This window comes from Bubalus bubalis, chromosome X (genome assembly GCF_019923935.1).
Source record: "Bubalus bubalis isolate 160015118507 breed Murrah chromosome X, NDDB_SH_1, whole genome shotgun sequence".
In the NCBI taxonomy this organism is placed as follows: Eukaryota; Metazoa; Chordata; class Mammalia; order Artiodactyla; family Bovidae; genus Bubalus; species Bubalus bubalis.
This window is the reverse complement of record NC_059181.1, coordinates 128,385,668-128,490,949: the sequence shown is the minus strand read 5'-3', so window position 1 is coordinate 128,490,949 and position 105,282 is coordinate 128,385,668. Positions and strand designations below refer to the sequence as shown.

Genomic DNA, 105,282 nt, shown 5'->3' with positions numbered 1-105,282 from the left:
TTGCTTAATAGCCTTTCTTTATATTCTCATATTTTAGTGAGTCTCTTCATGTTAGATGAATTTTCTCATTTTTTCCCCTAATCTGGCAATTTTTGTCCTTTTTTTTTTATAATATACATTAAAATTTTTTTTTACTGAAATATAGTTGACAATTTCTGTCCTTTAACTGGAAAATTACATCTATTTGCATTTGTTTCTAACATCTTACTGGTTGCTCTCTATCCGAATTTTCTTTGCTTTTTCTCCTTTCTCAGCTTTAAGAAAAAAATACATATATTGAGTTCTGTTTGTTTACTTTTTTATTCCATTTTCCCCACTACTTATTTGGAAATTATATATTCTATTTATTTTCTTTTACTGATTACCTTCAATATCTTAGTATGTATACTTAAAATCTAAAATGAATGTCTAAATTTTCCTCCCAATTAATACAAAGATGTTAGAAAACTTAAATACTGATCACCTCTTCCCCAACTTACACAGTATTATTGTCCAGTGCTTCAGTTTTCTCCTCTTTTTTAAAAATGAATACTACAAATTAAAACAGTCTGCTCAAACACCACCTTCTCAGGGAAGCTTACCATAGCCATTGTATTTAAAATTTCAACTTGCCCACCAGCCCTACCACACACTACCAATTCCACACTCACCCTACTTTTTTGCCTTTTTCACGTATCATTTGTCACCTTTTACATGCTATGCAGTTTACTTGTTAATGATATTCATGCCATATTATCTGTTGAGAATAGAGTTTAAGCTCTATTAGGGTAGAGACCTTTGTTTTGTTCAAACACTTAGGGAAGTTTCTAGCCATGGTAGGTGCCTTAGTTCCCTGTGACTGCTGTAACAAATTACCACAGATGTCATGGCTTACAACAACAGAAATTAATTCTCTCACAGATCTAGAGGCCAAAAGTTGGAAATCAGCTTTACTGGGCTGAAATCAATGTGTTGGCAGGGCCACACTCCCTCTGGAGCTACATTCCCTGACTCATATCCCTTTCTTCCACTTTAAAAGCTGGTTCCACAGCATCTTTTCTCTGACTCTGTTTCTGTCACATGACTTACTTCTGTGTGTAATTTCTCTTTGTGTGTGTGTGTTAGTCACTCAGTTGTGCCCAACTCTTTGTGACCCCATGGACTGCAGCCCACCAGGCTCCTCTGTCCATGAGATTTTCCATGCCAAGGATACTGGAGTGGGTTGCCATTTCCTTCTCCAGGGGATCTTCCCAACTCAGGGATTGAACCTGGGTCTCCTGCACTGCAGGCAGATTCATTACTGAGCTACAAGGGAAGCCTATGGCATTTTGGACCCACCCAGATAACCCCAAAATAACCTCATCTCAAAATCCTCAAATCACACCTGTAAAAGCCCCTTTTCCAAATAAGGTGTGGCATTTTACATGTTCCAGGGATTAAGACCTAATATCTGGGTGAACATTATTCAGCTTACTATAGTAGGTGATCAGTTCAGTACAGTTCAGTTCAGTTGCTCAGTCGTGTCCGACTCTTTGTGACCCCATGAATCGCAGCACGCCAGGCCTCCCTGTCCATCACCAACTCCTGGAGTTCACTCAGACTCACGTCCATCGAGTCAGTGATGCCATCCAGCCATCTCAGCCATCTCATCCTCTGTCGTCCCCTTCTCCTCCTGCCCACAATCCCTCCCAGCATCAGAGTCTTTTCCAGTGAGTCAACTCTTAGCAAGAGGTGGCCAAACTACTGGAGTTTCAGCTTCAGCATCATTCCTTCCAAAGAAATCCCAGGGCTGATCTCCTTCAGAATGGACTGGTTGGATCTCCTTGCAGTCCAAGGGCCTCTCAAGAGTCTTCTCCAACACCACAGTTCAAAAGCATCAATTCTTTGGCGCCCAGCTTTCTTCACAGTCCAACTCTCACATCCATACATGACCACTGAAAAAACCATAGCCTTGACTAGACGGACCTTTGTTGGCAAAGTAATGTCTCTGCTTTTCAATATGCCATCTAGGTTGGTCATAACTTTCCTTCCAAGGAGTGAGCGTCTTTTAATTTCATGGCTGCAGTCACCATCTGTAGTGATTTTGGAGCCCAGAAAAATAAAGTCTGACACTGTTTCCACTGTTTCCCCATCTATTTCCCAGGAAGTGGTGGGACCGGATGCCATGATCTTTGTTTTCTGAATGTTGAGCTTTAAGCCAACTTTTTCCCTCTCCACTTTCACTGTCATCAAGAGGCTTTTGAGTTCCTCTTCACTTTCTGCCCTAAGGGTGGTGTCATCTGCATATCTGAGGTTATTGATATTTCTCCCGGCAATCTTGATTCCAGCTTGTGTTTCTTCCAGGCCAGCATTTCTCATGATGTATTCTGCATATAAGTTAAATAAACAGGGTGACAATATACAGCCTTGACGTACTCCTTTTCCTATTTGGAACCAATCTGTTGTTCCATGTCCAGTTCTAACTGTTGCTTCCTGACCTGCATGTAGGTTTCTCAAGAGGCAGGTCTGGTGGTCTTGTATTCCCATCTCTTTCAGAATTTTCCACAGTTTATTGTGATCCACATAGTCAAAGGCTTTGGCATAGTCAATAAGGCAGAAATAGATGTTTTTCTGGAACTCTCTTGCTTTTTTGATGATCCAGAGGATGTTGGCAATTTGATCTCTGGTTCCTCTGCGTTTTCTAAATCCAGCTTGAACATCTGGAAGTTCACAGTTCGCGTATTGCTGAAGCCTGGCTTGGAGAATTTTGAGCATTACTTTACTTGCATGTGAGATGAGTGCAATTGTGCAGTAGTTTGAGCATTCTTTGGCATTGCCTTTCTTTGGGATTGGAATGAAAACTGACCTTTTCCAGTCCTGTGGCCACTGCTGAGTTTTCCAGATTTGCTGGCGTATTGAGTGCAGCACTTCCACAGCATCATCTTTGAGGATTTGGAATAGCTCAACTGGAATTCCATCACCTCCACTAGCTTTGTTCGAAGTGATGCTTTCTAAGGCCCATTTGACTTCACATTCCAGGATGTCTGGCTCTAGGTCAGTTATCACACCATCGTGATTATCTGGGTCATAAAGATCTTTTTTGTACAGTTCTTCTGTGTATTCTTGCCATCTCTTCTTAATATCTTCTGCTCCTGTTAGGTCCATACCATTTCTGTCCTTTATCGAGCCCATCTTTGCATGAAATGTTCCTTTAGTATCTCTGATTTTCTTGAAGAGATCCCTAGTCTTTCCCATTCTGTTGTTTTCCTCTATTTCTTTGCATTGATTGCTGAAGAAGGCTTTCTTATCTCTTCTTGCTATTCTTTGGAACTCTGCATTCAGATGCTTATATCTTTCCTTTTCTCCTTTGCTTTTCCCTTCTCTTCTTTTCACAGCTATTTGTAAGGCCTCCTCAGACAGCCATTTTGCTTTTTTGCATTTCTTTTCCATGGGGATGGTCTTAATCCCTGTCTCCTGTACAGTGTCATGAACCTCCGTCCGTAGTTCATCAGGCACTCTGTCTATCACATCTAGGCCCTTAAATCTGTTTCTCACTTTCACTGTATAATCGTAAGGGATTTGATTTAGGTCATACCTGAATGGTCTAGGGGTTTTCCCTACTTTCTTCAATTTAAGTCTGAATTTGGCAATAAGGAGTTCATGATCTGAGCCACAGTCAGCTCCTGGTCTTGTTTTTGTTGACTGTATAGAGCTTCTCCTATACATATATTATATTCTTGGCTGCAAAGAATATAGTCAATCTGATTTCGGTGTTGACCATCTGGTGATGTCCATGTGTAGAGTCTTCTCTTGTGTTGTTGGAAGAGGGTGTTTGCTATGAGCAGTGCATTTTCTTGGCAAAACGCTATTAGTCTCTGCCCTGCTTCATTCCGTATTCCAAGGCCAAATTTGCCTGTTACTCCAGGTGTTTCTTGACTTCCTACTTTTGCATTCCACAGGCGGGTCATGGTGGAGAAGTCTGACAGAATGTGGTCCACTGGAGAAGGGAATGGCAAACCACTTCAGTATTCTTGCCTTGAGAACCCTATGAACAGTATGAAAAGGCAAAATGATAGGATACTGAAAGAGGAACTCCCCAGGTCAGTAGGTGCCCAATATGCTACTGGAGATCAGTGGAGAAGTAACTCCAGAAAGAATGAAGGGATGGAGCCAAAGCACAAACAAATACCCAGTTGTGGATGTGACTGGTGATGGAAGCAAGGTCTGATGCTGTAAAGAGCAATATTGCATAGGAACCTGGAATGTCAGGTCCATGATTCAAGGCAAATTGGAAGAAAGAAAAACACCAATACAGTATACTAATGCATATATATGAAATTTAGAAAGATGGTAATGATAACCCTGTATGCGAGACAGCAAAAGAGACACAGATGTATAGAACAGTCTTTTGGACTCTGTGGGAGAGGAAGAGGGTGGAATGATTTGGGAGAATGGCATTGAAACGTGTAATATCATACAAGAAACGAATCGCCAGTCTGGGTTCGATGCAGGATACAGGATGGTGGGGCTGGTGCACTGGGATGACCAAAAGGGATGGTATGGGGAGGGGGGGGAGGGGGGTTCAGGATGGGGAACACGTGTACACCCATGGCGGATTCATGTTGATGTATGGCAAAACCAATACAATATTGTAAAGTAAAAAAAAGTATCTTGAAATTATTTAAAAAAAGAAGAAGAAATGGAGTAGCCATCATGGTCAACAAAAGAGTCCGAAATGCAGTACTTGGATGCAGTCTCAAAAACGACAGAATGATCTCTGTTCATTTCCAAGGCAAACCATTCAGTATCACAGTAATCCAAGTCTATGCCCCAACCAGTAATGCTGAAGAAGCTGAAGTTGAACGGTTCTATGAAGACCTACAAGACCTTTTAGAACTAACACCCAAAAAAGATGTCCTTTTCATTATAGGTGATAAATAATACATACTAAATAAATGAACAATTTATTTTATACCAAGTATAGATTATATACTGGTCAGATTTTTCTTTCACCATCTTTCCTGGCATCTCAGAGCTTCTTTCTCAGTTAATTTTCTTTCCTTCTTGAAGTACATCTTTTAGAAATGTATTGGGTGACAGTATACTAATGCATATATATGGAATTTAGAAAGATGGTAACAATAACCCTGTATACGAGACAGCAAAAGAGACACTGATGTATAGAACAGTCTTGTGGACTCTGTGGGAGAGGGAGAGGGTGGGATGATTTGGGAGAATGGCATTGAAACATGAATAATATCATATATGAAACAAGTCGCCAGTCCAGGTTCGATGCACGATACTGGATGCTTGGGGCTGGTGCACTGGGACGACCCAGAGGGATGGTATGGGGAGGGAGGAGGGTTCAGGATGGGGAACACGTGTATACCTGTGGCGGATTCATGTTGATATATGGCAAAACCAATATAATATAAAAATAAATTAAGAAAGAAATGTATTGGGTGTAGGTATATTGTGTAAATTTGGTTTTTCTTGACCAAGAACATTTTTGTTTCAACTCTTTTGAAATGTTATTTTTCAAGCCACAGTTCTTGGTTGCCTGTTGTTTTTTCTCAGCACTTGGAAGATACCATCATACTGCCTTCTAGGTTCCATTATTGTGATAAAGAATCTGCCTGTTAGCCTCATTTTTTTTCCTTTACAGATGATCATGACTTACCAGTCTGATTACGGTTTAGATTGCCTCTTTGCAGCAGATGTTCTGCAGTTTCAGTATGGAGAACTGTGGATTTGCTTTTATTTATCCTTGGCATATAGTAGTGCTTCATTTGCATGTGAATTCATGTCTTAAGTTAGTTCTGAAAAAATCTCAACCATTATTTTGTTTTTCAACTATTGCCTCCTCCATTCTTTCTCCTTTCACCCCCGAACTTAAGTCAGACATATAAAGCTTCTTCTTTTATTTACCATGTCTATCTCTCTTTCATATTTTCGAACCGTAAGGCTGCATTCTTGGTAATTTCTTTAGAACTGTTTTCCAATAAACCAATTCTGTCTTCAGTGCCCAATCTTCTGTTTAATTCATCTACTGAACTTTTAAACAGTTTGCATTTTTTTAATTTCTAAAAATCCTGTTTGCTTCTTTTATAAATCTACCTGATCATTTCGATAGTCTCCTGTTGATGGCTCATTTTTGTGGTTCTTTTAATTAAATATTTTTTTTTACATTAGCAACTTTGTTTTCTGTATCAGGTAATTCCAATATCTAAAGCACTTGAGGGATATGTACTTGTTTATTATTTCTGCTGATTCATTGAGGGTGGTTTGTTTCCTTGCATATTTGTTATCATCCTGATTATGATTTTAATTTTTATTTTCTTGATTACTAATAAGGTTAAGCATGTTTTTCATATATTAGCCATACGGATTTCTTCTTTTGTAGTGTTCAAATATTTTGCCATTTTTCTTATGAAAAGTCTGTCCTATCCTTTTTTTAATTTTTCTCTTTGTTTTGGGCTTTTTTTTTTTTTTTTTTTTTTTTTGCCACTTCACTTAACTTGCGAGATCTTCGTTCCCCAAGCTGGGATTGAACCCAGGCCATGGCAGTGAAAGTGCTGAGTCCTAACACTCAGGGAATTCCCTCTGATTTCCTCTTTGAATAACATTTTGGGTATCCACTTGTTTGTACTTTTCCCATTTTCTTCCTGTATTTCTAGTATTTCTTCCTGGTTTCTAGTTTCATGCCATTATGATTGGGGAAAAAATGCTTGATACAGGGTGTTCCCTGGTGGTCTAATGGTTAGGAGTATTAGCTTTCAGTCTGTGTGTGTCTTTATAGTCATGTCTGACTCTTTGTGATCCCATGGACTGTAGCCCACTAGGTTCCTCTGTCCATGGAATTCTCCAGGCAAGAATACTGGAATGGGTTACCATGCCTTTCTCCAGGGTATCTTCCCAACCCAGGGATTGAACCCAGGTCTCCTGCATTAGCAGGCAGATTCTTTACCATCTGAGCCACTGGGGAAGCCCTTAGTCCTGAAGTGAGTCTCTTGCAGGCAGCATATTGAAATATATGGGTTTTTTTTTAATCAAATCACCCTATGTCTTTTGATTGGCAAGAACTCGATGTGGTTAAGAACTCTTTATTTATTATCACTTAAAGTAATTATTGATCCATGGAGTTGCAAAAAAGTTGGACACAACCTAGCAACTAAAACAACAACAATGTACTTATTGCCAGTTTATCACTTGTTTTCCAGTTGTTTCTGTAGTTCTCTGCTTATTTCTTCTGTTTTATCCCCAGTGGCTTGATGATTTTCTTTAGTAGTATACTTGAGTACGTATATTTTTAGTTTTTGTATATCTACCCACTCCAGTGTTCTTGCCTGGAGAATCCCAGGGACGGGGAAGCCTGGTGGCTGCTGTCTATGGGGTCGCACAGAGTTGGACACGACTGAAGCGACTTAGCAGCATTGTTTTTAGTTTATAGTTACCATAGGGTTCATATATGTTGACCTATAATGTGTATATCTATTCATTTTAAACTGGTAGTCATTTAAATTCAAACACATTCTAAAAGATAACATGTTTTTTTTTTATTCCCTTCCGCCCCATTTTGTATTTTTGATGTCCTATTTTATATCTTCATGCTTATCCCTTAATTGTTTTAGTTAGTTTTTATGAATTTTTTTCTTTCTGTCTTCATACTGGCCTATTTAAGTGGTTGATTTTCAGTCCTTACTGTATAATTGCCTTTCTTAGTGGGGTTTTCCCTTTCCTGTAGATTCTTTTTATCCACTTAGAGAATTTTTTCAGGGTAGGTTTAGTATTGATGAATCTTTTAGGTTTTGCTTGTCTTAGAAGGTTCTTTATCTCCTTTTCTAAATGATAAATCTTTTTTAACTTTTCATTTTATATTGGAATATAGCTGATTAACAATGTTGTGATAATTTCAGGTGGACAGTGAAAGGACTCAGCCATATGTATACATGTATCCATTCTCCTCCAAACTCCCCTCTTATCCAGACTGCCATATAACATTGAGCAGAGTTCCCTGTGCTAGACAGTAGGACCTTGTTGGTTATCCATGTAAATGATAATCTTATTGGGTAGAGTATCCTAGGTTAGAGGTTTTTCCCTTTCAGCACTTTAAATATATCATGCCATTCCCTACTGGCCTGCAAAGTGTCTGCTGAGAAATCAATTGATGGCTTTATGGGGATTCCCTTGTACATTACTCTTCGTTTTTCTCTTGCTTCCTTTAAAACTCATTCCATGTAACATGCAGAATTTTCCCCAAAGATTGAACCAATGCTCCCTGCAGTGGAAGCATTAAGTCTTAACCACTGGACCGCCAGGGAGTTCCCAAGAACTCTTTACTTTTAACTTTTACCATTTTAATTATGATTTGTCCTGGTGTGGATCTTGTTTGGGAATGTCTGTGCTTCCTGTACAGATGTTTCCTTCTTCAGGTTTGGGAAATTTTCAGCCATAATTTCATTAAATACATTTTCAATCTTCTCTCTCCTCCTGGGACCCTTATAATGCAAATGTTGGTACACTTAATGTTATCCCAGAGATCTCTTAAATTGGTTTCAATTTTAAAATTTTCTCGTGGTCTTAATGTGTAAAACTATAAAACTTTTGGGGAAAAACAGGGAAAAATCTATGGGGACTTATGCTAAAATGTTCTCAGATCAAAATATGATTTGATTCATAAATGGAAAAAGTGATAAATTAGACTTAATATTAATTGAACATTATTTTTACCATGGTCACTGGTTTATTAACTGTTCTGAAGGTATTTTAGTGGTTACTTTAGATTTTATAGCCATACATTTTTAAGCTGTCATATTCTACTTTTGGGTGATACTATACCACTTCATTTATACTATAAGAATCACACAATAGTATTCTTCCATTCTATTTACGTATTTTATAAACTACATGAAATGCTGTTACTGTTTTTGTTTTAAATCAAATATAATGAGATTTAAATGATTTTTTAAACTGTTACATATTGGGACTTCCCCTGATGATCCAGTGGCTAAGACTCTGCACTCCCAATGCAGGGGCCTGAGTTCAGTGCGTGGTCAGGGAACTAGATCCCACATGCCACAACTAAGAGTTTGCGTGCCGCAACTGAAAGATCCTGCAAGCCACAACGAAGATGGAAGAATCATGACAGCTAAATAACTAAATAAAAAAAATTTTTTAATCTTACATATTTACCCATGTAGTTATCATTTGCAAAGCTGTTCATTCCCTATGTAGATCCAGATTTCCACCTAGCGTAATTTTTCTTCTGTCTGAAGGACATCATTTAACATTTCTTTTGGTGGGGGATCTGTTGGTAATGACTTCTGTTTTGTTTTTTTTTTTTATGTCTGAACATATTTCACCTTCATTTTTGGAAGATATTAGATATAGAATTCTAGGTTTACAGTTTTTTTCTTTTAGTTCTTTCAATATTTTATTCCAGTGCCTTCTTGTTTGCATTGTTTCCAGTGAGAAATCTGATGTCATTCTTTGTGTACAAAACCTCTTTTTTTCTCTGGTTGCTTTTAAGTTTTTCTGTCTGCCACATGTTTTGAACTGTTTCATTATGATGTTCCTTATGGTGGTGTTTCTTCCTGTTGCTTGTAATATGGGGTTCATTGAGCTTTTGGGATCTGTGAATTTATCAGAGAAGGCAATCATGAAGTTTGGAAACTCTTTTGCCTTTTTTTCAGACATGTTCTCGCTCTCTCCCTCCTTTATGAACTTCAGTTAGGCCATTTAAGATTCTCTCTCAGTTCATTTATGCTTTTTGGTCTTGTTTTCTGTTTGCCTTTTTTTTTTTTTTTTTTTTTTTTTGGCCATGAGGTATGCAGGATTTTAGTTTCCCAACCAGGGATCAAACCCTCACCCCCTGCATTGAAAACTCTGAGTCTTAACCACTGGACTGCCAGGGAAGTCCCTTTATATTTCCTTTTGGATAGTTTTGTTTGTTGCTTGTTTATTTTCAAAAGCAGTTTTTATTATTACAGTTTTCAATTTATATTTCAAAATGGGTCAAAAATAAATGAGCTGTTAAAGACTTGGGTTAAGGATCACTGCTGTCATTTGCAAATGGATCCATCTTAAGATAAAATGATTCAATGATCATATACATCTGATATTTAACTGTTATAAACTACATTGTTCTATACAATGTATTCAGATTATTCAATATACAATGTATTCAAATTTGAAGTATTCAAGAACATGGCAAATATTTAATAGAATAAATAATGTATTTCTTGCTTTAAAACATTAATGCAGGTAGCATTTATCTAGGTTACAAACCAAATAGGTGATAACAAGAAAATAATCTCCACAACTCAACTTTAAAAGACGAGTCTCGGGACTTCCCTGGTAGTCCAGTGATTAAGAATCTTCCTTCAACATAGGGGACACATGTTTGACCCCTGATTGGAGAACTAAGGTCTCACGTGCTGCAGGGCAACCAAGCCTGTGTGCCAGCAACCAAGAGCTGGAAGAGCCCATGTGCTATGAATAAGACCCAATGTGGCTAGGTAAATCGTAAAAATAAGAGGGTCTTTTAATGGCTTTATTTTTATGTATAGATCCCTTGCCACTAAAAAGAATGTTTCTGATCTATGAACAATTCTAAAGTAAGCCAATAAAATTAATTTTCTGGATATAATTTTATACTATTTTAAGACTTTCAGTTAATAGTTTGAATTCTCTAAGTAGTTTATTAGCAAGAAACCAGGAGTTATAAATTAGGACCCATGAATAAATCACTGTATGATTTCTCAAGCTTTGGATCATATAATGTTTATTTTAATTTTTCTGCTTTTCTAGATCTGCCTGTTTTCTCTTTTTTATTATTACTATTTATTTATTTGGCTGTGTCAGGTCTTAGTTTCAGCACATGGACTCTCTAGTTGTGGTTCACGGCCTCCAGAGTACAGAGGCCCAGTAGTTGCAGTACTCGGGCATAGTTCCGTGGATGTGGGATCTTAGTTCCCTGATCAGGGATCTAACCTGCATCCCCTGCATTGCAAGGTGGATTCTTAACTACTGCATCACCAAGGAAGTCCCTCCTGCCTGTTTTCAAGGATAAATACACCCAACAATAAGAGGGAGGGTATACTACATTATGTAATTTTTTATATAGTTATTTATTTTGGGCTTTGCGGAGTCTTCATAGCTGCACAGGCTTGTATCTAGTTGGGGAGAGTGGGGGTTACTCTCTGGTTGCAGTCCACAGGCTTCTCATTGCCATGCTTCCCTTGTTGGCAGAGCATGGGCTCTAGGGCAGGTGGGCTTCAGTAGTTGCAACCCCTAGGCTCTACAGCACAGGCTCAGTAGTTGTGGTGCACAGGTTTAGTTGCTCTGCAGCATGTGGGATCCCCAGACCAGAGATCAATCTTGTGTCTCCTGTATTGGCAGGCGGATTCTTTACAACTGAGCCACAAGGGAAGCCCTAAAGAAAAGATAAGCCATCAAATTGATTATATTCTTTGTAGCCAAAGATGGAGAAGCTCTATACAGTCAGCAAAAACAAGACTGGGAGCTGACTATGGCTCAGATCATGAACTTCTAATTGCCAAATTCAGACTTAAATTGAAGAAAGTAGGGAAAACCACTAGACCATTCAGGTATGATCTAAATCAAATCCCTTACGATTATACGGTGGAAGTGAGAAATAGATTCAAGGGATTAGATCTGATAGACGGAGTGCATGAAGAACTATGGACAGAGATTCCTGACACTACAGGATGCAGTGATCAAGATCATCGCCAAGAAAAAGAAATGCAAAAAGGCAAAATGGTTGTCTGAGGAGGCCCTACAAATAGCTGTGAAAAGAGAAGTGAAAAGGAAAGATATACCCATTTGAATGCAGAGTTCCAAAGAATAGCAAGGAGAGATAAGAAAGCCTTCCTCGGTGATCAATGCAAAGAAATAGAGGAAAACAATAGAATGGGAAAGACTAGAGAGCTCTTCAAGAAAAATTAGAGATACCAAGGGAATTGTGATCCACACAGTCAAAGGCTTTGCCATAGTCAATAAAGCAGAAATACATGTTTTTCTGGAACTCTCTTGCTTTTTCGATGATCCAGTGGATGTTGGCAATTTGATCTCTGGTTCCTCCGCCTTTTCTAAAACCAGCTTGAACATCTGGAAATTCACGGTTCACGTATTGCTGAAGCCTGGCTTGGAGAATTTTGAGCATGAGTTTGCTAGCGTGTGAGATGAGTGCAATCGTGTGGTAGTTTGAGCATTCTTTGGCATTGCCTTTCTTTGGGATTGGAATGAAAACTGACCTTTTCCAGTCCTGTGGCCACTGCTGAGTTTTCCAAATTTGCTGGCATATTGAGTGCAGCACTTTCACAGCATCATCTTTCAGGATTTGAAATGGCTCAACTGGAATTCCATCACCTCCACTAGCTTTGTTCGTAGTGATGCTTCCTAAGGCCCACTTGACTTCACATTCCAGGATGTCTGGCTCTAGGTGAGTGATCACACCATCGTGATTATCTGGGTCGTGAAGATCTTTTTTTTGTACAGTTCTGTGTATTCTTGCCACCTCTTCTTAATATCTTCTGCTTCTGTTAGGTCCATACCATTTCTGTCAATAAAGATCTTTGTATGAAATGTTCCCTTGGTATCTCTAATTTTCTTGAAGAGATCTCTAGTCTTTCCCATTCTGTTGTTTTCCTCTTTTTTGCACTGATCACTGAGGAAGGCTTTCTTATCTGTCCTTGCTATTCTTTGGAACTCTGCATTAAAATGTGTATATCTTTGCTTTTCTCCTTTGCTTTTCGCTTTTTTTCACAGCTATTTGTAAGGCCTCCTCAGACAGCCATTTTGCTTTTTTGCATTTCTTTTTCTTAGGGATGGTCTTCATCCCTGTCTCCTGTACAATGTCACGAACCTCCATCCATAGTTTATCAGGCAGTCTGTCTATCAGATCTAATCCCTTGAATCTATTTGTCACTTCCACTATATAATCGTAAGGGGTTTGATTTAGGTCATACCTGAATGGTCCAGTGATTTTCCCTACTTTCTTTAAGTCTGAATTTGGCAATAAGGAGTTCATGATCTGAGCCACAGTTAGCTCCCGGTCTTGTTTTTGTTGACTGTATAGAGCTTCTCCATCTTTGGCTGCAAAGAATATAATCAATCTGATTTCGATGTTGGCCATCTGGTGATGTCCATGTGTAGAGTCTTCTCTTGCGTTGTTGGAAGAGGGTGTTTGCTATGACCAGTGCATTCTCTTGGCAAAGCTCTGTTAGCCTTTTCCCTGCTTCGTTCTGTACTCCAAGGCCAAATTTGCCTGTTACTCCAGGTGTTTCTTGACTTCCTACTTTTGCATTCCAGTCCCCTATAATGAAAAGGACATCTTTTTTGCGTGTTAGTTCTAAAAGGTCTTGTAGGTCTTCATAGAACCATTCAATTTCTGCTTCTTCAGTGTTACTGGTCGGGGCATAGACTTGGATTACCCTGATATTGAATGGTTTGCCTTCAAAATGAACAGAGATCATTTTGTCATTTTTTGAGATTGTATCCAAGTACTGCATTTCAAACTCTTGTTGACTATGATGGCTACTCCATTTTTTCTAACGGAGTCTTGGCCACAGTAGTAAATATAATGGTCATCTGAGTTAAATTCACCCATTCCAGTCCATTTTAGTTCACTGAGTCCTAAAATGTCAATGTTCACTCTTGCCATCTCCTGTTTGACCACTTCCAATTTGCCTTGATTCATGAACCTGACATTCCAGGTTCCTGTGCAATATTGCTCTTTACAGCATTGGACCTTGCTTCCATCGCCAGTCACATCCACAACTGGGTGTTGCTTTTGCTTTGGCTCCATCTCTTCATTCTTTCTGGAGTTATTTCTCCACTGATCTCTAGTAGCATATTGGGCACCTACCGACCGGGGGAGTTCATCTTTCAATGTCCTATCTTTTTGCCTTTTCACACTGTTCATGTGGTTCTCAAAGCAAGGATACTGAAGTGGTTTGCCATTCCCTTCTCCAGTGGACCACATTTTATCAGAACCCTTCCACCGTGACCCATCTGTCTTGGGTGGCCCTACATGGCATGGCTCATAGTTTCATTGAGTTAGACAAGGCTGTGGTCCATGTGATCAGATTGGCTAGTTGTCTGTGATTGTGATTTCAGTGTGTCTGCCCTCTGATGCCCTCGCACAACACCTATTGTCTTACTTGGGTTTCTCTTACGTTGGATGTGGGGTATCTCTTCACAGCTGCTCCAGCAAAGCGCAGCCGCTGCTCCTTACCTTGGACATGGGGTATCACCTCACGGCCACCACTACTGACCTTGGACGTGGGGTATCTCGCCATTCATATATATGTATATTGTGAAGGAGTTTCCACCAACACATCCATCACCTCAGTATTTACTTAATTATACAATACAGTGTTAACTATATTAGTGTTCTATATTAGATCCTCAGACCATATTTATCTTATAATGGAAAGTTTGTATCCCTTTACCAACAATTCCAGCCCCTGGAAACAATTTTTGTACTCTCTGCTTCTGAGTTTGACTTTTTAAAAAAAATTCCACGTTAGGGATTCCATACAGTATTTGCCTTTCTCTGTCTTATTTCTTTTCAGGGCATAATGCCCTCAAGCACCATCCATATTGTCACAAATGGGAAGATTTACTTCTTAATCATAACAATAATATTCCATGATATATATATATATATATATATATATATATCTCCATTATATATGGACAAATATATATATGTCCATATATATATTTGTCCATATATATATGTCCATATATATATTTGTCCATATCTTTGTCCATTCATCCGTTGATGGACATTTAGATTGTTTCCATACTTTGGCTATTGTGAGCAATGCTTCAATGAACATGGGAGGGCAGCTGTCTCTTTGAGATCCTGTATTCATTTCCATTGGATCTAAACCCAGAAGTGGGATTGCTGAATCACATGGAAAGACTATTTTTAAGTTTTTGAGGAACCTCCATACTGTTTTCACCAGTGGCTGCACCAATTTACATTCCCACCAATGGTGTGTAAGTATTTCCTCTTCTCTACATCCTCTCCAGCATTTGTTATTTGTAGACGTTTTGTTGATTTGTATTCCTTTTAACAGGCATGAGGTGACATCTCATTGTTTTGATTTGTGTTTCCTTGATGCTTAATGATGTTGAGCATCTTTTATTATACCTGTTGGCCATTTGCATATCTTCTTTAGAAAAATATCTGCTGTTCCTCTGCCCATTTATTGATTGGATGTTTTGTTTTTGTTTTATTTCTATTGAATTCTATGAGTTCTTTAGTTTATCAATCTAGGTCTTACATTAAAGTCTTTAATCCATTTTGAGGTGATATTTGTGCATGGTATACGATAGGGGTCCAATTTCATTCTTTTTTGTCAGCTTTTTTCAATTGCTGTGCCTTTAAGATCACTAGTATGTTGTTTCACAGTTTCTAATTTGCAGTTAATTCCATCCAGTATATATTTCATATTAAAGATTGTAGTTTTTATCTCTGAGTTCATTTTATATCTTTTCTATATCTTCCATGTGACTACTTAATTTTTTGAACATATGAAATATAGTTATAACTGGTTTAGTATTTCCTGCTACTTCTAACATTTCTGCTTTGTTTTTGATCAGTTGATTATTCTCCTCATCATGGGTTGTGTTTCCTTGCTTCTTTGCATGTCTAGTCATTTTAATTGGATGCTGGGCACTGTCAGTTTTACCATTTGGGTCTTGTATATTTTTGCACTTCTATGAATCTTCTTGAGCCTTCTAGTGTTAATTATTCTCCACTACTCCAGCAAGCCTTATCTGTCTCCTCAATGCCCTGAGTCATGAGGTTTTCTATTCAGGCTGGTGGGAACAGGCACTATTCCTGGCCTTACAGAAGCACCACGCATTGTTTCTTCACATTCTTTCAGATGGTTCTTTTCGCTGTGGGTTATTTTCCTCACATGACTGCACTGCTTAGTTTTCTGCTGAACACTTGAGGGGCAGCACCTGCAGATCTTTGGAGATCTGCCTCTGTGCAGTTCTCTCCTCTCTGTTATTCTGTCTTAGGTGCTCCAGTTGCCTTGGAGCCTCCAGATGCTCATCTGTGTCTACTCAGTCTAGGAAGTCTGCCAGGCTGCCTTGGTTCACCTTTTTTGGTAAACAAAGCTGGCTCCATGGACCTGTGACAGTAGCGCAGGGCCCCAAGCTTCAAAAGGGCCCATGTTTGGCTTTAATACTCTGTGGCCACCATCTTGAACTTCAGAGTAATTTTACCTTTGTGTTTTGTAAGTGAAATCCCATGAGATAAGAGAACATACAGTGGGGGCTTGGAGCCTGGGTTCACACGCCACCCTCCTCTCTGTTTCACCACTTCTTTGGATAGTTTCTTGCCAACCACTCTCTCTCTGGCACCCCAGCATCCTCCCTCATCCCCCTCACCTAACAACTAATGCTGCTGTCTGTCAGCAATGGGGGCTTGGGCATGGGTACAAGGAAAGTCAGGATCAAATGCTTGTCCCTGTGGATCTCAGGGAGGGGCATGGTGGCAACCATCCCTACCACAAGCTGGCAGCCTCACAGGAGATTCAGCTAAGATGAACCTCTTGTCGACTTTCTTAGTTATCTGCCTATCTTGGCACAGAAGTTTTAATACTCTTGGCGGCTGCCCATCCACAGTGGTTTGGGGTGTCAGATCCATGGGAAGTGGAGATTCCTGGCTCACCTTTCTGAGGGCACTGATTCAGTGGTTGGTATGCAAGATGGCAAAAATGGTTATCTTGAGGAGGCCTTACAAATAGCTGAGAAAAGAAGAGAAGCAAAAGGCAAAGGATAAATGGAAAGATATACCCAACTGAATGCAGAGTTCCAAAGAATAGCAAGGAGAGACAAGAAAGCCTTCTAAGTGAACAATGCAAAGACAGAGAGGAAAACAATAGAATGGGAAAGATTAGAGATCTCTTCAAGAAAATTAGAGATACCAAGGGAACATTTCATGCAAATATGGGCACAATAAAAGACAGAAATGGTATTAACCTAACAGAAGCAGAGGAGACTAAGAAGAAGCAGCAAGAATACACAGAAGAACTGTACAAAAAAGGTCTTAATGACCCAGATAACCATGATGGGTCCGTCATTCACCTAGAGCCAGACATCCTGGAATGTGAAGTCAAGTCAAGTGGAAGCATCACTATGAACAAAGCTAGTGGAGGTGATGGAATTCCAGTTGAGCTATTTCAAATCCTAAAAGATGATGCTGTCAAAGCATTGCACTCAATATGCCACCAATTTGGAAAACTCAGCAGTGGCCACAGGACTGGAAAAGGTCAGTTTTCATTCCAATCCCAAAGAAAGGCAATGCCAAAGAATGTTCAAACTACCACACAATTGCACTCATCTCACATGCTAGCAAGGTACTGCTCAAAATTCTTCAAGCTACACTTCAGCAGTATGTGAACTGTGAACTTCCAGATGTTCAAGCTGGATTTAGAAAAGGCAGAGGAACCAGAGATCAAATTGCCAACATCTGTTGGATCATCGAAAAGGCAAGAGAGTTCCAGAAAAACAGCTTACTTGTGCTTCATTGTCTATGTTAAAGCCTTTGACTGGGTGGATCACAACAAACTGTGGAAAATTCTTAAAGAGATGGGAATACCAGACCACCTTACCTGCCTCCTGAGAAACCAGTATGAAGGTCAAGAAATGACAGTTAGAACCAGACATGGAACAATGGACTGGTTCCAAATTGGGAAAGGAGTACATCAAGGCTATGTCACCCTGCTTATTTAACTTGTATGCAGAGTACATCATGCAAAATACCAGGCTGGATGAATCACACCCTGGAATCAACATTGCTGGGAGAAACATCAATAACCTCAGATATGCAGATGACACCCCCTAATGGCAGAATGCAAAGAGGAACTAAAGAGCCTCTTGATGAATGTGAAAGAGGAGAGTGCAAAATCTGGCTTAAAACTCAACACTCCAAAAACTAAGATCATGGGGACTTCTTTAGTGGTCCAGTAGCTAAGACCCTGTGCTCCCAATGCAGCGGGCCCAGGTTTGATCCCTGGTCAGGGAACTAGATCCCACATGCTGCAACTAGGCCTGGCAGTCAAATAAATAAGTAAAAATTAATATTATTTTTTAAAAACCCCTAAGATCATGGCAGATGACACCACCCTTATGGCAGAAAGTGAAGAAGAACTAAAAAGCCTCTTGATGAAAGTGAAAGAGGAGAGTGAAAAAGTTGGCTTAAAGCTCAACATTCAGAAAATGAAGATCATGGCATCCGGTCCCATCACTTCATGGGAAATAGATGGGGAAACAGTGGAAACAGTGTCAGACTTTATTTTGGGGGGGCTCCAAAATCACTGCAGATGGTGACTGCAGCCATGAAATTAAAAGACACTTACTCTTTGGAAGGAAAGTTATAACCAACCTAGATAGCATATTCAAAAGCAGAGACATTACTTTGCCAACAAAGGTCCGTCTAGTCAAGGCTATGGTTTTTCCTGTGGTCGTGTATGGATGTGAGAGTTGGACTGTGAAGAAGGCTGAGCGCCAAAGAATTGATGCTTTTGAACTGTGGTGTTGGAGAAGACTCTTGAGAGTCCTTTGGACTGCAAGGAGATCCAACCAGTCCATTCTGAAGGAGATCAGCCCTGGGATTTCCTTGGAGGAATGATGCTAAAGCTGAAACTCCAGTACTTTGGCCACCTTATGCGAAGAGTTGACCTATTGGAAAAGACTCTGATGCTGGGAGGGATTGTGGGCAGTAGGAGAAGGGGACGACAGCAGATGAGATGGCTGGATGGCATCACTGACTCGATGGACGTGAGTCTGAGTGAACTCCGGGAGTTGGTGATGGACAGGGAGGCCTGGCGTGCTGCAATTCATGGGGTCACAAAGAGTCGGACACGACTGAGCGACTGAACTGAACTGAACTGAACTGAAGATCATGGCATCTGATCCCATCATGCCATGGCAAATATATGTGTGTGTGTGTGTGTGTGTGAGTTGCTTGGTCATGTCTGACTCATTGCAACCCCATGGACTGAAGCCCACCAGACTCCTCTGTCCATGGGATTCTGGCAAATAGATGGGGGAAAAAAATGGAAACTGTGACAAGCTTTATTTTCTTGGGTTCTAAAATCACTGTGGACAGTGACTGCAGCCACGAAATTAAAAGATGCTTGCCCCTTGGAAGAAAAGCTATGACAAACCTAGACAGCATATTAAAAAGCAGAGACATCACTTTGCCAACAAAGGTCTATATAGTCAAAGCTACGGGTTTTTTTTCCAGTTGTCCTGTGCAGATGTGAGGGTTGGACCACAAAGAAGACTGTATGCCAAAGAACTGATGCTTTTGAACTGTGGAGTTGGAGAAGACTCTTGAGAGTCCCTTGGACTGCAAGGAGATCAAACCAGGCAATCCTAAAGGAAATCAGTCCTGAATATTCATTGGAAGGACTGATGCTGAAACTACAGCTCCAATACTTTGGCCAGCTGATGTGAAAAACTGATTCATTGGAAAAGACCCTGATGCTGGGAAAGATTGAGGGCAGGAGAAGGGAGCGACAGAAGATGAGATGGTTGGATGGCATCACTGACTCATTGGACACGAGTTTGAGCAAACTCTGGAGAGATGGTGAAGGACAAGGAAGCCTAGAATACTGCAATCCATGGGGTCACAAAGAGTCAGACGCAACCGAGCGAGTGAACAACATGGGGCAGAAGCCAGCAGCTGGCTTGCTGCAAGCATGTGTGTGCATGCCTTGTCAGAGGGCACAGCCCCTGGGCACCTCTGTGAGGTCTGCACTTGACCTGGAAGTATCCCATGTCTGAGAGAGTGTAGCATTAAACAGCACATAAAAGCCAGCGTGGTGGGTTAAGAGGGAGACTGGGGGGGGGAAAGGAAAACTTTTTTTGTGCCTTTTGCATAAAGGCATTTACATTTTCATTTTGACTGGGCCCTGCAGCTTATGTAGCCGGCATCCATCAGAGGACTCACCTAATTTTTTAACCATCTTTGAGAGATCAGTTTTTATTTATTGCCTGATGTGTGTTTAAAAAACAATCATTGTTTCATGAATTTTGTATGTTTTTTTTTTTAATCTTTTTTGGTTGTTTCAGGCAGAACATAAATTCAGTCCTTGTTACTCCATCTTGGCTGAAGGCAGGAGTCCTCTACATTTCCATACATTTATCTTGAGTATTATGCATTAGTATTGTGCATAATTATTATGCAACTGCATAAAAGCTCAACATCAGATTAATGGCAAACTAAACTAATAATATTTGAAATCCTTAAAGATAGATATATCAGACATGGAAACAATATTGGGGACTTCCCTGGTGGTCCAGTGGTTAAGAATCTGCCTTCCACAGCAAAAGAGACAGATGTAAAGAACAGACTTTTGGACTCTATGGGAGAAGGCGAGGGTGGGATGATTTGAGAGGATAGCATTGAAACATGTATATTGCCATATGTAAAATAGATGACCAGTTTAAGTTCAATGCATGAAGCAGGGCACTCAAAGCTGGTGCTCTGAGACAACCCAGAGGGATGGGTGGGGAGGAAAGTGGGAGGGGGGTTCAGAATGAGGGGCCACGTGTACCTGTGGCCGATTCATGTCAATGTATGGCAAAAACTACCACAATACTGTAAAGTAATTATCCTCCAATTAAAATAAATTAATTTTTTTAATTGGAAAAAAAGCCAAAAGAATTCACCTTCCAATGCAGGTGACGTGAGTTCAATCCCTAGTCAGGGAACTAAGATCCCACATGCTGCAGGGCAACTAAGCCTGTGTGCCACAATTAGAGAGCCCCTGCAGTCTAAAGCCCATGTTCTGCAATAAGACAGGCCTGTGCACTGCAACCGGAGAAGCCCCCACACCACAATGAAGACCCAGCACAGCCAAAAATAAAATAAATTTAACATTTTTTAAAAAAGAAAGAAATGGATACAATCTCATTAAAATGAAAACCATATAACTCTCAGGGAAATCATTTCAGGAAATTTGACCAGAATCTGTTCTCAGGCTTTAATATCTGCTCCAGGACCCTCCCAGGCAACCCTGAGTTCCAGGATAGCATAGTGAAAGTGTTAGTTGCTCAGTCAGGTCTGAGTCTTTGCAACCCCATAGACTGTAGCTCACCAGGCTACTCTGTCCGTGGGATTCTCCAGGCAAGAATACTGGAGTGGGTTGCCATTCCCTTCTCCAGGGGATCTTCCTAACCCAGAGATCAAACCCAGGTCTCCCACGTTGCAGGCAGCTTCTTTACCGTCTGAGCCACGAGGGAAGCCCTATAAAGCATTAATCCACAAATGGGTCATCCTGTTCAATTTCCCTAAAGACACAAGCTGGCAATTAATCATACAAGACCAGTTTGTCACCAAACCAATTATCCAGAGGCCTCCTAATCCAGAACACAGTGTTTTGAAAGGACACACAAAATCTATCATACCCCATATAACCTGGCCAGGACTGCATTTGAAGAGTAAAGGTCAACAAGGGACAGTTTCCATCGGACAGATTAGGAATGTCACTAAAAGGCCAGGGCAAGGGCAAGTACCTAGAAGCTGGGGGACAAGATCCAAGGGCCAGGGCCTCAGGTGCGGCTCCCTCCCTCATCCCACCAAAAAAGCACACTGCGCCTCCCTTACCTCTCCTCAGGCACACACTCCTCGGCCGTTAAGGTCCAACCCCCGTAAAGGCTCCAACCATGAGCGTTTAACCAGTCTATGAAGAAGCAAAGGTATGGTCACCTGGAAAGAGCAATGGACTTAGAGATAAAAGATTTGAGTTTAGGGCTTCTGTGGTTAGAAGTCTGGGCTTTCCCTGTTGTGGCCCAGGTTCAATCCCTGGTTGAGAAACAAGATCCCACAAGTGGAGTGGTACCACAAAAAAAAAGATTTACGTTTACCTCTGTTTCTCACACTACCTAATGGTGGGACCTTGAGCATTTCTGGGCTTCCCTGCTTCATCTGAAGATGGAGAAATACTTTCCTTACCTTCATTTGTATGACTGGTGTGAGGATGAAATTAGATAATAGGGAAGGCTTGTTGGTGTAGTGAAAAGAGCATATTGGGACTTCCCTGGTGGTCCAGTGGTTAAGAATCTGCCTGCCAATGCAGGGGACATGGGTTTGATCCCTGATCTGGGAAGATCCCACACGCCTCAGATCAATTAAGCCCATGTGCCACAACTACTGAGCCCAAGTTCTACAGCAAGAGAAACCACTGCAATGGAAAACCCATGCACTGCAACTAGAGAAGAGCCCCCATTGGCAGAAACTAGAGAAAGAACCTGTGCAACAATGAAGACCCAGCACAGCCAAAATTTTAAAACTTAATTAGTTAATTATTTAAAAAAATAAGACATGAGGCATGTAGGAAAGAAAAGTAGAATATAGGATGTAAATCCAACTATATCAATAATAAAATTGAATATAATGGGATGAAAATTTAAAAAAATAATAAGAGCATGTTGGATTAAACAAAATTATGCTTCCAATTCCAATATAAACACTTCAGAGTTGTGTGACTTTAGGGAAGTGACTCAGACAGTAAAGAATCTGCTTGCAGTGCAGGATATCCGGGTTCAATCCCTGGGTCGGGAAGATCCCCTGGAGAAAGGCATGGCAACCCACTCCAGCATTCTTACTTGGAGAATTCCATGGACAGAGGAGCCTGGTGGGCTCCATGGTATTGCAAAGAGTCAGACACAACTGAGCAACTAACTCTTTCATATGTTTCCAATTCCAATATAAATACTCCATAGTTGTGTGACTTTCAGGAAGTTAACCTTTCAGGGCCAGTTTCCTAATCTGTAGAATGGGATAACAGTATCTGTCTCACAGGGATATTGTGAGGATTAAGTGAGATAATGTTCAGAAGTGCCTGACCTCTAACAGGCACTCAAGAAGTAATAATCAATTATAAAACCTAGATGATAATATTTTATAAAATTCTATACAAATGGAACAAGGTTATATGCAATGGGGGCAACTTGCTTTTTTTTTTTTTTAAGGATGTAGCCCTTCTTCATGAAGATTGATTATCCTGGCTCTTGGCTATAACATCTTTAAATTCAAGATTTCACAATAATGGTTTTCAGTGAAGCTCTGACAGTAGTGTCATTAAAGGACTGAAAAATGACTTCCAGAAAGTTGGCAGAGACCTCTATCTCTCCCCATAATAAGGTGCTCTCAGAATTAGCTTAGGACATTAATTTCCTCAGGCAAAATACATAGTTCTTCTTGATTTTTTGGCCTCCATAGGCTCCGCGTTGTTCGCATGTTGCATAATCTAGTGTTTGCCCATCAGAATATTTGGGGCTTCCCTGGTGGCTCAGATGGTAAAGCGTCTGCCTGCAATGCAGGAGACCCGGGTTCGATCCCTGGGTCAAGAAGATCCTCTGGAGAAGGAAATAGCAACCCACTCCAGTACTCTGGCCTGGAAAATTCCATGGACGGAGGAGCCTGGTAGACTAGAGTCCATGGGACTGCAAAGAGTCAGACATGACTATTCTTCAATTATTCATGTATATTTTTGTACAACACTGGTAATTTTCACACCTATTCTAATTTCCTTTCTATTGTAACCCTATGTCACTTATTACTAGGACTTTCAACACTCTTACTGCTTTTGTATGTATCATATATATTAACAATGTTCATTGAACTGGTCAAACAGGCAAAATCACAGCAAACACACCTGATGAATGCCAATGCCAGAGACCAAAATGACAGTCAATAAGCTGCCAGAAGCAGAGAAAGTTGATGACATTTGCCCTCCATAAAGCTTTGTGGCTCTAAGAAATGTCTCAAGTAGAGGAGTTTCTGTACATATAGGGAACTTACTTATGCCAGGCGTTGTGCCAGGAGCTGGGAGTGCAATGGCCAGCAAGAGAGTCCCAGTCTCTGCTCTCCCCAAATTCTCAGTCTAGCAGATCAGGAAATGGACAACTGCCATGCGGTCTGATGATATGATGGGGAGCTAGAAAAGCAGAAAGGAAGGTCACCTAAACCAGACTTGCAAAGTAGAGAAGACCGCTGGAGGAAGTGATGTCTACGCTGAGACCGGAAGGACAAGTAGGATTGAGTTGGGTAAAGATGGAGAGAAGAGGGTTCTAAGCAGAAAGCATGGTCTGTTCAGGGAACTGGACTTCATTCCTGCTGGATGCAAATTGTGATGAGGAAGGCTGCAGAGAGAAGCTGGAACCAGGCCACACAGGGCCTTATAAACCATAGGGAGGGAATGAGGAGGACACTTGCAGTCTCCGCTTTCTCTTCTTAGTGTAAAATTGGACAAGTCATTTAAGATTTTAAGCCTCAAAAAAAAAAAAGATTTTAAGCCTCAGTTTCCACATGTGTAAAACAAGGACAGTACTCTAATAATACTTACCTCATAAGCTTGTATAAGAGTTCATGAGGTAGCACACATAAGATACCTAATACATAGAATGTGCTTAATAAACATTAGCAATTATTATTTCTATGTTATTTCATCTAATATGAACTTGACATAATTTGGCTGGTTGGAAAATTGCTGATCTCATATATTTTTATAGTATATATGTATATACATACATACATACATATATACTATATACATAAATAGACATCCATATCTATACAGTTTTTTCAAATTACATTTATCTTTTGATTTTGTTGATTATAAAACAAGTTTTATATGTTGATATACTCCTATTCAGCCTCCCTTTTCTAATCTGTCTTCCATGACTTTATATCTTAAATATTATCATGCCTCTAGTGACAATATCTTCTGTCTTCCTCTGCTGCTGCTGCTGCTAAGTCGCTTCAGTCGTGTCCGACTCTGTGCTACCCCAGAGACGGCAGCCCAGCAGGCTCCCCCGTCCCTGGGATTCTCCAGGCAAGAACAATGAAGTGGGTTGCCATTTCCTTCTCCAATGCATGAAAGTGAAAAGTGAAACTGAAGTCACTCAGTCGCGTCGGACTCATAGCGACCCCATGGACTGCAGCCTACCAGGCTCCTCCATCCATGGGATTTTCTAGGCAAGAGTACTGGAGTGACTTGCCATTGCCTTCTCCGTCTGTCTTCCTCAGTCTATTTGAAGCTTGCTGGTTCTGTGGCTTCCTCCTCTTCGCGTCTAAATTGATAGCCTTGGGAACGGGCGCCCTCTGGCGTTCATCTTGTGTAAGTTCAAGAGACAATCTCCCATTAACTGTGATCTGTGGTCCCTTGCCTAATTGCCTCATGTGCAGAAACTCTCAGTCCCAGAGAATGTGAAGGTTGTTAAAGCTGCAGGTTTTGCAATACAAAACCTCTGGCTATTATAAAGTGTCCTTGGCCTTGAATTTTCAAAGGTATCAAACAGCTACTTATTAGCCTACAGTTCACATTATTGTTGCTGTTGTTCAGTTGCTCAGTCATGTCTGACTCTGCAACCCCACGGACTGCAACATGCCAGGGTTCCCTGTCCTTCAGTATCTCCTGGAGTTTACTCAAACTCATGTCCATTGAATCAGTGATGCCACCCAACTATCTCATCCTCTGTCGCCCCTTTCTCCTTCTGCCCTCACTCTTTCCGAGCATCAGGGTCTTTTCCAGTGAGCTGACTCTTCACATCAGGTGGCCAAACTACTGGAGTTTCAGCTTCACTGTCAGTCCTTCCAATGAATATTCAGAGTTGATTTCTTTTAGGATTTACTGATTTAATCTCTTTGCTGTCCAAGGGACTCTCAAGAGTCTTCTCCAACACCACAGTTCAAAAGCATCAATTCTTCGGCACTCAGCCTTCTTTGTGGTCCAACTATCACAACCATACATGACTACTGGAAAAAACCATAGCTTTGACTCTACAGACCTTTGTCAGCAAAGGGATATCTCTGCTTTTTTAATATGCTGTCTAGGTTTGTCATAGCTTTCCTTCCAAGGAACAAGCGTCTTTTAATTTTGTGGTTGTAGTCACCATTCACAGTGATTTTGGAGCCCAAGAAAATGAAGTCTGTCACTGTTTCCCCATTTATTTGCCATGAAGTGATGGGACCAGATGCCATGATCTTCATTTTTTGAATGTTGAGTTTTAAGCCAGCTTTATCACATTCCTCTCTCACCTTCCTCAAGAGACTCTTTAGTTCTTCACTTTCTGCCATCAGGGGGTTGTCATCTGCTTGTTATTACTGTTTGAGCCACCAGGGAAGCCTGAGTTGAACCATAAAGAAGACTGAGTGCCGAAGAATGGACGCTTTCAAAGTGTGGTGTTGAAGAAGACTCTTCAGAGTCCCTTGAGCTGCAAGGAGATAAAACCAGTCAATCCTAAAGGAAATCAACCCTGAGTATTCATTGGAAAGACTGATGCTGAAGCTGAACCTCCAATATATTGGCCACCTTATTTGAAGAGCCAACTCATTGGAAAACACCCTGATGCTGGGAAAGACTAAGGGCAGGAGGAGAAAGGGGATGACAGAGGATGAGATGGACTCAATGGACATGAGTTTTAGCAAGCTTGGGGAGATGGTGGACAGGAAAGCCTGGCTTACTACAGTCCATAGGGTCACAGAGTCAGGCATGACTCAGCAACAACAACATCTGAATATCTGAGGTTATTGATATTTCTCCTGGCAATCTTGATTCAACCTTGTGATTCATCCAGCCTGGCATTTGAGCAGGGTGACAATATACAGCCTTGATGTACTCCTTTCCAAATTTGGAACCATTCTGTTGTTCCATGTCTGGTTCTAACTGTCACTTCCTGACCTTCATACAGGATTCTCAGGAGGCAGGTCAGGTGGTCTGGTATTCCCATCTCTTGAAGAATTTTCCAGTTTGTGGTGATCCACCCAGTCAAAGGCTTTAACATAGTCAATGAAGCAGATGGTTTTCTGGAACTCTTTTGCCTTTTCAATGATCCAACAGATGTTGGCAATTTGATCTCTGGTTCCTCTGCCTTTTCTAAATCCAGCTTGAACATCTGGAAGTTCATGGTTCACATACTATTGAAGCCTGGCTTGGAGAATTTTGAGCATTATTTTGCTAGCGTGTGAGATGAGTGCAATTGTGTGGTAGTTGGAACATTCTTTGGCTTTACCTTTCTTTGTGATCAGAATGAAAACTGACTTTTTCCAGTCCTGTGGCCACTGCTGAGTTTTCCAAATTTGCTGGCATATTGAGGGCAGCACTTTCACAGCATCATCTTTTAAAATTTGAAATAGCTCAACTGGAATTCCATCACTTCCACTAGCTTTGTTCGTAGTGATGCTTACTAAGGCCCACTTGACTTTGCATCCCAGGATGTCAGATTCTAGGTGACTGATCACACCATCGTGATTATCTGGGTCGTGAAGATCTTTATTGTACAGTTCTTCTGTGTATTCTTGCCACCTCTTCTTAGTCTCTTCTGCTTCTGTTAGGTTAATACCATTTCTGTCTTTTATTGTGCCCATCTTGGCATGAAATACTACTCACTTGGTATCTCTGATTTTCTTGAAGAGATCTCTGTTCTTTTTCATTCTATTGTTTTCCTCTATTTCTTTGGACTGATCACCGAGGAAGGCTTTCTTGTCTCTCCTTGCTATTCTTTGGAACTCTGCATTCATTTGGGTATATCTTTCCCTTTCTCCTTTGCCCTTGCCTTTCACTTCTCTTCTTTTCTCCGCTATTTGTAAGGCCTCCTCAGACAACCATTTTGCCTTCTTGCATTCCTTTTCCTTGGGGATAGTTTTGGTCACCACCTCCTGTACAATGTTATAAATAAACCTCTGTCCATAGTTCATCAGGCACTCTGTCTATCAGATCTAGTCCCTTGAATCTACTTGTCACTTCCACTGCATAATCATATGGGATTTGATTTAGGTCATACCTGAATGGTCTACTGGTTTTCCCTACTTTCTTCAATTTAAGCCTGAATTTGGCAATAAGGTGTTCATGATCTGAGCCACAGTCAGCTCCCGGTCTTGGTTTTGCTGACTGTATACAGCGTCTCCATCTTTGGCTGCAAAGAATACAATCTATCTGATTTTGGTATTGACCATCTGGTGATGTCCATGTGTAGAGTCTTCTCTTGTGTTTTTGGAAGAGTGTGTTTGCTACAACTAGTCTGTTACTCGGCAAAACTCTGTTAGCATTTGCCCTGCTTCATTTTGTACTCCAAGGCCAAACTTGCCTGTTACTCCAGGTTTCTCTTGACTCCCTACTTTTGCATTCCAGGGCCATATTATGAAAAGGACATCTGTTTTTTGGTGTTAGTTCTAGAAGGTCTTGTAGATCATCATAGAACCATTCAACTTCAGCTTCTTTGGCATTAGTAGTTGGGGCACAGACTTGGAATCCTGTGATGTTGAATGGTTTGCCTTGGAAATGAACAGAGATCATTCTGTTGTTTTTGAGATTGCATCCAAGTATTGCATTTTGGACTCTTTTGTTGACTATGAGGGCTACTTCATTCCTTCTAAGGGGTTCTTGCCGACCATAATAGATATAATGATCATCTGAATTAAATTCGCCCATTCCTGTCCATTTTAGTTCACTGATTCCTAAAATGTTGATGTTCATTCTTGCCATCTCCTTCTTGACCATGTCCATTTTACCTTGATTCATGGACCTAACATTCCAGGTTCCTATGCAATATTGTTCTTTACAGCATCAGACTTTACTTCCATCACCAGTCACATCCATAGCTAGGTGTCATTTCTGCTTTGGCTCAGCCTCTTTATTCTTTCTGGAACTATTTCTCCACTCTTCTCCAGTAGCATATTGGACACCTACTGACCTAGGGGGCTCATGTTTTAGTGTCCTATCTTTTTGCCTTTTCATACTGTTCATGGGGTTCTCAAGGCAAGAATGCTGAAGTGGTTTGCCATTCCCTTCTCCAGTGGACCATGATTATTACATACAAAGAGACTTTCCTAGAAGAAAAGAATTTGGATTTGGAGACCTGGAGTCAAGGCCTATGTATCTATTATTACTGTGTGACCTTGGGGAAAGTCCTTCTCCCAATTAGGTCTCCCATTTTTCAAGTGAAAAAGTTAGACAAGGACTTCCTGGTGATCCGTGGTTAAGAATCCACCTGTCAGTGCAGGGGACATGGGTTGCATCCTTGGTCCGGGAAGATTCCACATGCCTCACGGCAACTAAGCCTGTGTGTCACAACTAGAGAGTAGCGCCTGCTCCCTGAAGCTAGAGAAAGCCCTCATGAAGCAATGGAGACCCAGCACAGCCAAAACTAACTAACTAACTAAATAAATAAAATTTTCAAAAAGTTAGACAAAATCAGTGTTTCATGGAATATACTTTGCAGACTACTCTATTAATTTTGAGATATCACATACACATAATTGAGAGAGGAGAGGTTACCTTAGCAAATAAATCTGGAAAATGGAGATTAAACAAAATAAATTTCTTGACTGCAGGAGCTCTCAGATTTTGCAGTGCTCATACAGTGCATGTTATGACTTTGCAAGATGTGACTATAGCTTTCCAGTGTCTCTTGACTGCAGAACCTTTGCTGGCAGAGCATCTTGCAATGTCAGTATTCTAAGAAAAATATGTTTGAAAATGCTGGTCTGTGCTAATTTGGCGAATCTTCCTGATCACCCATGACAAGGTTAAATGAGCAATCTGCTAATGTCAGGACACCAAGTCAGTGATAAAGTCTGACAACAATCAATATCATAGCTTCTTTATAATCATAACAACCATGGTAATGATATTTATCAGTAATTCAATAATGGTTATTCAGGGCTGAGTAGGCCAAGGCATTGTGCCAAGTGCTTTACTTGTGTTGTCTCATTTCATCCTCACAACAACCCAATGAAAGAATTTCTGTTATTTTCCCATCTTAAAGATGAGGAAATCGAGTTTGAGAGAGATCAAAGAAGTTAAGCTCAGTTCAGTTCAGTTCAGTCACTCAGTCGTGTGCAACTCTTTGCAATCCCATGGACTGCAGCACGCCAGGCCTCCCTTGTCCATCACCAACTCCCAGAGCTTGCTCAAAATCATGTCTATCAAGTCAGTGATGCCATCCAACCATCTCATCCTCTGTCGTCCCCTTCTCCTCCTGCCTTCAATCTTTCCCAGCATCAGGGTCGTTTCCAATGAGTCAGTTCTTTGCATCAGGTGGCCAAAGTATTAGACTTTCAGCTTTAGCATCAGTTCTTCCAATGAATATTCAGGACTGACTCCCTTTAGAATGGACTGGTTGGATCTCCTTGCAGTCCAAGGGACTTTCAAGAGTTTTCTCCAACACCACAGTTCAAAAGCATCAATTCTTCAGTGCTCAGCTTTCTTCACAGTCCAACTCTCATATCCATACATGACTACTGGAAAAACCATAGCCTTGACTAGATGGACCTTTGTTGACAAAGTGATGTCTCTGCATTTTAATATATGCTGTCTAGGTTAGTCATAACTTTTCTTCCAAGGAGCAAGCGTCTTTTAATTTCATGGCTGCAGTCACCATCTGCAGTGATTTTGGAACCCCCCAAAATATAAAGTCTGCCACTGTTTCTACTGTTTCCCCGTATATTTGCCATGAAGTGATGGGACAAGATGCCATGATCTTAGTTTTCTGAATGTTGAGTTTTAAGCCAACTTTTTCACTCTCCTCTTTCACTTTCATCAAGAGGCTCTTTAGTTCTCTTCACTTTCTGCCATAAGCGTGGTGTCATCTGCATATCTGAGGTTATTGATCTTTCTCCCAGCAATCTTGATTCAAGCCTGTGATTCATCTAGCCCAGTGTTTCTCATGGTGTACTCTGCATATAAGTTAAATAAGCAGGGTGACAATATACAGCCTTGACATACTCCCTTCCAGATTTGGAACCAGTCTGCTCTTCCATGTCCAGTTCTAACTGTTGCTTCCTGACCTGCATACAGATTTCTCAGGAGGCAGGTCAGGTGGTCTGGTATTCCCATCTCTTGAAGAATTTTCCAGTTTGTGGTGATCCACATAGTCAAAGGCTTTGGCATAGTCAATAAAGCAGAAATAGATGTTTTTCTGGAACTCTCCTGCTTTTTCCATGATCCAGCAGATGTTGGCAATTTGATCTCTGGTTCCTCTACCTTTTCTAAAACCAGCTTGAACATCTGGAAGTTCATAGTTCACATACTGTTGAAGCCTGGCTTGGAGAATTTTGAGCATTACTTTACTAGCGTGTGAGAGGAGTGCCATTGTGTGGCAGTTTGAACATTCTTTGGCATTGCCTTTCTTTGGGATTGAAACGAAAACTGACCTTTTCCAGTCCTGTGGCCACTGCTGAGTTTTCCAAATTTGCTGGCATATTGAGTGCAGCACTTTCACAGCATCATCTTTCAGGATTTGAAATAGCTCAACTGGAATTCCATCACCTCCACTAGCTTTGTTCGTAGTGATGCTTCCTAAGGCCCACTTGACTTCACATTCCAGGATGTCTGGCTCTAGGTGAGTGATCACGCCATCGTGGTTATTTGGGTCATGAAGATCTTTTTTGTATAGTTCTTCTGTGTAGTCTTGCCACCTCTTCTTAATATCTTCTGCTTCTGTTAGGTCCATACCATTTCTGTCCTTTATTGTGCCCATCTTTGCATGAAATGTTCCCTTAGTATCTCTAATTTTCTTGAAGAGATCTCATCTTTCCCATTCTGTTGTTTTCCTCTATTTCTTTGCATTGATCACTGAGGAAGGCTTTCTTGTTTCTCCTTGCTGTGCTTTGGAAGTCTGCATTCAAATGGGTATATATTTCCTTTACTCCTTTGCCTTTCATGTCTTTTCTTTTTTTTTAATTTAATTTTTTTTAATTTTATTTTATTTTTAAACTTTAAAATATTGTATTAGTTTTGCCAAATATCGAAATGAATCCGCCACAGGTATACATGTGTTCCCCATCTCATGTCTTTTCTTTTCTCAGCTACTTGTAAGGCCTCCTCGGAGAACCATTTTGTCTTTCTTTTTCTTGGGGATGGTCTTGATCACTCCCTCCTGTATGATGTCATGAACCTCCGTCCATAGTTCTTCAGGCACTCTGTCTATCAGATCCAATCCCTTGAATCTATTTGTCACTTCCACTGTACAATTGTAAGGGATTTGATTTAGGTCATACCTGAATGGTCTAGTGGTTTTCCCTACTTTCTTCAATTTAAATCTGAATTTGGCAATAAGGAGTTCATGATCTGAGCCACAGTTAGCTCCTGGTCTTGTTTTTGCTGACTCTCCATCTTTGGGTGCAAAGAATATAATCAATCTGATTTTGGTGTTGACCACCTGGTGATGTGCATGTGTAGACTCTTCTCTTGTGTTGTTGGAAGAGTGTATTTGTGACCACTTAAGGTCACAAAGCTACTAAATTGCAGCGCTGGGGCTGACGCCCTGGGCAGCTGCTGCCCAAGCATATATTTAAGTATGCTATACCTATGGTGGGGAGAAGGCAATGGCACCCCACTCCAGTACTCTTGCCTGGAAAATCCCATGGACGGAGGAGCCTAGTGGGCAGCAGTCCATGGGGTCGCTAGGAGTTGGACACGACTGAGCGACTTCACATTCACTTTTCACTTTCATGAATTGGAGAAGGAAATGGCAACCCACTCCAGTGTTCTTGCCTGGAAAATCCCAGGGACAGGGGAGCCTGGTGGGCTGCCGTCTATGGGGTCGCACAGAGTCGGACATGACTGAAGCGACTTAGCAGCAGCAGCAGCAGCATACCTATGGTGATAAAACTTCTTGTCCAAACCGAGACATTTTTGAGAGTGGAGGATCTCTAAAAATAGCTATAATTTTTGAAATATTAAGTTTTTTCACCAAATCTGGTTTAATTATCTACTTAATTATCTACTGTGCAAAACTTACAGTCAAAAGTAAAATCCTTTGTTAAAAAATGAAAATTAAATCTACTTGTATATATTAAAGCAAGATATAAGTTACTTATATTGATTGTCTGAATATTTAAAAGTAGCATAAGTAGAGTAATTTTTATTGATACATATTCACATAGTCTGATCAGTTTCTTAGTCTTGCCTTTTACAATGAATCATTAATACATCTTCGCGAAAAATGTATTTTTTTCAATATGGTATTCTTATTTTTAAATTTTTAAAATAAAATTGTCTGGAATAATTTTCAACCTTGAATTTGATGGTTAAGAAACTTCAAATTGTTCATGTCTTCAATTGGCACATTTCTGTAAACCACCCTATTTTTCTTTCTTTAACATATCATCTATTTTATTTATTCATTTTTGACCACACCATACGGCTTATAGGGGCTTAGTTCCCCAACTAGGGATGGAACCCATGCCCCCTGTAGTGAAAGAGCTGAGTCTTAACCGCTGAACCTCCAGGAAAATCTCTGCCTATTTTATTTTTTATTGAAGTATAGTTGATTTACAGTATTATATTAGTTTCAAGTGTACAGCACACATAGTGATTCAGTATTTTTATAGGCTATACTCCATTAAAAGCTATTACAAAATAATGGCTATATTTCCCTGTGCTGTACAATATATCCTTGTTGCTTACCTACTTTATATACAAGAGTTTGTGTCTCTTAATCCCATACCTCTCTCTTGCCCCTCCCCGCTTCCATCTCCCCACTGGTAACCACTAGTTGGTTTTCTATATCTGTGAGTCTGTTTCTGTTTTGCCATATATAGTCATTTATTTTTTACTTTCTGCATATAAGTGATATCATATAGTATTTATCTTTGTCTGAGTTATTTCACTAAGCATAATAATCTCTAGGTTCATCCATGTTGCTGCAAATGGCAGAATTTCATTCTTTTTATGGCTGAGTAATATGACCTGCCTCTTGAGAAACCTATATGCAGGTCAGGAAGCAACAGTTAGAACTGGACATGGAACAACAGACTGGTTCCAAATAGGAAAAGGAATATGTCAAGGCTGTATATTGTCACCCTGCTTATTTAAATTATATCCAGAGTACATCATGAGAAACACTGGGCTGGAAGAAGCACAAGCTGGAATCAAGATTGCTGGGAGAAAGATCAATAACCTCAGATATGCAGATGACACCACCCTTATGGCAGAAAGTGAAGAGGAATTCAAAAGCCTCTTGATGAAACTGAAAGAGGAGAGTGAAAAAGTTGGCTTAAAGCTCAACATTCAGAAAACTAAGATCATGGCATCTTGTCCCATCACTTCATGGCAAATATACGGGGAAACAGTAGAAACAGTGGCAGACTTTATATTTTGGGGGGGCTCCAAAATCACTGCAGATTAGTGACTGCAGCCATGAAATTAAAAGACGCTTGCTCCTTGGAAGAAAAGTTATGACCAACCTAGATAGCATATTGAAAAGTAGAGGCATTACTTTGCCAACAAAGGTCTGTCTAGTCAAGGCTATGGTTTTTCCAGTGGTCATGTATGGATGTGAGAGTTGGACTGTGAAGAAGGCTGAGCGCCGAAGAATTGATGCTTTTAAATTGTGGTGTTGGAGAAGACTCTTGAGAGTCCCTTGGACTGCAAGGAGATCCAACGAGTCCATTCTGAAGGAGATCAGCCCTGGGATTTCTTTGGAAGGAATGATGCTAAAGCTGAAAATCCAGTACTTTGGCCACCTCATGCGAAGAGTTGACTCATTGGAAAAGACTCTGATGCTGGGAGGGATTGGGGGCAGGAGGAGAAGGGAACGACAGAGGATGAGATGGCTGGATGGCATCACCGACTCGTTGGACGTGACTCTGAGTGAACTCCGGGAGTTGGTGATGGACAGGGAGGCCTGGCGTGCTGCGATTCGTGGGGTCACAAAGAGTCGGACATGACTGAGCGACTGAACTGAACTAAACTGAATATTCCATTGTGAATATATATATGCATGCTAAGTTGCTTCAGTTGCCAAGTTCTATGTCCACTGGAGTTGCCATTTTCTACTCCAGGGGCTCTTCCCAACCCAGGGATTGAACTCCACATCTCTTATGTCATCTCCATTGGGAGCCGGGTTATTTACCACTAGTGCCACCTGGGAAGCCCATATACATATATAAATATATATATATATATATAGTATATACATGTATGTACGATATTACCACATCTTCTTAAGCCACTCTTCTGCTGATGGACACTTGAATTGCTTCCATATTTTGGCTACTATAAATAGTGCTGTTGTGAACATTGGGATGCATGTATCTTATCGAATTAGTGTTTTTGTTTTTTCTGGACATATGTAGGAGTGGAATCACTGCATTGTATGATAGATCTATTTTTAGCGTTTTTTGAAGGCCGTCTGTGCTATTTTCAATAGTGGCTATACCGATTTACATTCCCAACAACAAGATAGGAGGCTTCCCTTTTCTCCATAACCTCACCAGCATTTGTTATTTGTGGACTTTTGATGACAGTCATTTTTGACAGGTGTGAGGTGATATCTTGGGATTCCCAGGTGGCACAGTGGTATTCTACCTGCCAATACAGAAGATGCAGGAGACACAGGTTCAATCCCTGGGTCAGGAAAATACCCTGGAGTAGGAAATGGCAACCCACTCCAGTATTCTTGCCTGGAAATTTCCATGGACAAGAGGAGCCTGGCAGGCTACAGTCCATGGGGTCACAAAGAGTCCACCATTACTGAGTGACTGAGCATGCATGCACGAGGTGATATCTCATTGTAGTTTTGATTTGCATTTCCCTAATAATTATCAATGTTGATCATCTTTTCATGTTCCTGTTAGCCATCTGTGTATCTTGGGGAAAATGTCTATTCAGGTCTTCTGTTCATTTTTTGATTGGGTTGGATTTTTTTTAATATTGAGTTGTATGAGCTATTTATGTATTTTTATATTAACCCCTTGTTGGTCATATCATTGGCAAGTATTTTCTACCATTCTGTAGATTGTCTATTCAAAGTATCATGCATCAATGTACCCACTGCTATATTCAAAATAGATTACCAACAAGGAACTACAGAGTAGCATAGGGAATGCTGCTCAATATTCTGTAATAACTGAAATGGGAAAAGAATTTGAAAAAGAATAGATCCATGTATGCGTATAACTGAATCACTTTGCTGTACACTTGAAATTAACACATCATTGCTAATCAACTATGTTTCAATATGTTTAAAAAGAAAATATCACACATCAGGAAATACTTCCACAAAAGTTATTTAAAAGTTGTCTCTATGTTTCTTTTGAAATTTTCACCAAATTTAGATGCTGAAAATCATAGGCCTTCTCAATTTCATTTCATTCAGGTACAGAACATAAATATAGCCAATTAAAATTTTATTCAATTAAGATTTAGGAGCTCTATCAACTTTTTTTTTTTTCTGCGCTGCACTGAGTCAGTTGTGGCACATGGGATCGATCTAGTTTCCTGACCAGGGGTGGCACCCAGGACCCCCACATGGAGAGCAGAAAGTCTTAGCCACTGGACCACCAAGGAAGTCCCAGGAGCTCTATCAAAATTTTAAGTGTCTTCTCACAAGTCAAGATATCCCAAGGCACAATTGCAGAATTTCACAATTAAATCCTAGTCATTGCTTACCATAATTTGCTCCAGTCCTTAGGGATACATTTGAATGCCTTCGTGTTTTTGCTGACTGCTATTTTGCTATGCCAAAGCCTTTGATTGTGCAGATCACAACAAACTGTGGAAAATTCTTCAAGAGATGGGAATACCAGACAACCTGACCTGCCTCTTGAGAAATCTGTATGCAGGTCAGGAAGCAACAGTTAGAATTGGACATGGGACAACAGACTGGTTCCAAATAGGAAAAGAAGTACATCAAGGCTGTATATTGTCACCCTGCTTATTTAACTTATATTCACAGTACATGATGAGAAACACTGGGATAGATGAAGCACAAGCTGGAATCAAGATTGTTGGGAGAAATATCAATAACCTCAGATATGCAGATGACACCACCCTTATGGCAGAAAGTGAAGAGAAACAAAAAGCCTCTTGATGAAAGTGAAAGAGGAGAGTGAAAAAGTTGGCTTAAAACTCAACATTCAGAAAACTAAGATCATGGCATCCAGTCCCATCACTTCATGGCAAATAGATGGGGAAACAGTGGCTGACTATATTTTGGGGGGCTCCAAAATCGCTGCAGATAGCGACTGCAGCCATGAAATTAAAAGACACTTGCTCCTTGGAAGGAAAGTTATGACCAACCTAAACAGCATATATTAAAATGAAGAGATATTACTTTGCCAACAAAGGTCCATCTAGTCAAGGCTATGGTTTTCCCAGTAGTCATGTATGGATGTGAGGGTTGGACTATAAAGAAAGCTGAGCACCAAAGAATTGATGCTTTTTAACTGTGGTGTTGGAGAAGACTCTTGAGAGTCCCTTGGACTGCAAGGAGATCCAACCAGTCCATTCTAAAGGGAGTCAGTCCTGAATATTCATTGGAAGAACTGATGCTGAAGCTGAAAGTCTAGTATTTTGGCCACCTGATGCGAAAAACTAACTCATTGGAAAAGACCCTGATGCTGGGAAAGATTGAAGGCAGGAGGAGAAGGGGACGACAGAGGATGAGATGGTTGGATGGCATCACCGACTCAATGGACATGAGTTTGAGTAAACTCCGGGAGTTGGTGATGGACAAGGAGGCTGGCGTGCTGTGGTCCATGAGGTTGCAAAGAGTCGGACATGAATGAGTGACTGAACTGAACTGATTTGCTGAGAGCTTCAAAAGTCAAAGGGATTTTTTTAGGACTCTATTTGTTGAATATTTTTATTAAACATTTCCAACTAATGTTGAGTAAAATAACTCCAAGTTCAGAGAACTCATTATAAAAAGCTCAATACCACTGTAGGACACTTAGGTGGACTAATAAAGGGTCTTCAAAAGCACAAACATTTCAAACATCTGACTGATGATGGAGGGCAAAGAGAAAAAGCACATGCTGAGTTTTTCTTTCTTATTTTGGATATTCAGCATAAATTTTGTCACATACAAAAATAATAGTTCAGACCCTAATTGTGTATATAGGAAATATATATTTGTAAATTTGACACTACATAATCTCTTTCAATAAGCATCCAAACAGCTACTTTGGAGGCAGTCATCAATTGTATGTGAACTACAACCATCCCAAGGATCTTCCCGCTCTACAGATTTCTTAATCAAGTCAGAACACTATTTTTTACCATGACAATTTCCTCTGTTAAAATTTATGCTCATCTTATCACCAAAGAAACAAAAGTAATTTTATCTTCAATGTTAAACTGAACTTACAATAGTATTTACAATGCTAGCAAATGTTTCACCTTCATCAAAATTTACTTCCAAAACTGTTATTTGGGAAATTCCCTTGGTGGTCCAGTGGTTAGGACTCAGCACTTTTCACTGCCAAGGCCCAGGTTCAATCGCTGGCTGGGGAACTAAGATCCCATAAGCTGTGCAGCACAGCTAAAAAAAATGAAAAAGTCAAAATTGTTATTTGATTGCATGTGTTGGATGAAATAACTGAACCATTATTAATTTGAATAATTAAGAGAAGCTTCTCTTCTATTTGAAGCACCCAAAGGCACTAGTATAAAGTTGGCGTCATGGAACCATTCGTTTGGCTAATTCAGGCAACACCTTCATGGCTACTGTTTCACTTTTCATATGTGCACAAGGACATTTAGAGTAAAAAGTAAGCAAAATAATTTTAGGATAACCACTTGATATACTTGACAAGTCACACTGCACAGAGTTACATGTAAACCTTCTATACCCGGACATGGAAATCCTTGAGCCCTTCTTCTGGAGTAGATTGGTGATTCTTCTTCAGCAGATAGATGTCTTCTGGTTTCTGTGCGGTCAGTTATATCACTGTGGCCTCCATGAATAGTAAACATCAATAGACATTATATGTGAGCTACATATATGTCATCAACTTCAGTGCCTAGATTTTTATAAACACATGCTTTCATTTACTTGTACTCCTTAAAATAAAAGAGGATTTATTGCAAAATAGAAAAGCATTATCAATCGATAAAATATAGTTGTATGATTTCTACTATGTAGAAATTATACAACCACAGTTGCAAGAATATTCAGACTGTTTGGAAGGACTGTTAGCTTCTGTTCCCGACACATCTTTCCCATAGACCTAACCTTAATTTCCCACATCTCCCATTGACCCTTCTAACTAGAGACCTGGCAGCTTCTACAACTCATACCTGGAACTCACAGGCAAGAAAACAACTGGCCAGCGTGCAGGTGGCGGGCAGCGGAACAGTGTCAAATACGTCCTCCAACACCACCTGAAACCTGACGTTGATAGCAATCCCTGGCTGCCGTGATCTGAGCACATTTCCTTTTATCCCTCATGAGAAGGTTAACTATGTTTGTCTGAAAAGGGTTAGAAAAGGAGATGGATTATCACTGGTTGTTGTTCAGATATGCAGGGTTCACAAACTGAAACTTGCAGAAGCAGCAGTGTGGGCTACTTTCGCCTTATGGGATGGTCCACACTCTCTGTGGAGTGTGCTTCTCTCTAAATAAATCCATTTCTTACCTATCACTTTGTCTCTGGCTGAATTCTTTCTTTGATGAGACATCAAGAACCTGAGAGTCCTGAGACAGGTGTGTGATCTCCATTAAAAGACTGTGGTGCTCCAGGGTCTAAGACTCTGTGCTCCCAATGCAGGGGACCTGGGTTCGATCCCTGGTCAGGGAAATAGATCCCATATACCACAACTAAGGACTCAGTTCGGTTCAGTTCAGTCGCTCAGTCGTGTCCGACTCTTTGCAACCCCATGAATCACAGCACGCCAGGCCTCCCTGTCCATCACCAACTCCCGGAGTCTACCCAAACTCATGTCCATCAAGTCAGTGATGCCATCCAGCCATCTCATCCTCTGTCCTCCCCTTCTCCTCCTGCCCCCAATCCTTCCCAGCATCAGAGTCTTTTCCAATAGGTCAACTCTTCACATCAGATGGCCAAAGTATTGGAGTTTCAGCTTCAGCATCAGTCCTTCCAATGAACACCCAGGACCAATCTCCTTTAGGATGGACTGGTTGGATCTCCTTGCAGTCCAAGGGACTCTCAAGAGTCTTCTCCAACACCACAGTTCAAAAGCATCAATCCTTCGGCGCTCAGCCTTCTTCACAGTCCAACTCTCACATCCATACATGACCACAGGAAAAACCATAGCCTTGACTAGACGGATCTTTGTTGACAAAGTAATGTCTCTGCTTTTGAATATGCTATCTAGGTTGGCCATAACTTTCCTTCCAAGAAGTAAGCGTCTTTTAATTTCATGGCTGCAATCACCATCTGCAGTGATTTTGGAGCCCAGAAAAGTAAAGTCAGCCACTGGTTCCACATCTATTTGTCGTGAAGTGATGGGACCAGATGCCATGATCTTCGTTTTCTGAATGTTGAGCTTTAAGCCAACTTTTTCACTCTCCTCTTTCACTTTCATCAGGAGGCTTTTTTAACTAAGGACTGGCACAGCCTAATTAATTAATTAATTGATTTTTAAAAAAAGCAGCAGCAGCAATATGGATGCCTATTAAACACGCTGATCCTGGATCTAACCTGAGAGATTCTAATCGGCTAGAACAGTGTAGTGACCTGAGTCTGGGAATTTAAGAAGCATCCCAAGCCATGAGAAACATTGTTATGAAGCCAGATTGATCTCCTGGGCAGACCTGAGCTAAGAGTTACTCTGCCTCTAGCCCCTGGGCTTCCATGATAGCTCAGTTGGGAAAAAGTCTGCCTGCAGTGCAGGAGGCCCCTGTTCGATTCCTGGGTCGGGAAGATCCCCTGGAAAAGGGATAGGCTACCCACTCCAGTATTGTTGGGCTTCTCTTGTGACTCAGCTGGTAAAGAATCCATCTGCATTGCGGGAGAGCTGGGTTCAATCCCTGGGTTGGGAAGATCCCCTGGAGAAGGGAAAGGCAACCCACTTCTATATTCTGGCCTTGAGAATTTCATGGACTGTATAGTCCATGGGGTCACAAAGAGTCAGATACAACCGCGTGACTTTTATTTTTAGCCCCTGACCTCCTCTCATTCTAACGTCTTTCCATGCTACAGAAAAGCCTACCAATCACATGGGGCCCATTTGGCAATAGCCTGCTCTCCTTTCCTCTTGGGGAGGGCAAACTCTGCTCTTACATGTACAAGTGTCTGGAGCACAGACATTTCAACTCACTTTTCCTACTATCAAGGGAGTACTGCCAAGTCCTCTATCAAGGGAGCACTACCAATCTTCTTCCTTATCATGTTGAGATATGCTGGAATTCAGTCAGCAATTTGGTGTGTGTTTCTCCATCATTGGTTTACCCCCTAATCTGATTCCCGTTCAAGGAAGGACCTGATGCCCAGCTGTGGAGAATGTGCTCAGATCCCAGCAGTCAGCCTAGCCACTTTGGGGTCCGCTTCCATGTCAGGTCTCAAGGTCATGGGGGTAGCCTGCTTCAGATGATTGAGAGAGAGAAGCAGATAAAGGCCTGGCCTTGTCAGCCCATCAGGGACAGTCTGCCAGGCAATACTTGCTCCAGACCTCCCCGTGGGGTTTTCCACGGTTTGTAAGGCTGGCACCACTGTTCCACGTTCCCCTCTGTCCAATCCTGCCTCCACGCTGCCCTTTCACAGATATTGATCTCTAAACATCTTGCACCCCCAATTCTACTTCAGCATCTGCTTCCGGAAAACCCAAGCCGTGACACCCCATTTCTTGCCCTCACAGCAACTACACTAAAGTACATAAAGTCCAGGGCAGCACTTCAGTGCAAACTTGGATGATTCCCAGCAGTTCAGCACCAGGTGGCACACCCTGGGTCACCCACACGAGGCTTCCCTGTGTCCTGGTCCTTAGCCACGAGAAAGGCCGCAGACATTGCCTTGAAGGATGTGAAGCAGGGAAAGCTTCATGGAGTGGGCTGAATCTCAGGTGAACATTTCAAAGCAGGGAGAGAAAAGAGGGAAGAGAACCAGCACCCACTGAGTATCTCTTTCATCTAGGGCTCTCTGCTAGCAACTTATTTTATTTCATTAATGAGGTACTCACAATACTATGGGGTAGGTAGTTCCCCCACCAGTAATAACAAAATAATAGGTATTCTGATCGAGGGAGTGCAGGACTTAATAGCACCTGACACATCGTCAGGTACATCAGATACTCTTCTGAGCCTTCACATTTCACTGTTATCTCATGCATGCCTTACGGGTCTTCAAGGCCTTGGAAGATTTCAGATTTTGAAGACATTCCTCAGACTCCCAGCCTCTAGTACCAGAGTTCCATGGATTTCACTTCAGATCAACTTTTGTGATAGTCATTCTCCCAGCAATTCTGCAGGAATTTACTATGAGGAAGTGGTCCAGATTTGAGGCCCCTCTAGACTCGGGGCTCCAACTGAATGATGCCGCTGTCTGCTCCTCTTGTGCTGACCCTGATTCACTCAGGACTCTGTGAAGGAGTTGAGGCTTAGAGAAAATTAGGGACTCATTTCTGCAAGTACAGCTAGCAAGTAGCAGAGTTTGAGTTCAGACCTTGGTCAGCCTCACTCCTTAGCCTGATTCCTGACTCGTGTACCGTCATCGCCTACTGGCCTGTGATATTTTCTTTTCTTTCTGTTCTTATTTGGTTGGAGGCACACTGGCTTGGTGTTTTCTTAGCTGTCACAACCATTGTAAATAAAACACTAATGAAATAGCCTCCTCTGGGGAAAAAAAAATCTGCAAATAAAACCATGTGCTCACAATATTGTAAAGCAATTATCCTTCAATTAAACATAGATTTTAAAAATCTGCTTATATTTACAGAAATCTAAAGCTTTAAAATAAGTAACACTTAACTCACCGAAAAGGGCAATCAATATTAATTTTTAAACCACTCAGTGACATAAATAAAAGAAATATATTTTTGCATTTTATCAGTTTCAAGCATATCTCATTTTATTGTACTTTTCACATATGGTGTTTTACTGGGGTTTTTTTGTTTTGTTTTACAAATTGAAGGTCTGTGGCAACCCTACATCGGAAAATTTATCAGTGCCATTTTTCCAACAGTAATTACTCACTTTGTGTTTTTGTCACGTTTTAGCAGTTGTCACAATATTTCAAGTTTTTTCATTATTGTTATATTTGTTACAGTGACATATGATCAGTGATCTTTGACGTTCCTATTGTAATTGCTTGGGGGCACCACAACAGTACCCATATAGGACAGAGAACTTAATGGATTGTTGAAATGACAACAAAGGATTTAGAATTTTGTATAAATTTAGTTAATAAAGCAGCGGGGTTTGAGAGGACTGACTCAGTGGACAAAGAATGTCATCTGCCATTTTAGTAAATAAAGGATGTTGTGGCCACAAAACCATCAGTCACTGCAGCTGCCCCCCACAACACACCCTGAGGGGATTCAGGATGGAGAAAAACTGGCTACTGGTCCTAGATAGTCGCGGTTCCCATCAAAGGAATAATTTCAATGACTCTTGCATTTTCCCACAGATAGAAAAGCACTAAAATCATTCACTGGAGAGACCCAGTTTTTGGTGATTAGGAGTAATATCTTTTTCTGTTCCGACTACATGTTTTGTTTTGTTTTCCCAGCAAAAACTCATATGGCTCCTCCCTTACCTCTTTAGAACAGTCCCTCAGAGCTATCTGAGAGGCTGTATCCTGGGCTATAGTCCTCAGTAAGTCTGCTGAATAAAACATAGTTCTCAACTTTCAGATTGTGCTTTTTTTTTTTCAGTCGACAACTCCAATTCTGAAAGAAGTTCTATGTGGGTAAAATGCTATCAGTATATCACATGCTATACAATACATTACCTGCAATACAGAATCATTCATGACAGGAAGAGTCCATTGACTTGGCAAACTTCATTTTTGTCTTATTTTAAGAAATTGCCACAGCCATCCCAGGCTTCGGCAACCACCACCCTGATCAGTCAGCAGTCATCAACATGGAAGGAAGACCCTCCAGCAGCAAAGACATTACCTCTTGCTGAAAGACATTACAACTTGCTGAAAGTTCTGATGATGGTTAGCATTTTTTAGCAACAAAGTATTTTTATATAAAGTATGTACATTTTTTTTTCAGACAGAATTCGGTTGCACACTTAATAGACTACAATATAATGTAAACAGAACTTTTATATGAACTGGGAAACCAAACCATTCATGTCCCTCACTGTGTTGCCCTGGTCTGGAACTGAACCCCCTATATCTCCAAAGTATGCCCATACTTATATAGTGTTGCTTAGCATTTATTAGTTAATCCACTGTGTTTCTTTTAAACAGCTTTACTGAAATATAACTGACATTCAATGGCAAAGAGTCCACTGCACTGAGGTACTTTCATTTTCAAACTACATACATTTGGTGTCTTGGCCACTGTTAAGACCCCATGCTTCCACTGCAAGGGTGTGTGTGTGTGTTCTCAGTCCTCTGTGGCTCTTGGCGACCCCATGGACCGTTCCTTTGTCCATGGAATTTTCCAGGCAAGCATACTGGAGTGGGTTGCCATTTCCTACTCCAGGGGTGGAGGAACTGGGTTCAATCCCTGGTAAGATCCCACATGCCATGCCACAGTGAAAGTCGCTCAGTTGTGTCTGACCCTTTGTGACCCCATGGAGTGTGGTCCACTAGGTTCTTCTGTCCATGGAATTCTTCAGGCAAGAATACTGGAATGGGTTGCCATTCCCGTCTCCACAGGATCTTCCCAGCCCAAGGCTCCTGCATTGCAGTCGGATTTTTTTTTTACCAACTTAACTGAAGAGCCAGAAACCAAACCAAAACAAAGAAAAAAGTATACATATTTAAAAATGTACTGTTTGATGGGCTTTGACATAGGCACATTTACAAACCAGTTGTGGTGTCTCTAAGTCACGTATAGCCAACCCAGCAGAGGCAGCAGGCTTTCGTGCAGATTCTTGCAGCCATAAGATACCAGGTGACTAAGTGCGCTGGAAAAAGACGTCAAAGTACCTACTGTCAGCAAACTTCTGAAAGCACCAACTTTAGACATAAAGAACCGTACTTTATTGTTCTTTTCTCCAAGAGGTCGTGATTAACTGCTAAGAATTACAGGCTACTCTTGACGCCAAAGCCAAGACTAAAGCAGTATCACACTGCAAAAACAAACTGCGTTTAAAGGCCTCCAAAGGTAGAAGGGTCCTGGAGGAATGCCTGGAAAGAGACAAAGCCTCCAGAGTCACTAGCTCAAAGTACAATTGTCGCTTTGCTGAGCAAGGTCGCCTTGACCGTTGGCAGCAAGCACGGCCGCCCACAGCTGCAGCCGACCCTCCGAAGGTACCAAACGCAGGAGACACAAAAAGCCAATGTTTCGCCCAGATCGATGTGTTCCACCCGAAACGCTGACCCACGTGTCCAGAAGCGCGCCTAGCTGGCCCAGATCCCCCTCCTTCTGCCACCCTTCCCGCTCCGGCCCTCGGCGGGCCCGCCGAGATCCAAAGCATAGAATCCCACGCTCCCCGCTCTTGTACCACCACCAAGAGGGGGTGGAGTAGGAAGAGAGCCAACCACTTCTTGTTAAGTTTCGTTTTTATTAAAAACTTCACGTGACTGCCCGACTCTTGACTCAGCGATTTCTCCATACCGCCTCCTTTAATGTATTGGTTTGTCGTCACCGCCTTCACCTTTTTTTGATATAGTCCTACCTGCCAGTTTTGAATTTCTACAGGGAATTCTCCCATTCGGTACAAAGAACAAAAAACTCACGGGTTAAATTCCTTTCACCAATTCATTTCAAGCCGGTAAAATGATGAGATAGGGGTTTTAAATAATCACTCAACATAGTTTCCTCCCTCATTTTCCACGGAAGCAACTGCCACGCATTTTCTTGAAAATATATTAAAAGGTGTTGATTTTTTCCCCCGGTTCCTCTCCCATAGTTACTGAATTATTATAGATTTATTCTTAAGCAAATAGGGGAATTAGCTGAAGACGATAAACGGATGTCCTGAAATTCCGACCCCCCTCCACAGGCACACCCCACCAGTGACAATTCTGAAAAGTTTTGCAAATTGAATTTTTAGAACTCAAACCTTGATTTTTGCTTTTAAAGGTTTACTTTAATCTCTGTGATAAAAATACTACACTTATTATAGAAAATATGGACAATCAGACAACTCAAAAGACAAAAAGGAAGTTATTTACAATCTCAACATTCAGAAACAATCCCTGTTAATAATTTGATGTCTCTCCTTCCAGGCTTTTTACTATGGATTTTAAAAAATCATTATAATGATAGAATTTTGTTTCCAATTTATGTTCCCTCATAAGAAGGCTTGCATTTCCCCACTGTATGAAGAACATAACTTTTAATGACCCTTGGATAATCCCTTGTATGAATGTGACATGGTTCACTTAATCCTCCATTTTGAGACATTCAAGTCCAACATTTTCAATTGAGCAAACTATTTGAAATAGCCCTGTGGTAAAATCATCGTGTGAACTGAGGCATCCTTTGAAATGCAAATAGCCACTCCCAGGTCAAATAAGTGTAAGGGCAGAAAATTTCTCTTCCCTTCTCGATTCTTTCGCTGAGTTGACATAAGACAAGTTAACAGGAGAAAAACAATTTAAATTACGTTTACTTACATATATTCAGAAGCCCCACAGAGAAAATGAGGAGTCAGCAGCAGTCAGGTACTTGAGGTTTCTGAACATTCCAAAGCTGAGAAGGGGGTAGGGCTCTGGGGCTTCAAAGGAAAGGAAAACCATTCACAGGGAGATGGGAAGAGGAAATGTTTGGTAAACAAATGTTTGGCAGGCCAGTGAAGGAAGTCTTTCTGATATAATAAAAGTTCTCTCTGTTAATAGCTCTCTTCCTGGTGCAGGCTGCCTACCTCAATTCTTCCAGGGAGTTAAGGGGGAGGGGAAGAGCTTTTCCTAAGTCTGTTGGGGTTTGCCACAGTGGTACATTTCAGGGTGGTGTGTTGTACTCCCCGCTCATGAAGTTTCTATGTTCTCATTTATTTGGTTTGTTTGAGGTAATATAGGCTTCCCAGGTGGCACAGTGGTTAAGAATTCGCCTGCAAGGCAGGAGATACGGGTTCGATCCCTGGGTCAGGAAGATCCCCAGGAGGAGGGCATGACAACCCGTTTAGGTATTCTTGTCTGGAGAATACCGTGGACAGAAAAGCCTGGAGGGCTACAGTCCATAGGGGTGCAAAAGAGTCGGACACGATTTAGCGGCCAAACAACAAGCTAATATAGGGGCTGTTGTATGAGTTTTCTGTTCCTGCTTTAATGGATCACCACAGACTTGGTGACTTCAAACAACACAAACTTATCGTACAGTTCTGGAGGTCAGAAGTCCAAAAATCGAGATGTCAGCAGGGCTGGGTTCCTTCAGGAGACTCAACGGGAGATTAGTTTCCTTGCCTTTTCTTTTTTTAAAAAAAGTATTTTAGTTTATTAATGTTTTTGCCTGCTCTGTGCAGCATTCAGGATCTTAGTTCCTTTACCAGGGGTGGAACCTGTGCCCCCTGCAGTGGAAGCAAGGAGTCTTAACCCCTGGACCACCAGGGAGGTCTCTCCTGCCTTTTCTAGTTTCTATAGGCTGCCAGCATTCCTTATCACATAACATCACTGTCTTTTGTATTTTCATACATTTGTAAATTCCCTCCTCTAACAACAACTGAGGCACAAGGAATTTCAGGAAGCTGTGGGATCCAAGATGATAGTGCTTAAAGTCATTTTACCTAACTTTTCTTTTAATGCTGAAATGCATTCTTACATTGTCTGGATAAATACTCCTTCAGCTTCTTTGTAAACACTTCCCGTGACTCTGAACAAGTCACTATGAGTTATTACTTTTTAAGATCTTATTGTTAGAAAGTCTTCCTTCCTACTGACCTGAATTCTGGCTCCTTGGGACTTCAAGCTACTCTTCCTATTTTCTCTCCAGAGTTCCACAGGACACTGCCCGCCCTCTTCCTTGTGCTCATCCTGTAGGACTTTATAGACAGCTGCCCTGTTAGGACTTCGGTTCTCCAGCCTGAGCAAGTCCCCAAGGGGAGATTTCTCAGTTCCTTTCCATTCTGGTCTCCCTTTCCTGGAGACTCTCTAGTTTAATGTCCTGAAACTATGGTATCCAGAACAGAAATCTTTTTTTTTTTGGCTGTGCCAGGTCTTAGGTGGGGTATGTGGGATCTAGTTTCCTAACTAGCAATCGAACCTCTCCCCCTGCATTGAGAGCATGGAGTCTTTGCCACTGGAGCACCAGGGACTGGATCTATGGCACCAGGGCAAAGGGCACTGGAATATTATCGCCTTTGACTCAAGTTTTCTACCTAAGTGATCCAAGCTTGCACTTGATGCTTTTTCTTTTTTTTTTTTTGACTCACACTGTTGACTCACATTGAGTTTGTCTGTAATAAGAACCTGCAGATCTTTTTCATGTAAGTGTTCACCAAGTAGGGTCTCTTCCATCCTGTATTTGTGAAACAGATTAAAAACAAACATATGAAAAGTAAAGTATCTCTATTTAATTTCACCTCACTGGTTTGGACCCATTATTTCAGCCTAGACCAAGTCCCTTGAGGAGCGTGCCTGCTGCTGCTGCTGTTGCTAAGTCACTTCCGTCGTGTCCGACTCTGTGCGACCCCATAGACGGCAGCCCACCAGGCCCCGCCGTCCCTGCTACTAGGGTGTTTATCCTTAGCACTGCCCGCAGTGCTCAACAGGGTGCTGCAGTCATCTACCTTCCTTGTCTGAACACTAATGGTATCTGTAAACTATTGGAATGTTCAGCACTGAATAAAAGGCACCTTGTTAGAAATATTGATTCATTTCAATCTCAGTCATCAGAATAGCTCAATCTCCTAGACTGGGATCATTTGCAAAGTTTCAGTCAGTTCAGTTCAGTCGCTCAGTCGTGCCCGACTCTTTGCGACCCCATGAATCATGGCACGCCAGGCCTCCCTGTCCATCACCAACTCCCGGTTCACTCAAACTCATGTCCATCGAGTCCGTGATGCCATCCAGCCATCTCATCCTCTGTCGTCCCCTTCTCCTCCTGCCCACAATCCCTCCCAGCATCAGAGTCTTTTCCAATGAGTCAACTCTTTGCATGAGGTGGCCAAACTACTGGAGTTTCAGCTTTAGCATCATTCCTTCCAAAGAAATCCCAGGGCTGATCTCCTTCAGAATGGACTGGTTGGATCTCCTTGCAGTCCAAGGGACTCTCAAGAGTCTTCTCCAACACCACAGTTCAAAAGCATCAATTCTTCTGTGCTCAGCTTTCTTCGCAGTCCAACTCTCACATCCATACATGACCACAGGAAAAACCATAGCCTTGACTAGACGGATCTTTGTTGGCAAAGTAATGTCTCTGTTTTGAATATGCTATCTAGGTTGGTAATAACTTTTCTTCCAAGGAGTAAGCATCTTCTAATTTCATGGCTGTAGTCACCATCTGCAGTGATTTTGGAACCCCCCAAAATAAAGTCTGACACTGTTTCCACTGTTTCCCCATCTATTTCCCATGAAGTGATGGGACCGGATGCCATGATCTTTGTTTTCTGAATGTTCAGCTTTAAGCCAACTTTTTCACTCTCCACTTTCACTTTCATCAAGAGGCTTTTTAGTTCCTCTTTACTTTCTGCCATAAGGGTGGTGTCATCTGCATATCTCAGGTTATTGATATTTCTCCCGGCACCCGCGCTCTTTGCAAAGTTTATGACCACTTAATTTTAGGGAAAATGTTTATATCATTTAAAAAATTTTTTTTTTCTTTTCCATACTTACAGTCAATTCTAATGCATTGGAAATTAACATTGTCCTTTATTGTGAGTCATTAGTTTAACAATGAACAAATCTTTTTTTTTTTCTTTTCTTTAGGGCAGAGAACCATAATTGCTTTTCCCGTATCTGGCTTATAACAGCTACAGATTCATTTTCTGCCAAAAGTATGTTTTTAAGCAAGTAAATTGACCACAGACTTTCCTAGATATATTTTCATTTAGAACAGAGTTTCTCAAAGTGTATCCCACAGACCTAGTACACCTGAATAACCTGGCTATTTTCTAAAAATGCAGGTCCCTGGGCTCCAACCAGACTCTTAGATTCTCTGGTAGTGAGGCTCAGAAATTATCATTTGACATTAAGCACAGAATATTCTTATGGACACTAGAGTTTAAGAACCCTGCTTTAAGACTTCCACGCAGTGATCTAGAGCAGTGGGTCTGAACCCAAGCCATACAAGATAATCATGCAGAAATTGAAAGTCTCTCAGTGCCTGACTCTTTGTGACACCATGGACTATACAGTCCATGGAATTCTCCAGGCCAGAATACTGGAGTGGGTTGCCTTTCCCTTCTCCAGGGGATCTTCCTGACCCAGGAGACAGGGGTCTTTCCTGCATTGCAGATGGATTCTTTACCAGCTGAGCCACCAGAGACCTCTTAAAACCTCTGCTACACAGATCACACCTGGTATGAAGTCAGAATCTCTCGGGAGGGACCCTGGCATTTATATGTTTTTAAAAGTTCCTGGTTTTTCAGGTAGTTATGTATGGATGTGAGAGTTGGACTATAAAGAAAGCTGAGTGCCGAAGAATTGATGCTTTTGAACTGTGGTGTTGGAGAAGACCTTTGAGAGTCCCTTCGACTGAAAGGAGAAACCAGGCAATCCTAAAGGAAATCAGTCCTGAATATTCATTGGAAGGACTGATGCTGAAGCTGAAAGTCCAATACTTTGGCCACCTGCTGCAAAGAACTGACTCATTGGAAAAGACCCTGATGCTGGGAAAGATTGAAGGCAGGAGAAGAAGGGGACGCCAGAGGATGAGATGGTTGGATGGCATCACTGACTCAATGGACATGAGTTTGAGCAGGCTCTGGGAGTTGGTTATGGACAGGGAAGCCTGGTGTGATGCAGTCCATGGGGTTGCAAAGAGTTGGACATGACTGAACGACTGATCTGAACTGAACTGAAAAGTTCCTGAAGTGATTCTAATGTGCAGTCATTGTTGAGAAACACTGATTTTTTTGAAGTACAGCTGACTGAGAAACACTGATTTATATGTTCCACAGTATAGTTTTTTTCATGTCTTTAGGTTAAAATCTATGTTTTATATACAAACTTGTATACCTAAAGTTCTTTTTTCTTTTTTAAAAAGTTGTATTGATGTATAGTTGATTTACAATATTGTGTTAATTTCTGCTGTCCAGCACAGTGTTTCAATTATACATATATATCCATTCTTTTTCATATTCTTGTCCACGATGATGTATCACAGGATACTGAATATACTTCTGTGCCATACGGTAGGATCTTGTTGTTTATCCATCCTATATATACTAGCTTGCATCTGCTAATCCCGAACTCCCCATCCATCCCTTCCCTGCCCCATCCCCCTCTCCATTGGGAGCCACTAGTCTCTTTATGTCTGTGAATCTGTTTCATTCCACAAGATAGATTTCAGGGTTAAATAATATTTAAAAACTTGTGAAATCTCAAAACAAAAACCCTTTGAGCTCATAAAATGTCACCTGCTTACTTTGGACTTTGAACTACTTGTGCTGGAGTAAAAAAAGAACTTGTCTCTGTGAGGAGATATACAAGGTGCCTCTTATTCAACACTAAACATTCCAGTAGTTTACAGACACCATTATTATTCAGACAAGGAAGGTTGATGATTACAGCACCCTGTCAAGCACTGCGGGCAGTGGGCAGTGCTGGGGATAAACACTCTAGCAGAAGGTATGCTCCTCAGGGACTTAGTCTAGCTGTAGAATCAAAATGAACCTAGGAGGGACTTTCCTGGTGGTCCAGTGGTTAAGACTCCGCACTTCCAATGCCAGGGGCATGAGTTTAATTCCTGGTAGGGGAAATAAGATCCCACAACCCGTGTGGTGCAGCCAAAAAAAAAAAAAAAAGAAGAGCCTGGAAAAAGAGTGAAAAGCAGCTATACAACACCTCATCACAATGAAGTACCAAACTGCAGAACATATGTTAAATGCTAGTTTAGAAGCTCAGCAGAGAAGGAGGATTTGAGCTGCATCCTGAAAACATTTCAGGATTTGAATTGTTGGTGGGACACATGGACAGCTTCCTGGATGCAGGGTATTATAAGTTCAGACGACTTCAAGTGCCAGGCAACAAAGTTCTCCAACAGTGACTTAAGGTCATTTGGACTTTTGTTATCCTACTTAACAAGAAGTTGGGGAGTGGACAGTTCCAGGATTTGTATAGCAACTCAACCATATCATCAATATTTTGTTCTTTTGCTCTGACATCCTCAGATGTCTCCCCTCATGGTTCCAAGATAGCTGCCACAGCACCAGACGTCATATCCTAAGTCTACTACTGAACTCAAGAGGTTGATGGAGTCCTTTTCCACATTTATCTCATTTTGGAAGAAGAAAAGGCTCTCCCAGAAGTGCCCTCAGAGTCCTCCTCATGTCTCATTAGCCAGAACTAGGTTACTTAATTATCCCTATATCCATCGTTAGCAAAGGCTTATATCAATGATTTAGAGCGATTGTGATTCACCTCTTGGAGATGTGCATATTGTCACCTGTAACATAATCAAGGTTCTGTCACTTAGGAACTAGGGGGAATGACTCTTTGGTAGGCAATAGGCCGTGCCTGTGACAGGTGTGATGTCAATGAAAACTTATGCAGCAATAAGGAGACCAACCAGCCAGAGCAGATAATGTATAATGTATAGATAAGATTGGCTTGGTAGAGAGGAACTAAATTTTGAATGTCTGAAAAGCCAAGCAGAAAAATCTAGGGTTAATATAGTTGGAAAGAGAGCTAGTAAAGGGTTTTGAGGAGGAAGAGTATATGATAAGAGCAGTCTTTGAAGGAGATCAACGTGACATTTGTGTGCAGGAATGGCTGGAGTCAGGGAGACCAACTAGGCAATGAGGGCCTGGTCTAGGGTGGGAATATAAAGCTAAGGATGGATTCAAGAGAAATAGTGAAAGAAACATCAACAGAATTTGGTGAGTGGCCAGTTTGGGGTATGGAGGAGCTGGATTAAAGATAATGTCAAGATATTAAAAACAATGTGTAGGGACTTCCTTTGTGGTCCAGTGGTTAAGACTCCACCCCATGCCTCTGCTGTCGGGGAGAGGGGACACAAGTTCAACACATTGTTGGGGAACTAAGATCCCGTGCCTTGCAGCGCTGCCAAAAAATAAATAAATTTTTTAAATCGCATTAAAAAATAAAAACCATGTCTAGAAATCTTTGTGAGGACAAAGGGACTGAGGAACAAGAGAAATGATTAATTTGGTTTAGGAGAAATGAAGTTTGCGGTGACCATGAGCTGTGTAAATGGGTATGACCAATGGGCAGATGGATTTTCAAAGATCAGAAATAGGACCTAGTGTTAGAGATTCTGCACAGCAGTGTAATTGATAGAAACAGCGACACTGGAGCTAGACTGCTAGTGGTGGTGGTGGTTTAGTTGCTCAGTTGTGTCCAACTCTTTATCACTCCATGGACTGAGGCCTGCCAGGCTCCTCTGTGCATGGGATGTTCCAGGCAAGAACACTGCAGTGGGTTGCTATTTTTTTCTCCAGGGGAATCTTCCCAACCCAGGAATTGAACTTGTGTCTCCTGCACTGCTGGCAGATTCTTTACTGACTGAACCACCAGGGAAGACTGCTAGGGTTTGCACTTAATAGATACGTTGTCATGGGCAGTGCTATGATTGAATGTCTGTGTCCCCCACTAAATTCATATGTTGACGCATTAATGCCCAATGTAACGATGTTCGGAGGTGGAGCCTATGGGAGGTTATTAGGTCATGACAGTGGAGCTTTCATGGATGGGATTAGTGCCTTATGAAGAGAAACATTAGAGAGATGATGTCTCTACCATGGGAGGGCACAGAAAAAAAGGTAGCTGTCAGCCAGCTCTGACTGTCACCAGACACTGAATCTGCCAGCACCTCGATCTTGGACTTCCCAGCCTCCAGAATTATGAGAAAGAAATATTTGTCGCTTACACCACCCAGTCCATGGTGATTTGTTACAGGAGCCTGAGCTGACAAAGACAGGCAAGTTATTTAGCCTTTTTGTGTTTCTGTTTCCTTATCTGTAAAACAGAGACACTACCTACTTCATAGAGTTGTTGTGAGAATTACATATGAGAAAGGCTTACAACAGTCCTTGGCATATAGGATGTGCAGCTGTTAGTATTTTTTTTGGTGTCACCAGCTTAGAGGTGACCCTAGAGGCCTGCCATGGGTGTGCTCTTCAAGTCTTCTCGTTTCCACTGTTCTTTTTAGAACAAAAGATACCAGAATCCTTCATTATCAGACAGGCTTATCTTGGAAACCCAGAAAGAACCCTGGGTGTTATTTATTTATTTGGCTGCACTGGGTCTCAGTTGCAGTAATATGAACTCGTAGTTGTAGCACGTGTGATCTATTAATAGTTCCCTGACCAGGGATCGAACCTGGGCCCCCTGCATTGGGAGCTTGGAGTCTTAGCCACTGGACCACCAGGGAGATCCCAGAACCTAGGACTTTAGACTTTTATAGCTGAAAGTGATCATAGTGATTTTCCAGTCCAATGTTTCTTATAAATTTTTTTAGCCAGGGAGCCCTTTGTTCAAAAGTTTCCCACAAATTCCACCATCTAAAAGAGAAAACTGGAGCCATTCCTGTTGGTGTGGGTAGGACATCCCGCCTGCCTACTCTGAGATATGTTCTCTGAGCCTGTGGACTCCCTGGAACGCACTTTGGGAAACTCTGTTGTTGTTCAAACCCTAAGCAGCAGAGGAATGTGTGATTAAGTGGCCCAAAGAGATAAGGTGCCTGAACAGGCCACAGAACGAGTAGCGGCCAAACTGGGCTCAGGAAGCAGCTTTCCTGGGTTTTATGTTGAGGAGCATGAACGAGTATTAGGTGCTAGCCCTGTGCTGGATGCCTCGAGATGGTCAGTATCACCATTCTGGTTCGCAGGGCTTCAGGTGGATGTGCCTACCCCTGGAAGCCATCCTGGCTCACAGAAATCACTAAGTCTGGGGAGAAAGGGTGGGGAAATACAGATGGAAGGAAACGGATGAAATCAAGTGAAGGAACTCATTTTTCTTGCCTCCTATTACATCCCTAATGAAGGAGTTGGCCAGATGGACTGTTCCTCAAAGCCCATTGTAAAAGCAGCAAGGACTTCAATGAACAGTCAGCCAGAAAAAGGAATAAATAACATCTGGAAGGGTGAAGTTGCGGAGGGGTGGGTGGTGGGATGAATCGGGAGATTGGAACGGACATATATACACAACTATGTATAAAACATTGGCTTCCCTAGTCGCACAGATGGTAAAGAATCTGCCTACAATGCAAGAGACCCAGGTTCAATCCCTGGGTTGGGAAGATCCCCTGGAGAAGGGAATGGCAATCCACTCCAGTATTCTTGCCTAGAGAATTCCATGGACAGACCATGGGGTCACAAAGAGTCAGACATGACTGAGTGACTAGCACACACATGTGTAAAACAGACAACAAGAACCTAGTGTATAGCACAGGGAACTCCACTCAATGCTCTGTGGTGACCTAAAAGGGAAGGAAATGTAAAAAAGAGGGGGTGTATATATATATACTTATAGCTGATTCACTTTGCTGTATAGCAGAAACTAACACAGCATTGTAAGGCAACTACGCTCCAATAAAAATTAATAATAAAAAAAGAATGAAGTTGCTAGGAAACTTACATATTTTAATTCACAGGAGTGCTAAAGTCTCCATGTAATAAATTCTGGAACTGAACAGGGCCCTCAGCGTTTTCCTGGCCTTTCTCACTGACATGAAAATTTAACGAAGGGGGCCTTTTAGAGCACAGAGTTTGAGCCAACGGAGAATAGAGCACTAGGCAAGAAATACAGAGCTAAGACTTCTTCTCTCAGCTCTGCTGCCTATTTGGCCAAGTAACTCGACCTCCCTGGGCAAAATGAAGGGGTTGAAGCAGACAAGAGCTCTTATGATTTTAAATGACTGTCGTTCCCCATCAGGAGCCTGCAGTTAGTGGCTGGCATCTTATGCCAAAGAGCTGGCAGCAGCCTTCTCGGTTACACTTGAAGCCCCGGGTGACTGTCACCATCAACAGTGTCATAAAGGAGGGGGGTGGTAAGAATCTCTGGTTCTGAACCCTCTCCTCCAAACCCTGACTGCAAAGGAAGGGAGTGAGATGACATGATTGCTTGAGCAGCACACCATCTCACAGTTCCATGGGTCCTGATGTTCTGGGTTCCCTCTCCTTCATAATCTACTGAGTGCAAAGAGAATCTGGAGATTCCAGTGAAGAGCTAAGCGAGGAATGTATGAGTGTGTGTGTGAGAAAGAGAGACAGACTCAGATAAAAAAGAGAGTGCGACATAGAGACATATAGACAAAGAGAAAATGAGAAAGTGGTAGAAGGGGAAGTAAGAAGTGAGTTCACAGTCAGCTGGCTGGCCTAGTGGAAAGAAGGCATGTATGTGGCCACTTTCCCTGATGTGATGCAGATGGAAGAAACTTGGGAAATACCCTGCTGGGGAGACCATTCTGCCAGCTCACCACCTAGGTCCTGTGATCTCCAAAAGCCAGAGCCTATTCTTAGATCTGCCATTCATTTGTGAATTCAACAAGCATTTACTGAGCACTTACTACGAACATAAGATTGGTAGAAAAAATGGCCATGTCCTCTGCCCTAAAGAAGCCTGAAGGCTCCTGTGGAGTCTAGGCCACTGAACAGTCAATTAGAGCGTGCTGGATGTCATGATGAGGGAAGTCCAGGGTTTTAGGGAAGCAGTCAGTGAAACCCCCTCAATTCAGCCTTGACTGGTTAATGATTTCTAGGGAGAGGCTCATGTCACCTGAAAGAGAAGCAGAAGCCAGACTAGTGTTGCAGGAGGTAGGAGGAGAAGGAATGTTCTAGGCAGAAGTCAGATCACAGGTTATTTTAATTTTCTTCTTTGTATTTAGCGGTATGTCAGAAATGTTCTTCATTGGCTATGTGTTCATTTATGTAGAAAGAATTTTAGGGACTTCCCTGGTGGTTCAGTGGCAAAGACTCCAGTATCCCCAGGAAGGGGGCCTGGGTTCCATCCGTGGTCAGAGATCTAGATCCCACATGCCACAACTAAAGATCCTACATGCAGCAACTAAGACCTGGTGCAGCCAAATTAATAAATATTAAAAAAAATTTAAATATGAAGGAAAGCAATGGCCCTCCCTCAAGCAGTGAGCGCCAGTGCCAACTTCTGTAGGTCTGTGACACACTGGCAGAGAAGGGAATGCGACAGTCGCTACCACTAATAACAGTGACAGCGGTGTCTGTTGAGTGCACTACACGTCCGCGCTTTCCCTGTACCTCACGCAATCCTTACCATAAACCTACGTGATAAATATTACTGTCATTACCTCCATTTTAGGGATGTGGGAACTGAGGCCCAGAGGTCACACAATTTAGTAAGTAGCAGAGGAAGGACTCAAATCGAGGCAGTCCAATGCTAGAGCCAGCACTCAATCCCAGCCGCTACACTATCCCAGCCCTCTTTAAATAATGAAGGTGACGTACACAAGAGACTGATTAGTATTTAAAGTTGGCCCTCTTCTAAGAAGCAACTTCCTGCCACCAGCTGAGTATGTTCCTTCTCCTCCAAGTCAGAAGGGGGTGTGTGAAGGGGAAGACCAGATGCACACAGAGCATGGACTGACCTTCCCAAGTTTGCATGATAATCTGATGGCTGAAAAGGGTGCCAAAAATCCACTTCAGCATCACAACGGTGGACCCCATTCCGCTCTGGCCACACTAGCAATGCTTATCTCATGACAAGTTTCCACTTTTGAAAACAGCATAAAACTTAGGCTTATGAAAACACATAACCCTAAATGATTTATTCAAATTCCCTTATTATTAGTGGTGGGCTTCCCTGGTAGCTCAGACGGTAAAGAATCTGCTTGCGGTGCAGGAGACCCAGGTTCAATCCCTGGGTTGGGAAGACCCCCTGGAGAAGGGAACAGCTACCACTCCAGTTTTGTGGCCTGGAAAATTCCATGGACTGTATAGTCCATGGGGTCGCAAAGAATCGGACCGGATTGAGAGACTTTCACTTTCTTGTGATGCAATTTCTATGCTAACCACAGGGTGGTGCTGCAGACAGATCTTGGGATTTGTTTGGGGGAACGGGTTTAACAGTATTTGGGTTTTTATAAATCGAGGTACAGCTACACAATGAAAGCTAATTAGAAGAATGAGGTCAAGATATATGACTTTTAAGGACCATCTTCAAAATATGCCACTAAGTGAGAAAGGCAAGTCACTAAACAATATGAAGAGTATGCTTGTAATTATGAAAAATTTTAAATGTAAATATATATGCAGGTACGTGCATCATTTTTTCCTGAGAGTTTAAAAAAATGGATTCTTACCAGTTATTACTTTGAGGAGTGGGGCTAGAGTCCAGGGGAAGGCAAAAGTGCACTTCTTTTCAGTTTTATAAGTTAAAAAATTATTTGATTTTTAAAAATGATTTGCACTCACTAATTTAAAAACCATCATTACAAAAACAATCTGATTACTATAAAAATTGAAATACTGCAAAAGTTAACAGAAGTCCCTTCTCTTCCACCTTTAACCCCATTCCCCAGAGGACAGGTGACCTCTGTTTGGTTTCTGGATCAGCAGCATCAGAACTACATGAGAAGTTGCCAGAAATGCAGATTCTCAGGCCCCACCCCAGACTTGCTCGAACTCCACAGTGGGGCCCAGTAATCTGTGTTTTCAAAAGACTTTTTGGTGATTGTGATATACTCTCCAAGTTGAGAGCCATTGCAGGAGAAGGCAATGGCACCCCACTCCAGTACTCTTGCCTGAAAAACCCCATGGACGGAGGAGCCTGGTGGGCTACAGTCCATGGGGTCGCTAAGAGTTGGATACAACTGAGCGGCTTCAATTTCACTTTTCTCTTTCATGCATTGGAGAAGGAAATGGCAACCCACTCCAGTGTTCTTGCCTGGAGAATCCCAGGGACGGGGGAGCCTGGTGGGCTGCCGTCTATGGGGTCGCACAGAGTCAGACACGACTAAAGCGACTTAGCAGCAGCAGCAGCAGGTTAGACCAGCTCTTTGGCGGGCAGGTGGAGAAGAATGCTGCTGCAGAAACGAATAACTACAATGGCCTGCTTCCACTCGCCCAGTGCACTTTAGGTTGAGGTTGGCAGCCCTTTGAGTCCTCTGTGACCTCTCTGTTGGGGCTGAGTGACGACCATATTGTCACAGTTTGGAGGGGAAAGGAAAAGAGGAGTGGAGTAGAAACTTAAAAAAAAAAAAGGGTAAGGAAAGGGGAAAAAATGGCAGAGAAAGAATGCAAATAAAATAATTACATGATTTGGAGACAAAAATATGTTGCCCGCCATTTCACTAAACAAAGAATGTCCCCCCCACCACCCCATCAAGCCTTCAGCCACTGCAGGGCACCTGCCCAAAGGGATTCAGAATGGAGAAAAACAGGATACTGCTCCGAAATCCTTAAGATGCATATCTAAGGAATAATTTCAATGAGCCTAGATTCTTGCATCTTCCCATGCAGAGAAAAGCAGTCAAATCATTAACTTGAGATGTTTTCTGTGATTAGCCGTAATTTTTTTTGATGTTCAATTACTTGTTTCTTTTCCAGCAAAAACCCCTGGCTCCTGCCTTACCTCTTTGGAACAGTTCCTCGGCGCTATTTGAGAGGCTGTCTCATGGGCTATAGACCAGTCAGTTTCTCGAATAAAACCTAACTTTTAGACGGTGTTTTTCTTCAGTCAACAGATGGCAGGAAGATGAGATTAGAGCCTCAGGGCTGCTCATTCATTCATTTAATAAGCATTTATCATTTTTCTATTCTAAATCTATATATTGATGTTCATTTCCTCCCTCGGACCTACACATTGCATTGTCATCATTTACTAGATCTTAGAGGGTCATTATCTCTTCCACCCTTCGGTGTGTTCACTTTTCGGGGAAGTGTTTACCAGCGATTCCTTGTTCTCAAAGCTGCTCAAAGAGTCAGAATCTACCTGGGGTGGTGTGGGGCTGAGGGTAGGGGTGGGGGAGGGGGACTGAGGAGTTTTGCGCAGGCAGGTGGGCACGGGGTCCCCTAAGAGAGGAAGTGCATGTGAAAGCGCTCCCTTTCCTGGCAACAACAATCAAGTCCACAGCTGGGAAGCTCAGATGCCAGGGGAATCTCATAAAGTTCTTCAAACCACCGACCCTAGTCCCACTTAGGAATCTGCCTCTCCTGCAGAAGAGTCAGGGGCAAGTTCCTTCAACTGGCTAGGTGATGGGAGACAGTGCAGAAAAAAGCGAGTAGTTCTCGCGGTATCTCCGAGCGCGGAGACATTAAACAACTGCGTTTGAGTTGTTACATTAAATTAAGTTGTTAAATTAAACAAAGGTTTGAGAATTTTGAGCCTGTGTCTTCTGACAAAATAACCCAACCTTTACTCATCAATCCCCCACCCGCCATCCTCCAACAACAACAACACACAAACACTGTTCTGTCTCCTGAAGAAGGCTGTCCCGGTCAAGAAACCAGCGTTTGTTTTGCGGGAATGGTGGTGATGGGGGCGGGGTGGGGGGGGGTGAGTGGCGGATTTAGCTTGTAAGGCCGCTGATATCTCTCTCTGTTCCATTTTTTCATTTGATTGACATCTGCAAGAAGTTCAGTACAATTGGTTAAACGGAATTCTTGACTCAAAGGGACACTTGGTTTTCTTATATCTTATACAAATGAGCATTTACTTTCATAGAATCCTAGACTTGTAAAGCTGGGATTACCTGACAGTTCATCTCTGGCCGATTAATACTGTCTTGGGGAGTTCTAAGAAAACTACAGTGCCCAGGCCCCAGGCCTTATCTACTGAATCAGAGAATCTCAAGGGGTGGGACCGAGGGGCATCTCTAGTTTTTAAGCCCTACCAGTGATCCCAAAGTGCAGCCGGTGCTGAGAAACAGCTCTAGTCACACATTTCTATTTTATGGATGTAGAAGCTCAAAGAGATGAAGTGAAGGTCATGGTGTCAGTCAGAGGTATCTCACGCCCAGGTCTTCTGAATGTCTGCCCAGTGTTCTTTCCACTATGCTGTTTTATCTCTTCTTAGCATTTCACTGAACATGAAATTTAGGCAGTTTATAGTTGAGGAAGAAGGGACAGAGTCCCTTCATTAAGGATTGAGCTGGGTGGGGTGGGAGGCAGTATGCTTCCCTGGAGGTCCAGGGGTTAAGATTCCATGCTTCCACTGCTGGGCTCATGGGTTCGATACCTGGTCGGGGAACTAAGATTCTGCATGCCTGCATGCCATGCGGCACAGCCAAAATAAATAAATAAAAATAATGGGGGGGGGCCGCACTTCTGAGCGCTCAACTCAGCTGCAGGTTATCCAGGACAGAGCTGCCTCCCAGCCTTATAAATGGGGCAGTCAGTTTCACTCATGACAGAACACATTCAGTGTTCTCACTTTCAGGAATTAATCACATTCAAGCGAAGGACAGTGGGGGAGTAGATCTTAATATTGGAGCAGGGGTGGGTGTTAGGGTGAGAAGTCATAGGTCCTACTTGCTAAGCTGCTAAGTCGCTTCAGTCGTGTCTGACTCTGTGCGACCCCATAGACGGTAGCCCACCAGGCTCCCCTGTCCCTGGGATTCTCCAGGCAAGAACACTGGAGTGGGTTGCCTTTTCCTCCTCCAATGCATAAAAGTGAAAAGTGAAAGTGAAGTTGCTCAGTCGTGTCCGACTCTCAGCAATCCCATGGACTGCAGCCTACCAGGCTCCTCATTCCATGGGATTTTCCAGGCAAGAGTACTGGAGTGGGGTGCCATTGACTTCTCCGGTCCTACTTAAGAAATAGTAAAAACTACCAACTTCCTCAGAAAAATACACATATGTAAATCTTGCCTGTAATTTTAAAAAATTCACAGACACCTATCCCCGACCCCTAGTTCATCCATTGGAACCAGATTAAGATCTCCTGGGACTAGATGATTTTGAAGCTCTATTTTCTGATACTTGAAATGTAGTCTGGGAACCATAGGAATCAGAATCACTTGGAGTTCTTGTTAAAACAAAAGAACTGATTCCTAGGAGTGCCACAGACCTACTGTTTCAGAATCTCTGGGGAATGACGTGAGGATTCTGCATGTTATTAAAAATCCCCAGATGACACTTTTGGAAACTAACATTTGAGAATCAACGCTTTGTCCCAATTTGAGATCTTTATAGTTTTTGAATGCTTTCATTTGTTGAAGAGTTTAGGTTTCATCTGTTCAGTTGTCAACTATACCAAATAATGTGTTTAGAGTGAATTCTAATTAAAGAATATTTACATGTGTATAGATAGAGGAAAAACAGCTTGTTGGATGGACAGGTAGATAATGGTGTCTCTTTCTGTGTGCTCGGAATATGGATGATCCTTTCTTCCCTTGTCCTATTTCTCTCTTCCTCATTGTCTTTCTTTCTATATTTAAATAAGACTCTTCCTCTTTCTGAGTTCAGTTTCCCCATCTGAAAAACAGGGTGTTGTAACTAGGTGAACTTCAAGGCCTGCTCTGGCGTTCACTGACTCCATATCACCCTCTAGCTCCCTTGTCCTTTTAATGACATGAGCTGCATGGGCAACAGTGTTTGGAGAATAATCATGTTTTATTTCTGTAGGTATGACGTTGCAATACCTAGCAACCATTTTAACTCCAGCAAAAGTATTCTCAAGGGGTCAGAACTGAAATAATCTATACTATCTACACCCCCCAAAAAAGTTCGTCTCTCTTTAAAAACCTCAGAAAGGGCCGTCCGCGCGCATCTCTTAGGAGCATAAAAATGACTGTGAACCAAAAAGCCAGGGCGTGGTCACCCCGCCCACTGGGCCCAAGCATCACCACCCCTAGGGCCGCTTTCAAGCGCGCTGATTGGCTGAGGGCAAGAAAGAGCCCCGCCCCTGGTCTTATGACCCGCGCTGAAAGCGCCGAGTCCTGGCTTTTGCAGCGTTGTGGTCGGTGGTCATCCGCGCTCCTATCAGGTTTCCGCGAGCCTTTTCCCTGCTGTCGCTGCTCTTGTCGCCGCCGCCTGCTCTCCGGGATCATGGTGTGCTTCCGCCTCGCCCCGGTTCCGGGCTCTGGGTTCCTTCTCCTCTGCCTCGTCCTGGGTGAGTTGTTGGGCCCTTCGGCTTAGTCCCTGATCCTGGGCCCGGGGCTCCTAGTTCAGAGGCAGTAACCTGAAAGACTGGTCCGGAGGGGAGGGGGTTGAGAGGCTGAACGACAGACACTGGGCGTTGGCGCTGGCCCGAGGTGATGAGCAGTGACCTAGCGAAGGCCCGACCGAGGGATGGCGAGGGACAAGGGCCCATGAGAATAAAAAAGCAAGGGGTGGGGGTGGACGCCGAGGGAGTAGGTAGGGAAGAGCACCAGAGGTGGAAAGAGTAACTTGGGGGAGATGCTAAGGAGAGGTGAGCGTGGGAGGGCGGTACGTGCGGATTCTGGGGTGGCACGGACAATTAGAGTCCTGGTCCTAGGATCAAGGAAGAGTTTTGAAGATGGTGGGAACCTGTGGGGCGGGAGAGAAAACTGAGGAGGGAAGGGGACTGCCTGCGTGGAGAAGCTTGGGTTAAGGGGGGGGGGACAGATAGGGGGAGATTCTGAGGGGCAGTGAGAGGCTTGGTGGGGTAGAAGTTTAACGCTGTGGAGGAAGGGTGATTCAAGAGATGATAAATTGGGGTTTGGTACTTGGAGTGTTGATGGGGAAGGGGGAGCTAAGGTGGCTGGGGCAATTTCCAGACGAGAAAATTTGTACCCAACCTCTGGAGACTAAAAGGGATGAATACAAACTTCGGTGGGGAGTGAATATCTGACTTGGAGGTGCTGAGGACATAGTTGTTTATTTTTTTTTAAACCAGTTTTGTTACTTCCTTCCAGTTAGACTGATTAAAAAAAGGTACCCATATATTGAGGTTTTGGGGGTGGTGTATCTGAGTCTTTTATACTGCCACTTTGCGTTCAGAAGCTCCTTTTCTTCTCTCTCACACAACTGGCCTGTTACCGCCTGGTTTTCGGAGGAGAAGGAGGGCAGGTCATTTTCTAAGGATCGGGTTTTTGCTAGGTCCTAAGAATGACTGGCTGGCTGCTGGCGCTCTGAGCGCCCCGCGCCCCACCTCCACCCCCCACCCCCACCCCCACCCTTCCACCCGCACGCTTTAGGTACCCGAGGCGTTTAAATACCTGAGAGGTGAACTTTGACCAGAATGTTTCTTCCTGTCCTGATAAATTCTGAGCTTGTTATTACCTGACCCTTGCCATTTGTGACCTAATAAAAGACCAGAAGGCGCAGACTCAGATGGGAATAGAGAAGAAATAGATACATTAGGGGCCCGGGAGGGGCAGTGAGAGGCACACATTTTGTAATTCACATTTCAGTAGAAGAATAAAGTCAACACGTGGAATGGTGGATTCTCACCCAGGGGGCATTTAGCAATGTCTGGAGACATTTTGGGTTGTCATCACTGGGGATTGCTTTTGGCATCTAGTGGGAAGAGGCCAGTGGTGCGTCTAAACATCCCACAAGGCACAGGACAGCACTCCCCCACCCGCGCCCCCATAAAGAATTACCCATCTCAGAATGTCAGTAGTGCCAAGAGATGAGGAATCTGGCTCCAGAGCCGTGGAGTTGGAAGGGGTCTGGATCATCTAGTGATTCTTAAGGATCTTTGAGGGTGGAGTGGGGGGAAGTTCCTGTCAGATGAAAACTATCTCCAGACTGAAATTAAGATATTTGTCCTTTTCACACTTATCCTCTTCTCAGTACGGTGGAGTTTTCCAGAAGCTATAGAATGTGTGATGACATCACCACTCTCATGGGTCTGATGTGTTTTAGTCCCTTTTTTAGTTTTAATTTCTAGTACAGCAAGTAGCAATGGATATAAGTCACATAAACAAAGCCCTTTGAGGTCCTCAGTGGATAAGAGAGTAAAGGGGCCCTGATGCCAGAAGGGAATCTAGCTGTGCATTTAGTGCAGGAAAGCCTCTAGCCCTTTTGAAAGGGGCCACGGAGCTTTGCTCAAATGTAATGTGCCGCCTTAACTCCCCTGTGAAGCACTTGGGGAGGCCAAATGACCCTGTGAGAGGATTGTTTACAGTGAGAAGCACCTTATCAGTGACTAGAACACATCTGACCAAGGCATCTGGTAATCAGTAGTTCTCTGCCAATTGGATCAGCACAAACAACACTTTTATTGTGCAGAGAAAGGGGGAAAAAATTCATTGTCTTGTTGGCTTGCTTGTCATTTTTTTTCCTTTTAATGAAAGCTTTTTTGTGTGTTCTTTTTACAAAACCAGTGCTTGCTCATTGCAGAAAATAAACAGGCGAAAAGAAGCACATTAAAAAAACCATCAGCTCATCTGCTAGTTTGCCATTTATTGTTTGGGACTAACATCCTCTTGGAGGATTTTCAAACTCCTGTGTGTGTTTAAGAATTTAGCAATTCTTCAGTTGCTTGGTGGGTTTCGCACCTTACCTTTATGTATCAAAATGGATACCAATAATAGTTTTTTGGAAAGTCAGTGAAGTATCTGCTGTGAAATTCAGGCTGTTCCTGAGCACTGCAGAGGGTCCCAGGGAGGAGGATTTGTTCCTGGATTTATGACCTCATGAACTGGTAGTGCACTGGTTTCACTTGGTAACTGTACAACTCTCTCCCAGCTCTACCAGGTAGCTCTTTAAAAATAGATGCTTTAGAGTAAGTATAGAAAAGAATTCTTAGAGCCTGTGTGTTGGCCTTTTTCACAAAGATTAAATTATGCTAGTATTTATTGGAATGAATTAAACCTGCCTACTCTTGCCTGGAAAATCCCATGGATGGAGGAGCCTGGTAGGCTGCAGTCCATGGGGTTGCTAAGAGTCGGACACGACTGAGCGACTTCACTTTCACTTCTCACTTTCATGCATTGGAGAAGGAAATGGCAACCCACTCCAGTGTTCTTGCCTGGAGAATCCCAGGGACGGGGGAGCCTGGTGGGCTGCTGTCTATGGGGTCGCACAGAGTCGGACACAACTGAAACGACTCAGCAGCAGCAGCAGAGAGCGTCTGAAGAAAAGCTACCTAGAGGCGTTAGAGAGTAGTGGATGAAAAACTTTTCCTAGCATCATTGCTTATGTTTCCCCTGTGACATTATAGATTTCAGAGTTCTGTGGTTACTGATTCCCATAACTAGTCTGACTTCTGGTTTTTATAGGGTGGAGGCTATTCTGAGTGGGGAAAAACCTGGTAGAAATTTCCCAAGTGTGTACTTCACTGGTAGAGGAGTCACTCCTCACAGTTGTTGATGGAAGCCACTAGGCGAAAGGTTCCTGCTCTCAGGGAGCTTACCTCTTAGTGGGGGAAGACAGCCCCTCAGGTCAAGAATAGAATTGCAGAGTGCCATAAGCAGGTGAAGGCAATGAGGCAGGATATGAGGAAGAAGAAAGAGCCGGTAGGGAGGGAGTGGTGGGGTTGACCCTCTTTGACATTTGTGGTCAGAAGGCCTTCATTGTTGGGTGACATTTGAGCAGAGACTTGAAGGAGGCCAGCCCACGTGACTTACTTGGAGGAATAGGAGTCAGTCTTATCTTGCCCAAATGCCTAGGTTATTAGGCTAGCCTGTTTTCCACCCTTTTATTCCCCTTCCCCCCAGCCCCCGCCCCCCAACTAGGCAAATCTCTGTGGATTTATTTAGTCTCTGTGTGGAGACTGTCTGCTGTACCGTTAACTTCCCATTGCCTCCCTGGCACAGGGCCTGGGGGCACGGGGTTAACTCAGTAGGCTTTTGTTGAAGGTCTTCGTTAGTGAGCGCTGGGGAGACATCGGTGAACTAGATTAAGTTGGTTACCTTTTTCTTCTGTGAACCTTACATTGGGTTTTGCAAGATGGAGAACTTTAAGATCAGTGCTAAGCTGTACAGATGATTATAAACCAACTGATTCAAGTATAATCCCATATAATAATGCTGGTATCTTACCTGTTGTTCACTCGCTAAGTTGTGTCTGACTCTTTTTTCGACCCATGGATTGTAGCCTGCCAGGCTCCTCTGTCCAGGGGATTTCCAGATAAAAATGCTGGAGTGGGTTGCCATTTTTTCCTCCAGCTCCAGGGTATCTTTCCAACCCTGGGACTGAACACGCGTCTCCTGCGTTGGCAGGATTCTTTACCGCTAGGCCACCAGGGAAGCCCCATCTTACCTATATCCCTTCACATAAACCTAAGCGGTAGTGAAGGTTCACCTGGGGAACCAGAACATCCTAGATGAGGAGAATAAATAAGATTTTCACAAAGAACCAGTTTAGCTCTCTTGGAGGTGATTGAAAAGTGAGAAAGTAAGCAGTGAGATTTTTCTGTAGCCTTACCACTGATAACTTTGGTTTCACTGTTCTCCTGAAATTATTCTAGTTTTAATAAAGATACTCGAAAGGACAGGCTTATTATTCATCTATTGGTCATTGCTTATCACATCTGATAGGATTTATAGATATTCACATATTTCCCGTGAGTGCAGCATTCTTCCACTAGATCCTTGAGTGGAATTTGTGATGAAGGATTATTTCACAGCATTATAGCTGAATTCAGTGATCCTTGGTGCAAGAAGACTGCTCTTCCTCCTGTAGTGATGAAAGCATTTCGATCATAATTTCAGATTAAAGTGATCAGAGATCCCGTCAGCTCCAAAAGTGTACTTTATAAGTACTTGTTGGTATCCTGCTGTGCATTGAAAAAGAATTCTGGAGGTCTGCCCAACACCACTCAGCAATAAGCACTTTCCATTAGTTGAATGGAAATCTTTTATTTCCTTACCCACTCTCTGACCTTAAAACAATATTTCATAGCTTGAAATCTATTATTTTTTTTTTAAGAGATTTACCAGAAATCCAGAGTATCAGGAACTACCACGTGGTAATTGTACTTACATTAGGAATTGAGGAACAGTTGATTTGACTTGGTTGACTCAACAAACCTATGAGTTGAAAACAAAGTGTAAATAGATGCTGTATGCCTATGTCCTGATTTTTTTTCGTGTTTTTGTTTTTAAGATCCTTTGCTCAACCTCACTCTGAATTGATATCAGAGTTTGAGGACAAGAGTCCATCGCTTAATACAATGAAAGTAGACATACTGAACATTTGGGAAGGGATCCCTTTAGGTGCTGTGTTTCTTAGAAGGGAAAAAAAACTTTTAAATTGGAATCGCTTAACTTGCATGGCAAAGGTCTCTTCACTCTGAAGGGCTCTCGTGCTTTCGAAGAATGTGTTAGAGAAATACACTGTACAATTCTTAGCGAGGTTAACTTGCCCAGAATCTCACAGCCAGTGTTTAAATTGGACTGCCTGATTTGAATTCTAGCTCTTCAGCTCCAGTGATGGGTCTCTTTAATTGTCTCATTATACTATTGCCTCTTAGATAATTGTTTTTTATTGGTTTTGTTTACCACTATTATGATGTTCCCACCCCACCCCCATATTGTTTACAAATGTATATTTTTCAACCACACTTTGGATCAAAAAGACTTAGGAAAACCTGGCCACTTTTTGCTGGTGTCATGCTTAGAGACCAGAGTTCTGAGTCCTAAAAGAACCTATAAATGATTTCTTTGGAAACAAGAGGATATTTGCATTTGGGAAAGTTGATTTTGCCTCCCCCCACCCAGCCCCTTTGAAGAGTAAACTCAGGTCTATAATTACACACTCCAGGATATATTCAGCTGTGTTTTTTAGTGTCATAAAGCCTTTTAGACAAAAATGGCTGGCTAGTCTAAAATCAGACACTTCGATAGGATGCAAGTGGCTTGCTGAAGATTTTTTTTAACCAAAATGTAAATGTTTCATCTATAAACTTCTGGGAAAAGCAGTATTCCTAGCTGAAATCCATGTCAAAATGTATTGTGAAAAAAACCGACATGGGGGTTGAGGGGAGTATCCAGAAGACTGATGGGTTGGGTTCATGATTTGGAAGAGGTGAAGGCTTAGACTTCCTGTAATTAGATTAAGCTGTGTTCCAGGTCCTGATTGCATGGTATTTTCACCTGGATATAATCAATCAGTATTTATTGACAATCTAATATATTCAGCACTACTAGGGATGGTGGGAGATGGAAGTAATAGATATAGTCTCCCCTTCCCTGACACCTGTGATGGATGACATTCATAAAAAAGACACACTTCTAGGGGCTGTGCATAGATAAGATCATCTGCCTAAGGGAGAATATTAGAAATCAAATGAGTAGCAGAGACCTTATCAAAAGCGAATCTTGAATCTATTTGTGTATATCATTCATTTACGGTCTTTGGTACTTTTTTTATTAGCTAACAACTTATTTGCTGTATACTATAATTTACCCTGGCACCTCAGTTTCTTGTGAAGTTACAGTTGAAAACTGTTGTTTTGGAGCTTACAGTAATAGAGGAGACAGGATTTACAGGCATAAAATAACTGAATAATTCAGGGTAGTATAAAATATATGGAAGTGTGGCAATATGCACTATGACTGCTCCTTGAGGGCTGTTATAGTCAGGAAATCTTTAAGGAGAGAATGGTGGCTGAAAAATGGACAGCCTATGAGTCTGGGTTCTTAATTATAAACAACAGAAATTAAATCTCATCAATTTTTAAGCAGAAAAGGAATTTCTTAAAAAGATATTGGGACATGTGCATACCCTTAGACCCTGCAGTTTCATTCCTAAACATATACCCAGTAGACACACAACACACACCTGTGTTCACTGATGCGTCCATTTGTAATAGAACCAAACTGGAAACTCTCCCAATGTCCATAAGCAGTAGCATAAACATGCAGTGGAGTACTGACCTAATGCAGGAAGGCTGTACATACAGAATTAGAAATGACAAACCGCAATTACGCTCAACACCGTGGGTGAATCTCAAAAGACATAATGTTGTGTAAAAGAAGCCAGATACAACAGAGCATAGTGAATGATTCCATTTACATCAGGTTGAACAACAGACAAAAGTAAACTGTGCTGTTTGTTAGAAGTCAGGTTGTTGGCTGCCCTTGGAAGGGAATTGGTAACTGGAAGGGGAAGTGAGGGAACTTTCGGGGGAGCACTTGGAATATTCTGCATCCTGACACAAGTGGGTTCAGTTTGTGAAAATGCTTCAAGCTGCATACTTTATGCACTTGAAATCCCTTCTGGATGTATGCTGTATACACTTTTCTGTATGTATGTTACACATCACACATTAAAAAAAAAAACTCATGTTGTAAGAAAGGTACAGTGGATTACTCAGAATTTAAACCAAGTTTAGTGTCCCAACTCATGCCACTGAGCTGCACTGCCACCGCCAAGCATTAAGCAGCACCGTGCCCCGCTGGCTGGCCCCTGCGCATTTTCAGCTGTTACAGTGGGGGGAGGTGGGATTGGCCAGAAATTGTTTTTAAAAAAGGGCGGGGGTGTTGTAGATTTGGGGACAGCCAGAAATAGTGAAATCCCCTCCCAGGTAAACAAGTCTATTTCAGATGTTAGGAACGGTAAAAGCCTGGGACAGAGGTTGACTAGAGCGCGGCAAATGGGTCCAGTGGAACAAGTTCAGCCGGATTGAAGGGTGTGTTCTGGGAACATGGCCTTGAGAGAAGTTGAAGGAATAGGGTGGGACAAGATTAAAGATTACTTTGAAAGTCAGGCAGAGGAATTAAATTCTAGCATGGGTGTTCTGGAGCCCGTAAAAGGCTTTGAACAAGACACTATCCTGAGAGGAAGAGGTGTTTTAAGGACTATGAATCTGACAACACCTCTAGGGGCTGCTAGGAGGCATCTGTAGTAAGTTAGGGGTGTGCTGGTGGGTTTGGAGTAGAAACTAAAGGCAGAGATTGGATTTCAGAGGGAATCGGAAGGGGAAAAAATCAATAGGACTCAACAAAGAGAATAAAGGAGAAGCCAATTCCCAAAACCTTTTGAGCCTGAGTGTCTGGACAGGGTGCTGCCTTTCCTTTCAAGCCAGTGAGGCTGAGAAGGGGGAACGAGTTTGGTGATGGACAGGGAAGCCTGGTGTGCTGCAGTCCGTGGGATCGCAAAGAGTCGGACACAACTGAGCAACTGACATCAAAACTAACATCAAAACAGCCTACTTACCTACCCAGGGGCCCAGCACATTCTGTTCTCTGACTTCACAACCCAGCACCCTGGGAGAACTGTGCTTTCAGAGGGCTTCTTCCACCCCCAGCTGCCCAGGGGCCACTTTTACTCAGCGCCTGTGACCTCAAACTCGACAGTTCCAAAACATCCATCACCAACCCCTTGAGCTTGCTCTGACTCGATGGATGTACAAATGGACTGACGTCCATCGAATCGGTGATGCCATCCAACCATCTCATCCTATGTCATTTTGATGTTAATGTAGTGGCAAATACAGACAACTGCCTTTGCCTTCTGTTCCAGAGAGCCGAGTCCTCCACCCTTGATACTGATCCTTTGATACTGAGTGCTTTTTCACGTAGTTTTGTTTGCTACTCTAATTTCTTTGGAAAGAAAATGATTAACACATGGCAGGCTTTTTTGGTTGTTTCTTTTGAATGTTTTGTTTGTTTTTTTTTAAATGAGTTTTTTCAGAATCAACAAAGAATTTTTTAAAAAAATTTTTTATTTTTGGCTGTGCTGGGTCTTTTTTGCTTTGTGTGGGCTTCTCTAGTTGCAATGAGTGGGGGCCACTCTCTAGTTGTGGTGCTCGGGCTTCTCATTGTGGTGGCTTCTCTGGTTGCGGAGCACTGGTCCTAGGGCTTGCAGGCTTCTGTAATTGTGGCACACGGGCTTAGTGGTCCTGCAGCATGTGGGATCTTTCCAGACCAAGGATCAAACCCATGTCCCCTGCATTGGCAGGCAGATTCTTAGCCACTGCACCCCTAGGGAAGTCCTGAATACTTTGAATACAAGGAGAATATATTAAAATGGGGGACTTTAAACAGACCAAGAGAATGTTTATGGAAAGCAGGCTTCCAGCTGATCAGAATTCTGAGCTGCAGTTCTCAACACCACTGCAGGGTAGCCTTGGATCAGTGATGGTAGCTCCATTCCAGATTGTTCTGAGAAAAGAATGGCTGTAAAACCTACTTAGGCCTCACAGGTCTTTTGGAGCCTGTAGCCAGTACATTTAGGCATTGTCAGTGACCACGAGCTTAGGCATATCAGATTCAGGCTTGGCGAGGCAGCTTGGTCTCCAGAGCATGACGCGGGCTTTGTGTACAGCTTGAAAGCTGTTGCTGAGGCACGCCTTCTTGGTATTCCTCTCGGGACTCGATTCTCTATAGTCTAGAGCGTGTCCCCACTTGTAGGTGACGCTGGCATGCTTGGGTATCATTCAAGGCTGTACAGCTATCTCAACAGGAAACAGTGCACCCCTTGGTGAGGCAGTGAAGAAAATCCTTAGATGGTGGTCCATTATTTATGCTGCTGGTGTGTTTTCTGGCATATCGTGTTTTGAGTCCTTGGGCTCTTCAATGTAATAGGTGATGTCCCCCATTTAACCTAGTGTAGAAGATCAGAGTCAAGGTAGCTGAAAATCCCCAAAGCTTTTCTGTCCCTGAAAGGTTTCTCTGCTAAAAAAAAAAAAAGGGGTAGCAGGTTGAGAATGGAGGAAGGGACTTTGAGTCCACGTCAAAAGATGAATTAGGCTTTCTAATCGATTGGGTTTTAAAATGAAACTGAAATGATAAACGTTGTGTTTATAAAAATTAACTTTTTGCTTGTGGATCTAACAACCTTTGCAATACTCTTCCTTTGATCACGTGATACACATGCTTAGACCTGGCCCACATTTTTACATCAGAATAAAAGGGTTTGCCAAGACTTCTCAGTGTCATAGGTCATGTAGTTTGGCAGGATTTAAAGCACCAAGATCGCAGAAATCAGAGCTATCATTATTTTTATAGAGAAGGTTCCACCAGCTGGTTTGAGAAAACACTCCTTCCACATTTCCCCATCACCTCATTTACCTAAAAAAAACAAACAAAAGTCTTAATAAGTAATAATTGTCTAAAACTAGCAAGGCACAGAGTGTGGAAATGATTATTAGGTTGAACTTTAGGGATGGATAGAGCTTACTTTTATTTTATATATGTTTTTGTAGTCCAATTTAAAAATCTTATTGTTTTTAATCTAGGCGCTGTCTCGTCTTATGCATTGGAACTTAATTTGACAGATTCATCAAACGGCACTTGCCTTTATGCAAAATGGCAGATGAATTTCACAATACGCTATGAGACCACAGACAAGCATAATGTAAGTGTTTTTATTTTTCTTTGGGTTTTATAGTAGGAGTTTAGTTATATTCTCTTTTTTTAATCCTTTGCATTCATTTATACAAATTTAATTTCATGTTAACTGACACCATGTACATTTTGTGGAGCTATTTTATTTAGCATGTGCACTTGAAGGTATTCTATTTAGTTTTGGAGTGAATTTTTTTATTTATTTAGGAATGAATATTTTAATTCATCAGTTCTTTGGAGGTTTTTTGGAATTAGTTAAGAGAAGATGATCTGAAGACTATGGTGTTTCAGGTTTATTTCTATAATTTTTAACATGTACTAACATCGAAGCTTTTTTAAATAGCTTGCTATTAAAGTCACCTTTGGGTGGAGGTGGGTTTATCCTCTCAATCCTTTTTGCCTTATTTCTTTTCGTTGAGATCCTGCCTGCTTACAGCCTGATACATATTTTTTTAAAGTCAATAGCTGAACTTAAGACTGGTTTTCCTTTTGTTTTTAGACATTCGTGAATTTGTCCAGAGGGACTGGTGTGTAGTTAAAGAATCGGAAACCCGTCAGCATAGATGGGCCAGGCTGGCTAGTGGGGTGTGATGTCAACTTCATACTGGCACTCACAGTGGAAATGCTTGTTCTCATTGCTGCCTGTTTGGGACTAAGCCCCACGTGTCTTTTTCTTTTAGAAAACTGTACCCATTTCAGACCTTGGTGCTGCAACCTACAATGGAAGCTTTTGTGGGGACGACCAGAATGGTCCTAAAATAGCGGTGCAGTTTGGGTCCGGTTTTTCCTGGATTGTGAATTTTACAAAAGAGGCATCATCTCCATCTACTTATTTAGTCGACACCATCTCATTTTCCTACAACACTAATGATAACAAAACATTTCCTGATGCGAAGGAAAAAGGTAACCTTAAGAATTGGATTGTGTTTGTGTTCTCTTGCTCTTCATTAATAATGAACAATGTAAATAATTTAAAAGCCGTGCTTATGCATGTCTGTCTCCCTAATTGGAATGGAAATGCCATGTCTTTGGGTTTTCTTGCACAGCATAGTATTTGATACAGTGAGGATGTTTGATGTCATTGCCTGATGCTTTACTGTGTACCATGTAGTACTCTAAGTATGTTGCCAGCAGCATCTCACTTTTAAGCCTTAACAGCAACCCTGGGAAGTAGATTTTATCTCAGCTTTACAGGCCTGATGAGATTCGATATCTTTCCCAAAGGTCACACAGGCTAGTAAGTGGTAAACTGGTGTTTGAACCAAAGTCTGTTGAACTTATGTGTCCCTGGCACATGACTACTGTTATTTACTTCATTCAATAGTGGGCAGTCAGTAAGTGTTGAATGAATGAGAAAATCCTTTACTGAGAACTATACAAGTTTAGTAACCTGAGACCAGCAGAAAAACTTCATCTTCAAATCTTGTTACTGCTTATATAGGATTTTGACTGAAAAGTAAAAAACGTAAGGGAAAAAAGTTGTTAAAAAAAAAAAGGTAAGATGACTAAAGTCAACATTTGCTGCTATTTTGAGACAATTTTAGGTCAAAATGAACTTGGGAAGGCATTGGGAATTAGGCCATTCTGGTAACTCCAGAATAACTGGAGTTGGGTAGCCTTTCCCTTCTCCAGGGGATCTTCCCAACCCCAGGGATCGAACCCAGGTCTCCTGCGTTGCAGGCGTATTCTTTACCAGCTGAGCGACCAGGGAAGCCCAAGAATACTGGAGTGGGTAGCCTTTCTCTTCTCCATTGGAGCTTCCTGACCCAGGAATCGAACTTGAGGTCTCCTGCATTACAGGTGGATTCTTTACCAACTGAGCTATCGGAAAGCCGCTCTGGTAACTTACTAGAAGTGAAATGTGTATTAAAATATTTAGAAGGCATGGATAATGGAGATTTCAGTCTTGTTAGGGATATAATTTTCTCCTTTCTTTGCCTTCCACTGAGATTGGGGTATTAACATGGTGTTCCTAGTAGCTTAGCATTTCTCACAGATAGTATTTCATCCTGACCCCAGAAACACAAGTAGATGGGCTTCAGTTGCCTGGTCTGGGGGATGAGTAATTCATTTGGATTTATGGAGTATCAAAAGATTATATTTTTAAAGACCCAGAAGTGAGTGAGCTCATGTAAAACATGGGCAGTATCACTAACTGAGACTCAGAAATCAAATGCTAGTTGTTTTTTTTTACTGATCTCTTAGTTTGAGAGGATAACTAAAACAAGTTTGTTATTGGATATCTTGTATATTTAGCTTTCTGCTGTATATTGTCTTTCAGAACTAGGATTAGGATTTGCCCCTAACTTTCAAGGAGCTTAAGAACTAGTTGGAGAGACAGAGTGAATGAAGTTGTTTTCCCAAGTATACATGGAAAAATTGGAAAGAACATTGAGATCTGTGTGGTTTTGTTATTGTTTGTGTTTTTGGGGTGGAGGGTTCATAAATCTTTTCTGACAATGTGAGGAAAGCTCTAGACTCTCTTTCTCAAGGTACAGAGTGAACTTTACCTATGGTACATAGTCCTTGAGCTAATCAGTGGATCCCTGTGGACAAGAGGGCCTGATGACAAGCAGAGGACGTCATGCATTGGAGGAGTGAGAAAGCTTGGTGTAGAGGAGGAGGGCCTGAGCTGAAACTTCGCCTAATGGTAGATTTTGAGTAAGCGGAGAATTTTGAGCCGAGTATTTCCAGCAGGGGGAAGCACAGTATGTGCTGGAGTGTTTGGAGAGCTGCCCAGTTAAATAGAGGCTGTACATAGTAGAAGGAAAATCATGTTGGCCAGGTGCAGTGAGTCTAAATTAATAGGGGGCTTTGGAAGCCAAGGAACTGCTTTTAGCTTGATGGGGTAGGCACTGGGGAACCATTTTAGATTTTTAAGCAGGAGAATGATGTAACAAAAGTAAGAGACAGTAGTTTATAAAGAATGTTCTGCAGGATTAATCTCACTCGGGAAGTGAGACTACAGGCAGAGATGCTAGCTTAAGAGACTGTTACAGAGCTCAACAGATGATGTAATAAGTACCTGGACCAAGGTGGGGTGGCAGTAAAAGCTGCTGCTGCTGCTGCTAAGTCACTTCAGTCATGTCTGATTCTGTGCAACCCCATAGACGGCAGCCCACCAGGCTCCCCTGTCCCTGGGATTCTCCAGGCAAGAACACTGGAGTGGGTTGTCATTTCCTTCTCCAATGCATGAAAGTGAAAAGTGAAAGTGAAGTCGCTCAGTCGTGTCCGACTCTTAGTGACCCCATGGACTGCAGCCTACCAGGCTCCTCCATCCATGGGATTTTCCAGGCAAGAGTACTGGAGTGGGGTGCCATTGCCTTCTCCGGCAGTAAAAGCAGATGGGGGTTAATCTGACAGATTTAATGGGAAGACTGTGGACTTTGAAACGTTAACACCGATCTCTCTCCCTATTTATTTATTTATTTATTTATTTTTGGCCGTGGGCCTCCCAGGTGGCTCAAATGGTAAAGAATCCTCCTGCCAAGTGGGAGACATGGGTTCAAGCCTTGAATCAGGAAGATCCCCTGGAGAAGAGAATGGTTACCCACTCCTATATTCTTGCCTGGGAAATCCCATGGACAGAAGAGCCTGGCGGGACACAGTCCATGAGGTCGCAAAGAGTGGGACATGACTGAGCTACTAAACAGCATCAACAACATTTTTTTGGCTGTACTGAAAATATTTGAAACTATTTGAGATTTTAAATGACTCCCTTAAACAAACTGTTGATAGTTTTTTGAAATAATTTAGCATCCTATTTTTAGGCATCTGGTAATTGAAGTGACTTTGAAGTTGTTTATTGTTTTTGGCTGTGCCACAGTTTCTCGGAGTTTAGTTCCCCAACCAGCAATTAAACCCGCATCCTTGGCAGTGAAAGACCGGAGTCCTAACCACAGGACTGCCAGGGAATTACCTCCTGCTGTTTCCTTTAAATTTTTCTTTTTCGTGATTAAAATACAGTGTACTCTGCTCAGTGTTATGTGCCAACTTGGATGGGAGGTTGGGGGGAGAATGTGCTTTGCTGCCCAGTCGTGTCTGACTCTCTGCGACCCCATGGACTGTAACCCGCAAGGCTCCTCTGTCCATGGGGCTTCTCCAGGCAAGAATACTGGAGTGGGTTGCCACGCTTTCCTCCAGGGATCCTCCCAGCCCAGGGATCGAACCCAGGTCTCCCTCCCTCATTGCAGGCAGATTCTGTACCGTCTAAGCCACGATGTATATGTATGGCTAAGTCCCTTCACTTAATTGGCTATACCCCAATACAAAATGTATTTGGTGTTAAATAAATGAAAAATTTTTAAAGATTACAGTGTAGAAATAGAAAAGTACAGGAAATAACAGAACCACACATAAACCCATTACCCAGAACTAATGCCGTTTAGAGGTTTCCTTTGTACCCACTCCTCAGAGCCATTTTCCTCCCTGCCTCCCAAGAGGGGATCACTCTTGGAAGTTAGGAGTGTAGCCTTCCTGTCTATATGTTTGTATTTGACTAATATATATGTCAATATATGTTCAGACACAATGCATCATTTAAAAAATGACAGTTTTATAACATAACTCCGGTGTGTCTACGACTTCTTTTTGCACTCATTTGTTTTTTGAGGTCTGTCTATGTACAGCCAGTTCAGACATCTGTTCACTTAGTTAACAGTGAAAAATGGTTTTGGAGGAAACTGTTCTGGTTCATTGGTTTAATTTTTTTTCCCTTTGGCATTTCACTATAGGCATTATAATAACTGCACAGAAAGGTGGTAACTTGTTGCTTTCATATTCTGAGATTTTCCTAAATGGAATAGTCTCTAAATTCTATCCAGGAAGAGGTTTCAAAAACTCATTTTAGATACTTTCACTTTCTTTGGGATTGTAGCACAAAAATAATCCTTGATTATTCCATCTCTCTTGTTTGTGTTGTCGCTAAGTCATGTTGCTTCTACCTTAGATATGTGTTTGCGATTTGCCTCTCTGTTCTCTTCTTGGGCTTCCCTGGTGGCTCCGTGTGGTAATGAACCCGCCTGCCAGTGCAGGAGATGTGGGTTCAATCCCTGGGTCGGGAAGATCCCCTGGAGGAGGAAATGGCAACCCAGTCCAGAATTCTTGGCTGGGAAATCCCATGGACAGAAGGAACTGGCAGGCTACAGTCCATGGAGTCACAAAGAGTCAGCCATGACTGAGCACACACGCATGCTCTCTTCTTACTGCCCCTCACTGTCTTGGTTTAGGCAACTCCTCCTCATCTCCCCTGCTTTTTTATACTTTTATTTCTTTCTTTATTTTTGTGCTGGATCTTTGTTGCTTTCAGGCTTTCCTCTAGTTGTGGTGACCAGTTGCTTCTCTCTAGTTGTGGTGTGCGGCCTTCTCATTGAGGTGGTTTCTTGTTGTGGAGCATGGACCATAGGACACATGGGCTTCAGTAGTTGGAGCACGTGGGCTCTGGAGCACAGGCTCGATAACTGTGGGCTTAGTTGCTCTGCGGCATATGGGATCTTCCCAGATCAGGGATCAAGTCCATGTCTGCTGCATCGGCAGGCGGGTTCTTTACCGCTGAGCCACCAGGGAAGCCCTCATCTTGCCTCTTAACCAGGCCATTAGCCTACTAGCTAGTTTACCTCTTTAATGACTTTGCTTAAAAAGTTTTCTGCTCTGCCTGACCTCTACAGTTTTGCTGTCTTCCTTAAATGACACGTTTGTTATTTCCAGCTTTAAAAACTGAAACTTAGCTTCTATTGCTAACAAAACAATGCCCAACCTGTCCTTAGGTCATAGAATATGCTGCAAAGTGTGACCACCTGCAACTTATCTTTGCTTCCTAATTCCATCACCCCTTTCCTCTTAACCCCTTGTGTTTCAGCCACAGTGAATTTGTCAGTCCCTGAACAGGCCTTGTCTGTTGTCACTTCAGGACTGGGGTGGGGCAGGCACACAGAAAAGGCGAAACTCTTATGTATTTATATGATCACTTTCCTCCTACCTTCTTGGAAATAGCTGTTGTTAAATCTTGTCTTACAGGGGTTTTTACTGTTAATAACCGTGTGGCACTCAAGATTCCATTGAATGACATTTTTAGATGCAATAGTTTGTCAACCTTAGAAAACCATGACGTTGTCCAGCACTATTGGGATGTTCATGTACAAGCTTTTGTCCAGAATGGCACAGTGAGCACAACAGGTGAGACATTTCTGTACTTGGGTCCTGACTTAAGATGAGAATATACCAAGGAGCTTTAGTTGAAGTACCATCTGAAGCATTTATATGTTAAGACCCACAGCTACATTGCACTGTAAAGTTTTTATAAATAACAGCAATCCTTATTCTGGTAGAACTTGCACTTACAGGTTTCTGATGGACATGTGGCGGAATGATCTTCTGAAATACCTACCTCTAGTGCTCTCCATGGATAAAACCTAATCTTGGTTGGAACAAATCCTCAAATAGCATTTGATCCTCAGCTTTTAAGCTTTTGAAGATCCCAGACAAAAGCTGAGAAATTGGATTTCTGTGTTCTAATCTTGACTTTTATAAATTGATTTGGTAACTTTTATATGACTTTATTGGACATACATTAATTTCTCAGCCACCAGTTCTGGAAAACGACCAACACTTCCTGAGAAGAGGTTGAAATGCCTATGATTTGCTGTAGGGGCAACACAGAGAAAAGGTTCATTTGTATTTAAATCCTTCAGTAATTTTTAAACTTTTTTTTAGTTAAAAACACTTTTTTTAATGTAGGGGTGAACTGTTTTCAAACTTAAATCTCTGATTTTCATCTCAGAAGCAGGTGATAATTTGGGGGGAACAAAGTGTATAAAAAGGTGAGTGTGTGGCCACATGTGAGTAGATAAAGCATTTGTATGTGTCTGGAGTCCATCTGCTGTGTCATAACTTTTTTAAGATTGTCTGCATATGAAGCAGCAGTTTGAGGACCTCTGCCTCATTTAGTTTAAAATGCTAATAATACTTTCAAGACATTCCCTATCCCAAATATAATCCTTTTGGACTTCTGTTTTGAGAAATATGCTGCTCTTCCCTGACCTTATGAATTAAACAGTTTATTTTGTCCTTGTATGTCTTAGAGTTTTTGTGTGATAAAGATAAAACTGTAACCACTGCCGTGCCCATCGTTCCCACCACGGTGCCATCTCCAACAAAACCAGTGGTCGGATCCTATTCAGTTGTAAATAGCAATGGTACCTGTCTTCTGGCTACCATGGGGCTGCAGCTGAACATTACTCAGGATAAGGTATAGTTGCCTGTTTTTATTAATACGTTCTTTTCTGTATCTCCTTTCCAATGTAGTGGGTCCAGCCTTCAGCCCAAGAGTAGTGTAATAGACTGATGCAGTTTTAAATACTGATCTGATGTTGTCTTGTAGAGTTGTAACTACTTTGAGTTAATACAGCCATAAAGAGTTAATGTCACTGTCAAATGATTGTCTTGGCCAGCAGGAAACCTATTAGTTTAAGGAACTCTTTGGGGTGTAGATTCTTTTCCCGTCAGCAGGTCACAATATGAGCAGGTTTGTTTTTTTTTTTTTTTTTAAGAGTAGTCTTTTTTAAAATTTTTATTTATTTTTACTTATTCTTCTCTGTGCTGGGTCTTCATCGCTTTGGGTGCGCTTTCTCTAGTTGTGGTGAGTGGGGGCTACTCATCGTTCCTGTGCACAGGCTTCTCAGTGTGGTGGCTTCTCTGTTGTGGAGCACAGGCTCTAGGCACGTGGGCCTCAGTAGTTGCTACTCTCCAGCTCTAGAGCTTGGGCTCAGTGGTTGTGGCGCATGGGCTTATTTGCTCTGTGGCATGTGGGATCTTCCTGGACCAGGGATGGAACCTGAGTCCCCTGCATTGGCAATCAGATTCTTATTCACTGTACCACGAGGGAAGTCCAAGCAGTTGATCTTTGTTTCAGTTAGTTTAAAGTACAACTCCTTCACACTTTTATGTGAGGGCTTCCCTGGTGGCTCAGATGGTAAAAAAATCTGCCTGCAGTGCAGGAGACCCTGGCTTGATCCCTGGGTCAGGAAGATCCCCTGGAGAAGGGAATAGCAACCCATTCCAGTATTCTTGCCTAGAGAATTCTGTGGTCAGACCATGGGGTTGCAAAGAGTTGGACACAACTGAGCAACTAACACTGTAAACTTGGAACAGTGCAACTGTTTCTCCAGCTGTTTGATGATTTGAATGGTATAGGTAGGTAAATACAGAAAGGAGTACCTGATGGCACTTCTGCTTGCAAAGCTCTATTGGGCCTACAGAGGGCGTTCTGGCAAACCGATCCCATTTCCAGTGTCTTAGGACTTAAACAAGCTAGACAGATGGCTCTTGTGCGCCATAAAAAATGTCTTTTCATTTGGCTCATTGTTTGAGGAAACTTCCCTCTTGTCTCCCTTCTTTTTTTAAAGTCTGCTGAGTTACAGCTTGAGGGGCTTGTGCCAGCTTTGAAAGCAAGACATCATATATTTAAGTATCCAGGAGACAAAAGGCGTTTTTGTTCTCCATGAACTTGATCTTATTGGAGTATAAGGTTTTGCTATAGATTTTTATGGTTAATCTATGCCTCTCTCCCCTCCTCTTCCCATAAAGGTTGCTTCAGTTTTTAATATCAATCCCAACACAACCAACGCTACTGGCAGCTGCCAACCTCAGACTGCTCTGCTCAGGCTGAGCAGCAGCAACATCAAGTATCTCGACTTTGTCTTTGCTGTGGTGAGTAACTGGTTCATCAAGAATTAGGATCGTTCTCTCAGAAACACATCTGAAAGTCTCTGTGTGAATGAGTGTGTTATGTTTATGTGTTGAGGGGGATAATTATCTCTATTTTCCATTTCAACACTACTTAATTATACAGTGTAGTCCATTGATTCCTGTTAATCCTGCAGGGTCACTTCCATGTTCTGTGGACTGGGCTCATTCTCCTCTTCTGCTGTTATATAGACCTTAGGGTAGGAGTAAAAATTAACCCATATCAAAAAAAATCTAATTTGTCCAAATAGATATATGTAATAATAAAGTCTATTTATAAAAGACAAAGTACTTTCCATAGTTTTTTTTCCATTATTTGTTAGAAAATTCTCCTGTTTATCTATTATAATATTTAGGCTTTTTCAGGGTTCTACTACTTGTCAGAGTATCAGTAATAATGATAGCTAACGCTTACTGAGTACTCAGTGAGTCCAAGGCTCTGCATGTACTACGTCAGGATAGTTTATAATGGTGGCATCCAGGTTTTCTTTGTTCATGGTCCTATCAAAGGCTGGACCCTAAACAGAAGTTTTCGTGCATGTTCTTCTTCTAGCTAGCATAAGTTAATCGTTGGGGACCTTTATTTCCACCTTCTCAGAAGCAGTTGTTATCCTCATAATTTTTTGAAGGGTGTGTGTGTGTGCATGCATGTGCCTGCACAGGTTACAACAAATTGGAATGGGGAAGTGGGGCTAGCTACCCATGAGGGAACCTGTTGACCCACCAAAAGTTAATATATAAGTGGCTAAAAACAGTTGTGCTTTTAAATCAGATTACTCATATCTAGGGATGGGGAAATAGCTTCAACATCTGATATATGAGAAGTTAGGTATGCCTTTGTTTCTTGTCTAAACTTCGTATTTTGAGTATAAAGCCTTTTTCCTCTATGGAAAATAAGCAGAGTAATTAATGATTATGTTTTAGAAAGATTTATAAAAATCTTTTTCCAATATGTAAATAATTTCTCCATTACAGTACATATATGACCAGTGAACTGCTATTAAGAATGTATAGTTAAGCTTGTCATCTTCAATGTGGTAGAGCAAGCTACCCAAGTTACCTCATAGAGATTATATTGTAGTCAGTAAAAACGAAGAAAGCAATATTTTAGATTCATTCCCTTTTGAGTGATTAAGCTTGATCTTTCTAGCTGAGGTAGGATCCTAAAGGGAACATAGTTTTTTCTGACTCTCATGGGGAAATATGTAATACTTAATTCCAGAAGACTATTCTAAAATGTAGTTCAAAATAGTGACATTTTAACCCTGCTACAGGCACTTTGAAAAGTCTAGAAATATGTACAGTGTCACCAGAGTTCAGTGGGGCCCATCTCTCCTTCAATCTTATCATGGCAGTTGCTTCTCAGGATAATTGAATTCAGTGTATATACAGGATGCTTTTTATAGTGTTCATGAGGTTCTAATGGCAAGTATACTGGGTGGTTTGCCATTCGCTCCTCCAGTGGATCACATTTTGTCAGAACTCTCCTATGACCCGTCTGTCTTGGATGGCCTTACACGGCAAGGCTCGTAGCTTAATTGAGTTACCCAAGCCACTCGCCATGGCAAGGCATGTGTTTCCCCCTCCCCCCCATTGGAAAAGACCTGATGCTGGGAAAGATTGAGGGCAAAAGGAAAAGAGGGTGTCAGAGGATGAGCTGGCTGGATGGCATCACTATTGCAATGGACATGAACTTGGGCGAACTCCAGGAGGTGGTGAGGGACAGGGAGGCCTGACATACTACAGTCCACAGGATCGCGAAGAGTTGGACATGACTGGGCGACTGAACAACAGCAACACAGGATGCTATGGTGGATACAAAGAAGAAGGCCTATATTCTTAAGATGCCCATGATTTATTGGTCAAGGTGTGTGCGTGCGTGCTCTCAGTTGTATCCAACTGTTGTGACCGCATGGACTGTAGCCCACCAGTCTCCTCTGTCCATGGAATTTTCCAGGCAAGAGAACTGGAGCAAGATGCTGTTTCCTTCTCCAGGGGATCTTCCTGACTCAGGGATCGAGCCTGCATCTCCTGCATTGGCAGGCGGATTCTTTACCACTGAGCCACTGGGGAAGCCCCCAAGTGATAAAGATAGCAGTGTACAAATAACCACCCCTTTTATGGAAGGCCTTGAATGCCATGCTGGCTTTTGGATTTGATTCTGTGGAAAAGTAGACTGTGCTGTAGGAGGTGCATTCAAAGTGGGGTGAGTGTTAGACCAGAGGAACGTACAAAGTGCTATGGGAGTAAAGGACGGCTTCCCAGGTGATTCAGTGGTAAAGAATCTGCCTGCTATTGTAGCAAACACAAGAGTCCCAGGTTCGATCCCTGGATCAGGAAGGTCTCCTGGAGAAGGGAATGGCTGCTTCCAATATTCTTGGCTAGAGAGTTCCATGGACAGAGGAACCTGGCACGCTACAGTCCATGGGGTCACAAAGAGTCAGACATGACTGAGCGCCCCAACACAACAATGGAAGTATAGAGGAATGAGCCATTAATTCTGGCTGGAGGAGAGTCAGGAGGGTTTTACAGAAGAGATGGCATTAAAGCTGGACATTCAAGAATGGGTCAGATGTGTACACATGGAGTATAAGGGGAGTAAGTGAAAAAGTACAGAATATCCCTGGATAAAGGAGCACAATCAAGACCAGGTGGAAAATGAGGCATGGAGCGTGTTTAGTGAATGATAAGTTTGGAAGAGTGTTTGGGACAAATTGTGGAGAGCCTTGAATGGCAAACCAAGGAGAGATGGGGTGGTGTTGTCAAGACTTCTGTGTGCTTTCTCCTGAAGTTCTCTTAGTCTGCCCCCTTGTTTTCATTCCCTACCGATTCTAGCCTCCATTACTGCTTACCTCCTAACTAGTTTCAGACCACCTCCTAACTAGTATCCCCCTTCTCCTCCCCTCCCATAATGTACTTGGGCATCAGCTGAATCTTCTTGAAGCTCAGCTTTCTCAGAAACCTGCAGTAGTTAGTTTTGCCAATGAGAAAACATCTAAATTCCATGCCTGGGGCAGTTCAAGCCTTCTCTCCCCGCTGTGCCAAGTAACCTGCATATCCAGCTTTATGATTCCTTCTTTCCCTTGTCGTGAATCTCTTGCCTCCGTCACCATGTTCCCTGTGCACATCCACTGTGGTAGGAGAGTGGCCAAGGAACCAACCCTCAGGCTCTACAGCCAGACTCCCTGGGGTCAAATCCCAGCTAACTCTGTAGCCTTGCGGAAGTTGCTCAACACCCTCCATGGATCAATTATCCCATCTCAAAATAGGGTGTTGTAATTCTTCCATGAAGCCTCCTGGGTAAAGTTTTAGGAACAGTGCTTGGCACTTAAAGTTTTCAGATGCCAGTGTGCTTGTGGTGATGCTCATTTCTGACTTCTTTACTCAGGCTCTTCCCTTCTTGAATACTCATTTGTGCTTCTTTCCTAATTGAATCCTACCCCATTCGGATGGCCTGCCCCTAACCTTCTGTTGCCTTTGCTCCTTCCCTAGTTGGAATTCCTCTCCTTTTATTCATAATTTATCACTTTCTTTTTTGTAGTATGGTTATTTATTTTTCTTTGTCTTCTCTGGCAGATTGTAAACACAATGGGGGCAGGATCCAAATGTGTCCATTTTGCTGGCTCCCTGGAACACTTTGATGTGTTACCTTGTACATAGTAAGCGGTGAAGTAATTAGAAGGATCGTCTGATCAGATTAATGCTTCAGAAAGAAAAGAGCATTGGAGGAAAAACAGAGCTGGACAGGCAGAAAGGCAGGGAGCCCTGTGAAGAGGCTGTTGTGATCCAGGCTAGAGGTGGTAAGGGCTTGGAAAGTGACAGATCAGAATGGAGGGAGTGAATTGCTGAGTGTCTGGGAACCAGGTGAGCACATCATCTCTGGTCCCAAAGTTGGAAACAAAAATGAAGAGGAAAAGGGTTTCAGTCACATTTTGAGTCTCCTGACTTATTTGCAATTTGTGCTACTGGGCTAGGTCTAATCCATGGTTGTATCTTCTGGGTAATAGTGTTAAATTGCTCTCCTTCCGTAGATGCTGTGTCTGTAAACAGCTGTGATGCGTTGACTAACTGGATGCTTTTTTTCACACAGAAAAATGAAAACCGATTCTATCTGAAGGAGGTGAATGTCAGCATGATTTTGGTTAATGGCTCTGGTAAGCAAAACATTGGCCTGGGGGGTGGGGAAGAGTATAGGTTTCACTGAAAGAATACAAACCATAATTAATGACAAGTGCCTTATTTTATGGAACAGAAGATTCTATGTCAAAATTGGGCTTTGACCATAACTTAGAACCGGTTTTATCTTTTGCAATATCTTGTATTTTCAAAGCATAGTAAGTAATAGTTAAGAATGTGACTGGGTTTTAGACTGTTGCAACATCCAAAGAGAGATAGGGAACCTAGTTAGTGATCTTAAGAATGGCTTTTTGTAGGCAGACCCTGTACCCTAAACTCTCCCATAGTTCACAGAAAATTCCTCAGGATTGTCTCCCCCCTCCCCCCTTTTTAAAAAATATTGACAGGATAAGAAGTTACTAACATTTTTTTTTCCTTTAAAGTTTACAGCATTTCAAATACCAATCTCAGCTACTGGGATGCTCCCCTGGGAAGTTCTTATATGTGCAACAAAGAGCAGACCGTTTCCGTGTCTGGAGCATTTCAGATAAATACCTTTGATCTAAGGGTTCAGCCTTTCAGTGTGACAGAAGGAAAGTATTCTACTGGTAAGAATCAAGCAAGTTTTATTAATAATTTATGGTCATAGGTTGACTGCTAGGTGGCTTTTCTTTTGAGTTGTGGAAATTTAAGCCCTGGAATAGAGAAATAGGAATTCACCTCTCGACTCTTGTAGCCCTGAGCAAGTGGTATGACTGTATTAGCTAATCATTTTGCTCAAATTAGGTGTGTTTTGTAATCTCAAAACCATTTGCAGCAAAATTCTTAAAGCTAAAAACTGATAGGTGCTTAAGTGAGCTTTACAATACTTTGGCCACCTCATGCGAAGAGTTGACTCATTGGAAAAGACTCTGATGCTGGGAGGGATTGGGGGCAGGAGGAGAAGGGGACAACAAAGGATGAGATGGCTGGATAGCATCACCGACTTGATGGACGTGAGTTTTGAGTGAACTCCGGGAGTTGGTAATGGACAGGGAGGCCTGGCGTGCTGTGATTCATGGGGTCGCAAAGAGTCGGACACGACTGAGCGACTGAACTGAACTGAACATAAGACACAGACACTCCTCCATGGGTTGTCATTTGTGGGAAGGATGGCACTGGGGAACAGCAGTTTTTGAGCATCTTGACTGCCTTCTTGGGGCCATCTTTTCACTGGAAACATTTTCATACTCAAAGCAGTTTGGTCTCATTTTATTAAGACAAAAGATTGCGGTAGGAAAGCCTCAGATGTGTCCTATGTTTTGGCCAGCTAGAATGATATGGAGAGTTTTAAAAGCATGTGCCAGTGTGAATGAGGCTCTTTGAAGGTCTACTCAGGGCTAATGGTGGTATTTAACAGATTTTTAGTGAAAGCTTTGTGAACGGCTCATTACACTGTGTTTATACGATTATGAAAGATGCATTTGGCATTATAAGATTAAAATCTGCATGAAGAGGGAAAAGTACATAAAATTCCTTAATTGACTCGTCTTTTAAACCCGATTACATAAAATGGATGATTTGTGGATCACAGCTCTGCTGAGCAGAGCCACACCAGTCATCCCCATCCTTTTCAACAATGAATTCAATGGTTTAGAAAGAAATGTGGAAGCTGCATCTGAAAGTGAATATGCTGTGAGCTGCTCAGCGGTTTTGCAGTAGTGCTGAACACCTAGCCGGCCTTCGTTAGGCCAGAATAAATTAGGCTCTTGACCCTACCATTCTTGTGATTAGAGGGGTTGATCACAATTAAAACATAGTCTCAAGAATTCATTTTCCCCTTTGTCAGATTTTGCTTGTGTGCTCAGTCACTCAGTTGTGTCTGGCTCTCTGGGACCCCATGAACTGTAGCCCACCAGGCTCCTCTGTCCATGGGATTTTCCCTACTAGACTACTGGAGTGGGTTACCATTTCCTTCTCAATTATTTTGATCCTTTCATTGTTTTACTTTTGAGTCTTTATCAAACTCCTCCTCTACATTATAACCTTCAAATTTTAAGTCCAGATTTGTGTTTAGAACTTCAGATTATTTGCAGTGTGCAGTCAGCTCAAGCCTGTTAATCTAGTCAGCTAAAATATAGATGAGCTGTGTTTTTTCTCTTATTTGCCGCTTTGGTTTTCATATACATAGAATTAAAAATATCACCCAAAGGAGTATACAACATTTAGTACTGATACTGAATGTATAATCTATTTGTGGAGCTAGGTTCTTGACTGGTAATACTTGACTGTATAGGAGGAGGAAATAGACTTTCAGTAAGGTAAGAGTGTTGATTGGATTTTACTGAATCAGACTGCTCCCTAGAAATGGAAAAGATAGCCCCTGTGATTTGATAAATGTGGTAAACACACAAATTAGTCAGAGGTCTCAGTTTCTGGGCTTTAGCAGCCACTAGAAGCATTTCCTCAAAGTTGAGAATCTGCAGGCTTTTTTTGTAAAGGCTCACACAGCGTTTCAGCTTTGGAGGCCATATGGTCTCTGTCACAACTATTGAGCTCTGCCGTTGAGGCATGAAAAAGAGCCACAGGCAATAAACAAGTGAACGTGGCTGTTTTCCAGTAAAACTTGCCTTGTGGATACCAGAAACTTGAATTTCATGTAATTCACACGAATCACAAAATCATCTTTTTTTGTTTTTGTCCCCCCACCCCCGCCAATCATTTAAAAATGTTCAAAAGGCACTTTTTTAGCCTTTGGGCCAGATTTGGTTCACAGGCTATAGTGTGGCTCTTCGGATCCCATGATGAAACCTTCCTGATCTGCTCCCAGTTTCCCTAAAGACATCACTCTGCCATGAAGAGTCTCAACTGGCTATGTAGAAATCTGGCTAGATTGGCTCCCTTCATTTCTGATAAAGTAATACTCCTGTTTTGGAAAGCACTTGGAATATATAAACAAAGAGATATAGACACATGTATGTGTTTTACATAAATGAGTACACATGCATATATATCTAATATATACAAACACATGAATGAAAGGACAAATAAGTTTTAGGATTTTGATTCTAGAACAATCCATAATTTATGTAGCTTTATCATAAAAATAGACCTGTCTTAATTACTTAAAGTTGATCTTTTAAGAGCATTTTCTGACTTTTTAATGAACATCTTTTACTTTTGGAACATCATTTCTTTTTTTATTATACTCATTCTTTGTTACACACTTTTTCTCACCTACAGCCCAAGAGTGTTCGCTGGATGATGACACCATTTTAATACCAATTATAGTTGGTGCTGGTCTTTCAGGCTTGATTATCGTTATAGTGATTGCTTACCTAATTGGCAGAAGAAAAAGTTATGCTGGATATCAGACTCTGTAACACTAATCTACATGATAATAAAAGCAAGTACAAATTCCAACATGCAATACTGTTCAACTTAAGGTATATATAGTTTACAGTGCTGATCTTAAAACAGGTGGTGTTGGGGGATTTCAAACTCAAATAGATAAAAACACCCCTAAAATGATAAACTATAAATTAATCACATGATTTTGGCTTTTCCAACTAAGGAATTTAAAACATTTTTATAGCGCCCCCCCCCAAATGTGCAAAATCGCATGGATTATAGATTCTGTTTCACATTGTCTTGAATTAGTATTTCATTGTTGTCACTTTAGACACTCTGATTAGAAATACACAGTTTAGGAAAAAGAGCTTAACTCCCTCCCCACCCTCCTATGTAGTCAAGTTGAGACAACACATTCTATGGTGGATTTGTACTTGCTCATTTTGCATTTCTTAGTGATTTTGTTTGCAGGTTAACTTAGCTGCTTTGGCATTGCTGCATATTTGACTATGAGAGATATGCCAATAGATGTGAACAGGGTCTAATAGTATTATATTCTTAGCAATGCATGCTTTTCTAATGCCTTTTGAGTACACTTGTACTTAATATGGCTCTAGTGACAAAAGATACAAAAGCTTTTAAAATTTTAGAATAGGTGTTAATCTTACCGTTGAATCCTTGCTTTAAAAAAAACAACAACTGGGTAATTCAGCCTTTTAAATGGTAAGATACAAGACTATTCCAACTGGGCATTTCAATCCATTTTCTAGATGCTTTAGAGATAATTGCTAGGCAGTGCCAATTTGCGGTGTTAGTTCTTTGTACCCATAAATTGGCCCCTACGCACAGTGCTAATATTAATGTCACTAGATTTATGTAGATTTCTCTTTAGTCTTTGAGTCTCTGTGTTGGTGGTAGTTTGTTTTATTCTTTCCTTTTCCTTAAAGAAGAAATGCCAGTATGTCCTAGAACCTAGATAAAGAACTTGGACCTAACCCAAAAGTCTTGGTCTCCTGTTTGTTGACGAAAAAGCTGTTCTTCCTTTCCAGCTTGCATTGATGGCTACATTTACTAATGTGGCTTTCATATTTAAATAGTTCAGTGCTAATCAAAGCTTACGTTATTATTGTTCATTACAGTAGCATCATCAATTCATGTACTTTGTGTTAAGTTTTGTGCTCTGGGGAGAGGCACCAATTGTCCATTTCACCTGCACCACCTGATGTCTAGAGCCCCTCTCTAGAAAGCTTCTTGGAGCTGCTTTGCCAGCTTAAGGCACTTTTTAAAGGCTAAATAGAAATCTGATTTTTTTTTAAATTTTTATTTAAATAATGTTTTAGTGTAAAATTGTTACCCTTATAGGAATGGACAACGCTTCCAAGAGTATGAGCCTTAGATATTTCTCAAGAGTCAAAACAAAGCAGCTTTTTTAAAAAATAAAAATTGGAAGCACAAGCAAGTGGCACTGGCTTAATGCTGTTAATGTTTCTAGAAGTTTCTACCTTGAGATTATATACCTGATTCATATTAAAATACCTCTAATTAGCACTGTTTTATAGAGAACCTGACTTAATTGACTATTTTCGTATTTTACATGGGCCAGTTTATATGCTATTATTCACGCTATTATTTCGTATAGCCACGTGTTCTTTGTACCTTTTGTAGTTTTGTTTTACTGGGTTTACATCTTGATGGTCTAACACTCTATTTGATTTCTGGGTGTTTCTCATGGGTTAGCATTTGTATAAAGAATCTGGTCCATGTAAATGCTTTTCATGTTTTTTTTCCTCAAATGTTTAAACCACTAGTTGATGTATGGTATTTCTCTTCGGTTATTTGACTGTCCACTTGCTCAACATATTGCTTCTAAAACAAACAATAAAGATTCTTTTATTTCTTAAGGAAATTTGCTCACATTTCTTTCCTGTTGGCTAAAGTCTAGATTTTGCATACTATATAATGGCAATTTCTTCCAAAAGGAAAAACTTCAGAAATGCCTAGAACTAAATTATTTCAAGAATGTTCTGTGTATTACTGTCTGGGAGAGTGGTGTGTGTATGTGTGTGTGTGTGTGTGTGTGTGTATAGGTCCTTACTGATGTTGGGGTGTCTACAGAGTAAAAATCAGGTCGGGGATGAGATGTGTATGGGATGTATGTGTGTGTGTGTGTAAGCTCCCCAGTTGAATCTTAATGTGTAGCCAGTTAGAAAACCAATGATGTAGAATATTTTATAGTAAAGCAACAGAGTATCTCTGTATACTTTTCTCAACACCTAAATTGAGGCTAATATTTAATATCTGTACATTGCAGCCACACAAACCAAGCTATTGATCCAAGCCAAAACAGGATTGTATGTAATCTTTCTCTCAGATCACCTTAAAATGCATGAAACTTCCAATTTCTAGATGACTTCCCAGTCTGCCTTAGTATATCACACACAACCATTTAGCAGCCTGGCTGGCTTTCCTCTGGCTTACCCAGTTAAGCCTGTGACTGCCAGTTAATCATCACAGCTCTTAACTCTACTAGCAACCATGTGCCTTTGGTCAAGCTACTTAATTGGGGTCTCTCAGTTTTTTCATCTGGGGGTTGAGGGTTTTCAAGTCTTGTTACTTTTATTTCTTTGAGTGAAATTTTTCATTTCAGTGAAGAAAATATACATCTGAGTATTTTTAGAAGAAACCTGATAAGCTACTTGTTAGGAATAAAAAGCATATTTTCATCAAGTGTAAAACATACCGTCTGAAGTTTATTGCAATTTTTTAGGAGGAATTCTTAAAAGAATCAAGATATTTTTAGGATTATAGTATTTTTATTTCTGTTTATTTAAGTAGATAATATTATACTGTCTTAGGCTCATCTTTATCCTACTTATCTCCTGATCTTTTATCCTAGTACCTAATTATCTGCATCAATAATTATCATATTTTTGAAACTAGTGTAGAGTAGCTTCAAGGATCTTTTCAGATCCGTATAATAAACTTCAAGTGGTTTGACTGTATATCTAAAAGATAGGTGATAAATGTCACATAAGAATGCTTCTTAATGTTGATTCTTCCAAAGAGAAATTGACTCATTGGTTTTAAAGAGGTGTTTGTTTTCTATTTTATTATAAATGTACATCTTGACTTTTCAACCCTCACCCTGAAAAGTGTATCTGACAAATTTCTGAACTAACAGAAAATTGAAGATTAACAGCATTTTTAAAATCTCCGTGAACATTTTCCTTGAGATTTCAATGGCCATGAAATTTTACCTCTAAAATTCTTCACTGATTCTGTGATTATTAAACTCTTCCACTTTTCCATTCTCCAGAAATATTTTCAGTATGGTCTCAAGTGTACATTAGGCAGATAGAGCAGGTCAGAATGACTTACAGAAGGAGGTTTTTCTTCAAGATGTGATTTTATTAAAATTTCTGTTTACCAAAACATCTTTCCATTACCTGAAGAACTTTTGCAGGTTGAATTCATAAAATCAATAGTTATTATAAATTAATACTTCACATACTAGTTGAGAACATTTTAGGTAAATGACAGCATCTAGAAAGATCTTTGTATTAGTGGAATTGCCTTTTTGATCTAAGAATATTTGTCTTACATGAAAGCCTTATTGGCAGTATTTATTAAAGTTGTTTCAGTAGTTTCAAATTGGGTCAAATACCCAATTTGGAAAAGAGAGGAGTTTGAATTTGTTTCCAGAATAAGAAATTAATCTACTAATGAATTTTTTAAAAGCCAAGTTATATAAAATCCAAGGCATGATACTTTATGGTACATGTCACCCAAGTGTTTATATGCTGGCTGGTAATTTGGGAAATTGAAGGGGAGGAGCTCACTGGGTGATCTTAACACCATAAATCCACAAAAGTCACATCTGGCAATCTTAGCTATCCTGATTGTTAACAAAACCAAGAAGCAAGTGAAAAAGATCATTGAGCTGGCAGCCAAAGTTGATGTCACAAAGTCCATAAACTCTAGGATTGCATATTGTTCCCAGTTATTGCTCCAGAGACTAGTGAAAGGCTGGCACATTTCCTACATGAAAATACAGATTTGCCTTGCAGCTATTCATTCTTTTGGGCACAATTCTAATAAGCATAATTATCTGATTTATCAATCCCTGGTAAATTGCAAGCAAGGAGGAGAATTAGGGCAGTAAGAGGCAAAGAAATGGAAAATAGAAGTTGTGGTTCAACATACTAGCTGCTTCTGTCTCTGCAAACATACCACCATCTACACTATTCTTTTCTTCTAGAGTCTCAGTAGGTTTTCTTCTGGTCAGTGCTTCTAGAATTGCATTTCTCCTGCCTCCCAGGAGGCATCTTCAACCTGTAAAAAACTCATGGCTTTTTCCTTGATCGTGTAACCACTTAAGTCCCTTCCACCCAGAAGATATCCTTTCTTGACCCTGTGTCCCCCTGCTGTCTACCTTTCTTTGGTCCCTCTAAACTTCTCATAACAAATACTGTGTTCCTCATCCCAAGTTCTTGATCTCCTAAGCAATCACTTCCCACTCACTCTTAAACCTGCAACAATATGACTCCTAGCCCCCACCCTCTGTATTGCTTCAACCAGTGGACATTTCTCAGGCATCTCTAGTAATTGACAGTATTCTCCCATGATAATGGAAACTTTGTTTCCTTGGCTTCTGAGGCACCATTTTCTACCTACCTTTCCTACTTTTCCCTACTCCTTTATTCTTCAAAGGGTTTTGTCCCTGACCCTCTTACTTTATCTGCCCTTGCTGTCCCTGGTTTGACCTATCACTTATGTACATCAACCACTTGGTTAAGACGCAGGTATCTGAAACTTGAATGTCTCCCTCTTCCACAGATCCCTCTTTACCCTCTCCCAACACACAGATTTTAAAGATTAAAAAATTAACCCTCACAAAAATAATTACATATAAAACTGAAATGCATATTATTCCTCTGTATTCCTTATCACCATGAATGGCACCAGCATCTACCTAATCACCAAAGCATGGAATTGGAAGCCATTCTATTATCTCCTACCACACCGCCTACATCCATTTGGTCAATTCTGTCTTCTCATTGGATCTCTAGTCTATCCCTCCTACATCTGCACATTACTGAGTTCAGGATCAAATTATTGGTCATCTGGCTTCTAGCAGTAGAGTTGCTTCCTAACAATACCTCCAGCCTTCCATCTCCCATAACTTCTGAAACAAATATCCTGCTTAAAATTCTGCAAATTTTTTTTTTTTTTTTTGCTATCAGTATAAGGCCAGACTACCTAGAGCATACAATGCCTTTGTAAGCTGGTCCTAACATCCTATTTCCACCTCTTTTCCAAGAGTATTTCTTAATACATTGTTTTAGCTATGCCAGCCTGCTTACATTTCACCCAAAGCCCTGTGTTTTGTTACCATCCATGGGTCCATATTTTTGTCTATGCTGTTTTCTATACCTGGAATGCCCTTGACCCATTACATGCACAGCTAATTCCTACTCATTCTTAACATCTCAGCTCTCGTGTCACCTTTTTCAAACTATGTCTTGGGTAACAAGGCTGAGTTGAGTGCGCCTCTGAAAAAAGTTCGATAACACTTTGTGTGTTCCCTGCCCCTGTTACAGCACATTTTGAAATTGTAACCACTGATTCTCTTGTCTGACTCCTATACCAGACTGAAATCTTGAGGCTAATAGTTATTTAATCTGGGCCGGTTGACACCTTTCCTCACTACTAAATGAACCCGTATTGCTCTGCATTGAGTCTTCTATCTGCTTTGTATAGTTGGTTATTTGGCTCATTTCATTATTGCTTCCTAATCTGTGGGGCACCTGGCACTATGCTTCTTCAACTTCATAACAGTTTGCTTCTGAAAGCTCACAGCTTGATCATCAAGGAAAGGCTAAATATATTTATCCATTATCTTCCATTTAAGAAATCTGGGAAGTAGGTGATTGTTTTATGTCTTTCATCCAAAATGACTGCATTTGGGGGGGGCGGTACTTAAAAGTATGTTTTGGTTATTTGGAAAATCACTTTCGTGGGACCATCTCATCTGCTAGTAATGAGTGCCAGTGATTTGTTGCCTGGGTGTGAAAAACGAATGTGTGTGTTGGGAAGAACTGTCATTTTAACTTAAAAAGTGTACACATTAGAAATGTTGTCACTGTTTTTGTTCTCAATTGTCCTTTCTCCACATCTAGCTCAAGACTGCAGTGCAGATGACGACAACTTCCTTGTGCCCATAGCGGTGGGAGCAGCCTTGGCAGGAGTGCTTATTCTAGTGTTGCTGGCTTACTTTATTGGTCTCAAGCGCCATCATGCTGGATATGAGCAATTTTAGAAACCTGCATTCTGATTGATTATATAAAAATACATGCACATAACAAGATTTTCTTCCTTTTCAGTTTTGAAATATTTTGTGAAGATAGCAAAACATTAAGTCTTAAATTAGTCCCAGCATTTTGAGATCATTCTTTATTAGTAAAAACTGTAAATAGAACTGCTTAAAACTGAAAAAGCATCGTGTTAACTGTTCCTGAAGACAAATTTGTTGAAAAGAACATGGGTGTGCAGTGTTTCAAGGTCTATCTTAAGAAGCCTTGGCCAAATTTGGATCCTAACCTAAGATGCCTGAAACTTATTAACATGGCCATTATGGAGGTTGAATGTGTAGTTGTGTCTTCATGGAATTAATAAATATTGTTTCACTACCGGTGTTCTGTTTTCAGTGTATAAGAACTATCCTGATTTAAACTCATCACAGTGCCTTTGCATATAATTAATTAAATTAATGTTGATGTGGCATGAATGCCCATCATATGCTTAAACTTGGTTTTCAGTTGAATGTCCTCAGGTGTCAGCATTTTATGTGACTTTTGCTGACTTCTTTGAAGCTGAAGTCAGTATCTTAGGCTTGTGATTTTTCCCTAGGTATAAAACAGACCCAAGAGACTACAACAGAGCTTAAACTGGCTTCAGAATTAAGAGCTTTTTAAAAAAATGTTTCTTTTTCAGCAGTATAGACTGAAAAGATTCAAACATGTTTAACCACTTGCCTTTTTTTTTTTTTAGTGTTTTTCTCTTCCTTGGATGCCCAATTAGCATTGAAAGATAGAAATATTCTATGAACTAATTGGGAGAGATTGTGTTGTGTTTCTCTACCTCATCTTGTTGATCTCTGGAGCATTAAAATCTATTTAGTGTTGTCATCAGACTGGTACTTAGGAAATGTAAGCTAACAGCAATCTCAAAAGGCAGGCAGTGAGGCATAGCAACTACGCTCTTAGTTTTTCCAAGACAGCCCCTGTGGGGCAGAGCATAGATGGGGGTATAGAGAGAAGCTGTTGGTGTTAAAATGAACTAGAGAATCAGCCCCTATCTAAGCATGCTCCATGTTAGAAGTGCAGCACAGATACTGAATGTATAGACATAAAAAGGAAGCTTGAGAATTTCACATTGAAGTGATTATTTTATTAATTCATTCTATGTATATATTGACTTGTTCAGAATTTTTATAACTCACTAATCAGTATTTTGGCACCCAGCTATCAGTCTCAGAAAGCTTTCAGTAAAATATAGTAAATCCTTTTAATAAAAGCTATTGTCATTGCTGAAATTCATATTATATATTCAGAATGGTAGCAACTTTTTATGCATGACAAAAATTCAAGAGGAGAAAAAGATTATAGTAAAAAAAGCAAGTTATTGTTAGATCATAAATCACACCAAATACCACATTTGTTAAGTGCATGAGATTTATAAAGGACCTTAAAGACTTTACTCTATACCCCGTAATTTTCACAGAAGAAGAGAAGTGACTTCACTGAGGTTATATATCTAGTGGACAACAAAAGCACTATTACCATTTTTATTTAAAAGAGTCCCAATGAAATCTAATCACTCAATAGTAAAACTGGTTTAAACTTGAAACTATGAGATCAGCATTGGACACTTCGAGTTTCTGTACTAATTACTTCCAATAAATGATATATGACACCAACTTTGCTTAAATATTTTTGAAGGTAATGTTGGCTTTTTGAATGCCTCCTATTTTGATCTGTTTGCTACTTCAAAGCCTAAAATCTCCTTGGATGGGATCACAAACATGAGAGGAAAAGAGAAGGGAGTAAACACTTGTTGACCTTCTGATGTGTATCAGATATTTTAGAAATATAATTGTTTTTAATCCTTAGATACCTTATAATGTAAGTATTATCCCCTTTTATAGTTGAGGAAGGTGAAGCTCAGTTTAATTACTTGACCAAGGTCCTTTAGCTAGTACTTGAAGGAGTCAAGATTTAAACTCAGTTCTGTCTCAGTCCAGAGCTCAGAATCTACATTGCGCGTGCACACAGCCTTCTTGGTGGTCCAGTGGTATCCACTGGATTCTGCTTTTATTCCAGGCCACTGCTCAGTGAAAAGTAATATAACCTGACAGTTACCTAATGCTTGTATGAAAAACATTATACTGCATTTTCTTGATCGTAAATCCTTTTTAACTTGAATTTTATTACTCATTCAGAATTTTTATTTATATTTTCATAACAGTTGTGGCAAGGTAGGAAGGGAGTGGGGAAATACACAGGCGGTGGTTTTATTCTCTTTTCCCATGGTGCTATTAGACAATTCAGCATAAAGTCTTCCCATATTAGGCAAGCACACTTCTTTGTTTCAGACCCTTTCCCGTTGTCCCCTTAACTTATGGTTTTGTACTGAGGAATTAGGTGTGATTAAAGATGAAGTGACAGTGAGATACAGGAGGATTGGTTAGTTGGAAATGTTAATATTTGGGTGGATATAGTAAAAATAGAAGATGGGGTAATGCTCTAAAAGACTAACCTATGTACACATTCAAAATGCTTGTTTCTTGTTTGCTTGTTTCTGCTTAATTGCATTCCTTACTAATTTCCTTTCCTTGCTTTCTGTCTGTTCTTTTCTGACAGCTGAAGAATGTTCTGCTGACTCTGACCTCAACTTTCTTATTCCTGTTGCAGTGGGTGTGGCCTTGGGCTTCCTTATAATTGTTGTCTTTATCTCTTATATGATTGGAAGAAGGAAAAGTCGTACTGGTTATCAATCTGTGTAATCAATTAAATCTAGTAGGTTCTTTTATTTTTATTTTTTGGCTATCAGAAGTTATGTCTTCCATTGGCTAAAAGCCAGGAAATGCTGTGCAATTGTTTGGGATATGCAGATTAACCTCAGTGAGTTGCTAGCTAACTTGGGCATGAGTAGCACTCTTAGGACCAATTTCTGTTTTTTATTTTTCTATATTTTGTTCCTTTGTAAAAGTGTAATTGAAAGAAAAATTGTGGCTTACAGTATCTTTTTTAGTAAATAATGATTTTAAGCCTCTGACTCCAATTATGAAAGCATTGCTATTGAAGGGTAATTTTATATGTTGCAGTTACTTGTATTTTGCCTCTTTGACATTATTTGCAAAATCAAAGCTGTTGGAGAATTTAACTTGCTTCAGAAAATAAATTCAAGAACATAATGGAATTCATTTTCATTGGTGGCAAACATAAAATTTGGTTTGTCATCAGACGTAGTTTTCCCAAGATTATTTAAATCTTGATTTTTCTGCTAGTTAGAAAGAAAGGAATGTTTTCCCAATATTGTATTTAATAGCAAAAGTCTGGCTGTTTTCTTAATTACGATTAGTGGCTACTCTATTTTAACAAGGACGTCTTTTTTTTCCTACTAGAGTTTGGAATATATTGACTATCTCAGACTTGCCATTTATGCTGAAGGTTGAAGTAAGATCTACAACCCCTTTTATTTTTAAGGTGTTCATACCAAATTTTTTTGCCGTACTGCACAACACAACACGCGTGATCTTAGTTCTTCCACCAGGCATTGAATCCTTGACCCCTGCAGTGGAAGTGCAGGGTCTTAACCACTGGACCACCAGGGAATTCCCTGGGTTATTTTTTTTTTTTTAGAGTTATGAATTAGAATTTTTTTTCCCCATGGAGGCTTGCCTTGTTCAGAAAGTTACTTCATCCTCCACTAAAAAAGAACAAGATGAAGCTTTATTTTGTGTGCCGTCTGCACTCTCTCGTCCCCTGTATGAATAAGTTCTAATTGATAAATTTTTAATGTGTTGGCTTCTTTTTCTTACAACAGCAAGTGCTAACTCTAGAAACTAGTGGGCCCTGAAGTATCATCAGTCAGATGGCTGCCTGGCCAAAGCTGGACCAGGAATATTCTGTAAATTTGTTGATCTTGATAACAGACTCGTAGGGACCTCTAATGGCTCTGGCTGCTGGAGTCAGATACTAGAGGCCTCTCCTCCCAGTGTCTGCTTGGTTGGCCAGGCTATTGAATCACCCTGTGATTTGGAAGCACAGTGCTGTATCTCGCTAGTGTGCAGCTTTGCACACATGTGATTTGCATGATTCCCATGAAGGCAGATGCTGATTTTATCAAGCTATTTTCTCTCTATGTAACTAAAAAACAAGCGTCTTCCAAAGATCTGTCTTCGCTTTAAAAACTTTCTTGGATTAAAAAATTAGGCTTAAACCTTAAATAAAGTTTGTTATTAAACCCAAGGATAAGATCCCCATCTACCTCTCAGCACAGTGCAGATGCTCTCCACTGTATTGCTGCCATTAAGTGATGCCAGAACTCTGCCAATAATTGGGACTGGAAACTTGCATTTAAAAAAAAAAAATCATCAACATCTTTCTTTACTATCTTTATATGTGCACCTCAAAAGCATATATTCCAAACTGGAGTAGAAAGTCAGAATGCTCAACTACACTTCCCTTAGAACTTTCTAGTTCTGACTTGCAGACTTGAGCTCTCCTCGATTTGCTAAGTATATAAAGAATGTTTTATTAAAAAATTTTTGTGTGTGTGTGAAAACAGTTGATTAGCTGTTATTTAGTCAGAGTGATGGCACCATAAAGAACAATGGCTTCGTTTCAATAAATATTTTTGAGATGATTGTCTAAAAGCCAGGTTATTTAAATCAGCTTGTGACCTTGCCAGGTATATGGGTTGGAAAATTCAGATACATTTAGAAGTATGGGTTCATTTAAAAGTTTTCTACCTGTTGGGTAGGAGACTAACATCATTAATTCTTCAGTGAGTATCATGGTTTTATCTTAGATAATTAGCAAACATGTTTAATTCTTGAGAATTAAGATTAATTAAAATATAAAATTATCAGATGGTTAGAACAAAAACTGCTTCAATTCCAATAAAATACAGGAAGCCCCAAATCTATGAACTGAGTGTTCAATAAGCTTTGCTCACTGGGTTCATTTTTATGTCAGTACAACAGTGGATCAGGTAGTGGGGCTTTGAACTCATGAATATAAAGAATTATTTTCACCTGAGCTGCTTGGGAAGAACTGATGCTTGCTGCTACCTAAAGTTTTGGATATATCAGTATAGTGAACTAATTAATACCTACAAAATAAAGCATACTGTGGCACTCCTGTTTCATCTGATATGTGTGAATTTTAGATCGGTGGATGAAAATATAATAAAGATCATTCAATCTATATTATTATGGATAACTTCATTTTTATTCCATGATCTCAGTATTTAGAGGTTGGATTGGTTTGTATAACTGAGTTCCTCAAATTTTTGTCTCTTGAATTGTCAATAGGACTTACATAATCTCATAGGTCTGCACATTTACATAGGGCAGTCATTAAGGCATTAGAACCTTTAATGTAGACATCTCAAATATGGGGGCCTATATGGTCATGAAAATTCCAAGAAGATATTGAAAATAAAATATAAAAATCAAATTTAAGAGCTTCATAATAATTGTACTTTTAATATATCTATCTGCATTGATAAACTGTATTCACTGTTGAAATTGGTTCCATTCTGAGCAAGATAAACACCTCAGGGATATGACAGGGGCAGAAGAGGAGCTATCCATTTTCTGAAAATTCCTCTGAATTCCTGATAACCCAGTCTAATGCTCAAATGTTATATGACTGGATTAAATGGCACACATTCCTTTTTACTTAAGAGACATTTTTGGTGGGAGAAGGGATTGAACTTTGGATCTCTCCATAGTTCTGAATAACGGGTTTCATTTTCTGATTGTTAAATGTTTAATGGGCTTTAATTCAGTCAAAAAAATGGCCTTACCTTGCATTTGTGGGACTGAGGGGAGGGGGTCGTCTGTCTTCTCTCAGCTGAATATATTTCATAACTCTGCACCTCACAAAACCTCTGAAAGAAGCACTTTATAGATAGCAAGTAGAGTGTTTGCATATATGTTGCCATCTATCTAAAAAGTCAGTGTGGAGGCCCATCTTTTTTAAGTTCAGTGTGTATACTGTAAGTGCTAGAACTGCCTTTAGAATTCTAAGGAAACGTTTTGCTTTCTCTTTACTGTTATTGTCTTTTTATTGTATTTTGATGGCAGTGTAAATTTGAGTCCCTTTATTTCAAGAGAGCGTGAACAGGAAAAATCTTGGCGCCCGATTCATTTTTAGTAGGAAAATGCAGCTCTAGTTGTATTGAGCAATTACAGTGCTGTGCACTTTATACACACATTTCATTCACTTAATCCTCACAGCAACTCTCTGAGGTTGGGTGGTATCATTCCCAGTTTACAGAGGAGATAACTGAGGTTTGAGCTGTTATTTAACAAAAGTCCCACAAAGAGTAAGTGATGAAACTGACATTTGAACCCAGTTCCGTCTGCCTTCAAAGACCGTGCTCTTCACCACCATGCATCTTGGCTTCTAAGAAAGAATAGATTAAAAAGAAGCATATACCTTACATTAAATGGTTACAGAAATCTGACTTCTATACTCTTCTGCCTGCATGAAGTCACCCTATAAATGTTCTTCAGTATTCTTAAAATAACTTGAGTTTAGTTCAGCCCAGTTGACGCGAGAGTGAATGTGGTGGCAGTGTGCATTGTGAAAGATCAAACCAAGGCCAGTTTGTGCTGCACCTCGTTAGAGATGTTAAGCCCTGAATGTCACTTCTTCAGAGTGGCTTCATCTAGTTATTCTGATCACGTATCATTATCATTCTGTCCTCAAACTGTTCTGCACCATGAATCATTCTGACCGTGCATTAGTGTGTTTAAGAGACTAAATGGATCTGTCTCCTCACTTTACCTAAATTAATGTCATCCCTACCCCCCAGCCATCCCCTAACTTTAAGTGCAGTGTAGCCATGACACTTGGCAGTCCTTGCTGGATGGTTCTGAGCCCCAGTATGCAGTTCCTCCTATTATCTAGAGCCTTTCTGAGAGGGCATTGAAACATGTATATCACCATAGGTAAAACAGATAACCAGTACAAGTTTGATACATGAAGCAGGGCACTCAAAGCTGGTGCTCTGAGACGACCCAGAGGGATGGGGTGGAGAGGGAGGTGGGAGGGGGGTTCAGGATGGGGGGACACATGTATACCTGTGGCTGATTCATGTTGATGTATGGCAAAAACCACCACAATATTGTAATTAGCCTCCAATTAAATAAACAATTTTTTAAAAAAAGAAATCCTCATTCACATTTGTTGTTGGTTGCTCAGTCATGTCCAACTCCTTGTGACCCCATGGACTGTAGCCTGCCAGGTGCCTCTGTCCATGGGATTTTCCAGGTAAGAATACTGGAGTGGGTTGCCATTTCCTTCTCCAAGGGATCTTCCTGATCAGGGATCGAACCCACGTCTTCTGCATTGCAGGCATGTTCTTTACTGCTGAGCCAACAGGGAAGCCCTTATTCGCCTACTTATTTTCCAGCCATAATGTGCAACTCTTCGCTCCCACCTTATCTGCTCTCCTGTACTCCCTCCTCTCCAGCCATACTGGCCCTCTTGCTACTCCTCAAAGACCCTCAGGGTGTCTTCCCTTCAAGGCCCTTGTGTTTGCTCTGCCTTCTACCTGAAAAGATCCCCTAGCTATCCTCACGGTTCATCCTCTAGTCCCATTTGCTGCTGCTAAGTCACTTCAATCGTGTCCGACTCTGTGCGACCCCATAGACGGCAGCCCACCAGGCTTCCCCATCCCTGGGATTCTCCAGGCAAGAACACTGGATTGGGTTGCCATTTCCTTCTCCAATACATGAAAGTGAAAAGTGAAAGTGAAGACGCTCAGTCGTGTCCGACTCTTAGCGACCCCATGGACTGCAGCCCACCAGGTTCCTCCGTCCATGGGATTTCCCAGGCAAGAGTACTGGAGTGGGGTGCCATTGCCTTCTCCACTAGTCCCATTTAGGTTTCTTCAAATGTCACCTAGTCAGGGAAGCATTCCTTGACCACTCTATAACTCCAGTGTTCTCCCCTACACCACTTCCCATCCCCTTTAGTCTGTTTCACTTACATTACTTACCACCCGTTACCATCTGACATACTATTTATTTTACTTGCTAATCTGTATTTCATGTATGCTTCCCACTAGAAGGTAAACTTCATGAAAGCAGGAATCTGCAATGTTTACTAGGCTGTTCCAGTCTCTAGTGCCTGACACACGGTTCACACTGAATAAATATTTGCTGATGGATAAGTGGTCATTTTTTGTAGTAATAGCTAAACACTAACTCCTTAATACCTGTTTTGTCAAATCTAAGATGCTATCAGTTGTAAGATAAATACTTGTTAAACTGGGAGAGGCCTACTGTTCTCAAAAATGTGAAAAAAAAATGTACATCTTAGAGTTGATATGCATCAGGCACTGTGGAGAGTACTATTCCTGCATTGTAACACCTACCATTAATCCACTGAATGCATCTGGGATTCAGAGCCAAGCCGTAAGCATGCTACCATTACAACCTCCCTTCAGTATGACATACTGCTTCTTGTGTCCTCTTCAATTCCAAAAACAAAAGTCTGGCGGCTATGATTTTCCACTTTAAGGCAGACAGTATTTAATATTCATGTTTCCTTCTTTTTAAATGCTACATAGCATAGCATGGCAGGTATATCAGAGAAGAATTTTCATCCTTGCTCTTGACACACATCAGGGTGATAAGTAACTTGGACAAGTTATTCAACTTCTCTAAGCCTAGGTTTCTCCATTTGTAAGATGGAGATGGTACTGCCTTCTACTTACTATCTTGTAGGGTTTTAAAGGGAATTAAATAAGATAATGCCACCAAATTTACAAAGTAAGCTCACATAAACATGAGCTTTTAAAAAAATCATATAGGTTGGAATCTTCTTCCTAAAGATGATAGATGTCAAATGTTTAGACAAGATCATGGAAAGAGGAAGTGAAGAGAGAATAGGGCTGAGATAAAGCCTTAAGGAGCAGAAATCCACTCAAACTAGGTTATAAAAAGAGCAACGAATTTTGAAGTGATTGTATAAGTCTCACAGAATCCAGTTGAAGAAGTACATTTGAGACTCAGGAATAGAGTTAAATTATAAAGCTTCAACTGAGAATAAACAGGTGATAACTACCAAGAAAATTTAGAAAAAAAATGAGTGATAACTTTACTGCATTTATTAAGATGTGTTACAAAGCTCAGATCAAGTGTTAGATGGATATAATAATAGACCGACAATTTAATGGACAACATATATACACACACTGTATTTGGTATTTGATAAAGATGGTCCTTTCAGATCAGTGGGAAAAGACTGGAACATTGAAAAATGATGCTGAACTACTAGGTTGATTATTTTTGGGAAAAATACATTGAGACCTACCTCATAAGTACCAGTACTTCTATCAAAATGCCACCACACACAAAGATAATCTACAAACAAGGGAAAATACTTGGCATCCTAATTATGACAAAGGGTTAGGTTAATATCCTTACTATGAAATAAAAGCAAGGTGAGTATTCCATGAGTAAACTTAGGACATGAATAAATCATGACAGAAGAAATACAAATGGATAAGTAATTTCAAAAAAATACTCCATCTTTCTATGTAAGCAAAGAAATGCAAATCAAACTAAGATCTTTCAAACTGGTTAAGATTTTTTAAATGATTATATTTACTATTAGGTTTTCTTCTTGTAGCTCAGCTGGTAAAGAATCCACCTGCAATGCAGGAGACCCATTGGGAAGATGGAGAAGGGATAGGCTACCCACTCCAGTACTCTTGGGCT

The 105,282-nt window shown here is 41.2% G+C and overlaps 1 protein-coding gene, 1 long non-coding RNA gene and 1 other non-coding gene across 5 annotated transcripts; 1 reads left to right on the top strand and 2 right to left on the bottom strand.

Moving 5' to 3' along the window:
• Positions 1-21,301: 21,301 nt before the first annotated feature.
• On the bottom strand, positions 21,302-46,698 carry LOC123465406. The gene is made up of 3 exons (XR_006640639.1): positions 46,451-46,698; positions 23,822-23,957; positions 21,302-21,698 (listed from the first exon to the last, which is right to left on the bottom strand). It is a non-coding gene; the product is annotated as an uncharacterized LOC123465406 (long non-coding RNA).
• Positions 46,699-54,250: 7,552 nt separating this feature from the next.
• Positions 54,251-54,323, bottom strand: TRNAW-CCA. Its single transcript has one exon. It is a non-coding gene; the product is annotated as a tRNA-Trp (tRNA).
• Positions 54,324-62,787: 8,464 nt separating this feature from the next.
• LAMP2 (lysosomal associated membrane protein 2) lies at positions 62,788-100,752 on the top strand. Of its 3 annotated transcripts, none has more exons than XM_006048799.3 (9): positions 62,788-62,977; positions 72,962-73,080; positions 73,751-73,973; positions 79,086-79,244; positions 80,150-80,316; positions 81,654-81,776; positions 85,903-85,966; positions 86,372-86,536; positions 98,180-100,752. In XM_006048799.3, exons 1-9 carry the CDS (start codon positions 62,914-62,916, stop codon positions 98,320-98,322), a joined length of 1,227 nt encoding a protein of 408 aa, XP_006048861.2. In that variant the 5' UTR covers positions 62,788-62,913; the 3' UTR covers positions 98,323-100,752. The 3 variants fall into 3 exon arrangements, with proteins under 3 accessions (XP_006048861.2, XP_006048863.2, XP_006048862.2); XM_006048801.3 differs by lacking the exon at positions 98,180-100,752 and adding an exon at positions 89,151-91,164; XM_006048800.3 differs by lacking the exon at positions 98,180-100,752 and adding an exon at positions 95,438-95,947 and having other exon boundaries at positions 62,789-62,977.
• Positions 100,753-105,282: the final 4,530 nt, after the last annotated feature.

Bases quoted from the DNA above. Each gene is read 5' to 3' on its own strand.
- LAMP2 (XM_006048799.3), top strand. From the start codon at position 62,914: ATGGTGTGCTTCCGCCTCGCCCCGGTTCCGGGCTCTGGGTTCCTTCTC. The intron at 73,974-79,085 runs GTAACCTTAAGA...CTTGTCTTACAG, and splicing joins TCCTGATGCGAAGGAAAAAG to GGGTTTTTACTGTTAATAAC. The intron at 79,245-80,149 runs GTGAGACATTTC...TGTATGTCTTAG, and splicing joins TGGCACAGTGAGCACAACAG to AGTTTTTGTGTGATAAAGAT.